The sequence below is a fragment of the Sciurus carolinensis genome, chromosome 4 (genome assembly GCF_902686445.1).
Source record: "Sciurus carolinensis chromosome 4, mSciCar1.2, whole genome shotgun sequence".
Taxonomy (NCBI): domain Eukaryota; kingdom Metazoa; phylum Chordata; class Mammalia; order Rodentia; family Sciuridae; genus Sciurus; species Sciurus carolinensis.
Genome location: NC_062216.1, coordinates 133,576,659 through 133,691,078, shown reverse-complemented (window position 1 = coordinate 133,691,078; position 114,420 = coordinate 133,576,659). Strand labels below are relative to the sequence as shown.

At 35.7% G+C, this 114,420-nt stretch overlaps 2 protein-coding genes and 1 non-coding gene across 6 annotated transcripts; all 3 read right to left on the bottom strand.

Moving 5' to 3' along the window:
• Window positions 1-4,537: 4,537 nt before the first annotated feature.
• LOC124982944 (glioma pathogenesis-related protein 1-like) lies at window positions 4,538-18,185 on the bottom strand. Its single transcript, XM_047549798.1, has 4 exons — window positions 18,126-18,185; window positions 8,405-8,693; window positions 7,413-7,658; window positions 4,538-4,825 (listed from the first exon to the last, which is right to left on the bottom strand). Exons 2-4 carry the CDS (start codon window positions 8,576-8,578, stop codon window positions 4,538-4,540), a joined length of 708 nt encoding a protein of 235 aa, XP_047405754.1. The 5' UTR covers window positions 8,579-8,693; window positions 18,126-18,185.
• A 13,564-nt stretch (window positions 18,186-31,749) lies between these two features.
• LOC124984192 (U6 spliceosomal RNA) lies at window positions 31,750-31,853 on the bottom strand. Its single transcript, XR_007108645.1, has one exon. It is a non-coding gene; the product is annotated as a U6 spliceosomal RNA (small nuclear RNA).
• An 11,609-nt stretch (window positions 31,854-43,462) lies between these two features.
• LOC124983965 (GLIPR1-like protein 2) lies at window positions 43,463-108,715 on the bottom strand. 4 transcript variants are annotated; one of them, XM_047551678.1, is made up of 7 exons: window positions 108,482-108,715; window positions 81,322-81,567; window positions 79,151-79,254; window positions 55,232-55,317; window positions 44,318-44,344; window positions 44,191-44,234; window positions 43,463-44,073 (listed from the first exon to the last, which is right to left on the bottom strand). In XM_047551678.1, the coding sequence occupies exons 1-7, from the start codon at window positions 108,713-108,715 to the stop codon at window positions 43,945-43,947; spliced, it is 870 nt and encodes a 289-aa protein (XP_047407634.1). In that variant the 3' UTR covers window positions 43,463-43,944. The 4 variants fall into 4 exon arrangements, 3 of the variants coding, with proteins under 3 accessions (XP_047407634.1, XP_047407635.1, XP_047407633.1); XM_047551679.1 differs by adding an exon at window positions 83,957-84,112 and having other exon boundaries at window positions 43,463-44,234; window positions 108,482-108,590; XR_007108512.1 differs by lacking the exon at window positions 43,463-44,073 and adding an exon at window positions 52,287-52,344 and having other exon boundaries at window positions 44,179-44,234.
• Between the last annotated feature and the right edge of the window lie 5,705 nt (window positions 108,716-114,420).

The following is a 114,420-nucleotide window of genomic DNA, read 5'->3' as shown; positions in this document are numbered from 1 at the left end:
TCGACACAGTTCCAAAGGCCTGAAAAGACTTAGCTGGTGTGGTACTTATATGACTGTTGAAGGATTTGAAGACATCAGGTCTACGTTATAGGAAAAGGATATTTTTAGATTTCTGAAATATGCATTTTTTACCATGTGTATATTTGAAAATGTAAGGGAAAAATAAAGAGAAGAGCACTTCCATCTGTTGCACGAAAGGGCCCAGCTCTCCTCGTGTACAAACCTCTGCCTTCCAGATTAATATCACTAGTGCTGTCAAAATGTGTTGCTTTTCAAAACTAAATTGCAAGTTGAAGTAGAAATATTTTTGTTTTGTTTTGTTTTGGTGCTAGTGATCAAATCCAGAGGCTTGGACATGCTAAGCTTGTGCTTTATTCCCAGTCTGAAATTTTTCTGATTCCTTCCAGTAAATTCCTATCAAAATAATTCAGAAATTCTATCTCATAAAATTTAGCATTTTATTCTTAGCTATAAATCATAGATGTGTCATATTCATCCAGAATTTTATTTTATTCTATTTTTTGGGGGGGTGGGTACTGGGGATTGAACCCGGGGGCACTTAACCACATCCCCAGCCCTTTTTATTTTTTATTTTGAGACAGGGTCTCCCTAAATTGCTGAGGTTGGCCTTGAACTTGTGATCCTCCGTGCCTCAGCCTTCCAAGTCTCAGGAATTATAGGCATGTGCCGACAAGGCACCTGTCATCAATCCAGGATTTCAGAGTCTTTTCAATGTTTTTATAGCTTCTTTGTGGGGAAATAATAAAAATAACTCTTTAATGAAAAAAATTAAAATGAAGTTATTGTTATAGCAAAACAATTTAGCTGGAAACAAGATCTATAATTACTGTCATTGGTGGTGGTGGTGGTGGTAGTGTGTGGGCATGTTTGAGAGAGAGGAGAAATAAACATTACAAGATAATTTTGAGTTACTACAATGGAGAAATAAAGCAAGGTAACAGAGTGATAAGTGGGGAGAGAGGGGGCTAATTTTACAGGGGTGTTCAGAGAAGCCATTTCTGAATGGGAGGCATTGAACTGAGACAGGAACAATGAGGGTACAGCATAGAGGCTGATCATTTAGGAGACCTACACAATGACGAAAGAGCATTCTGTGCAGCCCTTGCAGGGAAAAAAAGGCCCTGAGGAAGAATTTCCTTAACATATTTGATGGGCAGAAATAAAGGCAAGTAGAACCTGATCTACTAAGTTGGGAGAGTCATAGGCAATTAGCTGAAAGGCACGGGAACAAACCATGGAGATTTTTGTAGGTGAGTGACAGGAGCCCAGGAGCAGTTATGAAGTAAATGGACAGAAGAGCATGGGAACAAAGAGGTAACTCTGGAGGCTATTTCAGTGGTACAAGAATGGACATGGTACTCACACTTGGGTGATGGCATTCCTAAGAACTGATCAAGTTCATGGCTCAACTTAGAGGTGTAGCTGGAAGGATTTGCTTTTATTACAAATGTGGGAAGCATTTTGGTTTGGGACCTAAGCATCATTTATTGAGATGGATAGAACTAGGAAGAAGCAAGGTGGGTGGAGCGTGGGCAATGGCTCTGTTCAGAACATTTGCTGGACTTGACCGTCTTCCGTTCAGAGGACAGTGGGAGGCTAGAGGTACAAATATAAAGACATAGGCTAGATTCCATCACATAGGCAAAGTAATAGAAAAATTAAAGCAGAGCTTGGGACCCAAAAACGAAGGCAAGAACAGCAAAACAGATGCAAATAAGTGGTCAGTGATGTGGAGAGAAAGCAAGAATGGAGCAGTTTCATGGGAGAATGGCCGTGCTGTAAAACTGAATCAGTGCTCAAAAGAGCTCTATACTTGGTTAATGAAAACTGCTGCATAATCTAGCACCCGCAGTGGTACTTTTCTCTTGCTTTTTAAAAATATATATATTTGTATTGTTCTAATTAGTTATACATGACAGTAGAATGCATTTTGACACATCATACATAAATGGAGTATAATTTCTCATTTGTCTGGTTGTACATGATGTAGTTACACAGGTCATGTAATCATATATGCACATAGGGTAATAATGTGTGATTCATTCTACTATCATTCGTACCCCCAGGCTCCTCCCCTCCCTTCATTCCCCTCGGTCTAGTCCAAAATACCTCTATTCTTCCCCTTCCTCCCCCCTTATTGTGAATTAGCATCCACATGTCAGAGAAAACATTCAGCATTTGGTTCTTTGGGATTGCCTTACTTCACTTAGCATCATATTCTCCAGTTCCATCCATTTTCTTCTATGGTTGAATAATATTCCATGTGTATACATGCCACAATTTCTTATCCATTCATCTATTGAAGGGCACCTAGGTTGGTTCCATAGCTTAGCTATTGTGAATTGAGCTGCTATAAACATTGATGTGGCTGCATCACTGTAGTATGCTGATTTTAAGTCCTTTGGGTATATCCCTTGCTTTTTGAATGAAGAATTCTATATTTCCCATTTGCACAGGCCCCACAAATCATGTAGCTTCAGTTGACCAAGAGTGTGTGGTGTCATAGAAGACTAAACAAGAAAGTATTTAAAGAGTCAGTAGCTGGAGATGAGCTAGCAATTAAATGCACTCCTTTTTACGGTGATACTGATTTACATTTTAAATTATTTTTTACCACAGTTTGTTGAGCAATTTTGTGACAGGAATTGTGCTAAATATGGGGATGTAAAGGTGGTTGAGCTAAGAAGTCAGCAGGTGACTTTGCAAAATAGAGAGGCAAGCAGTCCTGAAAACCATTACGCAACAGTGTGGGCCTTGGTGAAGCGTTCTAAGGGCAATGTATGGCCTGGAGCCCTTTTCTGAGGAAGCACACTGCAGCTGGACCTCGTGTGACCCCAAAGTGGGGAGATGCATTCCAGAATTAAACCATGACCAGTGTGGCTGCAGAAAAGTTTACTTAAAGTTTTTCTCCCTGGGAAAATAGTGAAGAGTGAGAGGAGAGGGGAGCTGAGCATGCGGTATGAGTTTCCCCAGGGTTCACAGGTGGCCAGCGTGGTGGGGAGTGTTTAGGGAGGTGATAGTCAGCATACTGAGGGCAACTGCTCTTTCAGGCTGTCCTTCTTCCCTTGGTTTGACCACTGGGGAGGATGTGGGAAGACATTTCCTAGACTTCCAGAGAAGAGGAGCAGGGTCCTCTTTTGGAAATGGATAGTCTCTTCTTTGTGATCTAAATGGGGTGTTTCTGAGGAACATTCTCTGCCTATCACATGCCAAGGAATCCGCTGCAGGGAACTCCGACCCACACAGACAAAGAAGTGACTCAGGCTTCCATCTTACTGAGAGATTCTAGCTTTTGGAGGGGGCCATTTTTCCTCAAGTTTGATTCCTGTACTTAAACTTTTACTTTTCAATTATTTTTGTTTTACTTTTAAATTTTCTTAATTTTTGCTCATTGTATTTCAAGCTGATTTTGCATGGAATTCTTGCTTCAAATGCAGAATTCTAGGTTCATCTCAAGAACTCTGACATCAAAGTATTGGAGTTGTCCTTAAAATATCTATTGTAACAAGTTCTTTGGGTGAGTCTTCCACATGGTACCTGGGTTCAATGTGTCTCTGAACCCAGCTTTACCTTAGCTTGATATTTCTTTTTTAATCCTTTGATCTTTGAGTACTTCTTCCATAGGGTCATTACATCTCAAGCATTTTAACATTGGTAATACTAACCTTTAATGCTCTTTTTGCTCAAGAGTGTCCAAATGTTAGTAGCATTCATTTTATGTTTTAGTTGTATGTAAGTCAACTTTCTGTCCCTGTGACAAAATACCTATGAGAATAAGGAGGAAAGGCTTATGCTGGCTCCTGGTTTCAAAGGTTTCAGTCCACGGACAGTAGACTCTGTTGCCTTTGAACCTGTGGCAACATAGTAAGTACATCGAGAGAGGAGCGTATAACAGCCAGTATGCAAAGAGAGAGAAAGGAAGGAGCCAGAATCCCAATATTTGCCTCAAGGGCATGCTCCTGATGATCTTTCCTCCACTAGGTCTCACTACTAACGTTTTTACCAGTCTCCTAACCACCACAGGCTGGTGACCAAACCTTTAACATATAGATCTTTGGGGGACATTCAGGATCTAAACTAGCCATTCTGCCCCAGGTCCCCACGGACTCAAAGACTCATGTCCATCTTCTACTGCAAATGCATTTAGTGCCTCTCCAAGAGTCACCAAAGTCTTAACTATTTCAATATGTTCAAAAGTGCAAAGTTTCCTCTGGGAATAAAGGCAAACTTGGCTGTGAGTCCCTACAATAATCAAACAGAAAGTCACATACTTCCAAATACAATGGCACCGTATCCTGCTTCAGAAAGGGAGGACTAGGTGAAAAAAGAGGAACTGGACCAACACAAGACTTAAAAATAACAGGTAAACATCAAATTCTATAGTTTCCTGTGTGACGTCTGGTGTACATGGTGGCGTGATGTGAGCTCAGACAACGTGGGCAGCCCGACCCCTGCCATCTTGGGGCCCACATGACCACTCTCACAGGGTGGCTTTGCTTGCTGCCTGCAGCTTCCCTCAGCAGGTGTTCCATGTTCCTGGCACCTCTAACTTTCTGGGGTCTCCACTGTAGTTTGGCTTCACTCCCCAGCTGCATGTCTCACTCTCTAAGGAACTGCTTTCAGGAGCCAGCACCCTGTCACACTGCCGTGGCGTACCAGGCTTTCCTGTAAAACTTTGGTGGACGCCTCCATGACCCGTAACCCTCGCATTCTGCATGTCTGTACACTCATCACGATGACCACTCCGAGGGCTGCTGCCAGCACGGGCTGCACTAGACACACTCAACCACGGCTCCAGCCGCCTCTGAGTGCCTCAAGGACTGAACACGCAAAATCAATTCCCTAGGGGGGCCCTGTGTCAGCAGGGTGCTGCGGGGCTTTGTTCTCAAAGGAAAGTCTTTGAAATGATTTTATACACTTTCATACCTTGCATCCCGTGATGGGTAGGGTATGATTTTTCCAGAGATGCCTCAGGCCATCTTTCCAATTGGCCCTGTGTAAAGCACTTGGCTTCTTTTTAATTGTGTTACTGACACTAATTGTTATAGAGGAGAGATTGGAACCTAATTCTGCCTGGTCACGGAGTACAGTAAGGACAGTCTATGCCCTGAGCAAGATGCTTTCAGTGTTTTTTCCATATGCAAGTCACCCAGAAGCTAGGGCTGCTATACCTTTCTAACAAGTTTTGCATCTGGGGAACCCATAGGGGAGAACCATGTCTCCCCTTTCTCCCTAACAATCTCTTCCCAACATCTTTACCCTTTCAGTTCTCAGTGTGGATCCATCTGAATCATTATTAGAAGTATAGTAATATTATAACAGCATAAGACCTACCAGAGAAATTTGAAATTTCCATTGTTATGTGAGAGTGTAAAACTGTAAGAATAAAAATTTCAGGAGGGTGGATGTGGAGGTAGAGGAAATCAAGATAAAAACAAAAGTAAGGCGATTAGTGCCATCTAGTGGGAAGCCCTGGCACGATCCAACCGAAGTAATCTACCCTGCCAAGGCATTGCCAAACTTTTCAAAACTGGATTGGCAGCAACAAAACATATGATTTGATTGATCTTCTATATTACTACACTAAAACTATTCCTTAATAATAGGCTGTCTCAAATGAAGATACAGCTGAAGTGTTAACACATCAAGAAATATTAAACCTTTTGTGGAGAGATAATTCATCTGAATTTATTCTTTTTATTCTGTACAAACAGCCATCATTGACCAAAATTTACAGCTTGATTTTCAACAATGAGGATAAATCGGGAGTTACAATATCCATTCAAGGTAACTTTCCAGCATGAATTTAAAATGGCAATTGAGTAGTCTTGAATCCACTGGAAAGATTTCTCATAAAGATGAAAATGGATTCCTAATCAAGTTATCAGATCCGTTTCTAATATGACTGCTGGGAAACTAGCCCATGGATAGATCTACCCTTTGTTCACTGCCTTCTAAGTACAAATCTTGGTCTAGAGTCTTAGAAAACAGAGCCTAAGACAATATGCTAACACATTTTTAGGGCACAATCTCAGAGAAGTGATAGTGAGAATATATAGGGAATGAGGCAGGGAAGGAGTTTGGAATGGTCCCTGGCCCTCAGAAGTTGGTCGTATTTAGGGAGAGACATCATGTGTGAATGGATTTATTACAGTGCATGGCTAGTATTATTCACCATAACTGACAAGGTGCCAATGAACAAAGAGGACAGAACAACTCCCCAGCCAAGGGGAGATGCAAGTCTTTACACAGCAAGAAACAGAAATAGGTAGATTGAGTCAACTTAAAAGGAAAAGCATTCCAGGCAAAATTAACAAGGTGTAGAAGGTATATAATGTGTATGAATGAGCCTGGTACTCCAGATGATTGACAAGTAGCTCAGCATGCCAATATATAGAGGTCAGAAGACACTTAAGTTGAGAAGAGACTCCTAACCCTGTTTGCATATCCAAGTAAGGCATAATATCCATTATTACAGGGAGTCAAAATAAGAGGCGGAAACTCAAATTCATGTCACGTGGGTCTCAGATTTCCGAGTTGGATCTCCCAAATTATCTGAACTTATTTGTAAATTGTTGCTTTATATCTGGGGGTGGGGGGAGGGCAGGTTAATATTTTGGACACAAGGAAACTCATAAAGTCCAGTCCTTTAAATATAGATATCAGAGCCCATGCTAAGTGATTCTTCATCTCTTAAGAGACCACACTATTCGGCCCCTACTTGAAAAGAGGACTCTCCTCATGAAGAGATGCCCAGAGATTCCTGGGGTCTGGGAAGACAAAGCTGTAGCAGCCACTCTCACAGTGACAGTAGGGTTTAGTTCTCTACATTGAAGATCTAATTCAATTCTCAACACAGAACCATAAAGGGGGTGATATCCAACCCAACAGGGTCAGAGAGGTTAAGGAGTTACCTCTTCAAGTCATTTAGCCAGTAAGAGGAAGAGTTCAGATTCAGATATATGTTGTAAGGTTTCAAATACTATAACATATGCAAGTTATCCTATACAGTACTAGTATTTCATACTCTCCAGATTGATGGGCCTCATATATCACTTTTGTCCACATAAGTAAACTCTTCAAGCACTCCTCTGTTATTGGAGTCTGTTCCATTTATTATAATCTTTGAACTAGGGCTGTTATCCCTACTCACTCATACTTAGAGGGGCACTGGCATGCTTTATATTTTCTAGTACCAGATTACAGTTTTCTTCTCCTCCTACCCCTTGAAAACATGGTTTCAAACACAGAGGGGGGTGGGGATGTGACTCAATGGCAGAGCGCTTGCCTAGCATGCACTAGGCCCTGGGTTCATCCTCAGCTCCAAAAGCAAAACAAAAAAACCAAAACAACAACAACAGCAACAACAACAAAAATCGGGCAATACTTACCTGAGTGTAATGACCACAGACTTTTGTGCATCTTCGGGTGTTAAAGTCATAGTCTTGAATTTCATCGTACCAGTTTGAGATAGCCGAAGACTCTGAAAACAACTGTATAGACCCAGTCCAGATATTTTCTCCCAATGAAGTAAAGTTTGGGTGCAGACTGTGGTGTGATTTCAGCTGTGGATTATGTTTAAACTGACAAGTTTTTGCCCATGCTTTTGCAATTTTGGCTAGGGCTGGGTCCCAAGTCTGCAAAAGGAATTATTAAACAATGTGGGAGTCAAGAATGGAATCTTTCACAACAATGTAACAGGCAGGGATTTAAAAAGCACATAAGATGTGATACAAGGACAGAGAAGGATGTATATAGGCACTCTCTAAACACAGTTTTCAAGCACTAACTAGGGCTGAATAAATATGATAATCTAGTTTGATAGAATTTAGAAACTAAGCCAGGAAGATACACCAACATTTCACTGAAGGCTAATTATGTGCAAGATAGTATATACTGTTTCACATTTTATGCAATTTTTTAGCCACAACAGCCTTTATCTCAGTAAGCTTAGAAAAGTTAAAAACCAGCTCAAAGTCACGGATCTGGTATTCAAACCCAGAATCCACGCTGCCTTCCTGAGAAGACAACAAAAAAAAGTGAGCTTAGAGACAAGAAAAGACAAAAGAGAAACTGAACCAAAAGAATACTCACAAACACAGGGGAGAAAATAACAACAACAACAACAAAATGGTCTCCCCATGATGAGGAAAGTAAGGGTCCAAAAAGAGAACTGCACTCTTCTTGTGGTGCTTGCTTTTGACACAGTGAGCAAATAGCTAAACTGTGTTTTGATCACAGATTGTGGATTTACTGCACACACTAATCATAAGCAAAAATATCATCCAGGATCACCAAGACTATGTCCCCAGAGTCAACACACTAGCTTTTTTTTTGACTGAATTATGCCACAAATACTGTTTTGTTTTGTTTTGTTCCTTACCATGTATAGCATGTCACTGGCTGTTGGAGTCACCTCTGATCGAAACTTGTTATGAATTCGAATACACTCTTTGATGAAATCTTCACTTTCAATATCTGGCAAAGTGTTTGCCTTATATGAATAACTAGAGACAAAAGAAACCGTCCAGGTCATCGTAGCAAGTGTGACCTGCATGCTCAGTCCAGCTGGCACAAAGCCGTATCCAGAGCCGTATCCAGAGCCACGGTTTCTGAGAGAGCTCGCCTCTCTGTCTTCAGCTGGCAGCTTCACAAAGCATAGCTGACTTCAGCTTTGAGAAAACGGAAAGCAGAACATGAGTTCATCACAAGTTTTAAGAAATGGGTTTCTCCATATATGGTTTGTAGCTGGTTTTTCAATCTTAACCCTTCATTTCAGTGGTTCTCGGTGACACAGCACCTATTCCAACATGTAGTATAGCATAATTTTTACAAGGTTGCATCAGACTTTTCAGATTTTCTTCAGAGTTGAGAGGTATTTCCAAAGAAAATCTAAGAGTCTCCAGAAATAACAGTCTCCAGTTTTTTATGGAGGTTGTAGTAATTAAATACAAACATATTTCTTATTTCTGTTAATGACTTGCAACATGTTTTTAAAACCCTTTAAGACTCATCTCAGCCAAAAGTGGTGAGAATACAATAGTTAACCTTTTATCTGCGTATCTCTCATCAGTGGTTGCCTGAAACAGTGGACAAATACCAAATCCTACTACGTTTTCTCCTATGCAGATGTTACCACGGTAGATTTAATTTATAAATTAGGTACAGTAAAAAGACTAACAATGATAACTAATAACAAAATAGAAAAATTATACAACATGCTGTAAAAATGTGTCAGTATCACTACTCTTGCGTTTTGGAACCACTATTAAGTAAAATAACACAAACACTGTGTCATAACGAGCTAATCTGATAACAGATACCTAAGTGACTAATGGACTAATAATGTATACAACTCATATATACTAGACAAAGGGATGACTTACTTCCTGAGGCAGGATGGAACAGGATGGTGCAAGATTTCATCATACTACACAGAAAGTGCACAATTTAAAATTTAAGAATTTTTACTTCTGGAACTTTCTATTTAATATTTTTTGACCATGGTTGATCCTGGGTAACTAGAACTATAGAAAGTAAAACCAAACTGCTATATTTGGTTAACATCGTAACTTGACCTAGAATTTCATTCACAAATGTAGAAGTAGGTGTTCCTGTGTGTAGGAAAGGGAGGGGGAGAGAGAATTGTAGAGAAAGTACTTGTCTTAATTTCAAAGATTTTAGCGTAAGTTCCACTTCTAACTACCTGCGAGACCTTGAGCAAGTTAACTTACTCTCTAAGCTCTGGCTACCTACTCTAATGAGGCTAACAGGAAGTTTCCTATCTTCTTAATCATAGAGGTTTGAGAGGATCAAATGAACTAGTTAATACATTGATTTGACACATATTAAATTCCTGCTCTGCATATTTGGCTTAGTAATAGAGAACTTAAAAACATAATCACTGTCTTTATGGAACTCACAGTGGGAGGAGCCTGTGAGATAATAGTGACAGGGGTGTTCACATCAGAAGCTGTTCAAGATCTGGATAGAAGAATGCACGGAAAGGTATGGACTCCATAGGAGAGGCTGTTCCTCCAAACCAGGAAAGGGTAGAGATGGCTTCCTATGTACAACAGGTGAGGCCTCGTCTGAGACTAGAATCAGATAGGTAATGATCAAGGGAAAAAGGGCTGGAAAGATGAACAGAACTGGGAGAGAGGAACTGTATATCTAGTTGTGAAGTTGGAAACATGGTGTCAGGGGAAGAATACGAAAAGTAAAAAAAATTACATGTAATTTCCCTCTCTATATATGGTTTCAAGTATTGATTTTGGCCAAAGGAAAACATGATACTGGTTCTCATGAAATTCAGAACCCAAATGCTGCTTTCATGCCAGCTGGGGAGAAAGGCAAGAATCAGATCCAGGAGATTTGTAGATTCTGCCAATGATTTGGATTTTATTACCAAGTTGATGGGAAGTCATTGGAGGATTTTATCTATGGGTGGGGTGAGATCTAGTTTTATAAAACACCAGTAATGTAGAAAAATTAAGAAGTGGAAAATGGAATGGGGTGGATTTCTAATTGGGAACTTGTAGAATTAAAGATATTACAGAAAATTCAGGTGAACATTACTGTTGCTAAACACACACACAACCTAATAAAACACTCTTATAATTCTAAATTTTGCCCAGGGTGCTCAATTTCTACTAGCATTCTTTCCATCACATTGACTTAGGATAAATCTCTTGTCTGAGACTCAAAGACAACTTTTTGATCACTGAGGTGATAATCAAAAGGGAGACCTTCCTCTACTTTAAAGCAGCAGTCTGATCCAGGGCCTACTTCCCATCTTCTTCTGGGTTTCTGTGAGCTAGGTAGTTTGGGTTTTCAACAAAAGAAAGGAAAAATGAGACCTCATAAGCAAGCGAATTCAGTGACATTTGTGGTTGCTTGAGCAGTCCCCGTTGTACAGGTGTAATTCCCCAGGGCCAGCACAATCATTTTAGTATTAAAATGAATTAATCATTTTCTATAATTTTCTAAAACTACTGAACAAAAGGGAAAATCTGCTATCAGAGAGACTATTTTATGTTCTTAAGCAGAGCAATTTAAATCCTGAGAGCCACACTCTTAGACTTCAAAAGCCCATAGAAGTGGTTTCTCACAGAACAACAGGAAATTTACTAGAAGAAATGTAATCCTCCAGTTCTCAGAAGGCTTTCAACTTTGTTCTGAGTTTTTCTATTCTTACCTGCATCTTTGTCACAGACTCCTTGATAAATATGCACGTGTTAAGAGAGATTGGTTTTTAGTGATTATTGCTGAATGGTGGCGTTTTAGGATGTATTTTTACCATCTTTTTTTACTCTGTTAATTTAATTTTATTATTTTTATAGTGAGAATATACTATTTTTATAATCCAAAAAGAAACTAAAACTTTTTTGGTGAGTCATGGATCTTCAAAGTCATGCACAAATTAACACATACACACAATCTGATAAACTTATATGTAGATTAAAAGACTAAAACAACATCAGTACTTCCCAGTATTAATCGTGATTATCATTGAATGGTTGGATATATCTCTCTATCCCAGCAATAGTTACTTTTTTAAAGCAACAATTTGTTAGTTAAAGACAATTATGTATTGTGTTAGTCAGTTTTCATCACTGTGACAAAATACCTGAGAAAAACAACTTAAGGAAAGAGATTTGCAGCTGGGTGCGGTGGCACACACCTATAATCCCAGTGGCTCCAGAGGCTAAGGCAGGAGAATCAAAAGTTCAAAGCCAGCCTCAGCACAAGTGAGGTCCTAAGCAACTCAGTGAGACCCTGTCTCTAAATAAAATACACAATAGGGCTGGGGATGTGGCTCAGTGGTCAAGGGCCCCTGAGTTCAATCCCCAGCCCGGCCAAAATTTGTTTTTGGTTCATGATTTCAGGGGTTTCAGTCCTCCATTGCTCTGGGTCTGAGGCAAGGCAATGACTGAAAGGTGTGACCCAGGGAAGCTGCTCAGCTCGTGGCATCGAGGAAGCAGAGAGAAAGGAGGGGGCCAGGGACAAGATACAACACTTCTGAGGACCCACTCCCTTCAACTAAGTTCCACCTCCTACAATTTCTACCCCCTCCCAGTAATCCATTCACCTGTGACTCCCTCAATGGACTAATCTACTGATAAGGTCAGAGGCCCCATGATCCAATCACTTTCCTCAAACCCCACGTCTAGACATCGCTGCACTGGGGAATAAACCTTCAACACATGAATCTTTGGGGGACATTCCAGATCTAAGTCATAACATATAGAAAAAAAATCCCACCTTTGTTTTACTATCCTATACTCATCTATTTAGATACATGGTGAGCTTTTTCATTTTGGGGTTAGAAATGATATAGAATTTCTTATAATTCCACCCTTGCCAATTCGATTCTATAAACATTTGGGTTCCAAAAAGCTGTCGTACCTTTTCTACTGGGGATATGGGTGGGGAAGGCCACAGAAGGGCCCCAGAAAGGGATAGTGACAATGTTTATCAGCAGAACATGTCACTCATATTGTCTGTATGATTTTACTTGGTATAAGCCAGTTTGAGGGATGCCAGTGTATACAACAAGTTAACTGTAATCCACATTCTAGAAACAGTTTGTTAGTCCTAAAGTATATCAGGAATCCACACTTCAAAGGTGGTCTGAGCACTTCGGATACAGTTGTAGAAACTGACATCAAGTTGTGTGTTAATTAGAATAGGGACTATTAGAGTAAAATTTTCACTGGCAAAATGAGTGATATTCAAGACGGATAGCTTACAGGAAAATTGAACATATTGTCCTGTCATTGCATGAGTGAGGTAAAGAGGTAGCCACACTTAGATCTTTAGCACAGTTGGTGAAGTGTTCCAGGGAATTGCCACTTCTCAAGAGGCCTGTGTCCCCTGCCCTAACTCAAAGACTGGCCGGTCCTGACTTTAGAATATCTGTTGAGTTTTTGGCTGGAGTGTTTAAGAGCAGAGTGGAGGGCCATTCTCATAACTGTTTCCAAGACATTTAGCAGAATTTGTCTAAGACCTCCTTTCTCAGTAGCATAGCATCAGGTATTAAGGTTGTAAGGCAGAGTGAAATGGCTTTACCTAACTTAATTCTTGCTGAATGAGGCTCCTCACATTTATCAACAGAAACTGATGTTGGAGAGCATGCTTGCTGAGGTCGACAGCAGTAAGGACAAGCGGGGAGCTAAACTTTTTCTTATTCCTATGTCACTGTGATGCCACAGTAACTGCCCCATCTCTGTGGGCATAGATATTATTTCTATTTACAGATGAAAATAATGAGGGAAAAAAATGTTTCAATTTACTAGACCAAGGCCATCTAGTAAGATGTTAACATAGGGTGTGATCGCAAATCTTCTTTGTAGTTGTTAAGAAAGAGAGAGTGCTTTAGACTGGGTTCAAGTTAAGTCCTATGACAGTACTGTTATTATTAATAGGTGCCATTGGATTGATGAGAATTTGATTGAAAAGTTATTTATAAAAGGATCTTAGAGAGGGCTTGTCACACAATACATTAACTAATGTTATTATTACTTTCCTTTTATAACCCTAGGTGTTCATGTTTATAATCCAGACTATGTTTAGCACACAGCATTTTCATATTTATAGCAATACATTTTGAAAAGAGGATGAAATCAAGTTGGTTGTTAGAAAAGCCAGATCTTGACACTCTAAATATTGTTACAAATTCACAATGGATTGTGACACAAGTTATTCAGAATGATGTTATATTTGGCTTTTAACAGATTACCCTGTAATTTTTTAACAAACTGCATCCGGTATTCATTTGGATAGTCCATATAAGTAATTTATTTTCCTAATAGTAGAAATGGATATATTGAATAATATTAGATGTAATGATATTTATAGTTAGATTTTCAACATTTCTAGAGGCTTAGATGAAAAATGGTAGGTAAATCCTACTTCCTATTCAAAGGTATTCTCACACAAAGACCCTGGTCCAGAGAAATGCTCTAATAAATACACTTATTTCTTCTAAAATAATGCATGAAACAGAAATATTGGCTTTTTTTAGTTGTTAGATATGAACACTTTGTTGCTGTGCTTTGATGTTTTTAACTTTATTGCGTATTTCATTTCTCTATTCAACAATTAAAGGTGCAATTTAAAAAATAATTGCTGATATGCAGATGCTAACACACAATAAGGGGAGGGGGAGCATAGAAGTTCATTGGAATGAAGGGAAGGGAGAGGGAGGGGAATAGAAAAGACAGGAGAATGAATCCTACATAACTTTCCTATGTTCATACATGAATACACAGTCAGTGTAACTCCATATCATGTACAACCACAAGAATGGGAAGTTATACTCCATGTATGTATGGTATATTAAAATACACTCTACCGTCACGTACAACTAAAAAGAACAAATAAAAAAATTAAAAATAATTGCTTTTTAAAATATGTAATTTTTGAAGTTTGATTTTTACTTTAATGTCTTTTGCCTGGTTTAAATGATTATGGGTTATAGGTAGTTCTCAGGATAATGTTAATCACATTAGTATATTCAAGCTTTACTGTAGCTATACTGAATCCTCTCTGGTTACTAAGTTCTGGTTATGTTATATTTCTTTCAGTTCTTCTACTTAATAGATGAAATTCATTTTTTTGTGCTCTTTCTACTTTCCTTTCCTCAGTCCCTCTTATGAGTGATAATACATATTAGAACCAGAACTTTCTTCCCCAAGCAGAGTTAACCACATCAAGTTAGAGTAGTTCATAGTAACATACACAGCCATGACACTTGACCTACCCCAAACTGCTTAACATAGGACCTCACATCCTTCCAAAATCCTTACAAAAGGTTTTCTAAAGGTTTGTTTCACATTAGCTGATTAAGTCCATTTCCACTGACTAATTATGCAGACGCTGGACTTTCCTCTCATGTGGTCACTGGGTTTCTATCAGGGCTGCTTCAAGGAGCCAGAAGCTCAGGGTGGGTCCTAAAGCAGTGCTCCCTGCCCAGATACTTTCAGTCTTTACTTATACCTAGGTTTAAATCAGGAGATAAATCCAAATGGGACAGTATCCATGCTGTCCACATCTAAAGAATTTTCTACTGGGTCATGCTTAGCACAAATGTCCTCCGAGGAGGATTAGATAAGATTTTGCCAAGACAAGCCCAGTGTAGTCAGAATTGTACTCTGACTCAACAGGAAATCCCTGCCCCACCCCCCACCCCCGTGCTACTAGTGGCTAGCCATTATGAGAAGTATTTTCCACATCATACACCCAGTCTTGTGCTCCCTTCATGTACCCAGCTGCTACTTGTCACCTCCACCCATGATCTTCCCTGTCTCAGTATCATATTATCATCAATCTTCCAAAGTCTCAGGTGACTCTTGGAATCATCTTTGGCTTTTCTTTCTCTTACTCCTCACATGTAAGTCACTAGTAAATCTTATTTATTCTATCTTTGAAATATATCCAAAATTCAACCGCCTCTCACCACTTCTCCTTCTGTCAATCTATCTGTACCCATCTGGATTATTAAGTTTCTTAAGTAATCTCACTTCCTTTTTGCCCTCTACATTATATTCTCTTCCTTGATGTTAAATTTATCCTTTTATGGTATACATTAGTTATGTCACTCCTCTGCTCAAAATTTTGCAAGATATTGATTTCAAAATTAGTAAAATGAGCTCTCTCCTCCTCACTTGCACTCTGTCTCTCCTCCTCACTCTTGCTCCCTCTCTCATTCACTCTCATTTTCTCTCTCTCTCTCTCTCTCTCTCTCTCACCCTGAAGGCAGACACTCTGCCTGTCAGCTTAATAAAATCTTTTGCATGAAAAAAAAAAAAAAAAAAAAAAAAAAAAACAGGCAAAATGAGGAAACAGCCTCTGCATGAAACTTCCATTTTTTTTCTGGATGGAGAGTATGAGACAGAGCTTTGGTGGGTTACAGGTTAAGAGGTGATGATTTTCTAGAAGGGCTGGCAGACATCAGTGTAGAAATTTGATTGCTAGTATTTATTACTCTATAGAAGCAACTGTGACAGCTTTCTTACCAGCGAGATCAATAAGCTTAGCCTAAAGACTATTTTTCCAGTCCCTTTAATCATTGAATCAGCTTCCTAATTCTTTTAATAAAGACCTTTTCTACTTTAATTGAGCAGTTTTTTATATGTTTGTTTGCAACTATGAATCCTGGCTTTTTGAAGAGGAAAAGGAAAGAAAAAAAGTTTGTCAGTATACCCTAGAGGTTTCTTTCTCTTAACATACTGGTGTGCTTCTTAAGACATACAGGTGATTAATAAATATATGAAAAAGTGTTCAACATCTCTAGTAATTACAGCAATGCAAATTTTAAAAACTCTAGGATTTCATCTTACTCCAATTAGAATGACTATTTTCATGAACACAAACAATAATAGATGTTGGCGTGGATGTGGGGAAAAGGCACACTCATACATTGCTGGTGGAGTTGCAAATTGGTGCAGCCACTCTGGAAAGCAGTATGGAGAACCCTAAGAAAACTTGGAATGGACCCACCTTTTGTCCCAGTTAACCCACTCCTCACTTTATACCCAAAGGACTTAAAATTAGCATACTATAGTAATGCAGCCACATTAATGTTTATAGCAGCTCAATTCACAATAGCTAGATAGTGGAACCAAACTAGGTGCACTTCAACAGATGAATGGATAAAGAAACTGGTATATATGCACAATGGAATATCATTCAGCCATAAAAAAGAATAAAATTATGGCATTTGTAGATAAATGGATGGAATTGGAGAATATTATGCTAAATGAAATAAGCCAGTCCCAAAAAACCAAAGGCTGAATGTTTTCCCTGATAAGTGGATGATGATATATAATGGGGGTGTGGAGTGAGAGAAGAATGGAGGAACTTTAGATTATATAGAAGGAAATGAGAGGGAGGGGGGTATGAAAAATGGTGGAGTGAGACATACATCATTACCCTATTACATGTATGATTACACGAATGGTATGAATCTACATCTTGTACAACCATAGAAATGAAATGATGTACCCCATTTGTGTACAATGAATCAAAATGCAATCTGTAAAAAATCAAAAAAAAATGATAATTAAAAAAATAAAAAACACATATTGGTGTACTTCTTTCAGTTTTGTGTATACACATACACATGTAGATACATATACACATATACATTACAAAAACTCTCATGTATTTTTAAAAATATGCAAAAGACATGCACAGATTTTGAGGTTATAATTTTATCCAATTTTTTCTCTTTCTTTTTTCCTTAACCATAATTCATAATTATAATTTTGGTTATTTTAATTCTTCATAAACATTTCAAGGGCTAGTACAATGTTTCCCCTAATGAATGCATGATCATTTATATAACATTATTGTTGTATATTTGGATTGCATTCAGTTTCTCTATATTGTAAATAATAATGATGCAGCATCTTTATATATAAGAAATAGTGTTCAATTATTCTCAGAATTTGTAATAATTTATATTTTAATCATCAGTATATGCATATTATGACCATATATTTTCTTAAACATTGGGACTCTAAGTATACCCATATACATACCTGGATTTGCATACTCTTAATGAGATTCAGAACCAGATACTGGTGCTAAAGTTGTAAAGATAGATTTTATTCAGAAACCATTGTAATAAAGGGGGAATCTCAGTATAGAACTGGGCTCAATTCCAAATATAATGAAGACAGTGGGGGACTTATAGCTAAGGACCAGAGAGGAGCCATGAGAGGAAGGGCCAGTGGAGAGAAAATTGGTAAGAAGAGACATTGAGGGGACTAGGGATACCAGTTAAAATGAATTTAGCAGAATTTTTGCTGAAATCAGGCCAGGGTGATCAGCTATGGAGGGTAGAAGAGATTTATTTCTAAACGGGCTTAACAAGAATTTTGCTCAATTGAGGCTATGCAGGTTTAGTAAAGGGGCCAAGGTCAAGGGCTAATAGAGAAGAGGGCTTACAGGAGCTTGAGTAGTTTGGTAAAATGAAGCATCTTATGCATATTTAAGAACTTCCTCTTTTCTCTCCTTTGTTAATTAATTTTTCATTCCTGTGACAAATTCCTAAGAAAAACAATTTAGAGGAAGAAAGACTTACTATTTTGACTCACAGTTTCAGAAGTTTCAGTCCATGGTCAGCTGGTTCCATGGCTTTGGGCATGAGATGAGGCAGAACATCATCATGGTAGGGCATGGCAGAGGAAAGCTGCTCAGCTCATGTGAGTCAGAAAGCAGAGACAGAGAGAGAGAGGGAGGAGCCAGGTGCAAGATACAGTCCTCACATGCATGCCCCAGTGGCCTATTTCCTATAGTTTCCACCACCTCCAGCTATGGATGGATTAATTCACTGATACCAGAGCCCTCAAGATCTAATCACTTCCCCAGAGCCCCACCTCTGTACATTGCTGCATCGGGGACGAAGCCTTCAGCGTGAGCTCTGCGGGGAGATTCCAGACCTGAAGCATAACATCTCCCTTTACATGCTAAATTTTTAGTTAATCACTTCAACTGATCTTGAGGTACAGTTTTTCCAAGAAGGACTCTAAAGTGGAACTTGCACAGTTTGCTTGGACTCAAGCACTGGGATCATTTCTGCTCATACTTAAACAGGTTGGTCACTTTTTAAAAACTGGATTTGAAGATAAGATGAGAATTGAGTAACAATGCATTTCTAGACTCTTAAATATTTCTACACTTGTCTTTCTATAAATATTTTTTGGTAATTTTCTTTAGCATGAATATGTTTCAGAGAAAAACATTTAAAGGAAGTTCATATCCTCTTAGAGTATTTCTTAGTTTGATAAGAATGCTTTGAGGTTGAAATATGACTTAGCTAAGTTTCAGTATAAACATCTGCCTGAGGTTCCCTTTTTTTCTCCCTCTGTGGAGTAAGGCTATTCTAATTTGACTAAAGCAAGAGACAAGTTCTCACTGTGTTCTCTGTCAAGTTTCTTCAGTGCCTCTGCTCAGGTGACGTCAGAGAATAATTCATATGTTTTAGCAGTTGCACTACCACCTTCTCTGTGGCTAAGCAAAGACCTTTGTACAGACTGCAAACTGTGTGCAGGAAAATCAGCTCTCATGTGGAGAGACCCAGAGAGCTAGTGTGGAGTTACCATGGTAACATACCTTGCTCCTCTGCTCTTAAGTTTTAGCCCTGATGGAGACTGGGGAAGACTAAAAGGCGCCTGCTGGGCTATTCCACTGCCTTAAAAAAAGGCGACTATCTTCTGCCAGTTTATCATGACCCATAACCACCTGCCTTATATTTTTCATGACACAGTACAGCATGACATATTCTGTTAATGTTTACTTCCTTATAATCCTGAGACATATGTATCACAGAACTACATATTTATTGAGGAAACTGAGAGAACCAGAGTTAAATAATTGCTCAAGTTCACACAATAAGTGAAAAAAGTGAATTAAACTCAGTTGGTCCCACTTCTTCATAACAGCTTTTAACCTTTGATATACTTTAGAATATCCACACCACAGTGATCCATTGGTGATTTTAATTAGCTCTTTCCAGTGTTTCTGGAATATGGTCAAAGTTTGAGAACCACTGTTTTATACTTTGGTATTTCTTTTTTGCCCCCATGACATCTTATCCCTGGCAAAGTGCTCAGGGTGAAGGCCTCATTTACTCTCATCACTCTATCTTGGAATATTGGCACCAAAATTCTCCCAACTCCCACTGCTTCTTCCAGACCACTGCTGCACATCCTTCTCTCTGTAAAATTTGAGACATAAGACGTTCATTTATACTAAATTCTTACTATCATCACACTAAGACCTCTCTAGCCCTGAGGACCCAGGCCTTGCCCTAGAGTTCTTGAATTTCTCACGCTTGTTCCCAAAACTTCCTTACCCAACTCTATTCCGCTGCTTTTAACAAAAGGCTTATGTAGACATATTCTGGGCATCTCCTTCTCTTTGATCATAGCATTTTCCAACTTACCTCTTAAACTCCGCACTATTCCTACTACTAAATTTTCTCTCCATATTTATCATGATTTCCAGGTGTCTCATCATCTTATTCTTTCAGCTTATCACCCCTAATGCCATCCTGTTATTTCTTTGTCTAGTCGGGGAACCAACAATCCCAAACATGTTCACCCCAATATCATTCATACTCTCCTCTTAGGATCCCCCTAAGAGCTAACTTAGCAAAGGGAAAAAAAAAAAAAAAACTCACTTGAGCTAACTTGACAAAGAAAAAAACAATTCGTTTCTACTAAGCAGAACTACAGAAAATAGGAAAGCCATGCTAGTGAGAATCAGCACCATGTTGTTGCCCAGTTACATTTTAAATCTTAATTTTGAGCAGTAGTTCTTATAAACCCTTTGCAGTCCTCCGGCCACCTACAGATTTTGTCTCCTGTAGTGCAGCTTTATAAAACAGCTCACCAGACACCAGTTGTCAGGGTCTTCATTTGTGACTCAGGGTTTCTGTTCCTTTTGACTGGAGTATCATCTCACTTTTTTAAGGCCCAACTTGTATAGCATCTTTTCTATGTTGCATTTGCTAACTTCCCTAGGTGCCTCCTTTTCTCTTTGTTCTTTAATTTCCTTCTCATCCATGTTTTCCTTTTCCACTAAACTGTGAAGCAGAAGTTGCTGGGATTACAGGCAAGGTGTCACCATGCCAGACATGGTGGGGGAGTTCAATACCTCACTCGCTTTCTTTCCTTCTTCTTCTTTTTCTTTTTCTTTCTTTTTCTTTTTTTTTTTTCTTGTGGTTCCAGGAATTGAATCCATGGGCACTTAACCACTGAGACACATCCCCAGCCCTTTTTATTTTTCATTTCACTAAGCTGCTTAGGGCCTTGCTAAGTTGCTGAGAATGGCTTTGAACTCACAATCCTCCTGCCTTAGGCTCCTGAGCTGGGGGGATTACAGGCGTGGGCCACCGTGCCTGGCTGATACCTCACTTTTAACGGACAGGTAATCCAGACAGCACCCTCAAAGGAACATCAGAGTTAAACTACATTACACACCGAATGACCTAAACAGAAATTTACAGAACATTCCATCCAAGAGTTGCAGAGCACACATTCCTTACAACAGCACATCTAACCTTCTCTAGTATAAATTATTAGGGCACAAATTAAGTCTTGACCACTTCAAAAAACAAAATCATGAATCTTTTCTGATTTCATGGAATGAAACTAGAGAACAAGAAATCTAATTAAGAATGGGTAAGTGATCCAAATAGACACATCTCAAAAGAAGAATACAAATGACTAAAAAATACATGAAACATACTCAGTGTCACTAGCCATCAAGGAAATGCAAATCAAAACTGCAATATGATGTTATCACACCTTAGTTAGAATGACTATTATAAAAACAAAAGAAATGATGGTGAGGGTACGGAGAAAGAGTAACTCTTATATATTGTTGATGACAATGTAATGTAAGTATGACAATGTAAGTATAGCCACTATGGAAAACAGTATTGAGGCTCCTCAGAAAAAACAAAAAATAGACATATCATATGATCCAGCTATCCCAATTTTGGATATATCCAAAGGAAATGAAATCAGCATATTGAAGAAATATCTGCATGTACTATTTACTCTGGCACCATTCACAATAACTAAGGTATGGAATCAGTGTACATGCTCATTAGCAGATGGATGACTAAAGAAAATGAGGTATGTATCTATAATGGAGTATTATTCAGCCATAAAGAAGAATAAAATCCTGTCATTTTCAGTAAAATGGGTGAAACTGGAAAAAAGTATGTTTAGTAAAATAAACCAGACACAGAAAGATATTGCATATCTCTCATATGCATGATATTCAAGCAAAATGGCATGATAACACAGACCCTATGAGGAAGATTAAAAAAAAGCCACATGAATGTAGGATAAACGACTACTAGGGGTCAGAAAAGGTTGAGGATGGGGGCAATGGCAGGAAAGGCTGGTTGGATTTGATTATCATAGGATGTATGCACTGATAGAATTATTGCACCACATGCTATTGCTGTGTAGAATTAGTATGTGTTAATAAAAATCATGTTGTTGACAAAGAACTTACCTGAATGAAACCAGTTATTCTCTTGAAGAAGAAAAAACAAAATAATCAAATAATCACTCCATTATTTTTTATTATTATTATTTTTGTCTATCTTTTAATTTTTTACAGGCTGCATTTTGATTCATTCTACACAAATGGGGCACATCACTTTGTTTCTATGGTTGTACATGATGTAGATTCATACCATTCGTGTAGCCATACATATACATAGGATAATGATGTCTGTCTCACTCCAACATTTTTCATACCCCCTACCTCTCATTTCCCTCTATATAATCTAAAGTTCCCCCATTCTTCTCTCATGCCCCACCCCCCACCCCCATTATATATCATTCTCCACTTATCAGTCCCCCCACCCTCCATTATTTTTTAATAAAATGGAATGACTTAAATGTCAAGAACTTGTAAGAGATCTTTAGAAAAGTGATGAAGCTCTCTGGTATGTAATTTTTAACCACCTTTCTACTTTCGATATCAAATGTGAAGTGAAATGCATAGGTTCTGTGCTATCACGCCATTTTGCTAAAAAACCATGCCTACTCCCTCAGGCAGAAATCATTTCATTCCTTTTTTTTCCAAGAATTAGTCCATAGTTGCAAATATCAGTAAAGCATTTGTTAAATATGAGAAAAAAATGAACTCAATTTGTAAATGTATACTTTCATATTTCAAAAGAAAACCCACTTAAATAATTTTCCCACATTGTATTTTGAATTTCTGGTCTTCATTTAAAAAGTATACTTGCTTTAAACAATTTCTTCTGATATTAATTATCTGAAGATAATTTTGATGGCTAAATTTTAAAATCATTTAAAATTCAACCTAGATAAATATACTTTATAAATAAATATGTAGAAGTGAATAAAATGAAGTAATAGGTTAATGGTTGTGTTTATGGTCTGCCTCCAGGATATTGATAGTGTTGCTAGATTTAGTAATTCACGAGTTAAACTTGATAGGTTTTTCAAATTGTGCGTATCTGAATACTTACATTACAGAAAAAAATTAGGATATAAATGGTCAAAGAGACAGTATGGCCAATACACTCCAATAGCATTGAATTCATGTGTATGCCATTAAAGTAGATACATAGTTTTAGCTTAGTTGATTTCGTATTTCAGAGAAGGAAATCATTCTGTACCTTCTCACAAAGGAAATTGTGGTTTCAACGACAATGTTTCTATTCCCTTTGAACATTATAATTCTCAACTGCTTTGTTTTGTTTTCTCCTTTTTTTTTTTTTAACTTAAGCATCCTTTAAATGTCATTATCTGTGTCTCAAAGGACTTTTAGAATTATTTAGAATTATTTGGTATATTAAATTACACACAGTATATCTTGAATAAAATAAAATTTTAAAAAGTGTTTACACTAGATTTGATCCTCAGCACCACATAAAAATAATTAAAAGGTACTGTGTCCATCTACAACTAAAAATAATTTTTTTAAAAAAGGGTTTTTAAAAGCTTTAATTCATTACCATTATTGAGTAAAATTCTTTGTCACTGACCTAGAAGTTCCATCTTGTCTTTCAGTATCCTTGAAATTGTGGCTAACTTGTTAGCCTGAAAGTAAGCTAAAATCTCAGATCCTTCAGAATTCTTGAAATGAGACTATTCAAATATATTTTCTTTCCTGTCAGGTTGGTTTTGGAAGGGGAGTCATTCAAGAATATGACTATTTCATCTACACTGTTGAATCAACTGAAAAAAGTTACTCATTACATTCACTAATTCTTTTAATTTCTCTAAGACCTCTAGTAGCATCTTTATTATATTCCTGACATTGGTAACTTTTTATTTCTTTTTTTTTTTTTCTTTTTCTTTCTTTCTTTCTTTTTTTTTTTTTTTGATTACTAGTAATCAGTTCTGGATTCCGGCCCTCCACCTTGCCCTCTCTTTTTGGATCAATCTTAATAGAAGTGGGTTACCACTTTTATTACTTCAGTGTAGGTAGGCTCAGCCAGGATTCCTTGGGATTGCTGGTTACAAGGAGGCTTAAACCTTTAGTTCTAAGTCAGTTTGAGAAAGCTGAAAAGGGAAACAACCAGATGAGAAACCAAATAGGAAATTTACCAAGGAGTAGCGTCCGAGGTCTTTTCAGACATAAAATCAAAGTCAACAAAGACAAAAGTCATGACACATTATGAACAAGTAAGTTGTTACTGACATTTGTCACCAACCAGAATACAACTTACAACTTTACTAACAGGTATGGAGGTGTACAAGTCACATTTTGATTTAAAATATAAAGATCAGGAAAGAAATTGACCTGAAATCTATACTATTTATATATTTTTTTAAAAAGATACTGTTTCTGTTGAGCATTTAGGATATGCCAATATTAAATCACTGATAAACATGATTGACAGGCTTGTGTTGCAATTAAGCCCAAAGAAGCAGACTTGAACAAGAAGAACAGTGTTGAACCATAAGCTGTTTCATTTTCAGTTTCACTCTTTTGAGGTTGTTTTCAGAGAGAGAGAAAGTATGTTAGTTGCACAAAAACTTATTTACAATGACTTAATTACAACGAGGTACAGTTATTCTAAAAATAGTTCCAAAGGTAGCAAAAGGAACCCAGACCAGTGAAGCAACAATCTGATGTTATCGTTATTTCAAGCCCTCTCTCTATTCTTGCTTCATTATCATTGGTATGTGGCCTTCCCATTCATGCTTTTCATCTCAGTCAGAAGACAGCAGTTTTATCTATGCTTTCACATCCATGCTTCAGACATAAAGGAGGAAGGAAGGCGTGGTGGTGCCTATATTTGAGAGAGGATACACTGGGAATAGCTACCTTCTGCTTTGCATAGTAGGTAGAAAAATGGAGTCACTTCAGAAAGTTATTCAGAGAGGATTAGGAAATGTGGCCAAGGCATATGTTATAGACTGAGCTGTGTTCCTCCAAAGGTATGTTAAAACCCTAACCCCTTATAACTGGGAATGTTTAGAAATGGGAGCCTTGAAGATGTAATCAGTGAAGATGTGGTCATTAGCATGGACTTTGCCCAGTATGACTAACGTCCTTCCAAAAGGAGGAATTGAGATACAGAGAAGAAAATGCTGTGTGAAGACAGAGTCCTCAGCAGGAAGAGCTACGTGAAGATGGAGGCAGAGGTTGGAGTTATGCTTCCCTGAGGCAAGGAATTCCTGGGGCTACCAAAAGCTGCAACACCTGAGAAACATCCCTCTTAATGAGCATGGTTCAGCCAAGACCTTAGTATTGAGGTTCTAGCCTCCGGAAATGGAAGAGAATAAATTTGGTTTTAGACACCCAATTTATGTTACTTTGCTACAGTACCCCTAGAAAATGAATACAGTATCTAGCCCAGTATTTGGGGTGTTAATACCTCAGTGCCAGAACTTTAGATGACAGCAACATAACTGAATCTATTTTTCCTTGGATATCATCCTGGGAAGTTAACAAAATAAGTATTACTATTACTAGCAAGAAATCAGAGTAGAAAGAGTAAAGAAATAATTACACCCAAGTATAGAGGTTTTAAAATAAGCCTAGTACTTTCTTCATTGTATTTATAAAAATACTATTTTTTCTTGTTTTTAAGTTATGCAATCATAGATCATGCCACATTAAAGCTGGAATTATAAACTAGTTTTAAAATTAATAAATGTTACATGCTTGAGAAAATTGACTTTTATAGTTTTGTTTTTAGAGTATGAACAATAAATTTAGCTTTAAGATAGATGTGGAGTATAACTTTTATGCAAAGACTCTGTTTGACATTAAACACCAATTGTTGATACCGTTAAATATTTATTTAAGTCCTAATAATTATATATAAATGAAATTAAGCTGGAACCAAATGTATGCATATGTATACACTGTGTGATTAGAGTACAGGAAGGTGTCATGACAAGGGGAGGAGGGGCAAGAATAGAAAAGTCGGGAGAAGGTCTTCAGGAATAAAAAGAAAAGCACTGAATGAAAAGAAACTGAGAAAAAATAGTGTCCCACAGAGAAAAGCAATTAAGCTGGGGGTGTAGCTCAGCAGTAGACTGCTTGCCTAGCATGCTCAAGGCCCTGGTTTGATTCCCAGCGCGCGCGCGCGCGCACACACACACACACACACACACACACACAGAGAGAAAAGAGGAAGAAAAAAAAAGTGACAGTCCATAATAAATTGAAAAATATGGAGCTGGTTTCCTGAATTGGAAAATTGCATTAAGAACTGTCAGTTTTCATTAAAGTACAATAGCGATAATAACAATCCTAATTTAAAATTCCAACAGGGAAACTTCTGGCTTGTGGTTCTGCATGTAAGGACTGTGGAAGTCACCACTCCATCCTAATAACAAGGAAAAAGCTGAATAGACTGAAAAATCAGCAACTCTTTTTGGATCTGTTAAAGAGGAGAGGACGTGGAGTAATCTGTTTACCCCAAGGTTGAAGAGACAGGCAAATAAAGGGACTCATCTCACTAGAGCAGAGAATCATGAAAAGAAGCTGCTGCAGGAATCAGTGCCAGGGTAGGAAAACCTGAACTGTAATTGCTGAATTCCTGGAGGCTTAATGTGAATAAATTCAAGTTGAAACCTTCAGGGGAAACCCAGTCAATGGAGGTGCTTCCCACATTTTTCTGAGTTTTATCTCCAGGAGCTGCTCTACCAGTAAATACCAGAGGAAAATCCCCTCATGTTTCTGGCAGGGGGAGGAATAAAACAACCGTTTTGAAATATCCCAGAGCACTCAGATTTTCTTAATAAGGTCTGCCCTCAGCAGAGACTATTTAACCGAAAGCCTCACCTCCTGTAGTTTTGTCAGAGCCCAGCTGACCTGAGGAGAAGGAGGCTACCCAATCTGAGCCCACTCTAGCCATCCTGTGGGGGTTTAAGGAGGCTTGAAAAGGGAGGGGGAACTGAAAGGTGCCAGGGAAGTTCATGTCCAGAGACATTTACTGACTAAAAGACTGAGACCTAACCATCAGATGACAGCGCAATTCCCTTCCCTTGTCACCTTAGTACCCCATTACTAAAGGTCTGTTTACAGGCTTTCCTTTTACCCAGTACATAAAGTCATGACTGGCTATCAGAAAAAAAAAATTGCATGACATACTTAAAGGCAAAAAACAAACAAACAAGAACAAAAAAGAACAACACACACACACACACACAAATGATTTAAAGAGGCAGATTCAGATCAGAACCAGGCATGGAAGGGATGTGTGGATTAATGTACTAAAGGCACTACTGAATAAACTAGACAGCATGTAAGACAGATAAGAAATGAAATCAGAGAGATGTAAATCATAAAAAGGAGTCAAAAAGAAAATGCCAGAGATGAAAAAACTGTTTCATAAGTGAAGAATGCCTTGGATTGACTTATTAGTAGACTGGCCACAGCTGAGGAAGGAATCACTGACCTTGAGGGTATATCCAATAGAAAACTCCAAAACTGGAAAGCAAAGAGAGAAAAGACTGTAAAGAACAAAATAGACCATCCAGGGACCATAAGGTAACTACAAAAGTCGCAATTATGTGGAAGAATACCAGAAGAAGAAAAAGATAAACAGAAAAAATACTTGAAATAATGACAGAGAATTTCCCCCCCAGATTAATGTTAGACATCACACCACAGAGCAAGATGACAGAGAAAATGGGGATTTCTGACCCAGTGACAAGAAAACATGAGGACGGGGCCAAGGATTTCACACAGGGAAAACTTTCATTGGGAAATTTTACCTTAAGGAGAGGGGAGGCAGTACTGAGGGAGGGAGATCAGATTGCTCCCAGACAAGGAAAGGGACAAGCCTTTTACCAGGCTGCTAGGGTGGCTAGGATCTGGTTGATCATTATCTCTGTTCTGGTTTTGCCTGATGGTTATAAAGAAGTCCTTATTGCTTAAGGGCGTCGTCATCTGGTTTCTGTGAGCTGATTGCTCTTGCCTAGGGGGCATCCTTAGTTCCCGGTCACAGGGTAGTTGCTGAGCAATCTCATCATGGGGTGATCTGCCTGCAGGTTCCCCTGTTCCTGGAAGCTGAAGGCTAATGACTGAAGGCTTCTATGGGTGGCTCCCACGGCTCTGGAACAAGACTCTGTAAAAGCAGCTGTAAAAGCAGCAGTTGAATGTCCCTGCAAATCTTGAAAAATACCTATACTCATTCAGTGTTCTCAGTCTCTAAAGGAGATGAGATAGGTTAGGTATATGGAGGGCTAATAAACTTGTATTATCTGTTTTAGATGAACACTCCTTAAATGATTAACATGCCTATATACACAGCTGAGCAGCAAACTGACCCAAAGTTTAAGGTAATAAAGGAGACAGATAAAAAGGTAAGGCACAGATGCTGAGCTTTTATCCTACTTTTAGTAACACAATTGAGCATCTGCAGGCTCAAGGGAAGAGGCAGTGCTTTTTAGCAAAGGCATCTTCTCTAAGTCCCTATTATAGATAGGTGCTCAGGCTCATTCAGCTTTTATGGTACTTTGAATTGGTAATAGGTCATGATTTAACACATTGGGAGCATATCTGCCCTTTGTCCCCGTGATGGTCACTGACTATCTCGCAGGAAACTCATGAAATACCAAGTAGGATAAATGCCACTAAAACAAAACAAAAAACTATTAAAATAACTAGACAGGCTTATCATTCCAAACAAAGGAAAATCATAGATAAAGGACAAATCCTGAAAGAAACCCTTCTAAAAACTGCTTCTCTATGAAGGAGGAAAGATAAAAAAATTTATCTAACTTCTCAGAAACCAGGCAAGCAAGAAGAGAATGGAGTAAGATAAAACATCAGAAGGGAAAACACCAGCCTAGATTCTGTACCCTGTGAAATTTTATTTTCAAAAGTGGAGGAGAAAAAGACTTGGTCAGAGATATAAGCATTTATTACCAATGGACAGACCTTGCAAGAAATGTTAAGAAAACAATATAGGTAAAATTCTCAGATCTGGTTCGTGGATGTGGCTCAGTGGTAGAGCGTTTTCCTAGCATGCAGTGAGGCCCTGGGCTCAGTCCCTGGTACTGCAAAAAAAGAAAACACAGAACACTTTTCAGATCTTTACAAAGAAAGAAAAGCCTTAGTAATGTATTTGGTTATGTAGGTACACATATTCCATATGCTGATATATGAGAGAAATGAATGACAGTAATGATGGGAAGGATGGACGACAAAAATTAAGGTCATTTTGTAATCAGGTGATCGTTACCTATGAAGTAAGGTAGTGTTATATGGAAGTGGACTTGGATTAGTTACAAATGTACATTGCAAACTCTAGGGCAACCACTAAAAAAAAAAATAAGAAAAACATATAGTTCATATGCCAAGAAAAGAGAAAAAGTGGAATCATAAAATTGTTCAATTAAAAACACAAAAGGCAAAAATTTAGTTGAAGATGGAAAACAAGAACAAACGTGTCAGATCTAAGCAGGGCTGGTCCTTAGGCATTTTTACCTTTGTAGGTTCCTTCTGCTATAAAAACATTAAAAAATTATATAACTGCCAATAAAAAAATGAGTATAAACCATGACGAATCCATGATCATGTTTATTATTATTATACTCATCTTTCTTATATATATAAGAAATAATAATATATATAATATATACATATAATATATATATTAGTTGTAGGTGAACACAATACCTTCATTTTATTTTTATGTGATGCTGAGGAGCCAACACAGGGATCACATGTGCTAGGTGAGTGTGCTACCACTGAACTACAACCCCAGTCCCATCTTTCTTATTTTAAAAGAAATTAAAGCATTTTCTTGGGTCTCTAAAAATATTTATGGGTCCTAGGCTCTTGCCTATCCTGCCTGTGGCATAATATAAACACCAAGCTGAGTGTAGACCCTCGGCTTAAAAAGAGAGTAGCCAGTCACAAATAAAACCAAAAAAGAGATGAAAGATAGAAACAACAGGACATTGATGAATAGACAGAAGATTTATTTGGGGAACCAGCTCATGTGATAATGGAGGCGGAGAAGTCCTTTGATAAGGAGTTTGCAAGTTGGAGACCCAGGAAAGCAGATAGCCCACCTTAGCCCAAGTCTACAGATCTCAGGATCAGGCAATCCGATGGTGTAATTCTCAGTTCAAGGCCAAGGTCTGGGAAGCTGAAGGGCTGCTGGTGCAAGTTCTGGGGTACAACAACTAGGGGACCTGGTTCTAGCACAGGAAAAGAAGGTGACCTAGCAACAGGAGAGAGAGAATGCACCTTCCTCTGCCTTTTTGTTCTATTTGGGTTCCCAGTTTATTGGACAGTGCCTAATTATGAACATTCGATTCCACAATTCCCAGTATTAGTGATCGTTCTAGCTGGCTACGGGGATTAGTTGTGTAGGTTGATTGACTGAAAATGTTCAAGTTTAGATTTTCCAAGTTTAGTTCACAAATGTGCATCCTCCCACTCTTGGCCAAGACACAGAAACAGAAACTCCTCATAAGCTCTCATTTCACTGCTTTTTCTTAATTATGTCTTTGATTCATAAAATCAGGGTTTTTTTTTTCCTTTGATCCTTTCTTGTGTTTCCTAGATCAATGAACATTGCACTTTGCTTTGACAAGATCGTACTTTTCATACAGGATTTAGAGACTATCTGCAAAAGCCATGCCATTTTGCCGAGGCTGAAAATGTCATAATAGAACAAGCTGCCTTCAGATCCTTTCCATGGTGTTTAGGAACTTGGTATACCTATCAATTCCTTGATAACTTCCAAACCATGTCAAATTTCTTGCATTTCTGCCTGTTTTTTCCCCCTTGAGTACTTAGGGAGGGGAACCAAAATATTGATTAAATAAGTAAAATTCACACTTTCATCTCCAAATTGCAGATATACCATTAGGAACTGATTGCATTCACAATGCTCATTCATTATTGTTCATACAGGAGACCCTTTATCCTAGTTCATAGCAATAGATTATGATACGGTTGAGTCAGTGCTGGAGTCTTCTAGATCCTTCTTCCAAAAGAAGGTGCAGACATATGGAGTAAGAATGCTAAAAACACATTCTACTATTTAAGGATCAAATAAAGTTGCCTGATTCTGTCACCACTAATCTTTTTCCCATCTGCACCTTTCTTTTTAAATGTTTGCCATGTCAGAAAAGACAGCCTGGAAATACCCCAAATAGTGAGAAGCAAATACAGCACACCCAAGTTCCTTCCTCTATTCTTTCTAGCCTACTTTCAAAACATTTGATACATGTGTTGTCTATGGAGATCCCCTCCCCCTGAGAGTTATACTTAATCATATATGCACATAGGGTAATAATGTCCTATTTATTCTACTGTCCTTCCTACCTCTGTACCCATTCCCCTCCCTTCACTCCCCTCTGCCTAATCCAAAGTATCTCTATTCTTCCCTACCCTTCCCCCATTGTGAATTAGCATCCACATATCAGAGAAAACATTCGGTCTTTGATTCTTTGGGATTGGCTTATTTTGCTTAGCATGATACGCTGCAGTTCCATCCATTTACCAGCAAATGCCATGATTTCATTCTTCTTTAAAGTTGAGTAATATTCCATTGTGTACATATACCACAATTTCTTTGTCCATTTATAGGGCACCTAGGTTGGTTCCAGAACTTGGTTATTATAAATTGAGCTGCTATAAACATTGATGTGGCTGTGTCACTGTAGTATGCTGTTTTAAAGTACTTTGTGTATAATCCCAGGAGTGGGATAACTGGGACAAATGGTGGTTCCATTCAGATAAGTGAAATTCTTCATGAATTTTCTTGTCATCCTTGCTCAGGTGCCATGCTAATCTCTGTATGGTTTCAATTTTAGTATATGTGCTGCTGAAGCAAGCACTGAATATCTGATCTTAAAATAATAAGTACTAGAGTAAAAATGGCTTGCATATTACTTGGATAATTGTGCATTACATCTTTCATCTCCACCCCCTCAATTGCCTACTCCATGTCTTAGAAACAGTTCAACTGGTGTTTTATCTTTAATGCCTTTTAATGTGAGTTTTTAATCTAAAGTTTTATTTCTTAATGCTGTGTCACCCCCAGAATTACATACTAATTGCTTAAATTGCCCATTTTAATTTTAATTTCCTTTTTTTTTTTATGTTGGTACTGAGGATTAAACCTTGGGGTGCTTAACCAATGAGTCACTTCCCCGCTCTTTAAAAAAATATATATTTTTTTTATTTAGAGACAGGGTCTTATTGAGTTGCTAAGTGCCTTGCTAAGTTGCTGAGGCTGGTTTTGAACTTGCAATCCTCCTGCCTCAGCCCCCCAAGTCACTGGGATTATAGGCATGCGCCACTGTGCCCAGCTAATTTTCAGTTATTTTAATGCTTTGTTGTTAACATGATTTATTAGGAGGATTACTTCATAGTTCTGATTCTGTCTGTATATACAATACTATTCCCTGATTGGTCAATATCTAAGTTTGGGTTTGTATTTGTGGGAAGTTTTCCGACTTTTTTGTGTCTCTGTCAAGACCTTGATTTTATAGTAGAAACCAGAAAAACTGTCCACATCAGCGAAAACTTAGTTAAAACATATTGGTTCAATGAGTGATCCATTAGGTAACAAACTTGGGATCTTTTTACCATCTATAATATGTGTCTTTGGCTATTTAACTGGACAATTTAAAGAAGCAAGCAATTTCTGGAAATGTGTCCATTGGTACCTAGTTTATAGGTGCATGGCACACTCATCAGGGACCTAACACTAGCAGAGCTTGTACAAGCGAACCCATCTTGTTATCTCAGTCACTCCCACTTTCTTTCTCTGAATATGCTGGAATGGTACCAACATGGCCAATCTGTATTCTTACATAAGAGACTCATGGCTTTTTCTTTTCATTCCGAATCCAAATGAGCTTATATGTATATCTGATTGACTATGTCTCATTGACAAACACATGGTTAGACCAATATCTATGATAAATTATGTAAATAGCAGATATAAATTTGTCTATCATTGCCATCTATCTCATTTACTTATTTCAGTGGGAGTTTATGCCAGCCACACTATATGTAACTGTCCATTTTGTTGACAAATTCCCACCATTTTTTGCTAGAATTTTTTGTTGGCTGACATTCTTTCTGACACAAATTTCTATTTATCAAGAATTGTCATCCCTAAGTCAAGTTCCATATTTTTTTTTTCTTTTCTGAATTTAGAGACTTTTACAGTGGAATACAAGCCTTTAATGTGAGAGGTAAACCATCCTTTGGTGGTGACAGTCTTGACTCTAGGCAGGTGGCTTCCCCTTGTTCACAGATTCTGTGGTCTCCTTTTACACTACTCATTTTTACAGTTTTCTGAATATATCATTTCCACCCAATTAGGTCACTTTGTTAGGCTGCCTGTTTCTACTTAAATGCTTTTCTGACAATGCCCAGATTCTTATTGGAAACTTTGATCTTCAAGTTACTGGAAACTCTCATTAGTGGTATGGTGTGAGCTAGTACTCACTAGAACACTTAGGATTGTAGTTCAAAGGCAATGTGGTAAGTAGCTGGATCAAGAATTGTGAGGTCTAAAAGTGCAATGTTCTTCCCTATTGCACTTCCTCCGTCTTCTGCCAGAAGTACAATTCACTGGGTCTGTATTGTTAAAAGTTTCCTATGTCTTTTAGCTTTGCTTACTCCAAGGTTCCCACTTTAAGAACCCTTCCTTCCTCAGTGGCACCACCTGGGTTTTCTACTCATAATGTTTGTACCAACAATAGGCTCTGCTGGTTCTCATAACAGAGAGTGTCACTGATTTGCCAGTCCAACATATCTCACTCGCCACTGCATGTCTTTTTCTGCTTCATACTGATCAATGTTTCTTGCCCTGGGATCTGGGTTATACTTGGAGCCCAGTATGTGGAAGTCCAGGAAAGCACAGGTATTTATCCTCAAGTCATTATAACATGACCTTACCATGCAGCTTCAGATCTTGCTGGCCTGTGTATCAATGGGAATTTCATTTCATCCTCCAGAAATTATATTGTTCATGGAGGAAAGTTTAATATCAGATTCTTCAATTCTTCCTGCACACCTCCATTAAATTACTTCCCCCTCATCTCTTCCCTGAAAACTTGAAACTGTTAGGTCTACCACATGTATGCTTTGACCTATGTGAAGTGCTAATTCCTGCAGGTGTGTATGGCTTACCCTCTGCAGCAACATGGTGGTGCATCCCGTAGCTCTTCCTTCGATTACCTGACAGTCTCCAGCTGCAACACTTTTGGAATCTGCCACAGCATTTTAACCAAGGTGACACTTTTCTCCACTCAATAGCAAGCATGAAAGCTGTACAAAACAACATTTTCCCAAGTGGTACTTCTCCCAAGAGAGATCTCCATGAGGAATTTTTGTGCCAAGCTCCCTCTTGGGCGGGCTGAGATTTCCTCAGAGTTGCTTTGCAGTCTGAGTCTCTTCATTCTGAATCTCCTGTCCTTCCTCCCACAGTCCACCCACATTCAAAGATGTCAGCTGTGCATTGTTGTCTGAAGCATTGCATACCTGCTGTGACTTCTTCTGCCTTTTAGTGTGTGTGTGTGTGTGTGTGTGTGTGTGTGTGCATGTGCACCATTAAAACTTTATTGTTTGGACCACCGAAGTTTGAATTTTATATGCTTTTCATGTGTGACAAACGATACTATTTAGTTTGTGCTAATTCACAGTAAGAGGGGTGATAGTGAAGAAGAGAGATACTTTTTATTAGGTCGAGGGGAGTGAGGGGAGGGGAAGGAGTATGGGGGAAGGAATGATAGTAGAGTGAAACAGACATTATTACCTCATGTACATATATAACTGCATGACTGATGTGATCCTACCATATGTATAATCAGAAAAATGAGAGATTACACTCCATTTATGTATGATCCATCAGAATGTATAAATTCATTCTGTCATGTACAACAAATTAGAACAAATACAATTTAAAAATTTTAAAAATCTATTTTAGACTATATTTAGATTTACAAAAAATTGTGAAGACAACACAGTTTTCATACAATGTAAACCACTTTCCCCTATTACTAACATCTTAAACATTTTTCAAAATTAATGAACCAAAATTAGTACATTATCATTGAACAAAATTTGTGCTTTATTCGGGTTTTCCTAGTTTTAATAAAATACCCTTTTCTGTTCCAGAAGAAAGTCACTAGTATGTACTTGAGCTTTCCATAGTACTCCCTTTTCTATGTACTTTAAAGACTATATTGCACTTTAAATATTTGCCTAGTCCTTCCCCAAAGAGATCTATGACATTTATTAGAGTTAATATATACTTTAAAAGAGGAATATCCACATAGACTGAGGGCTACTGAACATAGGATCTGAGTTGGTGTTGATATGTAGAGAACCAAAGTATCATCATGGGCCTAGTAAGAGGCTTATATGTGGCCAGACAAAAGGTTACGGCCAAAATCCGTCTTATAGAGGATTTTGTGTGCACACCCACCACATAGTCATTACTCTGGACCCTGAATGTTACAATTGGAATTGAGGTATTTTGTAAGGAGAGAACTTCCATATTGGGTTCTGGGCTATAGAGAAAGAATAAGTGGAAGTCTCTAAAAACATGAAGCAAAAATGGGAAATTAAAACCTATATTTTACCATGGGGCTATAATAGAGATTAATTTTCCTTGAAAGACCTAAAAATGGAGGTGTGATAGTCCCATTCCTAAATATTTTCCAGGGACCAGTCTGGTCCCTGCAGAAACCAGAAGAATGTTGGAGAATACCTATGGATTACCACAAGGCAAACAAAATAAAATAACCAATCATGGATGTCATGCTGGATGTAGTATCATTGCCTAGTTTGATTAATAAGGCCTCAACTACATAGTATATAGCTATTAATTTGTCAAATGTGTTCTTTTTTTAAGTCCCAGTTAAGAAGATCATAAATAGTTTGCATTCAAGTGGAAGGGATAAAATTTTGCCCTACAACTATGTTTAGAATATATTTAGAAGAGATCTGAAATGTCTGGAGTCCTGTACAACTTCACATTGATCTATTATATTAACAATATAATGCTGATCTGGCAATAGGAGCAGGATAGCACTAATATGTTGGGAGTCTTGGTAAGATGTGTATACTGCAGAAGGACCTGCTACTTAAATAAGAATCTTAGCAATTCAGGAGTAAGGAAAATGCCAAGACAGTCTTGTCAAAAATAAATGAAAAAATTAGCTGCATCTGTGTACCCTAAAACATAGAAAGCAGCATAGCACCAGATAGATACCAAGTGCCCATGGGTTCAGAACTGCTCATCATTGCTATATTTTCATACCTCCTCAATCATGATGTTGGACAGGGCTGACTATCTGTAAAATGTACATGGTATATTTAAAATCAAACTTAAACAGAACTTGAGCGCATGAGCAAATGAGCAGATAATCTAGACTTCCACATCACCAAACACAGTCATACCAGTTTTCTGTTCTCAGTTGACACCTATGACCATATGGAAGAGGAGTTTCAGTACCATTGGATACAGGGAAGAAGTCAAACCTTGTTTTATCAATTGGTTGGCTTGACATGTAGGTGCAAGCTGAAAATGGGCAAAAACTTCATGAGAGTCATACTTGGGGATGGCCTGGAAAAAGAGGAAAGGGAAAATCTTCAAGGTGAAATTTTTAGGAGCACACCTGGTCATGTACTTTGTATAGAAGCAAAAGTAATCTCAGGTGGGGATAAACATGAGCACACAGACAGTGGCAAATGCCTGGCCAGACATGAGAGGTTTATAAAGAAAAGATTTGGAGGATCAGAATTAAGAGGGTCTGAGACAATGGCATATGGGTGGAGACATGAGAGTGGGAATGTGTTTTTATAGGTTAGTGTTATAAATTAGATATGGGTTATTCCTCAAAGACTTGTATTAATGCAGAAATGTGAAAATGGATTGTGAAAGCTATAAGCTAATCAGTCCGTTCTAGTTCAAATGGACTGGGTGGCAACAGTAGGCAAGTGGGGCATGGCAGAAGGAGGTGGGTCATTGGGGGGCTTGACCTGGAAAGGTACATCTTCCCTGTTCTTCCCATCCCCTCCCCCAATTCCTGACCCCTCCACAAGTTGAGCAGTTTTCTTCCATTGGGTCCTTTCTCGTGATATGCTGCCTCACCTTGGGCTCAGAGCAATGGAGTTATGAACTGAGAGTTATGAAACTGTGAGCCCCGAATAAACTTTTCTTCTGCTAAGTTGTTGTCTTCAGGTATGTTGGTCATAGCAATGAAAAGCTAATGAAAACAGAAATTGGTACTGGGACTGGGGCTGTTGTGACTAACCTGATCATGTGATTCAGAAGCTTTGGAAATTATTTTCAAGAGAAATTTGGAAAAACTTAAAAATTCAGGATGGAAATGCCTTGAAATGTTGTAGGTAGAATTTAATGGGTGATATTGTGGGAGCTCAGAAGATACATTGCTGATAGGAATGTGGACTGTGCTCATGAAGTTTTGGAGAGAATTGAGGACTTTTTTGAGAATTGGACTAGAGGCCATTCATGTTGTATTCTGGCAAAGCACTTTGTTACAATTTGCCCATGTCTTGAGACTTTGTGTGAGGCTGAATTTAAAAGTGATGAACTAATTAAAATGGTAGAGGAAATTTCAAGGCATTGCATCATTCAACCAGTGGCATGGATATTGTTGGCAGTTTTTAGACAGATTTACTGTGAAAACTGGAGCAAAAAATAGCGCTAAAGGATTTAAAAATTTTGTAGTTTGGTCAAAAAATTACTTATAATTGTTAGGTCTAGGAAATTGTGCTCATTAAAGACATTAGAATCCTTAAAGAGATGCTAAGTACTTTAAAAAGATATAATAGGAAATACCTTGAGGGTATCTTAGGCATTTGCAAGCACATACTTACTATAGCTCAAGGATGTAAAAGTAAAAAATCTACTTGAGAAGAGGTCCTGGCAGCACCTGCTCACAGGGGCGGTGTAGGGGAGGTTGCCTAGGAAGTTCTTTCCACTGAGCCATGCAGGCACTCAGAAGTTACTGCAGTCATGATTCCAGAGGGCCCAGGTGTTGCACATGCTTGTAGCAGACCTTGGTAGCATACACATAGTGCCAGTCCTGCAGGAGTGCAGGATTCTGGAGTTCAGTGGTCATGGAATTTTCCACTGAGATTTGAAAGTAAGCCTTGGGAGGTCAGGCAAAGTGTACTAGTATAGGAGTCCCCACAGGCTGCCCCTGAGAGGGTGATGCATGAAACTTTAAGGAGAATCCAAGGCTGGAATGGAGACCCCAGAAATTAAGAGGCAGCAGTAACATGAACTGTCTGCAAGAAAAGCTGCTGGTTGTGGAGAAAGTAGAATAAAAGAGAGCCCATCCATACTGAAACCAGTAGGGGCAATGTGTCAGGGCTGCTCAAACTCTTTGGAAATAAAATTTCATCACCATATGTCCTGGATGCTGTACACATTTACAGCTGGAACTACGGGACTAGTTTGCCTGGTTGGGATTTGAACCTACTTTGTCCCCATCCTTCTTTCTCTGACCCTATTCATCTCTTTTGGAATGGAAATATTTTCTCTGTGCCACTGTATATTGGACATATGTGACTTGTTTTTGATTTTTAAAGGGGTTCATGTTCAAGAGGTGGCCTTGGGTCTCAGATGAGACCTTGGACTTGGGCAATGCTAAAACTGTTTAAGACTACGGGACTCCTGGAGATTAACTAAATGCATTTTACATTGTGATACAGACATGAGCTTTTGGGGAACAGGAGCATAATGATATGGTTTGGGTATGAGGTATCCCCAAAAGTTCTGTATTAACACAGGAGTATGAAATAATTGGATTGTGAGAGCTGTAAATGAATCGGCCCATCCTCATTTGAATGGTAACTGTGGGCAGATGGGACATGGCTGAAGGAGGTGGGTTACTAGGGTGTGCTCTGGAAAGATGCATCTTCCCTGCAGCCCCTTTTCCCTGCTCTGCTTCCTAAATGCACCATGAGCTGAAGCAGCTTTTCCTCCACTGGGCCCTTTACCTGTAATGTGCTACCTCACCTTGGTGCCAGAGCAATGGGGTTGATCTCTAAAACCATGAGTGCTAAATAAACTTTTCCAACTCTAGGTTGTTCTTATATTTTGGTCACAGAAATGAAAAGCTAATTAAAACCGTGCCCAATTGAAACACTGAACAATCAAGTAATCAAAATGACACAATTAATTGACACTAGCCAGTCTTTGTCCTTTGGTCACTCAGAGTTATTGTGATGGGCATATGGAATGCATGAATATTAATTATAGGCCCATTTGCATGGATTCTCACTTATCAAGGCTGCACTAGGTACCTGTGCATGTGTAGCCTGTCAACAATGGAGATGAATGCTGAGTTCCCAAAATAGCACTCTTCTTTGAGGACACGAATTGGCATTTGTGGGCAAATGTAGTACATTGGGATCTTTTCATCTGGGAAAATTCAATGATTCCTTTTTATTGGAATAGATACATATTCCGGGTATGGGTTTGACTTTTCTGCTCTCAGACTCGATGTCTGATCCAGAGACACAGAACATCACACGCCAGCATCCAATCAGACATTTCACTTCACAGTGAAGGAGTTTCAGGAGGAGAGCCTAACTATGGAATCCACAGGTTTTATTACACATAATACCATGTAGAAACTTCTGCCTGCTAAAGCCTTGGGGCAGTTTCTTGAGGGTCAGTTAAAATTGCAGACTAAAGGCAATATTCTGGCAGAATATGTCTTCCATAGAAAGAATATATGAGAGTAGCAATCAAGGGCTGGAAGCAAGAGTGACCAGATTACCATGATTTCCACTTACCACCTGGGTACCCTTGTACTCTGTAGGCTTTGTAGTTCTGTTCCCCCAAACTGGCATAGTCATGCCAGAAGACATAGAGATATAGTAAGAGTTTCTTTAAACTATAAGGTAAAGCTGGATATTAAACATATATATATATGTGTGTGTGTGTGTGTGTGTGTATATATATATATACATATAGATATATATAGATATATATACTATATCTTTCTGCACTGGTTAGTGCTAATCGGGGGTAAACAAGTTACCAATGCTGCACTGTTCCAACTTGTGTGAGACAGATTAGTGATATGGTCTCCTCTATTGAGTCTATTGATGAGATCTATCAAGTCTGATTAATAAAGAGTTATAACATTAGTACTTCCTAGATTTAAAAATTTTTAGACCTTCTATCTAATACCTCCCAGAATCCCCAGTCAGTGTCATTTTTGATTTGTTAGTGGGCTTGTGCTTTTGTAAATTCCCTTTTTCAGGACAAATTTGAATTTCTGCCATGAAAGGAAAGGAAAAGGTACCATCTATCAAATGCCCTCGCCCCCACAACTCCACCACAGCCTGCCACTGCAAATCAACTTGGCTTCCCAACAACATTATCTTGAATGATATAGAAGAGGTTCATGGTTGTGCTCAATGGATGCAGGTTCTATTCCCTCTAGAGTCCCCAATCACTGTCTAACAAGTTTCTCCCCAATTTATTTGGCTTATTCCATATGAACATTCTGTACTTATGCCTGCTCTTCCCTGGCCTCCTATTGTGTAGTTTCCATAATAACTCAGCAGTATTGATAACTATTGTGGAAAATTGAGGTCCCACAGTAAACCTAATAATCTGCACTTTTATATGGTTTTAAGAAATAACATGAATTTTTTTTCATATTGGATATTGAAACTATGTAAGACTGAAAACAGAATTGGATCACTAATATTTTGTCAATATTTTTTGGTATACTTGTTTAAGACCATAGCTAAAGCAAAGGCCAGCAACAAACCAACAAGGTAACACCATATCACCTCTGTACTCTTTATTATGTCACCCCCACAAATATTTATCCATATTTACTATGGAGTCCTTGTGACATTTCCATTTGCTGCCACTCTGCACTATTGACATATTGACAATGTAGCTAGATTGATGAATAGAAAAGGCACTAATACTCCAGAACATCAGATAGGCTTTACTTATGCAAAGGACACATAAGAACTTTAGGAAATAGACAAATCAGCAACATTATCCAAGGCCACAAGAGTACAAACAGGAGTACTAATTGGTAGTACTAAACCTCACCAGCAGATGTGTGGTTGTAGATGTGAAAGTATACCTGAAAGAATGATTAGAAGCATATCTGTCTTTCTCTAAGACTAGTCATATGCTAGAGCATTCTTGCACATAATTTAGTTTAGTCTCTTGTGAGTGATGACATCACTTGGTCCAGGAGGACCTCAATAGTCTCAGAGTTCTACAACGCACACTAGAATAGCTAGTACTTTAAGGCATGAACCAAATTCTCATCCATCATTCCATACTATCTGGGCCAGAATAATCTGGTCAATGTACATTCCTAAACTTAATACCATGGAAGGGTAATTTCCCCAAACTCTGGGATTCATATTAATAATCTCTTAGGCTCAATGAAGGGACTAATGTGTAACTTTTGTAATAAAAATGAAAATTAAAAGGTTCTAAGTACATGGGGCATGTGGGTTCAGAAAGATCTCTGTATGATGCCTAGAACACAAACTTGGGAAACAAATCCTGAGAGGATACTCTGTTCCTTTAACCATGTGGTGATATGAAGGATATGCATAACTTAGAGTTTCAGTGCCATTATTTTTCATGTTACTTCAGAATGATAAATATTTAATGAAAATAGTTATATATTAAGAATGGTCTGTCACTTGAGCCAGTTATATAAATCCAACTGAAAATAACTAAGGAAAAAGGAAAATTTACTGGATGATTAATCGATTAGTGTATTCTGAAAAACAAAATAGTTCATGTGAAAGGTTACAAAACTGTCTCAGGACAACAACCTTTCAACTGCTTTTCTCTCTATTTGTATTTCATTCTTTTTTCCCATGTTTATGCTAAATAGCCTCAAAATCTTACATATTAAAACTTTAGCCACCATTGAAGACCTGCCTTGAATGTCTGCCTGTATCCCTAAACTAAGGATAATAACTGAGCTCAACTGTGGTCAGTGAACCATCCCAGAACTAGGAAAAGGCAATCACAACAACAGGATGATTGTATGTATGGAAACCACATGTGAATGGAATGGTGAAGGAAAGGGAATCTGAAACAGGTCAGAACAATTTTCTAAAGTATAAGGAAATGTAACAGTATAACCAAAGTATATGTAATTTACACATCTTCAGGATGGAAATAAGACTACAGCAGAATTGTTCAACTCAGCACTACTGACATTTTGGACTGGGCAATTCTTTATTGCGGGGGAATGTCCTGTGTATTTCAGGATGTTCAGCAGCACTCCTGGTTTGTTCCCAGTAGATACCTGTAACACCTCCCTGGTCAAGATAATATAAAACCTTTCCTGTTATTGACAAAAGTTGGGGATAATGGGGTTGTTGCCACTTAAGGACTATTGGCTTATAGCTAAGGGTTATAAACTCTACAAAGTTATTTGAAGAATAAGTAGAAGATTAGATATAGAAGATTTGAATTTAGGTAGATAGATATATAACATATTGGGCATATGTGGGAATTAAACATGGTGTCATACAAATTTATACTTAAAGTGCATCAAAATGTTTAGAAATTAATTTGTTATTAGTCCTTGGTTAAATAATTTCGTGAATACAAGATTTCTCATTTTTAAAATGGAGGCAATAACAGCTCTGCAGAATAAGTCCAAATAGTAAATAGTCATGTGAAAGCATTTTGGAAGCTATGAAGCTGAATACAAATAATTAATAGTAATAATAATGAAAATAATAATAAATACAAACATGATAGACAACCAGCCCCATTTCTTTACCCAAGAATCTAAGAGTTTTTCTCAGGATGCTGTACATCAAAAGAGGTGACTTCACAGAAACAAAATTATTCTAAAATTCAGAGCTTTTGAAAAACAAACAATTAATGTAAATGTGACACACAAAAACTCCAGACTCTCAAATTCAGGAGCATAGTTCAGGCATTTTTGTATAATTCTTATCTTGTCCTATTTTAGAATAGGCTTTTAATATAATACTGATATAACTAAATAATAATAGAAAGTTTATACTACTTGATGGATTAACCTATGCTTAGGATATTTTATTCATTTATTAGCATTTCCAGTGATAAGAAGTTAACTTATTTTAGTTCATAAATTTATGAACTTTTATTAAACATACTGAATGGATATATTAATAGCTTAAAATGTATTTAGCTTATCCTATAAATTTGGAAGCAGTCATATCACTCAATCACAACTAATTAAAGTTTTGGCAATTTTTAGCCTTTGGTGACAAAAATTACAACAAGTCTTCAATAAAATATTGAACATGAAGTGGAAATAATAAATTTATCTCCCAACAGGTTGTATAGGTACTACTTAAATCATTCCAAAGAGATACATCACAAAGGTAAGTATTTTGTGCCTTGATACCACATGGAGAATACCACCAATAACAACTATGATAGTAATAATTAAAACAAACAAGCCAATATTTATTAAATGTCTTTTCTGAACTTGAAAGGGTCTGGAAAACCTTATTAAATCTTGTCTAATACTTGAGAAATTTATCACCTCATGTAAAACAATATTTAAAACACAGAGATGGAGACATATTCAGAAAACATAAATTACCTCCTTTATCAGGACACCATTGTAAAATCTTAAGATTAATTAGGCTGGTCAAATCTCCTTTTAGTTCCTATTATCACATCTTTACCTAAGAGCTTGTCTTAATATTTCCTATATAATACATTAATAGTAATAATAGTACTTGCTTTTTTGTTGTTTTTCAAATTTAAATTTGTTGAATGAGTATAGGAAAGAGAAGATAAAAAATATTGCCATAGTGGATTGTATATTTTCTTGTTAAATCTCAGTGTTTTTAAAGATTTTTTTTCTTTTTTTTTTTTTTTTTTTCTTTTTAAAATGCTATAGTTTTGGTTCATGTTAAGGATCAGTCGTCTTCATCCTGCTCGTCCTCTTCCTTTTCTTCTTCCTCTTCCTCTTCCTCTTCTATTTTCTTTTCATCTTCTCCCTTTTCTTTTCTTATTTCTATTTTAGACAATTCAGGAGTAAATGCCATCTGTTGTTCCAACAAAATATTTGGAAAATAAGGTTGTACTATCAAAACAATTATGACACACATAATAAAAAACAGCAGTCTCAGTAATAAAACAAATATGCAGAGTGGATCACATACAATCGGCCGGGGCACTTCCCAACGTGGATACCAGTAGTGGTAATCTGTAAATAGAGACACAGTTGAAAACCAGATTTCACATAAAATAGTTAAATTGTTCAAAGAAATAAAGGACAATAATACATACATATAGCTTGGTCACGATCTGCATTACCTAGAAAGAAAAATAAAGTTTATAAAGAGTTACATAAAATTTCTTCTTTCTCTACAACGTAAGAATTTCTTCAACAATAAACCTCCATTCTCTTAGTTTTCAGGCACCATGCCATCATTTTTTATATTCTCTGTACAACCAGTAGCCAATGATAAAGTACAAATATTCTCATTTACTAAAAGTCAGCGTGTTCTGGTAGAGAGTATAGACATACTGGATAGAGAGATATGAATTCTAGTACTAAATCTGACTCTAAATCATTTTTTCACTTTATGTACATTCCTTTATTCCTGACCAACAATGTAGGATTCTATAACATCTCATAAACATCTCTTATTTTGTCTCTTTCTACCCTCAGATTATTCCAAATTAATCTTATGAATTTACTCATTTTTATCACCTGGTTCTTATTTTCAGACACTTTCAGTTGTTCTTCAATTCTGAGAAGGCAAAGTTCACACCACTATATATCCTGGTATTTTTTTTTAAAGTTATATATCTCACTAAGATCATAATGTTATCAGGAAATAAATTCCTTTTTGTCTGCTCACCTGAGCAGAAAGGATCAGACAATCATTCCTGAATTCCACTAGGAAAAAATGGAAGGATAAATGAGTTCATATATATAAAAAACCCAATGTCAAGTGCTCATGGTGGTGCATGTCTGTAATACAGTGACTTGGGGGGCTGAGGCAAGAGGATTGCAGGTTTGAGGTCAGCCTCAGCAAGTTAGCAAGAACCTATCAAAAAACAAAAGTTCAAAGTCAATAATATCAACCAGGGCTTCATCTCTACATTAATACCTGTTGTATGCTGACTTTTAATTCAATAAAATAAGTACCAAGGAGTGGCATAGTTAGTTGGGTTATGTGGTGGTTCTATTCCTAGTTTTTCAGGAATTACCATACTAATTTACATCATGGTTATGCTAATTTATAACCCACCAGCAGTATCTACTATGTTCCTTTCCCCACCACCACATTCTAACCAGCATTTATTATTAGTAGTATTCTTGATTATTGCCATTCTAACTGGAGTAAGATGAAATCTCAGTGTAGTTTCCCCAATTGCTAAAGATGTTGAACACTTTTAAACATATTTGCTGACCATTTGCATTTCTGCACTTGAGAAATATCTGTTTAGCTCATTGGTTTATTGATTAATTGGGTTATTATTTTGGCATTAAGATTTGGATTTTTATATATATTCTAGCTATTAATACTCTGTTGGAAGAGTGGTCAGAAAATACAGTAATTCTATAGGTTCTCTCTTCAAACTCTTGTTTCCTTGGTTTTGAAGGTTTTTAATTTGATGCAATCCCATTTTTTAAATTGTTGCATTTTCACAGAAATGCAAATTCCCAAACAATTCCCAAAACTCCAAAACAGAGGACATTCAATAAAAGAATAACCAACCAAATGAGAATAAAAACAGGATTAAATATAGCAAAAAAACAAAATAACAGGAAATCACAAAAACATATCCACACTAATGTTGAATGTTAATGGCCTCTACGCCCCAACTAGAAGACTCATTTTATAGGCAAATACATCCACAGGCTGAAAGTAAAAGGATACAAAAAATATTCAATTTATATAGACCCCCCAAAACAAGCAAGAGTAGCTACTCTCTTATCTGACAAAGCAGATTTCAAGCAAAAATTAATCAGAAGAGACAAAGAAGGACACTACAGCTTGGTAAGGGGAACATCCAACAAGTAGATGTAGTAATAGTAAACATTTATTCTCCAAATGTCATTACACCAAATTACATAAAAAATAAAATACTCCATGAAATTAAATTCCAGATAGACCCCAACATGATAATACTAGGTGATTTCAAATCACCCTTATCACCAATAGACAGGTAATCAAAACAAAAAAAAATTAATCTAAATAAAACACTGCAAATCAAATGGAACTAACAGACACATATAAAAAATTTCATCCCCAAACAGCTGAATTTATCTTCTTCTCAGCAGCACATAGAATTTTTACAAAATAGATCATATCTTATGTTGCTAGATAAATCTTAGAGAATTATATTATATATATGATTATATTATATATATGATTATTATCTATATATATTATATATTATATATATGATTATTATTATATATAATATTATATATTATTATATATTATATATTATTATATATATTATATGATATATAATATAATTCTATATAATTATAATACATATAATATAATATATATAATATAATATATATAATATATAATCATATATATATCCATGTATATTATCAGACTGTAATGGAATAAAGATAGAAATCAACAGCAAGAAAACTAATACCAGTATTTCTCAAATTATTCCATGATATAGAAAGGGAAGAAAAACTCTCAAATACATTCCATGAAACCAATATAACCCTGACACCAAAACCAGGCAAAGATGCATAAGGAAAGAAAGTTACAGACCAATACGCCTGACGAAAATAGATGCAAAAATCCTTAATAAGCTATTAGCAAACAACATTCAAAAGCACATCAAGAAGATAATATATCATGATCAGGTAGGTTTTTATTCCAGGGATGCAAGGTTGTTTCAACACAAGCACATCAATAAATGTAATTCACAGCTTAAGCAGAATTAAGGACAAGAATCACATGATCATCTCAATAGATGCAGAAAAGGCCTTTGATAAAATTCAGCACCCATTTATATTAAAATGCTAGAAATGCTAGGGATCAAAGGAACTTAACACAACATTGTAAAGCCTATTTATGACAAACCCAAAGCCAAAATCATACTGAATGAGGAAAAACTGAAAGTATTTCCTCCATAATTAGGAACAAGACAAGGTTGTCCACTCTCACCACTCCTAGTCAACATTGTCCTTGAAATATTAGCCAGAGAAATCAGGCAAGAAAAGGAAATAAAAGGGATACAAGGAGGAAAAGAAGTCAAGCTATCTATTTGTTGATGACATGATTCTATATGTAGAAGACCCAGAAAACTCCACCAGAAGACTTCCAGAGATTATGAATAGGTTAAGGAAAGTAGCAGGCTACAAGATCAACAACCATAAATCAATAGCTTCCCTATACTTCAACAGTGATTTAGCCAAAAAAAGAGGATTTGGTAACTCTGTGTAGTTTTTTTTTTTTTTTTTTTTCTGGGTCTTCAACTATTTTCTATTTGTCTCTGTGTCTGTTTTTACGCCAGTATGATGCTGATTTTGTTACCATAGCTCTGTAATATAATTTGAAGTTGGGTATTTTGAAGCCTTTAGCATTCCTCATATTGCTTAGAATTGCTTTGGCTAGTTTGTATCTTGTTCTTACACATGAATTTTAGGGCTATTTTTTTCTAGGGTTTTTTGGAAGAATTTTATTGGTATTTTGATGGGAATTGCATTGAATTTAGGTCACTTTTGGTAATATGGCCATTTTAACTATTAATTCCTCCTATCAAAAACCATGGAATGTTTTCCAATTTCTTAAGTCTTCTTCAATTTCTTTCTTCAGTACTCCATAATTTTCATCAATGGAATTGTTTTCCTGATTTCTTTCTCAACAGATTCAATAATGGAGTACAGAAAAGCTATTGACTTTTGTATGTTGATCTTGTATTCTGTTACTTTGCTGAACATATCAGCTCTAGAAATCTTCAGGTAGTGTTTTGGGGTGTTTTAAGCATAGGATCATATCTTCTATAAACAGTATGATTTGACTTCTTTCTTTCCCACAAGGATCCTTTTTATTTCCTTCTTTTGTTAATTGCTCCAGTTAAAATTTTAAGTATATTGAACAGGAGTGGAGAGAGTGGACATTTTTGCGTTATTCCTAATTTTAGAGGAAATGTTTTCAGTTTCCCCATTCAGAATGATATTGCAGCACCATGGTGATGCTGGCTTAATAGAATGAATTTGGGATTCTTCTCCTCCTTTCTATTTTATGGAATAATTTGAGGAGCACTGACATTAGTTCTCCTTTAGTGGTCTAGTAAAATCCAACTGAGAATTCCTTGGGTTTTCTTCATTGGTAGGCTTTATTACTGCTTCAATTTCATTGCTTGTTATTGGTCTGTTTAGGTTTTCTATATCATTTTGGTTTAATTTGGTAGATCTTATGTGTCTAGAACTTTGTAGATTTCTCATATGTTTTATAACTTATTTGCATATAAGTTTCCAAAATAGCCCCTAAAAATCCTCTGGATTTGCAGAGATGTCTAGTGTGATATTTCCTGTTTCATCTCTAATTTTATTAATGTCCTTTTAGTTACTTTGGTTATGGGTCTATCGATCTTGCTTACCTTTTCCTAGTATCAACTCTTTCATTCATCCTTTGTAATTTTTTGTTCTTTATTAATTTCATCTATAAATTATTTTCTTCCTTATACTGGTTTTAGAATTGGTTTGTACCTGTTTGTCTAGAACCATAAAGTACATTATTATGCTGCTTATTCGGGATCTAATTTTTTAATATACCAACAATTCTACTTTTTGGGATCTTTGGGATTTTTATACTCATAAATTTTTATCTTAAAACCATCTTCACAGTATCCCAAGATTCTGGCATTGTGTCTATATTCTTGTTTGATTTTGATTCTTGTATTTTAAAAAAATTCTCCTTCATTTCGGCTATGATCCATTCATGATTTAAAACTATATTTTTCAATCTCCATGTTTTTATGATGTTTCCAGTTATTTTCCCACATGTTCATAAAGTTTTAAATTTCATTCTATTGTTATCTAAGATATAAGGGATTATACAGATTTTTTTTGTACTTCCGAAGACTTTTTTGTACCTAAAATATGGTCTACTTTGTGGAAGTTTCTGTGAATAGCTGAGAAGAAAGTGGTTGTTGATGAAATATTCTATAAGAGAAGCAGAAACCATAATTCTCCAGAGGTGAATGTAAGCCAAAGACTTGGATGAACATAAACTCCACAATGACTTCTTGGTAAAATGGGATCTATCAACCTTGCTGCCACTTCTCTGTCAACCTCAGCTCTCCTAGTGTTTATAACATAAAACTCCATTTCCTTTGTTAAACAGACTATTGCCTGAATACTCAAGAGTGGCTGGTTTTCTGATGCAACGGAGACTATTAAACTGTAGAGTAAACAGTATAGTAAAACTGATTTCATATTTTGCTTGTATGTTTAAAGGACTATTTCTTTTACACTGAAATCCATCCACAATACATTGTGTCTATACTATTTAATATTTTGTTTCACTTTTTCCTAGTAGTGTGAATTTTCAATGCTTAGATTTAAAATTTTTAAATCAGCATACTACAGTGATGCAGCCACATCAATATTTAGAGTAGCTTAACTCACAATAGCTAAACTATGGAACAAACTAGGTGCCCCTCCACAGATGAATGGATTAAAAAAATGGTATATATACACAATGGAATATTACTCAGCCTTAAAGAAGAATGAAATTATGTCATTTGCTAGTAAACGGATGGAGCTGGAGAATATCATGCTAAGCAGAGTAAGCCAATCCCCCAAATCTAAAGGTCAAATATTTTTTCTGATATGTGGATGCTAACTTACAATAAAGGGGAAAGGCTAGGGAAGAATAAAGGTACTTTGGATTAGGCAGAGGGGAGTGAAGGGAGGGGATGGAATATGGGGGGAGGAAGAGCAGTAGAATGAATTGGAAATTAATATCCTATGTGCATATATGACCACACAACCAGTGTGAATCTACATCATGTACAACCAGAAAAAGGAGAAGTTATACTCCATTTATGATGTGTCAAAATGCATTCTGTCATGTATAACTAATGAGAGCAAAATTTTTTTTAAAAAGGAAAAAAATGAATTCTACATTGAACAAAAATAAAAATTTCTTCTTCTGGAATGAAGAAAAAATAAAGACATTTTCAAACAAAGGAATGCTGAGGGAATTTAGAGCTAGAAGAATTGCTAAAGTAAATTCTTCATATAGTAGGTAAATGATACCACAAGAAAGCTTGGAATATCAGGAATAAAGGAAGAGCCACAAAGACTATATATATATATATATAAATGTAATAGGCTATTTTTCTTCTTGAATTCTTTTATATATATCTAAGAGTTGAAAGCAAAAGTATATCATGGATGGCATTTTCAATGTATATAGATATAATATGCCAAGAAATTATAAGACATGTGGAAAGGTTAGGAAATCTATATGGTGGTTAAGTTTTCTCCATCTGAATCAAAGTGGTCAACTACTGATTCTTAATAGACTGAAAAGTATTTATGTTGATACACCTAAAGAAGTTACAAAAAAAAAAAAACTTATACAGAGAGATGTAAAAATTGTAATAGGCAAGTTGAATGGAATATGAAAAATGTTCAAGTAACCCAAAGGAAGTCATAAAAGGGGAACAGAAAAAAAGAGTGAAACATGCAGAAAACAACAAAATGGTGGACCTATGTCCAAATATATTAATCACTTTATTAGCCATAGGTAATCTGAACATGCCAATTAAAAACATATCTAACTACATGCTGTTTATAAGAAATTTACTTAAAATTTGATAATATAGGTTTAAAAATAAGAATAAATGGGCAGAAAACCAAAGCAGCTGTATTAATATAGGCAAAATAAACTTTAAAGCAAAGAACATTATCAGGGATTGAGGGAGAACATTGCACACTGACAAAATAGCCAATTCTCCGTGAAAACATGATTCTAATCAAGTGTGCACATAATCAAATTTCAATGTATATGAAGAAAAACTGACAGAACTGAAAGGAGAAACAGAAAAATCTATAGTGATAGTTGATGACTTCAGAATCTGTATTTCAAAAATTCATAGAACAACCAGAGAGAAAACAATGAAGGATACAGAAAGACTCAATAACACCAATAACAAACAGAATTGGATTGATACTTATAGAACACTACATTCAATAATAATTAAATCACATTCCATTCTTTTCAAGCACATATGGAACATACAAGATAGCACATAGTAGGGAAAAAAGAGACTTAACAGGTTTAAAAGAACTGAAATTCATATTCGGTGTGTCCTCTGATCACAACAGAATCAATCTAGAAATAAGTAACAGAAACATTTAAAAATTCCATTTTTAACAGAAGAAGAAAAAGGAGGAAGAAACATATAGGGACTCTAAAACATGCACAGACTTATTCTGAAAACTATTAATATTCTGAAAATATTAATTAAAAGAACTCAAAGAATAACCCAATAGAGGAAAACCAACCTGTGTCTATAAATTGGAGGACAATATAATCAATATCCATTATCCCCCAATTTATCTAGGTTTAATACAATTGATATCAAAATCTCAGAAAAGCTCTTTGTAGACATAAACTCTCTTTTCTCTTATCCTTGTCTTTCTCCTCCTGTTTCCTCCCTATTCTCTTTTCATTTTTCTTCCCCATCAGGATTCCATCCTTGGTATGCTGTTCTTCTCTGTTATACCCATGCAAATTCTTCCTTTCTAAAACCTCATCTATATGCTAGTAATTCTCAAATATAGTTCTGATCTGTGCCTTAAGTGTATTAGTCTTTTCTACTCAAGCCTTAATGGGTATCCAAAACTAATAATGATCAAAACTGAACGCATCATCTATTTTCTGTAGCTTCTCCTCCATATATTTATTCATATCTCAGTAAATTACACCATTAATTAATCCCAGATCTGGTATTTATCTGACATTCTCTTCTCATTATAGGATCACATCTTCCAAGATTTGCTAATTTTGCTCAATAATTATTAGTCAATTTTTCTCATCATCTTTATGTCCTTTATAAATACTCTAATATAATCTTTTTTTCCCCTGGACTATAACAAATGCCTCCAAATGGATTTGTTCTCCTGTGGTTATGCAACTCCCCCCTACTGCTAAAATCTAAAAAGATTTGAAACAACCTCTAACTTATAAAAAAAGTTTCAATGTAACACAAACAACTTTTATGTTGAATTGTTTGAATGCAAGGTACCAACCTGATTGTAAAAACTCCAGAGTACTTTGTGCATATTTCCCACAGTCAAAGACATTCCTCTATATAACCACAGAACAAAATCAGGAAATTAATAATTACATCACTACCATGTTATCTTCAGATCAATTCATGTTTTGCCAGTCATACCAATATGTTCTTAATACCAAAAGAATCCTGTTTAGAATCATGCATTGCATTTAGTTTTCATGTTTCTTTAGATTTTTTTTCAGTCTGGGAGAGTCTTTTTCTTTGACTTTCACAATCTTCATATTTTTAAAAAAGAATAAGCCAGTTAGTTATTTTGTAAACACATCTTCAAATTTTAAAAAATCTGCAATCTAGATTTGTTTGATTTCTCCCTTGTGTTTGAATTAAGTTATGCATCTTCTCTGCAAATACCACAGTTGTGATTCTCTGCTCTTTTTGCATCTTCTCAGGTGGTGCAATTTTCCTGTTATTAATGATTGAGCTACATCTGAAGCCCTTTTTCACTTTTTATTTTGGAGACAGGGTCTCAGTTGCTGAGGCTGGCTTGGAACTGATGATCCTCTTGCCTCAACCTCCAAGTTGTTGGAATTACAGGCATGGACCAACCATGCCCAGCATGACGTTCACTTTGACCACTTGATCAGGGTGATGCCTGGCAGGCTGGTGATGCCTGACCCTGATGTCACTCTTTTCCCCATAGCAATTAAATAAATTTTATGGGAAGTTACTTTGAAACTAGGAAGTTACTTTGAAACACACTATTTCTCATCAAACTTTTAATTTATTCATTTGTTAATTGTATCAGTATGAATTCATAATGTTCTATTTTATCCAATGGGTTATAATTAATTACTATTCTAATTATTTTGATGTTCAAAATGCCCCTGTTCATATCAGTGAAATCCCTTTAAGATGGTTTTTGTGTCCCCATTGTCTTTTGAATACTTCTTTTCATTCAAGCATGATTCATTTTATATCTTCCCTGGCTGAGCCCTGGAATCAGGCTTTTTATAATGAGCTCTGATTCCTTTTCTTGCAGACTACAATTTAGAAACTAAGATCTGGGTGCTAGTTATGATCATTGTTTTGACAGTTCCAATAAAGGGAATATATGTACTACATACATACACACACATTTACATCTATGCTGATAATTACTGAAATCTTTAAGTTCCAGTACCTCCAATTCCAATTTCTGACTACAAGATTTATGCTTCTTTTTTTGCCTTTATATATTTGTACTCTATTCTCAGTAAGAAAACTAGATCCATTTATCCTTCATTGATTTACTTATTTGATTAATCCCCCCTCCCCTGCCCAGGCTGTATACTTCCCATCTCCCATCGCTGCCTTTCCGCTCTTCTCCATGTGGGTGTTCTCCTTACCCATACAAGGCTAGTAGAGTGGCCACACTTAGCAAATAAAAATAAAAGATTCCCACTTAAGTTTGAATTTGAAAAATCAACAAATAATTTTTAGTATAAATATGTTCCATGCAATATTTGGGATTACTTATACTAAAAATAGTTATTTACTAAATATAAATTAAACCAAGTGTCCTGTGTTTAATCTGAAGCCTACGGGGTGGCTCTACACTTAGACATCCTCTTGTGCTGCTTAGACTGCAATGCAGCTCTGGGTTCCTCCAATGTATGGATTCTCTTACTGTGTTAGGGCTGGAACCTCACCCATGCCAGGTCACTTTCCCCACCTTAAAGCCTCTCACCTAGTTTGGACTTCCAACACCTTGTAGGAGGTTGACCTAAGTGTGGATGCCTCTTTATCTATTTAAGTTCTGATACCGCTTGTCAGGCCACCCCTGTGTGTGATTTCTCCCCTTGTTCTACCTGAGTTCCAACAACCAGAACCAGACCATCCTACTCTTGATGCTTTCCTCACCTGTTCAGACTCTTAACACTCAATGTGTTTCCTTCCTCCTCACCTTGAGCGCGCACAGGCACTAAAATCTTGAGCCATCTCTGTGAGGACAACCCTTAATCCTGCTCTGGTTCTACTGTCCCATGCAAGTCTGGCCTCAAGTGTGGATATTCGTGGGGCACTGATTTTCCAAACCGACACCATCCTCACCCTGCTTAGCTTTCTGTCTTCTGTGACCACTGATCTTGTGGGGATCCCTTGTCATCCTACTGAAACTCTAAGATATCAATCTGGATCCTCTCTGAGATGCTTACCTTCCAATCACCCACCTAATCTAGGATTGAGCTTTGCAGAAGAGGAAGATAAGGGGAAGAGGAAGAGTAAGACTTCACATTTCATTCAAGCAAAGCAAAGGCAGAAATATTAGGATGTGTTCATCTCAATAGTGTTACATTAAAACTATCCTCTAGTTTCTCTTTTTTTTTTGCTTTTTTTTCCCACAAAAGCAAAATATGATCTGAACTTACCTCCTACCACTTTCTTTTAAGCATTGTATAGTTTAACTATAACTATACCTTTGGAATATATGCTCTTATGTTTGAAAAAAAAAACAAAAATAAAAGTTTAATCAAGTATATTTTCCACATTTTATTCTCTGAATATTTCTGGAATTCTAGTTTTTTTGGCAGGGTCAATGAGAAAAGTCTATTAAAAATTTATTATTTTACTTTTTTTCTCTTGACAAATATTTTGGAATATTCTTTTGTTTAAAGCAGTCATTGTCAAACTGTGAAGGTTTTTCAAGGTTTAGCTTTAAGTTATCAGTCTTTATTTCTATCATTCTATCATTCTGGTATATTCTTAGGGGAAGAAAGACTCAGCAGAAAAGGCTCTGCAGTTTAGAAAAATCTAATGATACTATTTCAACCCTCCTTTGATAATTAATATGAGAATAGCATTAGAATCAGAAGAATAATATTAACATTACAATAAAAACTAGTGTTCAGTCACTTCACTTTTCTTGTCCTATGCATTATGAATGTTTTTCTTTTCATTTTTAAGTTATTTTCTTTATCTTACTGCATAGATAATCTGTGCATCTGTCACGGTTGCCACAACGAGTACAAAATACTCCTGGTTCATAAGGCCTTCTTGACAGAGCTCCTCTACAAAAAAGCAGAAAATTGTTAAGAACAGACTTAAGTTTTCACATATTATTTACATAGTATAGTTATCAATTTTAATTAGTCTTAAGAGGTTATTTGATTTAGAGAGAGAGAGAGAGAGAGAGAGAGAGAGAGAGAGAGGGAGAATTTTAAGGATTTGGCTTCCACAATTGTAGGGACTGGCAAGTCTAGAATCAGCAGGGCAGGCCAGTGGCTGAAGACAAGTGCTGATGTAGTCTTGAGTCTGAAGGAGGACATCTGGAGGTAATTTTCTTTCTCAGACTTTTATAAGCCAAAAGGACCTCAGACTTTGAACTAAGAATATGAAGGTCATCCACATTATAAAAGATAATCTGATTTACTCAAAGTCTACTGATTTAAATATTAATCACATCTAAAGTATACCATTACAGCAATATCTAGACTAGTTTGGGCAAACACAAGGCATTATATCCTAGTGAAGTTGATACATAAAATCAATCATCACATTAGCTTTCCTCAAAAAACAGTGAATTTCATTTTGTCTGGCAGATGAATTATTGGCAACTAACCTTAATTCTGTTGAGGCCTGGTTTTAGGACTAGATAGTTCTACATCAGTGTTTACCTTATTCCTACTATGGTTCTTAGTTTTAGGGAATGGTTCTTAATCCTAGGGCATGGTCTTTCTGAGATAAATGTTCAGAGTTTTAGCCAAGATCTCTTCATTGTATCTGGGCTGGACTGCAACTGTTTCTCAGTACTGTTCAGCCTCTGCAATCTGTGTCAGTATTCAGCCTCTGAATATCTGTTCGCTAATGATCCTTCCAGAATCTTGCCTTGGGATGTGCGCGTGTTGGTCAGGAACCCACAGAGGAATTTTACAGACTTCAGGGTTCCTGTTTTGTAACCCTTTTTTCTTCAAGTCTAAATACTAGATGCCCAAGAATTAAAGACACTGATAGTCTCTCTTACCTAGAAAAATACACATTCTTTGCTTGGCATATGTTTCTCTGGTTAAAGATAGGGGAAATTCTCAGGGAGAAAAACAGGGCAAATATGGGGTTCCCATTGAGTTATTATCTATTTGTAAATATTCTAGTCCTTCATTGGTTCTTTTCTAATGCCTGAAAACAGTTGCTTTAGGTTTTGTTCAGACTTTATGGGTTATTTTAAGCAGAACACTGATTTTTTATACCAGCTTATAAATTATTCAGAAAAAATGGGTCACATATTAAAAAGTTAAAAAATTAATTTCTAGAAGAAAATGTGATGTGATTAAAAAAGAGTAAAAATATTTTGTGAAAGCATGTCTAACTATGACAGAAATCTCAAAACCCATGAAAAAAGTAGACACATTTTTATTCACAGTAAAACTATTCTTTTTGACAAAAATAAATTGCATCATAAAGTCAAATGTTAAGCATTAAACTGATAAAATATTTATAAATTTTATTATAAAAGAGGTAATTTTCTTGACCTATAAAGTACTCCTGTAATTTAAATATATTCAACACCTTCAAATAAAAATAGTGATTGTACAGGAATGGTCAGGTCTTAGAAAATGAAATGCAAATTTTTTGAAATGCACAAAAAGGTACCTAAACTCCCCTGAAATAGAGATTGTGAGAGGACAGGTCCCCAGGTGGCCAAGTCAACTCAGCTCTCCTTCCCACTGGGGTTCTCAGAATAACTACAGAAGGTTCTGACAAGGTAGTGTTCCAAAATAAAGAGGAGCAGCCCAGGCTAGAAATAGGTTATTTTGCAATGCTTGAGTTCAGTCAGTCAAGAGGTGCCAATAGTATAAACCAGGACAGAATGCTCAGCTATGGTGTGGCATGAGACATTCACAGATAAAATTCCATCCTCCCAAAGTGACTTTCCTGAGCCTTGGGAGACCACCTTGCTTTGGGTCCTAGGCTTCTGTTATTTCTTTCTGCCTATCTGTAAGTAATACCTTTTCTTTGCTTGACTTCTTGGGTGACAGTTCTATCTCACTGAATTCATACAAGTGAGAGAGAACCTTTACAGAGATGAAAATTAAAAGTAAACTGGATCAGACACAGTGACTAGAGAGATTGAGGAAGAAGGATCTCAAGTTTGAGACCAGCCTTAGCAAATGAGCAAAATCCTATCTCAAAATAAAAAATAAAAAAAGGGGTGGGGATTGTAGTTCAGTGGTAAAGTACCCTAGTTCAGTCCCCAGTATCACCCCCCAAAAAAGTATACTGACTTCCTAATAGTACACAGTTAAATGTGTGAGAATACATTATCTTAGCAAGAGAGTTGAGAAATAGGTCCTCTCTTATATGACATAAGAAATTTTATAATACAAAAGTGGTGTAACAATAATGAATATTTAGTAATATTTATCAAAATTGAAGATTTTATTTTTGACCTAGTAATTTCATGACTGTGAACTATATATACTTTTATGAGAATTAATGTCTATCCGGATAATTGCAGAAACATCTTTTATAATACAAATAATAAAAGTCTAAATGTTCATCAAAAGGAGAACATTATTTAATACATTTTTGCGCATACATTAAAAAATATGCAAACATTAAAAAGAATTCAGAAACTTTTTGTACTCAAATGATAAAACTTCCTGGGCATATCTTCAAAAAATTAAGGAACCTCAGAGAAAGTGTAGTGCATCTGTTTGAATTATGGAAATGTACACACAGAGACAGATATAATTTGGCAGATACATATAGAATATACCTTTTAGGATGAAATATTGGGGAGGGTAACAGAAGACAGGAATGGGAAGGTTACTTTTTTCTTGGTAACTTTTAACTTTCTCTCATGAATATGTGTCTTGTATTAGACATTTTATTAAAATGACTGAAAATTATAATCCACATAAAGCAATGAGAAAGAGGCCATACTGTATGAGATCCTAAAGTCCAGCAAAAATTACAGAGTTGGAGGAAAACTTGAAACTTTAAGTATATTCAATAATTAAGGAATGCTGTATATCTTAATAACAAATCAGCAACATGTAACAACCTCTTCACACACACCCATCCGAGAAAAACACTTGAAAAGTTGAATAGGTCAAAATAATGAAATTAAAAACAAGAATAAGGAATGATGAATACATTCCAAAGTATCTTATTTTTAAATATCAATAAACTAGGTTAAATCTTCATGAGTCCCATTTTAAGAAGAAATGAAAAATATTCATTATTAAGAATTTCTCCACATTTTCATTTTGTATAATTCTTTCCTGCCTCTTTCCAGACAGAACCTGGTCTTTCAATTCTAACTCCACCCCCCTTATATGTTCCAATACATTCTTCCTCTCTCAATTTATTGATGGCTTTCTTTAGCTTAAAATGTGCATTAGTAACCAACACAGTAAAACAAAATAACTTTTACTCAACTCTGTATACATACTTCTTTTCCTTCTCTTCACTGGCTAACGTCTTAGAATGTTCTAAGTTTGCCAATTTTTTTCAAATTGCAAGTCATGAGCCATTAGTAGGTCATGAATCAAATCTAGTGTTTCACAAAAACATTAATTTAAAATATGAGAGATTAGAATATTGTACTTAGCCATGAATAAAGTATTATTTCATGTAATTTATGTTTTATCATACATAGTAAGGATTGTTTCATGAATCTTTTATTTTTCAGTTATCTACTGTGTCTTCTAATTTTAAGATGAAGAACTTTTCATATTGTAACTTGATTTAAAGTTATAAAGTATTAAAATTACAATTGACTAGATAATGAATGTGATATAGATATCACTGTGCATTTTTAAGTTTGTCTTAGTTTTTCATATTGCCCCCATTGAAATGGACTATATGAATTATTTTCAATTTATATATTTGCACTACTGCTCAAAATATCTAAATATGGCTACAATATGATATGCATTGAATCATGAATTATATGTGCAGAAAAACATGGAAAGAGAATAGTCTATATAAAATAAAAAGGAATTGACAAGAAAGTGAGTATAAATGTTATTAAAAATTCTGTTAGTACAGTCCTGGTTTCTCTCTTACCACACAAGCCTTTCCTCATATACCTTTGCTACCCTCTGCCTGAGGCTCAGATACTATAGTCATATAGGGCTTAGTCCTTAAGTCTCTTCTGTTCTATTTTTCATACCTACTTTCTCACAAGCTGATGTCAATTCCACCTCAGGGCCTTTGTACCTGTTGTTCTCTTTACTTAGTAAACTATCCCAGAATTCATGTATATTTCCTTCTCATAAATCATTTACATTTTTCACATTTATTTCTCCATGTAATGTGTCAGAAGCAGAACACTTGATCTTCTTTCAAACTTTGCTTCTCCCAAAGTATTCCCTGTCTTGGTTAATGGCATCACCATTCATTCAGTTGCTAAGACTAATGGCATAAGTGCCATTCTTGAATAGTCTATTTCACTCAGCCCCCAAATAAAATCTATCAGGAGATGTTATTAATTCCGTCTTTAACCCATATTCTGAATCTGACCTTTCCTCATCATTTTCATGCTAGGTAAGCAGAATTAATGTCATGGTACAGAATTGGTGTCTTGTGGTAGATATGTCTGTTATGTAGAATGTCTGCTACATGCATTCATTCTGAGGCACTGGGTCATTTTCATTTTATAACTCTGTTACTCTCTAGAATATTTGAATCCTCTATCAGATCTGTTGCATCCAGCCAGCAGATGAGGGAAGACCAATAGATCAAGTAGAATGTTTTTAAAGCCCAGACCTGGAAAATGGCCTACATTCTATTGGCTGAAACTTACTGATATGGCCCTCTACAGGGAGACTGGAAAATATATTCTAGGTATCTTCTCAGGAAGTAAATAGAACAGTTGCCACCTGCCAGAATATATTTCCCTAACTATTAAATAAAGCAAATTTTCTTTATTAATACTTTTTGACATTAGATTTTACTCTTTTTTAAGTGTTCAGCCTAAGATTCAAGTCATTTTCCTCAATCCCCATCTTATATCTTTACAGGTCTCTTTTCCCTCTAATAAGTATGTTCTATGCACCAAAGCTGACTGGTTCTAAATCTGTATCCAGGATAATCCCTTCTACCATTTCATACCTACTTTTTAAAAATTCCTTTTTGAAGTGTAGTATATGTGTGTACTGGGTTGATGTTGCTTTGTTTTTATCAACAGATTATAAGTGTTTTCAGGATAGTCACCATTTAAAAATTTGAAATTCTACCACCTAGTCAGTGTTTGCTACACCTACTATAGAACTATACTTAGTTAAATAGACAACCCTTCAGTCAAATACAGATGCAACATGTCTAAAAATAAAATACTTTTTTTTTCCTCCACCCCACATTTTCTTTTAGATCGCGCAATAAAGTTACCTATCAATTGAACTTAAATTCTCAGGGTTATCTTTGTGCCCTTGGCAATATTCAAGTCCAAGGATAATTTAGTTAATATTATAATTTTTTACTTAGAAATATATGCCTATTTTTAAAATTGAAAAATAAACACAATCAAATTATTACATGTAAATATTGTTTCTGTTCTTTTTCTCTAATACATTATAAGCCATCTTAATCTTTATCTGGGTAGCTTTATAGCATATGAACTTTTAAAAACTATTTCTCTTCCATTTGTTCATTTATTAAGAATGCCAATTTGTAGTCTTACCTTTACATATTTCTGTCTTTTTTTATATCTCTTTTGACTTATTTCCTTGTCTCTGTGTTATATAGGAATTTATTAAGTGTTTTTGACCCTTATTTTCTGTATGGTCAAATAGGTTTTATTTTTCCATTCTGCATTAATTTTCTGGCTACTTTAAAAAAAACCACCAGTAACTGGGTGATTTAAAACAACAGAAATTCATTCTCTCATAGTTTTGGGGACCTAAAGTCCAAAATCAAGGTATTGGCAGGATTGTTCTCCCTCCAAATTGTCTACAGAAAAATCTGTACCTTGACTTTTCCAACTTCTGATGGCTTCAGACTTTCTTGGCTTATGCATCCATCACATCAATCTCTTCCTGCTAACATTGTCCCCTCCTCTTTTGATTGTGTAGTGCTAAATCTCCCTCTCCCTCTTTTTATAAGGATACATGTGATGGCATTTATTACTCACCGCATAATCCAGGAAAACATACTCATCTACTCATTTTGTGAGTGTGTGTGTGTGTGTGTGTGTGGTCCTGGGGGTTGAACCCAGGGCCTTGTGCATGTGAGGCAAGCACTCTACCAACTGAACTATATCCCCAGTTCAAGATACTCATCTTAATCATGTCTTTGCTATGTAAAGTAAGATGTACTATTTTGTGTGTAAGGTAATATTCACAGATTCTGGGAACAAGGACCGGGACATACCTTTTGGGGAGCCACCATTCAGACTACTACACTTTTAAATTTTCGATTCAGTTGTCTTACTTTTCATTTTTACTCAGTATTTCATAATTCTGTAAAAAATGAATTTTTTTTTACCAACTATCCTTAAGAGAGCTAGCTACGATTGTGTATTTTGGGTACAAGATAAAATAAAAATAAAACTGAGTTTTGACTGATACATGTTCAGAAATCAAAAGTAGATGTGTCCATATTTGTATCAAAAGAAAAATGGCTGATATGAAGTCTAAGACAAAGAAGCCTATGGGACAGGAAAGTGGAAAGAAGAAAGGGTAACTCCAACAACTGGCAGCTTCGTTTTATCACAACAGTCATGGCACATCCCTGCAAACAAACTATTCTTATTAAGGTCACTAATACCTTCATGTCATCACATCAAACTATCCTTTCTTCTTCAAATTATCATTCTCTCATATAGTTTATCACTTTGGGGCTTCCTGACTAATGTTCTTCGTTTGATTTCCACGTATGCTACCAGGCAGATTTTGGTTTCTGTCTTCCTCTCTTAATTTCTCCTTTATAATTTCCTTTGATTAAGGTTGAAATATTGTAGGGAAGTCTTTAAATTAATTCTCCATATTTACCCTCTCACAAGGTAAACTCATCTAGGACTGTGACTCACTTGCCTCAGGGCATTTATACCAGTAAGTTTCTCTACTTAGAAACCTACTGTAGATTTTCATGTGGCTTTCTCCTTTTTATGATTCATTTACATGTCCTACATTTATTTTTCTACCAAAAATGTGCAAATATAAAACATATCTCCTGATCTTCCTTGTCTGAGTAAATTATATCACTCTTCAAATCAGTTTTTCAGATTAAACCCATAGGCAATGTGTGGTTTGATTATTCTGTTCCACTATCCTTAATATCGAATGAATCACCTGGTATTATTAGCTTCACCTTCATAATCCCTGAAACTGAGCTTCACAGTTAACAGAGTGGACAAAATTCTCAGATGTACCACAAGATCTCTCACCTCTCATCAACATGCTGTGCATGTCTCAGGAGAGTAAATATGATGGATTTTACGTCCATGATTATATTAGATGACCCAGATGACCTTAAAATACTGAGATTATCCAGGTGTGCTTGATCCAATCAGTTGGTGTTTTGTTAATTGTTCATTGTTTGAATTTGTTCTTTTTAGATATACTTGATAGTAGAGTACATTTTGACATATTGTATATACATGGAGTATAACTTCTTCTAATTAGGATCCCATTCTTGTGGTTGTACATGTTGTGGCATTACACTGGTGGTGTATTCATATATGAACATAGGAAAGTTATGTCTAATTCATTCTATTCCCATCCCACCTCCCTTCCCTTCACTCTCTTTTGTCTAATCCAATGAAACTTCTATTATTCCCCCCACTTTATTGTGTGTTAGCATCTGCATATCAGAGGGAATATTTGGCTTTTGGTTTTCTGAGATTGGCTTACTTCACTTATCATGATAGTCTCCAGATTGATCCATTTACTGGCAAAGGCCATAATTTCATTCTTTTTTTATGGCTGAGTAATATCCCATTGTGTATATACCACATTGTCTTTATCCATTCATCTGTTGTAGAGCACCTACATTGGTTCCAGAACTTAGCTATTGTGAATTGAGCTGCAATAAACATTGATATGGTTGTGTCACTACACTATGCTTATTTTAAGTCCTTTGGTATATGCTGAGGATAACTGGGTCAAATGGTGGTTCCATTCCAGGTTTTCTGAGAAATAGCCAATACTGCTTTCCTGAATGGTCGCACCAATTTGCAGTCCCACTAGCAATGTATAAGTGTACTTTTCCCCACATCCTCATGAACATTTATTGTTACTTGTATTCTTGATAATTGCCATTCTGACTGGAGTGAGATAGAATCTTAGTTTGAATTTGCATTTCTTTAATTGCTAGAGCTGTTAACATTTTTTTTATATATATTTGTTTACTGATTGTATTTTTTCTTCTGTGAAGTGCCTAGTCAGTTCCTTTGCCCATTTATTCATTAGGTTATTTGTGGTTTTTTGGTGTTACATTTTTTAAGTTCTTTATGTACTTTGGAGATTAATGCTATATCTGAGGTGCAGGTGGCAAAGATTTTCTCCCATTCTGTAGGCTCTCTCTTCATGTTCTTGATTGTTTCCCTTAGTGTGAAGAAGCTTTTTAGTTTGATACCATCCTATTTATTAATTCTTGATTTTACTTCTTGCACTATAGGAGTCTTGTTGAGAAAGTCAATTTCTAAGCCAACATGATGGAGAGTTGGGCCTACATTTTCTTCTAGTAGATACAGGATCTCTGATCCAATATATGAGTCCTTGATCCACTTTTAGTTAAGTTTTGTGCAGGGTGAGAGACAAGGGTTCAGTTTCATTTTTTTTTTTTTTATTGTATACAAATGGGATACATGTTGTTTCTCTATTTGTACATAGTGTCAAGGCATACCATTTGTGTAATCATACATTTACATAGGGCAATGATGTTTGATTATTTTTTTTCCTTCCCCCCCACCCCTCCCACCCCTCTTTTCCCTCTATACAGCACAATTTGTTAAAGAAGCTATCTTTTTTTTCAATATATGTTTTATGGCACCTTTGGATAGTTTGTGATAATTGTATTAAAGTGGGTTTGTCTCTGTGTCTTCAATTCTGTTCTATTGGTCTCCATGTCTGTTTTGGTGTGAATACTATGCTGTTTTTGTTACTATCCCTCTGTCATATAATTTAAGGTCTGGTGTTGTGATGACTTCTGTTTCACTTTCCTCATTAAGAATTGCTTTGGTTATTCTAGGCCTTTTATTTTTCCAAATGAATTTCATGACTGCTTATTCTATTTCTATGAAGAACATCATCAGAACCTTAATAGGAATTGCATTAAATCTGTACAGCACTTTTGATAGTATGGTCATTTTGATGATATTAATTCAGCCTATTCAAGAACATGGGAGATCTTTCCATCTTTTAAAGTGTTCTTCAATTTTCTTAGTGTTCTGTAATTTTCATTGTATAGGCCTTTCACCTCTTTTGTTACATTGATTCCCAAATATTTACTTCTTTTTTGAGGCTATTGTGAATGGGATAGTTTTCCTAATTTCTCTTTTAACTGATTCATCACTGATGTATAGGAATGCAATTGATTTATGGGTATTAATTATATAGCCTTCTACTTTGCTGAATTCATTTTTGAATTCTAGAAGTTTATGGTGGAGTTTTTTTAGGTCTTCTAAAGGTAGAAGCACGTCCTCAGCAAAGAGTTTGATCACTCTACTTCCTGTCTGTACCTTTCTTTTGCTTAATTGCTCTGGCAAGAGTTTAAAGGACTATTTGAATAGAAGTGGTCATCCTTATTTTGTTCCAGTTTATAGAGGAATGCTTTCAATTTTTCTCTATTTAGAATGATGTGGTTCTTGGATTTAGCCTATATAGCTTTTACAATGTTGAGATATGTTCCTACTATTCCTAGTTTTTCTAGTATTTTGAACATGAATGGATGCCATATTTTTTCAAATGTTTTTTTCTACAGATTTGAGATCATAATGTGATTCTTGTCTTTAAGTCTACTGATGTGATGAATTACACTTATTGATTTCTATATGTTGAACCAATGTTACATCCCTGAGGTGACCCCACTTGGTAATGGTGCACTATATTTTTAATGTTTTTTTTGTGTGTTATTTGCCAGAATTTTATTAAGGATTTTTGCATTTGTACTCATCAGGAATACTGGTCTGAATTTTTCTTGCCTTGATGTGTCTTTGTCTGAATTTGGTATCTGGGTGATACTAGCTTCATAGAACAAATTTAAAAGGATTTCCTCCTTTTCTATTTCATGGAATAATTTGAGAAGGATTGGTGTTAGTTCTTGTTTGAAGGTATGGTAAAACCTGGCTGAGAATCTTTCTGGTCCTGGGCTTTTTTTGTTGGTAGACTTCTGATGGTGTTTTCAATTTCATTGCTTGAAATCGATCCGTTTAAATTTTCTATGTTCTTGGGCTGGGAAAATAGCTCAGTTGATAGAGTGCTTGCCTCACAAGCACAAGGCCCTGTGTTCAATCACCAGCAACGCAAAAATAGAAAAAAAAAAAATTCTATGTTCTCACGATTCAACTTGGTAGGTCATGTGTCTCTAGAAATTTGTTGATGTCTTCAGGATTTTCTATTTTATTGGAGTATAAATTTTCAAAATAGTTTCTGATTATCATATTTCAGTAGTGTCCATGATGATATATCCTTTTTTCATCATGAATTTTAGTAACTTGAGTTTCTCTTTCTTTCTCTTGCTTAGCTTGGTCAAGGGTTTATCAATTTTATTTATTTTTTCAAAGAACAAACTTTTTATACCATTGATTTTTTGAATTTTTTGTTTCAATTTCATTGATTTTGGCTCTGATTTTAGTTATTTCCTGTTTTGTACTGATTTTGGTGGTAGTTTGTTCTTTTTCTAGGGTTTTGAGATGTAATGTTAGGTTATTTATTAGGTGACTTTCTATTCTTTTAAGGAATGGACTCAATACTATGAACTTTCCTCTAAGAACTGCCTTCATAGTGTCCCAGAGATTTTGATATGTTGTGTTGCTTTTACTTCTAAGTATATTTTTACTTAATCCCTGATTTCTTCTGCTATCCACTGGCCATTCAATAGTACATTATTTAGTCTTTAGATGTTAGAATAGCTTCTACTTCTAATTTTATCATTGATTTCTAATTTAACTCCATCTTGATCTCATAGAATGCCCAGTATTATCTGAATGTGTATTTGCTAAGAGTTGTTTTGTGTTCTAAAGTATGGTCTATTTTACAGAAGGATTCATGTGATGCTGGGAAGAAAGTGTATTCAGTCATTATGGATGAAATACTCTATATATGTCTGTTAGGTCTAAATTATTAATTGTATTTTTTAGTTCTATAGTTTCTTTGTGTAGTTTTTGTTTGGAGGATCTATCCAGTGATGAGAAAGGCATGTTAAAGTAGTCCAGTATTATTGTGTTGTGGTCTACTTGATCCATGAAATTGAGAAGGGTTTGTTTGATATACATAGATGATCCATTATTTGGGACACAAATATTTATTATTGTTATGTCTTGTTGATGTATATTTCTTAAGCAGTATGAAATGTCCTTCTTTGTCCCTTTTGATAAACTGGTTTGAAGGCCACTTTATCTGAGTATAAAAACCCCTCCTTGTTTACCGGATCTATGTGCATATGTTTTTTCTCATCCTTTTACCTTCAGTCTGTGGATATCTTTGCCTATGAGGTGAATCTTTTGGAAACAGATATTGTTGGGTATTGTTTTTTAATCCAATCTGCAAGTGTATGTCTTGATTGATGAGTTTAGGCCATTTACGTTCAATATTATTACTGAGAAATAATTTCTTTTGTTGTCATTTTTATTTATTTCTAGTTTCTAAGTTGAATTATATTCTCCTTTGATATACTACTCATCTAGTTTAGTTTCACCCTGTATCAGTTTTTGTTTGTATTCTCCATTTCTTCTTCATAAAATATTTTACTGAGTATGTTTTGTAGTTCTGCCTTTCTGGTTGTAAATTCTTTTAACTTTTGTTTATCATGGAAGATTTTTATTTCATCCTCAATTCTGAAGCTTAATTTTGCTGGGTATAGTATTTTTGGTTGGCATCCATTTTCTTTCAGAGCTTGGTATATATTATTCTGGTCTCGGTGAGCAAGCATTTGAGATCTTGTTTGGTTTCCCTGTCATTTTCCTCTGGCTGCCTTTAAAATTCTATCCTTATTCTGTATGTTAGAAATTTTCAAAATAATGTGCCTTGGTGTGGGTGTGTTGTAATTTTGTATATTTAGGGTCATATAAGCCTCCTATATTTGATTTTCCATCTCATTCTATAGGTTTGGGAAATTTTCTGATACTATTTCATTGAAAATATTGTACATTCCTTTTCTCTGTATCTCTGATCCTTTATCCTAATAAATCTTATATTTGGTCTTTCATGTTATCCCATATTTCTTGGAAATTCTGTTCATGGTCTCTTAATGTCTTTTCTCCATGGTCAACTTTATTTTCAAGATTATTTATTTTGTTTTAATTGCCTGAAACTCTATCTTCCAAATGCTGGTGATGCAGTCCATTGAATTTTTAATTTGATTTGTGGTTCCTTCATTTTGAGAATTTCTGCTTGATTTTTTTACAGAATCTCTGTTTATTGAAGTGATATTTCACTTCCTGTATTTTCTACCTGATTTCACTTCTTACATTGTCCTTTTCCTCATAGATCAGTTTAACCAAGTACATTCTAAACTCCTTCTCTGACATTTCTTCCACTGTGTTGTTGATGGATTCTGTTATTGAAGTATCTTGGTTTGTATGGAGTGACTTGTTCCCTTGCTTTTTCATGTTGTTTCTGTATCTACTCATCTTACAGTATGAATCTGAGGTGGTATAGTTTCGACCCTGTGGACTTAAATGTGTCCCTGAAGGTTTCCAGTACCTCATCATTTAGGGGGAGAAAAATATTAACAACAACCAATGCAAACAATACAGCATTGACCCAAATAATTTCTACTATGATATCCATGATAGTTACAATAAACATAAATGATGTGATACATTATTGCCCACAGTAAATACAGTAAGTTTGCAAAATTTTACGATTTTGAGTGGTGGACAGGGAGAGAAGTGATGTAGGATGTGATGATCATGAGGAAGTAGGAGACAAAATAGAAGTAAAAAATTACAGTAAGATTGAAAGAGAGAACAACAGTGATTGGCTATTAGCAGAAGAAAAGAGAGAAAGAGAATCAAGGGAAACCAATAAGTGAAAGAAAAAATAAAGAGTAAAAATTTTAAAAATTAAAAACAATAATAAAAGCATACAAAACAAAACTGAAATATACTAATAAAACATCCTAGTCCTCAAAATACTGATACATGAAAAATAATTTGCTTCAAAGATGCTAGAAATGAGAAAAAAAATGAATATGTATACATGTCCATGAATGATTTAGGTCACAATTAAATAGAGCAAAGAAAAACGGGAAAAGAAAGAAAGAAAAATTTTTAAAAAACTCAATGAAAAGTTAAAGAATTGTTTCCAATGGAGTTCAACACGTTCTCAGCTCAGTGCTAGGTGGGGTGACCTGGAATTTGATGCCTGCTCCATCCTCAGGGTGGGGTTGTTGGAGTGAAAGAGGAAATTCCATAAGCAGCACTCCTGGAGGCTGGGCTTATACTTGGGTTCCATGGCAATTGGTCTGGAGATTTTAAATCAGTGACTTCCAGGGCCCAGCAGTTGCCAGTCTACGCTGGAAGACTGCACTCTAGGGATCTCCCCTGGGTTCCACTTGTGCAGTGAAGGAGCAAATTCTTAATACCCCCCAACACCTGTGGATTCCACATTTCCTGTCTCTTGGGCTCAGTCTCCAAACTCAATCTCTCCCACCCCCACCCTCTCAAATACTTGATCAGCTGTGTCTCTCCTGTGATAGAAAAACCAGACCTGACTATAAAATGAATTTATAAGAACATTATGATGAAGAACCAATGCCTAAGAACTTAGTATTCTTCCCCTTCTGGCAGCCTTTCTTTGGGAAACCCATGGGTCCCTACCTATTGAACTATAAATAACTGTCTCTAGAATTTTGACCACTCCCTCTTTAAATGGAAACACTCCTGTGCCAGGCTTTCAAGGACAGATATTCAACAGATACCTGTGAAGAGTCATTTCTTCTTATACTTTGTAACTTTCTGAATTCTTTTGGAATGTAGCTACATCATTAATTGCTAGGCCAATTAACTGCTGTCTAAACTATAACCTCATAGGCTTAGTTCTTAGAAAACCCCTCTCCACATCTGATTATCTCCTGGTCACTTAGGCACACTCTATGTTGTGCAGAGTGGGTTTGCAGGTCGGTGTTTGGGGCCAAACTCAGGTTTGTCAGGAATTGACTACTCCAGCTGCTAGCCCCAGTGCTGCAGCTGCAAAATGGTTCCTTCCTCTCTTCTCTGCAGGAAGCTGAGAGAGATGCAGCGTCTTTCCCACATAAGGATATTGTGCAGCATGCTTTTCAGTTTAGTTGGGCAGTGTCTTTGGTTTCTGATCTCTTGGTACTCAGACTTGCCTAAGGCCTCCTCGAAATGTGTGTTCCTTTAATTCTCTTATCTCTCCACTTTGCTTGTGGAGGGACCACTTTGGTTGGTACCTCCGGCAATGGCAGCGGCAGAAGCACTGGGGATTTCTTACTTAATTATATCCATCCTCTTGAGTCCCCAATCTACTTTAAGTGTCTAGTATTAAATCCCCCCCCACTTTTTCACTTATCTTGCTGAGAAGTTTCCTATTGTCTTTCTTGGTTTCACACCATGGAACAGGTAAGAAAGCAACCTATTCTATTCCCTAGTTGAGTTTTTTAAAAGTAGAGAGTTTACTTCTGTTGGTCACAGAAGGGAAGTCATGTCTTTGAAGTATGAAAAAACTCAGAATGCCTTTGCTGACTTGAAGATGGGTGGGGGCCATGTGTCAAGGAATAAAGATTGCCTCTAAAAGATGAGAGCAAGGACTGGCTGAGAGTCAGCAAGGAAATGGGAATAGAGTCCCATAACCACATCAAATTGAACTCTACTAATACAGCTTGGAAACAGATTTTTTTCCTTACAGCCTCCAACTCAGAGTTCACCTGACACAGTGACTTTGACCTTGGAAGTATTAAGTAGAGAATTCAGGCACACTGTGCCTGAATGTATGACCCACAGAATTGTAATAATAAGTGAATGCTGTTTTAAACACTGTATTTGTGGTAATTTCATATGCAACCATAGAAAGTCAATCAACATGCTGAAACCCTATTCCAAGCTACAGCAGTTTGTGTCCTCTACTTTAGAAACAGTCTCCTAATTATACTTTTGGTACCCTTGTTTCCCTATGCTTCATTCTTTATACAACAATTGGAATAATCTTTTTTATTAAAAACATTTTTATATGGGGCATCAATTAGCAAAATGTTCAATGGCATGATGATGATGATGATGATGATGATATCAGTTTTCTTATGGATATTTTTGTTGAATGATCATGTAATATCTCCAAATTTCTTGACTAGAATATCAAATAAATGTTGTCTCATGTTTAAATATCTATCTGCAATTTTAATTTCATTTTGCTTTAGATGATATAGTTTACCTCTTTATTGATTTAATGAAGAAAAAATCACAAGGCATTTTATCCTGATTAAATGATTACATATTTTCAAACATTTTTACTTTGGAGAATTTTGGTGAAACTGTTTCCCAATGTAATTCATAAAGCACTATCTTTTAACTTATGTTTTTAAGTTATACATAGCATTAGGATTCATTTTTACATAATTATAAAAGTATGGAATAAAATTTGCTCTAATTCAGTCCTTAGCACTTCTCCTTTCTTTCCCATCCTTCTTCCCCATTCCCTTCCCTGTACTCTACTGATCTTTCTGAAGATCAGCAAAACTATTTACTTAAGAGTTTTTTTTAATTAGTATCTTGTGAATATATATAAAAGTAAGATTTATTACAGTATATTCATATTGTACTTAGGAAGATTAGGTCAGATTCATTCCCTGTTTTTCCCTTATCCTATCCCTCCTCCTTCTCTGCAATCCCTTTCCTCTTCTCCACTGATCTTTCTTCTATTTGGGTGGAATCCCCTCACCATTTTCTTTTCTTCCCTTACTTATTTTGGACTAGCTTCTACATATAAGAGAAAATATTCAAACTGATTTTCTGGGTCTGGTTTATTTCCCGCAGTATGATGGTCTCCAGCTCCATCCATCCACAAATGCTATAATTCCATTCCTCTTTATGGTTAAGTAATACTCCATTATGTAAATATACCATATTCTCTTTATCTATTCATCTGTTGACGGGCACCTTGATGGGTATCATAGCTTGGCAATTGTGAATTGTGCTGCTACAAACATTGATGATCATTGATGATCAGTATGCTGATTTTAGATAGTTTGGCTATATACTAAGGAGCAGGATAGCTGGGTCACATGGTGGTTCCAATACTAATATGTAGAGGAATCTCCAAACCCATCAACACTGTATGAGTGTTCCTTTTTCCCCATATCCTCAACAATAATTATTATTTATGTTCTTGATAATTTTCTTTCTGACTGTAATGAGATGAAATCTCAATGTAGTTTTGATTTGCATTTCCTGAATTGCTAGAGATGTTGAACATTTTTTATATATTTATCAGTCGTTTGTATTTCTTATTTAGAGAAATATGTTTAGTTTTTTACCCATTTATTGTTTTTTTTAATATTTGGTGTTTTGAGTTCTATACATACACTGTACTTGAAGAGCAGGTGGCAATGATCATCCATTCTGTAGGCTCTCTCTTCATGCTTTGATTTCCTTTGAAGTTTTTTGTTTGATGTCATTGCACATATTTTTTTTTTTTTTTTTTTTTTGGTACCAGTGATTGAACTCAGGAGCACGTGACCACTGAGCCATGGAGCCATTGAGCCACCTTCCCAGACCTATTTTGTATTTTATTTAGAGACAGCATCTCACTGGGTTGCTTAGTGCCTTGCTTTTGCTGAGGCTGGTTTTGAACTTGTGATCCTTCTACCTCTGCCTCCTGAGCCATTGGGATTACAGGTGTGTGCCACTATGCCCAACTCCACTTATTGTTTTTTAAACATATTTTTTCAGATGTAGATGAACACAATACCTTATTTATTTATTTATTTATTTATTTATTCATTCATTCATTCATTTATATGTGATGCTAAGGATTGAACTCAGTGCTTACACATGCTAGGCAAGACTCTACCACTGAGTTACAACCCCAGCCCCACTTGTTGATTTTTGGTTTTATTTCTTGTACTTATTTTTGAGTCTTATTAAGGAAGCCAGTTCCTGTGCCAACATGTTAGCGTGTTTGGTCTACATTTTCTTCTAGCAGATGCAGTTTCTGGTCTCATCCCTAGGTCTTCGACACACTTAGATTGAGTTTTGTGCTGGTTGAGAGATAGTGGTCCAGTATCATTCTTTTACTTATGGATTTCCAGTTTTTCCAGCACTATTTCTTTAAAAGGCTATCTTTTCTCCCATATATATTTGTGGAATCTTTGTCTAGTATCAGATGACAGTATCCACGGGGGCTTGTCTCTGTGTCTTCTATTCTGTTCAATTGGTACCTTGTCTGTTTTAGTGCCAGTACCATACTGTTTTTGTTAATACAGCTCTGTATAACACAAGGTCTGGTGTTAGGATGCCTCCCAGCATCACTCATTTTGCTCAGGATTGCTCTGGCTACTCTGGGTCTTACATTTTCAAATGAAATTTAGAACTGTTTTCTCTATTTCTGGGAAGAATGTCATTAGTATTTTGATGGAATTGTATTGAATCCACATACCACTTTTGGTAGTGCAGCTATTTTGACAATAGTAACTGCCTATCCAAGAACATGGGAGGTCTTTCCATTTTCTAAGGTCTTCTTCAATTTCTTTCTTCAGAATTCTATATTTTTCATTGTAAAGGCCCTTTACCTCCTTTGTTAAACTAATTCCCAAGTATTTTATTTTAATTTTTGAAGTTATTGTGAATGGGATAGTTTTTCTAATTTCTTTTTCAACAGATTTGTTGTCAGAGTATAGGAAAGCAATTGATTTATGTATGTTGATCTTGTATCCTGCTACTTTACTATATTTGTTTATCAGCTCTAGACGTCTTTTGGTGGAGTTTTTGGGTCTTCTAAATATAAGATCGAGTTATCAGCAGACAGATAATTTGAGGGTTTTCTTTTTCCTATTTATATCCCTTTAATCTCCTTTTTATTTTTGCCTGATTACTCTGGTTAGATTTTCAAGGACTATGTTGAATAGGACTGGTAACAGTGGGCATTTTTGTCTTATTCTTGTTTTTAGAGGAAATGCTTTCAGTTTTTCTCCACTCAGTATGATGTCAGCCTTGGGTTTGTCATATGTAGTTTTTACAGTATTGAGGTAAGTTCCTTCTATCCCTAGTTTCTCTAGTGTTTTAAATATGAATGGGCACTGGACTTTGTCAAATGCTTTTTCCGCACTTATTGTGATAATTCTGTAATTCTCATCCTTAAATTTATTAATGTGGTAAGTTAAATTTATTGATTTCTATATGTTGACCCAATCTTGCATCCCTGGCATAAACCCCTCTTGATCATGTTGTACTCTTCTTAAAGTGTTTCTGAATGCAGTTTGCCAAAATCTTATTAAGAAATTTGCATCTATGTTCATCAAAGATACTGGCCTGAAGTTTTCTTTCCTTGATGTGTCTTTGTTTTGGTATCAGAGTGAAACTGGCTTTGTAGAATAACTTGCCAGTGCTCCCTCCTTTTTTTATTTCATGGAGTAATTTGACTGGTATTAGTTGTTCTTTAAAGGTATGGTAGAATTTGGATGAGAATCTATTGGATCCTGAGTTTTTCTTTGTTGGAAAATTTTAATAGCTGCTTTACTTTTGTTACTTGATATTGATCATGGTTCAATTTGTGTAGGTCATATATGTCCAGAAATTTGTCAACATCTTCAAAATTTTCTAGTTTATTGGATTATAAATATTCAAAATAGTTTCTAATGATTGTCTTGATTTCAGTAGTGTCTGTGGTGATATTTCCTTCATCTCACATTTTGTTCATTTGGGTCTTCCTTTATTTTTGTTAGTTTGACTGAGGGTTTATCAATCTTGTTTATACTTTGAAAAAACTTACTCGTTGTTTCACTTGTACTTTGGATTTTTTTCACTCTCACTCTCATTTTTCTTGACTTTGGTTCTTATTTAATAATTTCCTGTTTTCTACTGATTTGGTGGGGTGTTTTTCTTTTTCTTTTTCTTTTTTTCCCCTATGGCCTTTAGGTATAATGTTGTATTTTTTATTTGGTGTCATTCTCTGTTATAAATGTATGAACTCAGTGTTTAAACTTTCCTCTTAGAACTGCCATCATATTGTCTCAGAGATTTTGATATATTGTATCGCTATTCTCATTTATTTCTAATAATTTTTTGAAATTTCTCCCCTGATTTCTTCTGCTATCCATTCACTGTTCAAACGTGTATTATTTAAACTCCAGATGGTGTTGGAATGGTTTCTGTTTTTATCTAGTCATTGATTTCTAATTTAATTCTATTATGATGTAAAATGATGTAAGAAATTATCTCTACTTTTTTGTATTTGCTAAGATTTGCTTTGTGATCTAAAATATTTTAGAAAATGTTTCATATGCTGCTGAGAAGTGAATTTAGTCATTTATGGATAAAATAATCTATAGCCATCTGTTAAGTCCATATGATTAATAGTATTTTTTAGTTATAAAGAATCTTAGTTTATATCTGAATGATCTATCTAGTGGTGACAGATAATGTATTGAAATCACCCATTACTATCGTTGCCCACCGCCTGCGGAGGCAATGATAACGCGTACGCTTCCTTTTCACACGAACAAAAAAGCCCAAAAGACAAGACCAACGAATGACGACGACGAACGATGAACGATGAACGACAAACAATGCCCAACAAACAATGCTCTTTATTTGAGGAAGTGTCTGGGTTATATAGCAAGCATAAGCCAATCAGAGTCAGCCTGAGATATTAGCCTATCAAGGATCAGTCTCTAGGCAGTTACAAGAATCACCTCATATACAGCAGCCAATCAGAGTTCTGGGATATTAGCCTATCAAGGATCAGTCTCTAGGCAGTTACAAGAATTACCTCATATACAGCAGCCAATCAGAGTTCTGGGATATTAGCCTATCAAGGATCAGTCTCTAGGCAGTTACAAGAATCACCTCATATACAGCAGCCAATCAGAGTTCTGAGATATTAGCCTATGAAGGATCAGTTTACAGCAGCCAATCAGAGTTACTATAAGTATGGCTTATTCTGGCAAGCTGCCAGGCGCCATCTTAGAGATCAGGCCAGGGTGCGGCTCTGGGGCCCTCAGAACCCGCCCCTGACACATTTACTGCATTGTGGTCTATTCAATTGTTAATACTGAGAAGACTTTGTTTTATGTATGTGGATTAACCATCATTTGGGGCATAAATATTTTAAATCATTATATCTTATTGTTGAATGATTCCTTTAGCCAGTATGAAATGACCTTTGTCTCTTCTGTTAATTTTGGCTTGAAGTTGAGGTGGTTTCAAGATGGTTGATTAGAGAGGATTGCTTTCCTGGCTGTTCTGTGGATTAAAACCAAGAAAGCAGACAGGAAGCTTCTAATCAAGGTGGGTGAATAAAAGGGTAGGGGGTACTGGAATTTGAAACTGGACATTCAAAGCAGACTGGAGACTCAGGAGGTTGGATATAATAAAATAAAGAATTCCTTAGTACCACAGTTGAAGTTCACTTTGTCTGATATGAGAATATCTACCCATGCTCGCTTTCAGCTACAATTTGCATGGTATATCTTTTCCCATCCTTTCATCTTCTGTCTGTGGATGTCTTTCTCTGTAAGGTGAATTTCTTGCAAACACCATATTGTTGGGGTGTTGTTATTTAATCCAATCTGCCAATCTATGACTTTTGATTGAAGAGTTTAAGTCCATTTGTATCCAATGTTATCATAGAGATGATTTTTATTTCCTGTCAGTTTGACTTATTTATAAAGTTTATTTTCTAATGTTTAATTTGAACTTTTTCTTTTTCAAGTGCAATTCATACCTATGCTGGTTTTCATTTTTATTTTTAATTTCTTCTGAATAAAATGTTTTATTGAGTATGTTTTGTAGTGCAGGCTTTGTGGTTATGAATTCTTGAAGTTTTTGCATATAATGGAAGGTTTTTATTTCATCTTCAATTTTGGATAAAAATTTTGCTGGATATAATAAATGGCACCCATTTTCTTTTTTTCTTTCTTTTTTTCTGTTTTTTTTTTTTTTTGGTTTGTTTTGTTTTTGTCTGTTTTTTTATTTTTTGCAGTAATGGGGATTGTGCTTGTGAGGCAAGAGCTTTACCAACTGAACTGACTCCCCAGCCCACCCATTTTCTTTCAGAGCTTGGTATATATTATTCCAAACCTTCTGGCTTTTAGGGTCTTGGTAGAGAATTCAATTGAAGTCTGAATTAGTTTACCACTAAATGTGTCCTGCCATTTTCCCTTGCAGTTTTTACAATTTTATCCTTACTTTGAATATTAGGAATTCTCATTTTAATGTGTCTTGGAGATTTTTTTTGATCCTGCCTATGTGGAATTCTATGTACTTCCTATATTTGAATTTCCATTTCATTTCTAAGATTTAGAAAATTTTATAATATTATTTCATTGAAAGGATTGTGCATTCTCTTATGTTGTATTTCAGAACCTGCATGTACCCTGTAATTTGCCCTCTTGATATTATCCCAGATTTGTTGAATATTCAGTTCATGATCTCTTAACATGCTTTCTTTTTTTTCCTACTTTTACCCATATTTTTATTGGTACATTGTAGTTGTACATATTGAGGGTATTTGTTGTTATATATTCATACATGCACACAATATAACAATCTAATTTGGCCAATATCACTCCCTAGCATTTCCCCCTCCCTCTATACCTTCCATTCCTTGGTTCCTTTTCTCTACTGATCTCCCTTTGATATTTAAGAGATCCACCCCACCTTTGTTTCCTTCTTCCTCACTAGCTTCCACATATGACAGAAAAGATACAACACTTAACCTTCTGAGTTTAACTTATTTTACTTAATATGATGGTCTCCAGTTCTATCCATTTTCCTGAAAATGCCATAATTTCATTTTTCTTTATGGATGAATAAAATTTCATTATATATATACATGTATATATATATTTTTTTCCTGAATTGCTAATGATGTTGAACACTTTTTTCATGTATTTTTTCGTCATTTGTATTTCTTCTTTTTAGATGTGTCTGCTTAGTTCATTTGCTCATTTATTAACTGGGTTATTTGATATTCTGGTGTAAGGCTTTTTGAGTTCTTTATATATTCTAGATATTAATCCACTGTCAGAAGAGCAGTTACCAAAGATTTTTTCCCATTCTGTGGGTTCTCTCTTCACATTCCCAATTGTTTTCTTTGCTGTGCAGAAGCTTTTTAATTTGATGATATACCATTTATTAACTTTTGGCATTATTTACTGAGCTTTAGGGGTTTTATGAAGAAAGTCATTATCTATGCCAGAGCTGGAGAATTGACCCTACCTTTTCTTCTAGGAGCTACATAGTTTCTAGTCTAATTGTGAGGTCTTTGATCTATTTTGAATTGATTTTTGTGAAGGGTGAGAGATAAGGGTCTAGTTTCATTCCTCTACACATGGATAACCAGTTGTCCCAGCACTATTTGTTAAAAAGGCTGTCTTTTCTCCAGTGTATGTTTTTTGCACCTCTCTAAAGGATCAGATGATTTATCTGTGTGGGTCTTTGTCTTCTAGTCTGTACCATTGGTCTAGGCATCTGTTTTTATGCCAGTACCATGTAGTTTTTGCTACTATAACTCTGTAGTATAATTTGAAGTCAGATATTGTGATTTCTCCAGGATTGCTTAAAATTTCTTTGGCTATTCTCAGTCTTTTATTCTTCCAAATAAACTTTAAGACTACTTTTCTAGTTCTGTGGAGAACATCATTGGTATTTTGATGGAGACTGCATTTTGATAGTATGGTCATTTTAATAATATTAATTATGCCTATCCATGAACATGGGAGGTTTTTCCATTTTCTGAGGTCTTCTTCAATTTCTTTTTTCAATGTTCTAGTGCTTCCCAGTTTTCATTGTAGAAGTCTTTCACCTCCTTAATTAGATTTATTCTTAGGTTTATTATTTGTTTGTTTGGTTTTGAGGTCCTTGTGAATGGAATTGTTTTCCCGATTTCTTTCTCAGAAGATTTGTTGTTGGTATATAGGAAAGCTATTGATTTTATAACCTTCTACTATGCCAAATGTATTAGCTCTAGCAGTCTTTGGTAGAGTTTTTTGGGTCTTCTTGGTATAGGATCATATCATGTGCAAACAGTGATAATTTGACTTCTTCCTTCCATATTTTTGTCCCTTTCATTTCCTTCTCTTACCTAATTGCCCTGACTAGAACTTATAGCAGGATTATAAGTAAGACTAGCCCTAATTAATGCAATCCACACTGGGTGGTCAGTTGAATGTCCTTCATATTACAAATTGATATATACCTAAAACAATCCTTACTACATGAATTTTAACATGGGTAAATTTGTTTTCTTTTTACTTTTATCATAAATATAGGGATAAATTATTTTGGAAAATAATTTAAATCCTAAACTAGTTAGGATAGATATTGAGTAATAACACTAAAGTTAATATTCTTCTAGCATATAACACATGCCTAGCCTATAAATAAAAATCAATACATCCAAATTATGGCTTATTTCACTATGGAATTTAAAATATTTCAATATAAAGTTTTTAATTAACACTTCATACCTAACTCTTTTATAATTCATAAACACTTAGAAGAATATATTAAAAGTTAGGGACACATATTTTATGTTCTTTTATTATTGTAAAGTAACTTACCCTGGTGCATAATTGCATATGAAAATTGCTGCATGTATAATGTTTCCAATTCTTGCACATGGAGTAACAGCACAACCAACTTTGTAAGAGTTATCCCAAACAAGCTACAATAAAATTTTTAAAGAAAACATAAAATATAATTCTAAACATTATTCTCTTACAAACAATAATATATTCCATTAACACAGATTATATGGCCAAGAAATTCAAGGACTATGAACTATTTTAATTTAGACACAGTTAAAAGTTATTGTGGGTTTAGGACAGCATTTCCAAAACTGTATTAAGAGAAACATTTTAATAGGTTCTACTAATAGTGTATTAGGAAAAACAGTTTGACCACACTGATCCAGACTATTACTTTAGAGTCAAAGGAATTCATACATGATAAACTGATTTTCAACCCATTTGAATTTGAAAGTTCTAGGTCACTGGCAGAGAGAAAGGAGAAAAGAGAAAATTTTGCAAAGATGGAAGTCGTGAATAAAAAGAAGAGAAAGAGGGACAGTAAGATTATAGAAGGGAAACCAAAGAGATAACAAGAGTAAGAGTAATTGACTAGAATTAGCATTTCTCCCTCCTTTTGTTGAGGAAGTTACATTATAAGGTATAATACCAGCAGCTTGAAAGGCTGAGGCAGGAGGATCACGAGTTCAAAACGAGCTTCAGCAAACTTAGTGAGGGCTCTAAACAACTCAGCAAGACCCTGTCTCTAATAAAATATAAAAAAAGGTTGGGGATGTAGCTCAATGTTTAAGTGCCCCTGGGTTCAATCCCTGGTATCAAAAAAAAAAAAAAAAAAAATACAGTGTGGACTTTTCATTCAGAAAAAAACAGGTCTTGAAGTGAAAAAGGTGAGAATAATGAAAGATATTCTAAATATTCTCTGTATAACTTTAATACTTGGAGTAAACAAAAAGTACTCGTTTTGTTAACCTCTGTGAAAGAGGAAACATTTCCATTTTAATTTTTTACTTATCTCTAATCTTAGTGGTTTTAAAAGTTTGTTTCTTAAAGAAATAGAGTGATTCATTAAAAGAACAGAAAATATACTTTAGGAATTAAAATGGAATCAAGCAGGCCAAATTCAGGACACAAGAATTTCCAGGAACTAGAATTAAGGAGCAGAAAATATTGAGTATAGTAGTAGGTCAGGCAGTAGATCTGATTAGTTTACTGAAGTTATTCAAGTCAGATTAATGAATATGACTTTGAAATGAGCAAGACGATGAAGAACAGCTATAACTTTCTAGAAGAAGGAACTAATAAAATGAGTTAATCAAAAAAAGTATGAACAATGATTCACTTGATAGAGAAGAAAGATATGAGTTCAATGTGAATAAATTTCAAAATTTCGAGTTTTGCGTAAATCATGACACTGGGAATATTGATTGAAAAATAACCATGTTTTAAATAAACTTGGGAATTCAATAACTTCTTTGATTTCTGAAACAAATATTTATTGAAGACTTAAATAATGTCATGTTGTTATGTTCAGAATATGTGAATGAGAAACAAGTTCTCCACCCTTAGTGTATTATCAGACATATAATTAAATGATTAATAAATAATGTGATATATGAAATAATGAATAAATGAAAAGTGGCTCAATATTCTTGGAGTAAAAAGTATGATGATGGACTTTTGGACATTAGACATTAAAATAATATTAATGTGCATTGAATACTACTATTATACTACTATTTTAATCAGTCAGCTATAATATAGCTTTGCATTTACATGCAAAGCATATCATCTTTTGTTTTGGTCCTCAAAAATTTGGAAATAATTATTTACTAGATCTTACTTCCTTTTCCAGTGTGTACTATTTTAGAAAATTGCCTTTTATCTTTGAGTATCAAAATTAGGTTTATTATATTCAAAAAATGTTTTGTTTTTTGTGGTACTTGGAATTAAACACTAGGCATCATGCATGCTAGGAAAGCACTCTACCACTGAGCTACATCCTGGCCCTAAAGGAATATTTTGATTACATGATTTATATAATGTATGGAACTATGAATATTTGAGAATAGAAATGAAAAGAATTTTAATTTTATTAGAAGTAATAATTTTACCATTTGAGTTTACTTATAAATTTGAAACATAAAACTAGGCAGTAAAGCAATTAAGAACTCTATTGAATTAATAGCAATATAAAAATTAGATACCTGCTTATAATAAGAACAGTTTTTAGAGCAGCTTCCATCTTCAAAATTATAATATTTCTTCTCTGCATACCAACTTCTGATAGCAGTAGTTGCAGTAAATTCATTCTCAAGGCCAACCCACATATTTTCACCAATACCATTAAATGTAGGATGGGCCATATGTATTTCTTCTAAATGACTATTAGGCTTAAACACACACTTTTTCCCCCATGCTCTAGCAGTTCGTGATAACGCTACATCCCAAGTCTGTAATAAAAAAACAAACAAACAAACAACAACAACAACAACAACAAAAGACAAAAAACAGAGAAAACAGAACAACAATAATAGGGATTTTTGTGCTCAAGATAATTTTCCTGGAATTCTCTAGTTTAAGGGTAAGAATTCTAACTTTGTACATATGGGTTTTGTTTGTGGAATTTCTGTGGGGAAAGGTTTTTTGAGATAATTGTAAGTAAAATGACTATATCCTTCAACAAAGGACCATTCATATATTTGGAAATGAAGTAGTAGAATGATAGACAATGCAAATCATAATATTCTTAAAAATGTAGTCCATTTAGAACATATATTTTAATCTCATGCCTTTTGTACTTAACAACAATTCTAATAACTATTTACTGGGCCTTTATTATATAAAAAATATTGTGTTGTCAGCATTAAAATAAGAAGTCAGCATAAATTTTGTCCTCAAGTTTCTTATTGTTAGGCTAAGATATATATCATCACACCAAAATACAAAGTATGTATGTTACAGTAAACATTTCTGAGAAACATTAAGATATTATAAGTTTTCTTGGTTAATTCCACAGATTATACATGAATTCATTAGAGAAAATAAGTAAATGAGATCTTTAGGTTATCTCTTCACTACTTGCCCAAAGGTAAGCATTGCTCAAAAGACTACCTATTCGTATATTTCTCTATCTCTGTATATACACACATATACACACACATTCAAATATGCGTTTGGTTGTTTTAGATGGGCATTTCGTGATTGGTTTTCCTTTGTACTATTGTGATAATATGTGATGGTTGTTCCCCAAAGGCCATATGCTAAATGCTTGGTCCCCATCTGATGGCGCCATTGAGAGGTAGTGGAAACCTGAGGAGGTGGGGCCTACTTCAAGGAATCAGATCACTGGGATGTGCCTTTGAAAGGTATATTTTGTCCCTGGCTCCTGGATCTCTTTCTCTGTTTTCTAGCTACAAAGAGGTAAACGGCTTTCCTCCACCACACCCTCTATGCCATGATGTTCTGCCTCACTGCAGGAACATAGCAATGGAGTCAGCTAACAGGGACTGACACCTCTGAAGCTAAGCCAAAATACACCTTTCCTCTGTTTTTTCCCTCTGATATTTTGTCACAGTGAAAGAGAGATGACCAACACAAAAAAATGATAAAAAGCGTAACTGTTACCAAAATCTCAGTCCTTGTCCCCGATGCCAATTCAATAACAAAGACATGATTTCAAGAAAAAGGAAAAAGAAGGTTTATTACTTTGCTAGCAAAGGAGAAGCACAGGGACTTCTGTCTCAGAGGCTGTGATTCTTCCCATCAAGGGGAGCAGGGAGCTTTTAAGGAAGTGATTCAAAGGCTACATTGCACACATTCTGCATGTTCTGTCTGGAGTTGTAATTCACTTGTTAATTTGGGAGATAGTCATTTCTGAGATCTTCTGGTGTCTTCCCCCAAAGTCTGAATTACTTCATTCCTGTGGTGGGTTTGTGCTCAAGGTTAGGTAACTCTGCCTAGAATGGGGAAGAAAGGTAATCCTGTTTTCCAAGAATAGAGAGCAGGAGAGATTAGGGAGGTGCAGAGAGGAAGAGAAAGAAATACATTCTTTTTAAAAATAATTCACAGTTGCAACAAGGGCGATATTGTTATATTCAAAACATTAAGTGAACCATGGTTACAAGATCACTGATATGACTATACCTGACCATGTGGTGTCAGAAGTCTTTAGAACTGGTTTGTGAGAGAAGTTTGAAAATGTTTTGAGAGGCAGTCCAAAGAAGCTTACTCTGCTGGAAGGAGAGCTCTATGGGCAATTCTGATTAGGGCTCAGAAGACCAGAATACTGATAGGAATGCAGACAATAAGACTATGCCCATGAGGTTTTAGATGGGAATGAGGACTCTCTTGGGAATTGGACTAGAGGTCATTTACATTTCGATTCTGGCAAAGAACTTGTTACATTTGTCTGGGTCCTAAGACTTTGTGTGAAACTCAATATAAAGATGATGGGTATTTAATCTGGCAGAGGAAATTTCTGGGTAGCATAGCATTCCGATGGCGGTATGAGTATTTCTGACTAATTTTATCTAGATTAATAGTGAGAATCAACAGTAAAAACCAGGGCAAAAAGATTTGAAAACTTGTATAAAATTGGGGCCAAAGAAGATGTGGTTGCTGAAGAGATTAGTGTCAATAAAAGGAAACCAAATACTTTAAACAGGGACAATAGGATAAGGCCTGAAGGGTATTTCAGAAATTGGTTATACCCCACCCCTTACGGCTTAAGAGAGCAAAATTGTAAACTTGTTTGAATGCCTATGCTTTGAGAAGAGAGCACTAGGGCAACCTGCTTGCACTCGGCTATCTAGAAAGGTGTTTCCTTAGAAATCATTTTACCATTCTCGGCTGTATAGGCACTCAGAGGATACTGCAGCCATGATCCAAGTGGAGCCAGATACTGCTCGAGTCAGCTGTAGACCTGGCATTATCCATGTGATGCTGGTTTTGTAGGCATCCAGTGTGCAAGAGTTGTGGGGTCACAGAAAATTCCAACTAGATTTCAAAAGAAGGCCTGTTAGTCTGGGCAGTGTGTGGCAGGGTTAGAATCCCTGTGGATAGCCTCTGAGAGGGTGATTCATGAAGCTATAACAGTAGAGCCAAAGCTGCAATGGAGAACCCAGGAAGTTGGAGATGCCAGGAACATGGAATGTCTGGTGGGGTTTCAGTCTTGCTTTGATCCAATTCCTCCTTGGTATTTTTCCTACTCCTCCCCTTTTGGAACGGGAGTGTGTATTCTGTCCCACCATTGTATACAGAAGTATGTAATTTTCTTTTTTATTTTACAGGGGCTCACAGGAGAATCTCAGAGGAAATTTAGGATTTGATTCATGTTCAACTGTTGTATCTTTGGAGATGGACTGACGACAATTTGCATTATGAGATGGACATGAAACATTGGGGTCCAGGGATAGAATGCTAGTGCTTGAATCTAAAATGTCTGCCAAAGACCATTTGTGAAGGCTTGGTCCCCCAGCTGATGGTGGTATTGGAAAGTGGCAGAAACTCTAGGAGGTAAGGCCTAGTTTGAGGAATTAGGTCACTGAGGGTGTGCTCCTGAAAGGTATATTTTGTTCCTGGGCCTTAGCTCTCTCTCTCTCTGATTCCCAATCACCGTGAGGAAAGCAGCTGTACCCTGCCATGTGCTCCCCACCATCACATTCTGCCTCATCACAGGCCATAGCAATAGAACCAAATGACTAGAGACCAAATCCTCTAAAATTGTGAAACAAAACAAAATAAATCTTTCCTCCTTTAAGTTGTTTTTCTCAGCAATTTTGTTGCAATGATGAACAGCTGACTAATACATCATTCCATATACAATATTATTGGTTTATAATTAGCATTTATCATGGAGAGATTGTTCCACATTAACATGACTAGATCTGCTTAATTAGTACAAACTCTGCATATCATTCTATAGTGTGCATAGCCTACAGTTAATTCCATATTAATAGCTTCTTAGACTATTTCCCTTTGCAAACAGTTCCTCTTAGCTATCCTTCTTCTGACTTACTTTGAATATTGGTTACAACCTTAACATGAGCCAATCACTATTTTAAGTTTTTTTAATGTGCCATCTCATTTAATTTTCACAATAATCCTGAAAGTAATGACAAGTATTATTATTATAAGTAATAACATGCATTATTACTATAGTTATATATATACTTAACCATGGAGATACATTTTGAATAATGTATCAGGTAGTTTCATTGTTGTATAAATATGCTTACATAAACCTAGATGGTATAGCCTACTATACATCTAGGTTATATGGTATATACCATCATCCATGCAACCTGTCATTGACTATTTCTGTTTCACAGAGAAAGTAACTAAATTAGAAAGAAATTAAGTAGACTATTTAAGGTCTTATAGTAATCTATGTGAAGACTGTATTTAAACCCAGGAAATCTAATTCTCAACTCCACATTTGTTAGCATTTTAGTTAATTGTTTCTGATGATTATATATGAATAAATTATGATAGTTTCAAATTCCTTTGTTCAACCATGAATAGAATTACAGTTGGAGATAGAGGCTAAAGTTTCAAGAAGTAGTTCATATTTATTAATGAGAAATGTGGGAGCAAAGAATTTTATTAGCCTCTAGACTTAAAGTAGAAAAATTGAATACATATTCTAATTCATGCTTCAATAGAGGCAACATGGAAATTTTAAGATTTTTTTCAATGTTTCCCTAGTATATGTCTAGGTATAAATCTTTTCTCATTAATTGTGCTTAGCTTTTGGTGGTCTCCATTAAAAAGTAATTTTTTGTTTCTTTTAAAAGAATTTTTAAAGAATATAATCATAACTATTATATATGGAACAATGATTTTATTTAACTCATTAGTTGATGAGGGACCTATTAGGAAGTCATAATGTTTTCAAGAAAAATACAAAGAATTGTTAATTTTATGTGTAGTAAATCAATTTACAAGTAAATGCAAAAACTGAGCCTTATCCATAGGGCAATAATCAATTTCGTTTCATCAGACATGGCAATTTGGCATTTCTATGGATAGAATTAATTGCATTTCACCAGTATTGTATGATTTCAGAATTGCAAATAGCCTAGCTCAAAGACAAGTATGGAAAATATAACCAATGTCAAAAAATAAACAGGGCACCCAATATTCAGTTTTTCACAATTTTTCTTGGCAGCTCTTTTATCTAAAAATCTATGTCTTTCTTCAGCTCTGGGAGAGTTGTCTCTATTATTTCTTAATTTCTCTCCTTTATTCTGTTTTCATTTCCACGGTATCTATTAGATTTGCAGATTTTGCATTCTGTTCTCTCCATCTTTTCCCCTTTGTGCCTTTACACATTCCTTTACTTACTCATCTACTGACTAAATAGAAATATCTCTACAGATAAATTGACAGATATAAGGTCAGACATGAACAACTCAACCACTGAAGAAAAAATCACCCACGATACTCGTTAACACAGTAAGGAAGATTTTAGAAGATACTGTGATAGAAAGAGGGATGAGGCTCAATTTCACATACAAGAAGGATAAGTGGAATTTACAGCAATGGAGCGGAATAAGGGGGCCAGGGAATGGAAAATTACTAAAATGCTAAACCAAAGTTGAAGTGATTCTTGCCCAATTGACCTAACAGAACTCTTGCTGAGGGAAGGCCAGGGTGATCACAGAACAAGGGTGGAGGATGAAGAATTTAATTGGATATTGAATAATCAAATACCAAAGGTAAGGGATTCTCCCTACACTTGGCTAGGTGGAACTTTTGTTAAAACTAGATAATATAGGCCTTAGGACAGGGACCAAGGCTGAAGCCTACTTAAAGAAGGTTCAAAAAAGCCTTACTAAAGTTGGTCAAGGAGAAAATATCCGGCAGCCTGCTTTATGGTCAAGAAAAGAGCAATGTTGCTTTGAACTGTAAGTCCATTATTCAATTAGCTCCTTTGTTCATCAAGAACCAGTAGAGGGGAGGACACGATGGCGGATTACAGATGGGTGGCTTTTCTCACAGCTCCGTGACATGGGACCCTGTCAGGGGCGGGCTCTGAGGGCCCCAGAGCCGCACTGTGGCCTGATCTCTAAGATGGCGCCTGGCAGCTTGCCAGACATAGCTGCACTCATATACAAGTTTTAGGAAGTAACTCTGGTTGGCTGTTGTACATGAGGCGATCCTGGTATCTGCCTGGAGACTGTTCCTTGATAGGCTGACTTTCCTGGTAGTCTACTCTCTGATAGGCTGATGTTCTCAATATAAGTCTGAGACTTGCGGAATAAAGTCCTTTTGGTTCCTGTGATCAAGAAAAGCGTACGCATTGTGATTGTCCCCACGGGCGGTGGGCAATCATAGGACCCAAACAGCCAGAGAACCTCTCTGCGAGGTGGTGAAAAAAGTTCTCCACTGATACTCATTATGGATAGAAAGCCTGGGAAGACTGGGACGTTTGGAGTACATCAGATAAGGGCAGGAAGAGAATTGGAGCTGAGCTCCTGGCAAGAAGCGGGGAAATTAATACACAAGGTCGGGAAAGACTGAAGAGTGCTGGGAAAGTCTTGGCATGGACAGTCCAGGATCAGAGGGGAGCCTTCCCTGGGCTGGCCCAGAGGATATTCGGCTTGTCAACTTAGACTGGGAACTTGATCTGTGAGTTCAGGTCAGAGTGTAATACAGGAATCCAGCAGATCCTCCAGCAACTGCGAGATCTAAACTGAGCCTAGTGAATCAGGAAAATCTCTGGCACAAAGAATTTCTGGCATGGAGACCATTTTGCCCGGGGTAATACTGGACAGAGAGGCTGGAGAAAGTCCTCCCTCCTCCACTCCCTTGAACCTGGCAGGCCCAGGACCAGTGGCAGGCAGTGGCCAGAGAATCCGAATGGGTGGGTGCAGTGCCTGAGCTCGGTGCTCAGAGGAGTCCTTGGGAGGCCAAAAAGGGCAGTATTCCAAACAGCAGAACCAGCAAAGGTCAGCCTGCCCCTTCCCACAGGTGGAGTCCTGGGGAGAACAGTGGGGTGCAGTCCTAGAAGGGTGTTGATTCATTAATGGCTGATAACTCCCCACACAATGTAACACCTGGACCAATACTAGACTGAATCCCTGCCCCTGGGAGCTTCACTTCCAGAAAGTCAGTTCATAGAACCCACTGGCAAGCTATACCCGGAGGTGAAGCCAAAGGCATCTCCGGGCTCCCCAGACCATCCTGCTGAGAAGGGAAGCTGAGAGATGGAAAGATGTGTCAGCACCGACGGCAAGCATATATGCTGTTATTTTGTTTTTCTTTTGTTGAACGTGTGCGGGGGCATCTGGAATTCCATCCAGTGCTTGACAAAGATCCTCTGGAGGATGATTGCAAAGGCTCATCCTAAAAGGAATTGCCGGATGTTTTGCTCCGAAGCATGGTGTTTTCTCTGCTGTGTTTTTCTGATAATATATTACTCATTTCAGTCTGAACGGATTGCTTAAGGAGATGAGGGGAATACAACAAAAATTCCAGAAAATATTACCTACAATCTGAAAAACAATGGGTCTTTACCACTAACAAAATTAAAAATAATTTTGCAACCGTGCAATGAGTCTCTGAAAGCCTCTGGAGAAAATAGTTGTAGATCTGCCTTTGTCTCCAACAGGCTGGTTAAATTTTAACAATGGTTTTGTTTATGTGTGGTGGTGAGGTAAGAGAATAAGGTTTCATAACATTCCTTCCTTCTTACAAAGAATATGTCACCCCTATAATAAACGTTGGTACACAATAACCATTGGGAACCACTGCCCTCCTGTAACCCTTAACTCAGCAATTTAGGTATTAACCAGAGGGACCTAATAGAAATGATCACATGAGATTACTTGTCTATCACTTTAACCGCGAGAATAATAAGAATAGTCTTAGGTCACACAGAGTTTAGATATTAAAGAAATAAACATTGTATTAGCTCATCGACGTAGTTAGATATTCTTAAAACAATTGTGATTAGGTAAGGATGATCTGTAAGTTTGTTTTCTGCCTATGCTTTGGAAACTTCTTTAATATTAACCACAAGACTGCCATTATAGCCTGAAGAAAAATGTATATAAACCCAGCCTTCCCCAGAATAAAGTGGGATTGATTGCACCAGAACTAGAGTCTGTGTCTTTCATTCTCCATCCATCACCGACGCTGTCTCCCCGCGCCCCATTTACCGGTGTGGAACCCATGGACTCCTGCTAGGGCTGGACCCCGGCAAACGTGTACTGAGTGATACATGACATTTATACATTTGTACACATACGTATTTGTTTCTGCTTTCTCATTTCTAGCATTTCAATTGAAGGTAGTTATTTTTCCTTACTCTGATTTTTGACAGGCTTTTTGATTAGTATATTTTGGATTGGATTGATTTTGTATTGTCTGTTTCACAACTGTTTTCCTTTGTTTCTATTGCTCTTACTAACAGCCAAACTCTATTGTTCTTTCACTCTTCCTTTAATTCTTTTACTTGTATTTTTTCTTCCCCTCTCCATAAACAACATATCCTATGTTGCCTCTGCATTTGCACTCTTCACCTATTGAATCTACAAACCCTTTTCTACCCCCATCTCTTCTTTCCTCTTAAAGAACTCTATCGTTAACTTCTGCCAACACTAATTGGTTTTAAAAAGGCCAGATCCCACAACTAATGCTATAGCAACAGTGAATACTATAAATGATTACTTCCTGTATTTGCTTGAAATTGCTGAGCCTACTATAGCTCTTTATGGTGTCAATTAACTTTGGAGTTAAAATAGGAATTTAGTACTATATATTGTATCTGGCTTCCCCCTAATCTTGAGGCAGAGGAAAGCTACAGGATCACCAAAAGCACATAGAAATGAAGCTCTGCTGCTTCAGAGCCATTCAGACAGATGGGTAGACACACAAACAATATGACAAAGCAAGGGAACAAACCAACCCAAAGCAACCAGAATGACTCAATAGCAGATTTCACTGACATCACCGTGGAGGAAATGTCAGAGAAAAAATTTAGAAAGTTTATGGTTAAATTAATCTATGAGATAAAAGATGATGTTAAGAGTGAAATCAGAGACAAGATACAAGAAGTGAAAGATCACTTCAATAAGGAAATGGAAATTCTGAAGAAAATCAAATAGAAATTCTTGAAATGAAGGAATTAATAAACCAAACTAAAAATTCAGTGGAAAGCATCACCAACAGACTAGACCATTTGGAATACAGAGTTTCAGGCAATGAAGACAAAGCACATAATCTTGAAAATAAAGTTAATCATGGGGAAAAGATGTTGAGACCATGAACAGAATTTTCAAGAGACATGGGATATTATTAAAAGGTCAAACCTAAGATTTATAGAGATAGATGAAGGCTCAGAGATACAAATCAAAGGAATGCACAATCTTTTCAATAAAATAACAAAATTTTCCAAATCTTAAGAAGAAAATGGAAACTTAAATATAGCAAACATACAGAACTCCAAATATACAAAATTACAACAAAGCCACATCTAGGCACGGTATTATGAAAATGCCTAACAAACAGAATAAGGATAGAATTTTAAAAACAGCTAGAGAAAAACAACCAAACATTTAGAGGTAAACCAATCTAAATCTTAGCTGATTTTTTAATTAGAACCTAAAAGATAGGAAGTCTTGGGATAATATATACCAAACTCTGAAAGCAAATGGATGTCAACCAAGAATACAATATCCAGCAAAATTAAACCAGATTTGAAGATGAGGTAAAAACCTTCCACAATAAAGTTAAAAGAATTTACAACTAGAAAGCCAACACTATAAAACATACTCAGTTAAATATTACATAAAGAAGAAGTGGAGAATACAAATAAAAACTGGCCGAGTGTGAAACTAAACTAGAAGAATAGTATATCAAAGCAGACTATAATTCAACTTAAAAACTAGCAATAAATTTATGTGACAGGAAATAAAAATCATCTCAAAAATAACACTCAATATTAATGGACTCAACTAATCAATCAAAAAACACAGACTGCAGATTGGATTATAAACCAAGACCCAAAAATATGCTATCTCCAAGAGACTCAACTCAAGGCAAAGACAGTCACAGACTGAAGGTAAAAGGATGGGAAAAAAAATCTATCATTCACATGGATATCATAAACAAGCAGGGGTTTCTATTCTCATATCTGATAAAGTGGACTTCAAACCAAAGTTAATTAGAAGAGATAAAAAAGGCCATTTCATGCTGCTTAAGAGACTCATATAACAGCAAGAAATGTCATAAATATCTATGCCTCAAAAAACGGAGCATTTATGTATATCAAACAAACTCTTCTCAATATCAAGAATCAAATCACAACACAATAATACTGAGTGACTTTAACATACCTCTCATCACTAGACAGATCAAACGAAAAATAAAGATGCTACAGAATTAAAAATACTAATTGTATTATTAATTATAATTTGGACTTGACAGACATAGAATATTTCCTCTATCAGTGACTGAATATACTTTCTTATAAACTGCACATTGAACATTTTCCAAAATGGACCATATTTTAGGACACAAAGCAATTCTTAGCAAATAAAAAAAGATGTAGTATCTTGCATTCTATTGGATCATAATGTAATGAAATTAGAAATCAATGATAAGAGAAAAATAAAACACCTGGAGACTAAATAATACACAATTGAATGATGCATGGATAGCAGAAGAAAACGTGGATGAAATAAAAAAATACTTCAAGGTAAATGAGAATAATGATACAATGTATCAAAATATCTGGGACACTAAGAAGGCATCTGTAAGAGAAAAGTTCATAGCATTGAGTTTACACATTAACAGAATGGAAAGATACCAAATAAATAATCTAATATTATATCTCAATGCCCTAGAAAAAGAAGAATAAACCAATAAAAAACCAGCAGAAGACAGGAAATTATTAAAATCAGAGCTGAAATAAATGAAATCAAGATTTTAAAAAGATAATTCAAAAAATCAACAAATCAAAAAGTTAATTCTTTGAAAAAGAATAATCAAAATTGACAAACCTTAGCCAAGCAAACCAAGAGAAAGAGGAAAAAAATGCAGATTACTAAAATACAGGATGAAAATGGAAATATCATCACAGACCCTACTGAAATACAGAGGATAAGAAAAGTATTTTGAAAATCTATACTTCAATAATCTAGAAAATCTTGAAGACCTCAATAAATTCCTAGAGACATATGACCTACCCAAATTGAACCAGAAAGATACAGAAAATTTAAACAGATTAATTTCAAGTAATGAGATTGAAGAAGTCATCAAGAGCCTACCAACAAAGAAAAACTCAGGACCAGATGAATTCTTTACTTAATCTTCAAAGAAGCTCTAATACCAATAGTCCTCAAATAATTCCATGAAACAGAACAAACTTCCAAAACTGATTCTACAAACCCAATATCACCTTGATACCAAAACCAGACAAAGCCATATCAAGGAAAGAAAACTTCAGACCCATATCCTTGATGAACATAGATGCAAAAATTCTCCATAAAATACTAGCAAATTCCATACAAAAACACATTAAAATGCTAGTGCACCATGATCAAGTGCCTTTCATTACAGAGATGCCAGGATGGTTCAACATATAGAAATCAACAAATATAATTCACCACATCAATAGACTTAAAGACAAAAATCACAAGATTATCTCAATAGATGCAGAAAAATCATTTGACCAAATATAGCATCCACTCAAGATTTAAACACTAGAAAAATAGGAATAAAAAGATTTTACTTCAACACTGTAAAAGCTACATATGACAAACTGAAGGCTAACATCATTCTAAATGGAGAAAAACTGAAAGCATTCCCTCTAAAACCTGGAACAAGACAGGGATGCCCTCTTTTACCACTTCTATTCAACATATTGCTAGAATCTTCAGCCAGATCAATTAGGCAAAAAAAATGAAATAAAAGAGATAGGAATAGGAAAAAAGAGCTCAAACTAGCTATATTTTCCTAACATGATCTTATATTTAAAAGACCCAAACAACTCCACCAGAAAACATTCAGAACTCATAAATGAATTCAGTGAAGCAGAGGATACAAAATTAATACTGATTAAAAAATTGTATTTCTACCCATCAAGGACAAATCAGCTGAAAGAGAAATTAGGAAAACCATCCCTTTCACAATAGCATCAAAAAAAAAAAAAAAAAACAAAAACACTTGGGAATCGATCTAACAAAATAGGTGAAAGACCTCTACAATGAAAACTACAGAACAGTAAAGAAAGATATTGAGGAAGACCTTAGAAGATGGAAAGACCTCATGTTCTTGGATAGGCAGAATTAATATTGTCAAAATGGTCATACCTCCAAAAGTGAAATGCAGATTCAATGCAATTCCCATCAAAATTCAAATGATGTTCTTTGTGGAAATAGAAAAATCACTCATGAAATCCACTCGGAACAACAGGAGGCCCAGAATAGTCAAAGTAATCCTTAATAAAAAAAAGAAAAAAAAAAAAGAACCAGGAGGCATTATAATACCCAAACTAAAATTATACTATAGAGCTATAGTAACAAAAAAAAAAGCATGGTATGGACAGCAAAACAGACATAGACTAATGGAACAGAATAGAGGACACAGAGACAAACCCACAAAAATAATTATTTCATACTAGACAAAGGTGTCAGTGACATACATTAGAGAAAAGATAGCCTCTTCAACAAATGGCATGGGGAGAACTAGAAATTTAACCCTTATCTCTCCTCTCATCCTGCACAAAACTCAACTCAAAGTGGATCAAGAACCAGGTATTAGACCAGAATCCCTGCACATACTAGGAGAAAAGGTAGGTCCAACATTCCAACATATTTGCACAGAAACTGACTTCCTTAATAAGACCCCTAAAGTACAAGAAGTAAAATCAATAATCAATAAATGCCATAGCATTAAAAAGCTTCTTCACAGCAAAAGAAACAATCAAGATCATGAAGAGAGAACTTACAGAATGGGAGAAAATCTTTGCCACCTGCACCTCAGATACAGCCTTAATCTCCAGGATATATAAATAACTCAAAAAACTTAACATCAAAAAAAAAAACAAATAACCCAATGAATATATGGGGAAATGAATTGAACAGTCTCTTCACAGAAGAAATATGAATACTCAACAAATTTATGAAAAAATGTTCAACATCTCTAGCAATTACAGAAATGCAAATTAAAACTATACTGAGATTCTACCTCACTCCAGTCAGAATGACAATAATAAAGAATACAAGTAACAATAAATGTTGGCAAGAACGTGGGGTAAAAAGTACACTTATACATTGCTAGTGGGACTGCAAATTGGTGCAACCATTCTGTAAAGCAGTATGGATATTCCTCAGAAAACTTGGAATGGAACCACCATTTGACTCAGTTATCCCATCAGTACATATTAAAAGGAGTTAAAATGAGCATAGTATAGTGACACAGTCACATCAAAGTTTATAGCAGCTCAATTCACAATAGCTAAGCTATGGAACCAACCTAGGTGCCCTTCAACAGATGAATGGATAAAGAAAATGTGGTATACATACACAATGGAAAATTACTCAGCCATAAAAAAAGAATGACTTTATGACATTTGCCAGCAGATGGATGAATCTACAGATTATCATGCTAAGTGAAGAAAGCCAGTCCCAAAAAACCAAAGGTTGAAGGTTTTCTCTGAGAGGTGGAGGCTAACCCACAATAACGGGTTGGGGTGAGGTGAAGAATAGAAGTGCAGTAGATTAGACAATGGGGAATGGAAGGAAGGGATGGGGATTAGCAAAGAGTGGAATGAATCTGATATAGTTTTCCCTTATACATATAAGAAAACAACACAGTAAATTCCACCACCATGAACATCTATAAGAATGGGACTCTAACTAGAATTAGATATATTCCGTGCTTGTATAATTATAACAAAATGGATTCATATATAACTAAAAAGAATGAATAAAAATAGTTTTAAAAATAAAATTAAGTCTTCTACAAAATAAAAAAAAAAAAACAGAAGAAGCAGCTGAACCATCTGGATGGATGATGCCAGCAGTCAGACATTTAATTAAGGGATGGTGCAAGCAGTCGAATTTTGCTGGTTGGTACAAGTAGCTAGACATTTAATTAGGGGGATTGCAATGTAAATGAAAAGAAAGAGATTGATGGTAGAAGTAGATTATAAGCAGAGTCTCTAAGTCCAGAAGGTTGTCAGAAAAGATTCCTAGATATTGAGTTCAAAGCATCCTCAGATGATGAGATGAAAACAACAGGGACATTATAATTAACTTCTTGGAATGCGATTTGGATATCTTTGGATGGCAGAGTCATCAGTGTCACAGTCACGGTTATTTCCTAGAGCAGAACATGGAAGTATCCAGCTTCAGCCTATAAAGCTTCTTTCAATTGAGCCAGTTAGGTTTTAGTTCTCAGTGACTCCAAGTCAGGAAGATAGGAGAAAAATTAGAAATGTTAGTTTGGAGAATTGTGGTCAGATATTAGAGGAAACTAGCAGAATTAACACAATGTGCCCTATGACAGGATCCAGCCTAGTTGAGGTAACAGAACCTCAGCGACAATGAGCAGAATTAGAATCTTAATAACACACAAGGGTATGCTATTATCCTCCACTGAAACATTAAAAAAAATTGTCTACAGTCAATGCTTTTTGATTAAAAAAAAAAAACCAAATTAAGGTTATTCCTGTTTACAAAACAAATCTTCTAGTATCAATAGATTTGACCTGAGTATTAACCTAAGTGCAGCAATGGTAATTGATTCCAAACGTCTTTTCAAGGCTACTTTGCTAGAACTTCTCATAAGGAATCCCAGATTAGACTTCACAAAGTTTTTTGAAGTTAGGAAGCCAGTCAAGAACTGGCCACCAGATTTTTCCTGTAATACCTTTACATTTGAATTAATTCTTCTCTTTTCTAGGTCCCCCAAAAAACTTAAGGTTACTGTGCTTGCCAGGAAGTGATCTTCCTTATTCATCTGTAAGGCTGGGAACCCCATAAATCAGGTACTGGGCCTATTTTCCAAGAGTGCGTTATAAGTATTGGTTAAAGAAAGTCAAATTTAGTTCCTTAAAACTATCCAGTCATATTTGATTTTTGCATAATTCTCAAATATGACATTCCAATCAAAATCTTGGTTATATAAGCAATGTTTCCAATTATGTCCAGTTATAATGATGACAGATTCTTATTGTCATGAAAATAACTACACTTAATAAGAGTTTCCAAAGTACGGAGGGATTAGGCAAAGAGAAAAAAAAAATAAATGTTTCACTTTTTTTTACAAAGAGAAGTAAAGAATTTGTAATTTTACCACTTAAAAATATCTTAAGAAGAAAAGGAGAGGAGTTCCATATATCCAGAACAAACTCCATAATCACCCTTCATCTTTTCATTCAATTCCATGTAATTTTTGTTGGGCTTGATCTTGAGTTAGGAGTTTTATGAATCTAGTAGCTTCTCCATTAGAGAAGACTGTTACCTGAATCCAGAGACATGGTCTCAAACTTATTTAAGCAATGCCATTAAAGGACTGTAGCTCAGAGTACCAGTCATTGCCCTTTCCATGGATCTCTGAGATAAGGTGCCTTTTACTGAACACTAAATATTGGCCTGCAGCTGATTCCAAATACTTTTAGAGAAGGATCAGAGTGAAAAACTATCTATGAATGGCAAAAGACTGCAAAGTTCTGATGAGAGTTATATTGTAAACACAATGCAATTAACAAGGAAATTTGATTGTTTCTGTAGCATATGACATTTTAAGAACTGGAAATATGAATGATTAGATCAGACATATTGTGGACAGTGAAAAGACAAATTTCTAGAAAGTTTATGCAATGTTTGAAATAATCACATTTTATCTGTACAGTTATAGGGAATGTTAACTTCTTATTTGACAATGCTTTTTATGCAATTCAATATATAAGATAAACCTCATTAAACATTTCTTTTTTTACAAGGTAAAAAATATTCTTTGAGATATTTTTACAGTCCTCCTGAGGAATCTCAAGATCAGTTTGGAATCAAAATTTGAATTGGAAAAGGCAAAGTCGTAAAAAAACATGTGAAAAAGTTTGAACATTTGACTATATATGCTGCTGTGAAACACTTAGCTACCTATTTAACCAAAATAATAAAAATATTTCAGAAGCAATTAGAGAAGATAACATAATTATCTTTTTAAAAGGCAAAAAATTTTTTTTTGGTATTTTTTAAGTCAGAAGACTTGGCTCTATTAATTAAGGAAATGATAAAGTCAATGTAAATCATGGGACACTATTCTACAAAACAGAATTTTTGTTTTCTAGGTAGATTACTTAAAAAATAAAGAAAAACTTTTTATAGTCTCTTATTAAGAGCATACCAATTATCCAAGAAAACTTTGTGATTTTAACAGAGAGAAAACCAAATTGTAGTTTTGCCTCAGTGCACTTTTGATATTAAAATTCATTTATAAAAATATCTTATAAATACATCCTGGTGCTAGGGATGTAGCTAATTGGTAGAGTGCTTGCCTCACAAGCACAAGGCCCTGGGTTCAATCCCTAGCACCGCAAAAAAAAAAAAAAAAAAAAAAAAAAAAAAAATCCAATCTTAACCAACTTAGATCACACAACATTATTCCTTTCCCACAAACTTTCTAACAACTTTTTGTGTTCATTCAGCATTGTCATAAATTTGTCTCTTTTTCATCCTGGAACAGTCATTTTACTACAGGACAAAATTACTCTATTTGCCCTAACCAAAACACACCCTATCTTCCATAAACACTTTTCACACACAGACTATTTACTGACTAGAACCCTTTATTTTATAGAGAAAACTAGGAATTAAGACAATTGTGAATTGTCTAATATTTACTGGTATTTTGTACCACCAGAGTAGCAAATCTCACATATACTTTTTATAGGTATATGTTATTTCATAGTACAAAGTTTCAACATGGCAAAATGAACATATTTATTAATACTCCCAGGTACATTTGTTTTCTCTCTACCATATAAAAATAAGAAATCAAAACTATGTAACTTAAGCTTAATCATGAATGTTTGGTAGTTTATCTTACTTAAAAATTATTAATGAATATCTATTACTTGAGCTAATCTAGATAACAAATTAAGACTTAACATTAAACAATTATCTCAAGGCATTAGCTAAAGTTATTTCCCTGTTAAATCTTATTATTATTTTTACAGCACATGGATATCAAAAACCAAAACAATCACAAAGCAAAAAACTAAAAAAGTTAAACATGTCTTTTATTATTATTGTTTTATTGCTTCATTTGATATACAATGAAGTAACAGATATCAAGAAATTCACTTTTCTTACATCCTCATTTACACTTTTGTTCTTAGTTTGAATGTATAATTTTATATCTTAAACATGTAGTAGATATAACAAGCTTATTTCATTAGTTAACTCAAGTAGAATAGAAATCTATGCTCATATCTAATGCTTAGAACTCAGAGATCATAGCTATTTTTATTAAACCAGTAATAGTAAACTAGTCTTTTTTGGCCAAAGATTTACTGAAGTCATGAGAATCTGAAAAGCATTTGGGTTAGTTTCTGTATTTCTGAGAGTTCTAGGAAAATTTAATTTATATAAGTGCTCATTTAGCACTAGTCCAATTTTAATAGAATTCCTTTAAGAGATTTCATAAGTTGGTTTGGTAATATCAACTCCCCAAAAATAAGAAAGAATATATCCCATGCATATAGCATATATAAACAAAGAGAAATGTAAATAGAGATATATTGCTTCCATCTAAAATTTTGGCCATGAGTCAAGTGAACCACAGTTTGACATAATACAAAATTCATCCATTTTATATAAAATAGTTGTAATTGCAATCAAAAGACTGATGGAACAAGTAAGGCTACCTGGTCAACATGAAAGCCAATGTTTTTTACCAGTATTTGTGGAGGAGGCTTTAAAGATTTTCTTTTAAAAAGAAATGTAATCTTATTGAGACTGTGAACCTCACTTTATGTAAGAGACTATGGGGATTTCAAGCTGCTGTCTAGATGTCTCCAAGGCCTGAGTGGATTAAATATTCAATCTGTTCTCATTTGCTATTTTTTCTTTTCAGACTCTGGTGGCTGCTCGAGGGGACTGAGTCCCTTTAAAGTCCATGATAGAGACAGGGAGCCTAATGTTGACTGAGGGGAGTTAAGGCTCTAGAATGATAAGGGAAGATTTTGTCAGGTGTGCACAAAGGGATGGAGGGAGCTGTTATTTAAAGGGGGACACATCAGAGGATTCAAGGGAACTGAAGGGAAGATCAAGATGGCAAAAGGAGGAAGGAGGAGCAGAGGAGATGGGAAGGGAGAAGCCAATTCCCCCTGAAATCCAAATTATTCTTAGTAAAAACCATGCCAGCAGGAAAGGAAGCTAACAGAAGTGGTGAAGCACAGAATCACCAGGGGTTCAAGACGAGGCCAGTTCAGCAAACTCAGAAGTTCTCATGGAATAAGTAGAACCAAATAGATGGAAGACCTCACAATGACCCAAGAAACCCAAGAAACCCAAGAAAGTTTCCAGGCAAAAACTCAAGGAGTCAATCTCCCCTTGAAACTAAGAGCCAGAAGAACTTCTGTCTAGGATTCAGGCAGTAAATTCCTACTTGATAGAAAGTACTAGAAAATTATTTGCAACTCAGGAGGTACCTTTCAGATGAAGAAGTTTGGAATTCTAATCTAGCTCTACAGAGTGTACTCTGAATTTTAAGAATCAAAATCTGTCCTCATCATGCTTCACTGGACTGTCATCAGGAGCACTGACTCAGGAGTCAGACTCACCAATGGATCCCCAGGAGTGGAGACAAAGGCTTCAAAGGTGTGCACGTGGAGTCCTGGGTAAAAGGTTCAGGGGTCCATTGATTAATCTGGTCCTGAGTCACAGCATTATAACTGTTAAAGAAAAAATTACTCGTGACATCTGTTAACCCAATAAGACTTTATTTAGGACGACTGTGACAGGTGCCAAGACTATTACAATAAGGTAGAGAGATTGGGCTCAAATACAAATACAGCAAGGGCAAGTTGGATCTATAATCATAGGACAGAAAAAAGAGGTCAGTGGATGGAAAATTACGAAGAGGAGACATCAAGAATTGCAGGGTTCTTGCTACACTGACCTATGGAATTCTTGCTCAAGGCAGATCAGGGTGATGAGATATTAAGTGTTGGGTATTCTCCCTAAACTGGACTAAGCAGGATTTTTTTCTAAATTGGCAGGCAATAGAACAGAGCCCAAGTTCAAGGCCTCATCAAGAACAGGGACCCAGAAGAGTTTGGCTAAAATACACATTGCTGATTTTAGGAAATAAGAAAAATTAAATAATTGTACACAACTTGACTGAAGGGAGTAAAGGAAAAACATTATTAAGAAAATAGAGAATATTCTATGTTTTATTCAATACATTGCTAGTTTTGATTTGCTCTTTTATTTCAAAGTTTACATACATATTCATAAATGGAATTGATTTATACTTTTTCTTGTCTTATGTTTCTCAGATCTGGAGATTAAGGTTATTCTAGATTTCTAAAATGAATTGAGGATTTCTAATGTCTCACTTTTTAAAAAACACAAAAATGTTTAATATCATTGTAATTGTCTGTTTTTTGATGATTAAGAATTAATCCTTCATATTCACTTTCCATTGTTTGTTGAATGCCCAAATGTATGAAAATTGTAATATGCATAAGCATTATAAATGAAGTATTTGGTAGGTGTATTTTGGGACCTGAATTTTTTATTTTGACTGACTTCAATAATGAAATTAGAAAATATTTGAAAAAAAAAAAGAATTAATCCATTATAACCCAGAATCAAGGCCTATTTAAGAGACAGATATTAAACATTCTTGCTACTGTCTTCTAAAGCATTGGTCTATAAGGGTTTTTAATTTTTTTTCAGGGTTCACTTTGTAATTTATACTTTGCTGGAAAATAATTTATTTCATCTAGATACTCAATTTTATTAACATGTTTGAACATAATATTCTCATATTATCATATGATCCAACTATACCACTCCTGGATATATATACCCAAAGGAGTCAAAGCCAGCATACACAGGAGAAACCTGCATTCCCATGTTTATAGCAGCACTATTCACATTGGCAAGTTATAGAATCAGCCTAGATGCCCATCAATGGATGAATAAAGAAACTGTAGTTTATATATACAGTGGAGTATTATTCAATCATAAAAAATTTGCAGGAAAATGAATGGAATTGGAGATCATCATGTAAAGCAAAATAAGTCAGACTCAGAAAGATAATTATCACATGTTTTCTCTCATATGAGGAATATAGGGGAAAAAAGGATAATATGAAAGTGAAGAGGAACTAGGGAAGAAAAGAGGACTGGGGGAGAGAGAGAGTGTAAGAAAGGGCAGGTAGTAGGCAGGGTGGATACAGTCAAAGCACATTATATGCATTTATGGAAATGTCACAATAAAACCCATTATTTTATACAATTAATATAATAATTATAATAAAACAATATTCTATTACAATTTTCATAATTTCATCTGCATCTATGGTTTTGTCTCTTGTGTCTTCTATTCTATTCCCTTGGTCTTCATGTCTATTTTGGTGCCAATTCCATGCTGTTTTTATTACAACAGTTCTGTAGTTTAATTTCAGGTCAGGTATTGTGATGTCTCCTGTTTCACTTTTCTTGTTTAGCATTGCTTTGACTATGCTGGGTCTCGTATTTTTTCAAATGTATTTAAGAATTGTTTTTTCTAATTCTGAGAAGAATGTCATTGGTCTGTAAAATAGTCTGCGGCTATTTAGTTTTCATGGATTATATTTTTTCACATTAGGTAATACTTCTTTTTTTCTTTTTCTTTTAATGCCTTTAGTCTTCATTTCTCTCTCTCTCTCTCTCTCTCTCTCTCTCTCTCTCTCTCTCTCTCTCTCTCTCTCGGCTTTTGGCGGTGCTGGGGATCAAAACCCAGTGTCAAACACATTAGGCCAGTGCTCTAACGCTGGCCCATTTTCTTTTTTAATTCTTTATATTTTCATTTTCAATACTTTCAATTTGTTTTAGGTGTATATTTTTGCAAACAAGATAGAGATGGATTTTTATTTATTTGGTCAATTTATAATTATTGACAGAAAAATTAAATTCACTCATATCTGCCAAGATAATTGATTTTTTTTTTTTTAATACCAGCGACTGAACCCAAGGGCACTTACCCACTGAGCCACATCCCCAGCCCTTTTCATTTTTTTATTTAGAGACAGGATCTCACTAAGTTGCTTAGGGCTTTGCTAAATTGGGGGTGGGGCTTGCTTTGAACTTGAGATCCTCCTTCCTAAGCCGCCCAACTAACTGGGATTACAGGCATGTGTTACTGAGCCCAACTTAATTAATCAATTTTTAAGCTTATTTCATGTTTACGATTCATTATTTCTTACTGCCATTTCCTATTTCCATATTGCAAACTTAAGTTTCTTTTTATTCCTTGCTTATCTTTCTGTCAATCTGGAAGTTCAAGTAAGCTCATCTATAAGCCACCAGTATCTTTTCTTTACAACAGTCTTTGTGATTATCTGAATTAGCTTTAACCAGCTTCACTTATTGTATTTTAAATTATATGTATAAATTTATTACAAGATAAAAATATATAACTATGCTCACTTTCTTTCTAATGTTTCAATTTCCTACTTCTTCACATCATCCAAAGATAAGATTTTAGGAATGCCATTCCCACTATCCAAAATACTGGATTTTACTGAGGTGAATAAGAATTTTAAATTCTGATTGTTACATTTTCTCTTATTATACACATAATTCTGTTTTATGAATGCTTATCAATAACCAAGTTGCAATTCCCAGTGACCGTTACCATACATTTAAAAAAATGTTTTATTTAAAATTTTTTATTTTTTGAACAGGTAACATATCCAGTAGTTTACTAAATCAAAACCATATAAAATCATTGATAACTCATGTTATTATCCTACTCCTTACAATCTCATATCCCTTACACCTTCTATAGGCAACAAATCAGTTCCTTGTAGATTTGTACAGTGTTTTATTTGTATAAAAATTAAAATTCTTTTTTATTTCTCTTTTATGAAATGAATCACATTATATGTTGTTTCTTCTAAGATCTTTGAGATATTTCCTTGTTAGTATAGAGAGCTTTCTTATTTTTCCCCACAGATGCATGATATTCAATTATGTGAATGAACCAGTTACTTTAATCAATCGGTCAGTGCTAAATTTTAGTGTTTTTCCAATCATTTGCTATTATTAAGCAACGTTACTGTGAAATAACCTTACACTAATACCATTTCCTTCTTCTATGGTATACCCATAGGATTTATACTCAGGAATGGGATCAGAAGGTTAAAGGGTAACTTAGGTATTGTTAGTGAAGGGTTATGGAAAATAATAGTCCGATAAGACAGGCCCCAGGAAAAACAGAAAGAAGGTTTGGCTTGAGAGGAGAGAGGGAAATTAGCCAACATTAAACCTCTTCCAGCAAATCTTTTTCTAGGAACAATGGGCCCTGAAGGAAGGCAACAGATCCTGAATTCTGGGCTCTAAACTTTGACCTTTGCCCATTGCCAATTAGTCCTGAAGGTGGACACAGGAAATAGCGAAACTCTGGGAAACAATGAACGATCCACCAAAAATACTCTTAGAATCAGCAAATAAATTCAGTAAAATAGTGGATTAAAAAATTAACATAAAATTATATGTTTCTATACATTAACAATGAAAAATCAGAAAACAAAAACTTGGCAAATAATTCTGCAGAATAAATTTAACCAAAAAGGGAAAGAATTACATATTGAAAACTATAAAAGTTTACTGAAAGAAATGAAAGAAGATGCTAATGAATGGAAAGTTTCTGTGTTCGCGGATTGGAAGGCTTAATAACGCCTTTAGTACATAAAATGTTCTAAAAAAAAAAAAAATCAATGCAACTACCATTAAAATTCCCATTTTTCTTCAGAAATATAAAAATGCATTATAAAACTTAACAAGGAATCAGAAGAGACCATAAATGGCCAACATAATTTTGAAACAGAATAAACCTGGAATACTCACACGTTCTCTAAGAACAAACTCAGAGGACACAACAACACTACAAAATCAAATAGTGTGGTACTGGCATTACACACAGACTCCCAGACCAATGGAAAAGAATAGAGGATCCAGAAATAAATCATGATTTACAGACAAATGATTTTTGAAGACCATTTAAAGGACAAAAGAGTCTCTTCAACAAATGTTGTTGGGAAACTGAATTTTCACATACAAAAGAATGGACCTAGACCTTTCCCTTGTACCATGTACAAAAATTAACCCAGAATGGACCAAAAACCTAAACATGGGAAATGAAACTATAAAACTTTTGAAAACGTAGAAGAAAATCTTCATAATATTGAATCTGGTAATGATTTCTTGTATAGATAACAAGGATAAAAAGATAAAATAGACTTTATCAGAGTTTAAAACTTTGATCAATCAAAAGTTACTATTGAAGCCAGAATTGGGGACGGGTGGTTAGTGTAGAAAGAGGAGTTTGGGTCAAATGGAGGAAATGGAGACCATGGAGGCCATCAGAGTCTGGGAAGTTGGAGACTGCCCCTGGGAGAATGGAAAGTCAAGGATCTTGGAGCCCACTGATTACCAAATTTACCTGTCCTTGGCAAGGACTACAGGCAGGGAGCTGCTAATTAATGCCCTCTTACCTGGCTGAATTACTTTGGCCCTCCCCCTGCCCATCCGCTTCTCACTTTTTGCATCTCACCTGCAAAACCGCTCCTAGTCAAGTAGGCAGGAAGGAGAGAGAAGCTGGGAGAGAACCAGAGAACAAAAGAGACCTTAACCTATAAAAGAAGTAGGGTGCCCTCACTTCTTGGGACTCTAGAACATCAGCCATGGTGCCCTTCTCCCTCCCGGGAGAAGTCTGTATTATTACTACTTTTAAATAAAACCCGCTTAATATGCTTGCCTTGGCGTGCTTCTCTGATGTTACTTTAACACCTGAGGAAGCAGAACTCATTACCAGTAAATGGCGGTATTACTATCAACAAATAGAGTGAAAAAGTAATCTACGAACAAAATATTTTCAAATCAGATATTATATATCTGATGTGGATTAAAATATCGAATATATAAAAAAATTCCTATAACTCAACAACAATAAAAAAACCAAAAAAGCTGACCAAAAATTGGGCAAAGGACTTAAATAGACCTTTCTTCAAAGAAGAAAAACAATTAGCCAAAAGTACATGAAAAAATCCTTAAAGTCATTAATCATTAGATCACAATGAGCTATCATTTCATGTCTATTAGATGTTTATTATACAAAAAATCTGAAAATAACAAGACTTGACAAAGATATGAAGAAATTGGGATCCTGTGCATTCCCAGTGGGAACATAAAATGGGGCAGCCACTATGGAATACAAAATGCCAGTTATTTGAAAAAAGAAAAAAACATGAAATTACCAAATGATTCAGCAATTCTAGTCTGAGTACATACCGAGAAGAGAAATAGGGACTAGAGCAAATATTTGTATGTTAATGTTCACAGTAGCATTAAGCACAATAGCCAAAGGGTGGAAGCAACCCAAGTGTCCCTCTGGCAGATGAATGGATAAAGAAAATGTGGCATGCACATCTAATATAATACTATTTGCCCTTAAAGAGTAAAGAGACTTTGGTACAACACAAAAGAATTTTGAAGACATCCTGCTGAGTGAAATAAGCCAGTCACAAAAACAAATATCTTAAGATTCCACTTACATGAGGTTCCTTGAGTAATCAAATTAGAAGGAAGTAGAAAACAATCATTTGGTATGGAGTTTCAGTTTGGGAACTGAAAAAAATATCTGGAGATGGACAGTGGTGACAGTTGTACAACCATGTGAATGTACTTAGTGCCACTGAACAGTACACTAAAATGTTGAAATGGTAAACTTTGTTATGTATATTGTACAATTAAAAAATTTTTAAAAATTTGGTGTTTAAATATGAAACAAAACCTAAATATTATGCATCAATAGCATGAACATAGGAGAGAAATATTCAGAATTTAAGGGATACAAGAAATTTTTAATATTTGGAAGGAGGTTAATAACATAGGTGGACTCTTGGGGGGAAAGAGATCCTTAGTAGATAAGGACTAGATCTATGAGCATAACCAGTCATGCTGGTTCCTTTAGTTAGATGAACAAAACCTCCAGCATATACTTGTAACAGATCAAGTAGAACAAAAACAACCAATTAAAATGTCACCAGGTTCAAAACTTATACAATATGCCCACAAATGATTTATGACTAGACTCTTTAACCACCCCCCACCAAAATCATGAACCCCAAATATCAAATGACTGTCATGGCACTTGTTTTCAAAGGAGGTTTCCTGAGAACCTGCACATTTATTCCCAGGAAAATCAAATACATAACCAAGAACTCAACCCTGGAGTTGTCACTTGTCTTTTCTCTAAAGAGTAAAGTGGCACCTACACCCTGCCATTGGGGTGTGTGCACCTTTGTTGTCCTTAAATAAGTCTTGGTTGAATTCTTTCCAGCAATAATAGAACCCACCAAGGATGATTTGGGGTTCCATTTTCCTCTTTAGAGTGACTATCTCTGACCCCTCTCTGGTGACAGTTACTGATACTGATTAACTTCGGAATTTGTAAAATGGGGTATATAATTTAAAATGCTAAGAATAACTAGCAAGAGAATAAAAAAATAAAATCTGATTTCCTAACATATTACAGAAAAGTTCTAAATAGAACATACTATTATGATAGAATAGAGTATTTACACTTATTATTTATTTCCTAGAAATAAAGTTGGGAAAAATACACCAGATTTTAGAAAAAAGAAACAGGTAAAAATTTAGGGTGGGGTCTTAAACTATAACCAAAATAGTATTTCTGTAAAAATGTTCATATGTTAAATTATGGATTTTGAGTTACAGGTATATTATTCTCTAAACTTTTTTTATATTTGAAATATCTAACATAATTTTTAGAGATACAAAAATTTATGAGAAGTTGTGGGTTTATTAATTTTCAGGAGGAAGGATATATCCAATTTTAGAAGAAATAGAAGTGATCACAAATGGATGGAAAATATGTAGTTAAAATTCTAAAATAACTCCAAAGTCTATGATTGAATTAAAAAGATAAAAAAACCTGACTTGGGCAAAATTACCTTCAGCAAATGAAACTACCTATAATCTGATGAGAAAATGCTGGCAATTAAAAAGGTAAAGAAAATAAACAAGAAAACACTAAAATGTCTCTAGTCGATATAGCATTTTAAAAATTAACATTAAAACAAAGTATCATTTTCTGATTAATTCCCCAAAAGACTGAAAACGCCCAAGCCAGTGAGGATATGGAAAAACAACACTTATATGTAGCTGGTATTTGCTTAGTTTGTCATAGCCTTTAGAAGAGTAATTACTATGTAACCAGTATTTAAAAATCACATGCTAATTTATTTATTCCATTTCTAATTTTTTTTTCTTTTTGCCAAGGAACTATTCCTGAAGGAAGAAAAGATGTGTAGGAAAGTAGTACTTGCAATATAATTTATAATGTAAATTATAAGTTCCTGATGGCCTAATAAGAGGACAGTCTTTTACTTTCTGAATTTTGCAGTCATTTTTAATGGTCAGCATGAAGTCTTCCTAACAGTAAGGGGATAGTTGATGAGGAATTAAATGGAAATAGGAAAAAAAAAAAAAAAAAAAAAGAGGGGGTGGAGAATGGCAAGAGTGGAAGGAAGCCAGCATGACAGCTAAGGAATCTGACTACAGAAAGGAGACTGACACTCCCTTGGGAGCAAAATGTGCAGTGGGTACTCGGTAATGAAGTTAAACACTATCTTTTAAAAGTGGGAATATAATGTGAAAACATCCACGATGAAAAAAAAAATCAAAATTTTAAATAAAAACAGGACTAACCTTGTAGTTGCACTGCCCTAAAAGGGCTTCACTTGTTTCTCTCTAATTTGGTTCCAAGGACCCTTGTCTTTGTTTAAAATTTTGATATTTTCTTCATTATTGATAAGTTTGGTTGACATTTTAATTAAAAAAAAAAAAGGAAACTATTGCATTAAAGTAGTGCTCTCTTAAAATCTACACCTCAGAAGAGTGCCCACGTGCACCTTAGACTCGGTCCTATGCAAAATTCTGTTAACCATGTATTAGGGAGCCACTGGTTTTACAGGTATGTTTTAAACCCAAGCAGAAAGTGTGGCTCTCCGGAATCCAAAGCCTCAGGGCGGTGGCCCAGACTTCCGGAGGCCTAGCGGGGCGCGGTGACAGGACGCTGGGAGGTTTGGGAAAGCGCCCAAGAGTCTCACCATGAAGCGTAGGTTAGACCCTCTAGGGTAAACGTTGCCCCGGAGTTCATTGTGGAGGGTCACGTACTCATTGATGAAGTCTACGTCCTCTTCATGTGGCAAAAAGTTCGCGTTCAAACCGGAACCCAACAGTAGAAGCCACAGCTCGCAGAGCCGCAGCTTCAAAACGCCCCCTAGCGCCAGGGGGATGGACTGAGCGCACCATCCAGGGGCGGAGGGCCTTGGGACCTCCATGGTCCACCGGCCGCAGAGAGACTAGTGCGCAGGCGCCAGCCCGCCCCTGTGACCTGCCAATCTACAGGACGGCGCGGGCAAGTCTTATTTCCCAGAAAGCGGGAAAGCAGGAAAGCAGAACCCTGAAGAGCAGAAAGGAGGATGGAAGAGGTGGGGAGGCACAGGAAAGCCAGAACTGTGCGACACAGAGAAAGCTTAAAGTAGATGTCTGACAAACTAATCGAAAAGGGATACCTGAGTGAAATGAGTCCAGAAAGCTAATGTAGCAAACTATTATCCTGGGTTGATTTCTGACTCCAAAGGATGTGTCATCGTTTATTGACCAGTCCCCAGTTGGTATAGTAAATGCCAGTTGCTGAATAATTAACGTGTTCTAGGAACTTCGTAATTACGCAAGGGGAAATGGCCATTCTTTCTGTGTTCTTGATAAAAATTCAGTTAATTTTTTTTTTCACCTTTACCTGTTCTGTTGGGAGTTTGATGTAGAATACCCTTTTTGTTTATTCTCATTATGGATAGAATGTCCTCTTTAAGCCTAACTTCTTCCTTGAGATTTTCTCTTTTTTTAAATGAAGCTTTGTGGGAAATCACAAAACCAATGGAAGAATGGAAAGCTGAGGATTGGGGCGGAGGTGGAGATTATCAAAACCTAAATGAGAATATTTTCTCTCATCAGTACTATTTAGGATGGGATATCAATATTCATCTTCTGCCACTGACTGTCCCATCCACAGGAGGAAAGAATTCACTTTTTGTTTGTTTCCTTTCAGATAAAAATAGCTAGTACCCTGGCAGATAGTGGCCTGGTCTAGTGCAAACATTTTGCTCAAGAAAAACTTGCTCTGAAGAGTTTAAATACTAGGCGTGAAATAAAAGTATGTATTGGTTTGGGGTATACATATATTGTTCTCAGTAGCATTAAGGCAATATTAAATATCACTGACATTGGGACAGAAATTTCCCACAAAGAAAATATTGTAACTGGTTTGCTAAAAAACAAAAAAATCTAAAAAAGAAAAGTACTTTTAAAAATACCCCTGCATTGTGTCTAATACTTGTAACACCAGTAATTGGGGGAACTTAGGAGCATCCCAAGTTAAAGGCTAACCTCAGCCATTTAATGAGACCCTAAGCCAACTTAAGGAAACCCTGTTGCAAAAATGTAAAAAAGGGTGGGGGTGGGGGTGGGGGTGGGTGGGTCTGGGGTTGCTGCTTAGTGGTAAAGAATCCCTGGGTTCACTCACAAGTACCCCCCAATAATTTTTAAAAATGAAAGTTATCTTCTATTCACACTATTGAAAAGCAGCAGACCTTCAAAAGATGGTTTCATTCATGCCTTTATTGTTTTAATATATATTACCAGGCAGTGTATTAGGTAACTGAAAAAGACCACTAGACAAAACCCAAATCTTGCTTTCAAGTAAATGCAATGATGCAATTTTAGATTTAGAAGAAATTTTAGATACTTTCACTAGCCCTTGAGACATACTAATACATCAGTGATAGTGATCATCACATCCTCTGACAAAATAATTATATTAGCAGGGAAGTCACCATATCCTGGACAGCTCATTTCATTACAAGATATGGTACTCACCAATTTAAGGATATTTCTTTAGTAGCTTTTATATGTCAGAGCCTACCCTAGAAGCTAGAACTACAAAAATTAACAAACATGGAGTCTGTCCACGGGAAACTTTTAAAGATAATATAGACGTGGAACCACCATAGGACCCAACTATACCACTTCTCAGTATTTGCCCTGAAGAATTAAAATCATCTTTATATTTATAAATTAATTATAGTCATATAGTTTTATAAATGAATTAAAGTCATACCCATGTTTATAGCAGCACAATTCACAATAATCAAACTATGAAACCAGACTAGATGTCCATCAACCAATGAATGGATAAAGAAAATGTGGTTTATATACATAATGGAGTTTTAATCAACCATAAAGAAAAATGAAATTATGGCATTTTCAGGAAAATGGATGGAACTAGAGACCATCATGTTAAGCTATGTAAGTCAAACTCAGAAGGTTAAGGGTCATATGTTTTATCTAATATGCGGAAACTAGAGAGGAAAAAGGAAAAACAAAGGTGGAGGTGGATCTCCTAAAAATCAAGGGAAATCGGTAGAGAAAAGAGGCCAAAGGGTGGGAGGTAAGGAGGGAGGGGAAGTGCTGGGGGGTGATATTAGTCAAATTAGATTGTTATGTTGTGTGCATGTACAAATATGTAACAACAAATCTCATCTATATGTACAACTATAATACACCAATTAAAAATGTAGAAAAAATAAAGGTGATAGATGAATTATTGAGCAATTAAAATTCAGGGTTATAGATATTATTTCAAATTCATTTCATATATGGGTTGTAAATATTATTGAAAATTCATTTCTGCTGGGATTCTGGCTCAGTGGTGGAGCGCTTGCCTAGCACGTGTGAGGCACTGGGTTCCATCCTCAGCGCCACATAAAAATTAATAAATGAAATAAAGGTATTATGTCCATCTACAACTAAAAAAAAATTTAATATTCATTCATATAGCCTTACGACTATGCATCATGCACTATTTCAAATAATTAGGAAGTATCAACTCATTCAGATCATAAAAACCTTAAGATATAATTATTACTATTATCTTCTCAGAAAAATTGAGAAAAGGAGAAGTAATTTGCCTAAAGTCATCTTGCCACTAAGTTTTTAACTATAATTTCCTTTTAATTTTCATATCTTGAACTACTAGTAGATCTAAATATATTTTTATAAACTGTACTCAAATTTACAAATATGTTGTTTGAAAGTTGTTAAGATCGGCTGGATGATGCATTCCTCACTGAGATTATAAGGAGTTATTTATACATATAACCATACTAAATACTGACCTCCCAAAAATACAGGAATAATGCACATTTAGGAGTGATATTTTTATGTAAATATTCCCAGATTAAGCTCAATTTCATGGCTTTGTCTTTAGAAAGAGGCAAATTGTATTTTAGGTGCTGAGACCCAAATTCATTTTGGAATCTGATTATATACAGTCCATCATAACTGTACGCAAAGAAAACATTTGCAGCAGGAGTATTTTCACTGTACTTTGTGATTTCTTTTCTCAAAATGCTTTGTTTTTTCTCACATAGATGCCGTATATCTTTTGTTACATTTATACCTCTTTCTTTTTAGGTGCTAACATAAATAGTATTGTTTGTTTTTTTTTTTTTTGGGGGGGGGGCAGGATGATGCTACTACCAGGGATTTAACCCAGGGGTGCTTAACACTAAACCATATCCCCAGCCCTTTTTCATATTTTATCTAGAGGCAGAGTTGCTTAGGGCCTTGCTAAGTTGGCGAGGCTGTCTTTAAACTCGTGAACCTCCTGCCTCAGCCTCCTGAGATGCTGGAATTGCAGGTGTGTGCCACCATGCATGACAATATTGTGGCATTTTTTTCTTTATTAATTTTTTTTTATTTTAACAGACTGCATTTTGATTCATTGTACACAAAAGGGGTATAGTTTTTCATTTCTATGGTTGTACCCAATGTAGATTGACACAACTCATGTAATCATACATATACATAGGGTAATACTGTCTGTCTCATTCTACTATCTTTCTTTCCCCCACCCCCTCCCACCCCATTTTCCTCTACACCATCCAATGTTCCTTCATTCTTCTCTCCCCTGCCCCCGGTGACCCCCCTCCATGTATCGTCATCCATCTATCAGAGAAAATGTTTGGTCGTTGGTTTTTTGGGCTTGGCCTATTTCACTTAGCCTGATATTTTCCAATTTCATCCATTTACCCCCAAATGCCATAATTTTATTATTCTTTATGGCTGAGTAATATTCCATTGTATTTATATACCACAGTTTCTTTATCCATTCATCTATTGAAGGACATCTTGGTTGGTTCCATGATCTAGCTATTGTGAATTGAGCATCTGTGAACATTGATGTGGCTGCATCACTGTAGTATGCTTATTTTAAGTCCTTTGGGTATAAACTGAGGAATGGAATAGCTGGGTCAAATGGTGGGTCCATTCCAAGTTTTCTGAAGACTCTCCATGCTGCTTTCCAGAGTGGCTGCACCGATTTGCAGCTCCACCAGTAATATATGAATGTGCATTTTTCCCCACATCCACGCCAACACTTATTATTGCTTGTGTTCTTGATAATAGCCATTCTAATTGGAGTTAGATGAAATCTTAGGGTGGTTGCCGGGGTCCAGCCCTAACAGGGGTCATGGTGGTCTCAGCTGAAGGAGTAGGCGTCTGCACGGTGGAGAACAAAGCAACACAGACTCAAGGAATGGATGCTAAGTTCTAAATTTTAATTTTTCCCAGCCAGCTTTTTATACATTAAAAGGTTGACAGTTACACATGTTTTTCCAGAAAAGGAAAAGATCACAAGGAAAAATAATAAAAATATCTTGTATAATCATTACTAGACTAGGCAATGAAGTATTCTAATTATTTTTAGTAATTGCTTACACGTGATAACCTATAACTAAACAATAAGATAGATTAATATTGCTTAACTAATCATAAAGGTTCAAGCAAGTTCAGCAGGGTTGAGCAAATGTCAGTTGTGTGGCTACTGCTGTGGTTAATAAGTGCTAGACAGTTTAAGCTAACAATAATATGACATCATCTTCTGTGTGAACTTAATATTGAGGAACTTTTCTCCAGGGGATAGGTGGCCAATAGTATTTACAGCATTTAGTAAATCCTAATCTTTAAGAAATGGAATATCTTGCACTCTTGTATATTTACCTTCAAACCAGATTATAACATGTCCTGATTTTATATCTAAAGATCCCATAGGAGATAAAGGAGGGTCTATATTCAGGGGCTTAAGAGGCATCCCTCTGTAAGGGTGTCATGACTTTCCATTAATTAAATAAGCATTGCCATAAGGTGTTTTAACTGTAGGAACTCTGTTTTCTTTATTTCTTCTGTTCCTATTAATCATTCCTGATGGGGTTGGAGTTATTTGCCTACGTACTTCAAGTCATCTGAGAGTAGTCAACAAGGGATTGGCAGCTAGACTCTACTTTTGTATTTTCTCATAACATTCTTGGTTACTCAAAGTTTCATCACAAATGACTAAATCTGAAATCACTGTTCCATTAGAAGTCTGGTTTTTATGTTTTAACTCTTGTTCTGTTAAGACCCCCGTTTTCAGGGAAAACACATAAAATATTAATAGTAAACCTACACATATTAAGCAAGCAAGAAAGGAAAGCCTGCAACCAAATTCCCAATGAGATGAGACTTTGCAAACCTCAACGGAATCCTTGTCAAGCACTGAGGGGAATTGCAGGTGGCATAAAAGGTGGTTTTCATTTGCATTTCTCTAATTACTAGGGATGATGACCACTTTTGCATATATTCGTTGATCACCTGTATATCTTCTTCTGTGAAGTGTCTGAGAAGTTCCTTAGTCCATTTACTGATTGGGCATTTTTGGTATAAAGTTTTTAAGTTCCTTATAAACTTTGGAGATCAGTGCTCTGTCTGAAGTGTGTGTGGAAGATTTTCTCCCACTCTGCAGGCTCTCTTTTCACATTATTGATGATTTCCTTTGCTGAGAAAAAGCTTTTTAGTTTGAATCTTTCCCATTTATTGATTCCAGCTTTTAATTCTTGCACTATGGGGATCTTTTTAAGGAAGTCTGGTCCTAAGCCAACGTTATGGA

Excerpts from the sequence above, each read along its gene's own strand:
- LOC124982944 (XM_047549798.1), bottom strand. The coding sequence starts at position 8,578 with ATGCAGGTCACACTTGCTACGATGACCTGGACGGTTTCTTTTGTCTCT. Across the intron at positions 7,659-8,404 it reads CCAGTGACATGCTATACATG|ACTTGGGACCCAGCCCTAGC; the intron begins GTAAGGAACAAA and ends TTCCTTTTGCAG. Across the intron at positions 4,826-7,412 it reads TCTGTGGTCATTACACTCAG|AGGCGGCTGGAGCCGTGGTT; the intron begins GTAAGTATTGCC and ends TGAGGCACTCAG.
- LOC124983965 (XM_047551677.1), bottom strand. The coding sequence starts at position 108,715 with ATGGAGGTCCCAAGGCCCTCCGCCCCTGGATGGTGCGCTCAGTCCATC. Across the intron at positions 79,255-81,321 it reads ACTGTTCTTATTATAAGCAG|CTTGTTTGGGATAACTCTTA; the intron begins GTATCTAATTTT and ends ATTTTATTGTAG. Across the intron at positions 44,235-44,317 it reads AGATCGTGACCAAGCTATAT|ATTACCACTACTGGTATCCA; the intron begins GTATGTATTATT and ends CTCTATTTACAG.